This window comes from Bufo gargarizans, chromosome 5, assembly GCF_014858855.1.
Source record: "Bufo gargarizans isolate SCDJY-AF-19 chromosome 5, ASM1485885v1, whole genome shotgun sequence".
Classification (NCBI taxonomy): domain Eukaryota; kingdom Metazoa; phylum Chordata; class Amphibia; order Anura; family Bufonidae; genus Bufo; species Bufo gargarizans.
In genome coordinates, this window is record NC_058084.1 from 485,980,195 (window position 1) to 486,124,373 (window position 144,179).

The 144,179-nt window shown below is 45.4% G+C and overlaps 1 protein-coding gene across 2 annotated transcripts; it reads right to left on the reverse strand.

Moving 5' to 3' along the window:
- Positions 1–11,194: 11,194 nt before the first annotated feature.
- Positions 11,195–99,442, reverse strand: LOC122938502 (cathelicidin-6-like). 2 transcript variants are annotated; one of them, XM_044294054.1, is made up of 4 exons: positions 99,239–99,442; positions 36,103–36,204; positions 27,700–27,771; positions 11,195–11,594 (listed from the first exon to the last, which is right to left on the reverse strand). In XM_044294054.1, exons 1-4 carry the CDS (start codon positions 99,425–99,427, stop codon positions 11,460–11,462), a joined length of 498 nt encoding a protein of 165 aa, XP_044149989.1. In that variant the 5' UTR covers positions 99,428–99,442; the 3' UTR covers positions 11,195–11,459. The 2 variants fall into 2 exon arrangements, with proteins under 2 accessions (XP_044149989.1, XP_044149988.1); XM_044294053.1 differs by lacking the exon at positions 99,239–99,442 and adding an exon at positions 36,631–36,854.
- Positions 99,443–144,179: the final 44,737 nt, after the last annotated feature.

The window sequence follows — 144,179 nt, forward strand, 5'->3', positions numbered from 1 at the left end:
TATTTAAAGCAAACTTAGCAAGGGACAAAAAAGAACACCAATCCTCCTGATTCTCCGCCACAAAACAGCGCAGATATGTCTCCAGATTCTGATTGACGCGCTCTGTCTGGCCATTCGACTGCGGGTGGAAAGCAGAAGAGAATGACAACCGAACCCCCAAGCGAGAACAGAAAGCCTTCCAGAATCTGGAAACAAACTGCGTGCCCCTATCAGAGACTATGTCTGAAGGAATATCATGCAATTTGACAATGTGATCAATAAATGCCTGCGCCAGCGTCTTAGCATTGGGCAAGCCAGAAAAAGGGATGAAATGCACCATTTTGCTAAAACGGTCCACCACCACCAGAATCACAGTCTTCCCCGAGGAACGAGGCAGGTCCGTTATGAAGTCCATGGACAGATGTGTCCAAGGACGGGAAGGAATGGGTAAGGGAAGGAGAGGACCTGATGGCCGTGAATGAGGGACTTTGGCACGAGCGCAGGTCTCGCAGGCTGCAACAAAACCCTCAACCGACTTACGAAGCGCAGGCCACCAGAATCTCCGAGCGATGAGATCCACTGTGGCTTTTGCCCCCGGGTGCCCAGCAAGGACCGTATCGTGGTGTTCCTTAAAAATCTTGTGTCTTAAAGCGAGAGGCACAAACAACCTCCCAGGAGGACAAAGATCAGGAGCCTCTGACTGGGCTACCTGCACCTCTGCCTCCAATTCAGGATAAAGAGCAGAGACCACCACACCTTCAGCCAAAATGGGACCCGGGTCTTCAAAATTCCCACCTCCCGGAAAACAACGTGACAGGGCATCTGCCTTCACACTCTTAATCCCAGGGCGGAACGTGACAACAAAATTAAACCTTGAAAAGAACAAAGACCATCTGGCCTGTCTCGGGTTCAGACGCTTGGCTGACTCCAAGTAGGCTAGATTTTTATGGTCAGTAGACACGGTAATAGGGTGTCTGGCTCCCTCTAGCCAATGGCGCCATTCCTCAAAAGCCAGCTTGATGGCCAACAACTCCCTATCTCCCACATCGTAATTTCTCTCTGCGGAGGAGAGTTTTCTTGAGAAAAAGGCACACGGTCGCCAATTGGCAGGAGAGGAACCCTGAGACAATACCGCACCCACACCCACCTCATAAGCATCAACCTCAACTATGAAGGGTAGAGAAATATCAGGTTGTACCAAGATGGGAGCGGAAGCAAAACTCTCCTTGATATTAGAAAAGGCCTTACGCGCCTCTACCGACCAGGAAGAAAAATCTACCCCCTTTCTGGTCATATCAGTGAGTGGTTTAACAGCAGAGGAATAATTCAAAATAAACATCCTGTAATAATTGGCAAAGCCCAAAAAACGCATCAGCGCCTTCTGATTCTCAGGAAGCTCCCACTCAAGCACAGCGCGGACCTTCTCGGGGTCCATGCGAAAACCAGAAGCGGAGAGAAGAAACCCCAGAAATTGAATTTCTGGAACCGCAAACACACATTTTTCCAGTTTCGCGTACAATTTATTCCCCCGCAGGATGAGCAAGACCTGACGAAAGTGTTCCTTATGAGTTTTGAAATCAGGTGAAAAAATCAAAATGTCATCCAAATACACTAATACAAATTTCCTTATTAAATGATAAAAAATGCTGTTCACAAAATGCTGAAAAACGGCTGGGGCATTCATCAAACCAAAAGGCATAACCAAATTCTCAAAATGGCCCTCAGGGGTATTGAAGGCCGTCTTCCATTCGTCTCCTTCTCTGACCCTGACCAGGTTGTATGCCCCTCTTAGATCTAATTTGGAAAAAACTTTAGCCCCAACAATCTGGTTAAACGGGTCCGGGATCAGAGGAAGTGGATAAGGGTCACGAATTGTGATACTGTTCAGCTCCCTGAAATCCAGACAAGGTCTTAAAGAACCATCCTTTTTCTGAACAAAGAAAAAACCAGCAGCAACAGGTGACTTCGAGGGTCGTATGTGTCCTTTTCTCAGACTCTCAGAGATATAAGCACGCATAGCGACCCTTTCAGGTTGGGAGAGATTGTATAAATGAGATTTAGGCAGCTTGGCGCCTGGGAATGGATTAATAGGGCAATCGTACTCCCTGTGCGGGGGCAAATCCTGAACTCCACTCTCAGAGAAGACATCTGAAAATTCAGAGAGAAAAGATGGTACAGTCTTAGTAGAAACCTCAGAAACAGATGTCGTGAGGCAATTCTCTCTGCAAAATTCACTCCAACCATTTATTTGCCTCGCTTGCCAATCAATGGTGGGGTTATGTTTAGTGAGCCAGGGTAGCCTCAACACTAGAGGAGTAGGCAATCCGCTAAGGACGAAACATGACACATCCTCAACATGAGCATCACTCACAATTAAACAGATATTGTGAACTATGCCCTTTAATCATTTCTGAGAAAGTGGAGCGGAATCAATAGCAAAAACAGGAATATCCTTTCCCAAAGTGCATACCTGAAAACCATGAGTTATCGCAAATTGATTATCAATGAGATTGACAGCTGCTCCACTATCTACAAAAATTACACAAAAAATGTTCTTGCTCTCTAGCGCCACCCTGGCAGGCAGGACAAAACGGGAACTACAAGCAAACGGAAAACCTTCAATCTCCGCCTCAACCCTGCCAATAGTAACAGACGGAACATTTTTAAAGGATTTTTTCTTTTTTGTTTCTTTATTACTCCCAAAAAACTGCCTAAATCTCCTAGAGGGACAAACATTTGCCAAATGATTTATACCTCCACAACAAAAACAAACCTTCCCATGCAGGCTGAATCTTCTATTGTCAGAGGCAATCAACCCCAGCTGCATGGGCTCCTGCTCAGAAGGAGTTGACAGCGACTGAGTCTCCTGTGCACAGAAAGAGACCGCTGCACTGTCCTGGGACTGAGTATGACAGGAAGGAGTGATCTCTCCTCTCTCTCTAAGACGCCTGTCAATACGAACGGCCCGAGACATAGCAGAGTCCAAGGAGGTAGGTCTCTCATGAAAGTCAAATGCATCTTTCAATCCCTCTGAAAGACCATGGCAAAATTGACTTCGGAGTGCAGCATCATTCCAACCAGTATCAACTGCCCATCTCCGAAATTCTGAGCAGTATATCTCTGCAGATTGTTTACCCTGGCATAACAGACGTAGTCTAGACTCAGCCAAAGCAATACGATCCGGATCATCATATATCTGACCCAGGGCTAAAAAGAATTCATCCACTGAACGGAGGGGCCGTGCCCCCACCGGCAGCGAAAAGGCCCACGACTGAGCGTTACCCCTGAGCAGCGATATAATGATCCCCACCCTCCATTCCTCATCACCAGGGGAATGGGGAAGAAGGCGAAAATGGAGTTTGCAAGCCTCTCTAAAACGCACAAAATTCTCACTACCCCCGGAGAACGTATCCGGGAGCGAGATCTTAGGCTCAGAACAAACTCCATTCACTGCGGGGGGTCCACGAGTCGGGAATACGAGCCTCAACTGCATCGCAACTGCTGCTACACAAGTCTCCTGAGCGGCGGCCGCTTCACCACTCCCACTCCTCGCATGGGCGGCAGGGGAGCGGCTGCTCTCCAACAATGTTAGAATGTCCACCAGGGGGCAGCCGAACTAGATCGTCGCTCCCCGCCCTGCTGCTGCTGTGCTGCTGGTGTGTGGCATGCAGACTCGCCGCTGCTGCTGCTCCAGCAGCTTGAGCTTAACATCTCTCCCTGAGCTCCCTCTGTCATGCTCCTCCTGCCCCGCCTGCCTGCTTCATTCATAAAGTGGAAGGAGCAGGCAGACGGGGCAGGAGGCTCATGACGGAGATGTTTTTGACACTCACTGCACTGACTGCTGGGTGCTGGCATTTTGCCAGCAGCTTGAGCGGTGCGATATGGCTGAGCGGCCGCCCACCCACGCAGCTTAGTTAGAGGGAACACTGACTGCAGGGGCCAGGGGAGTCCACAGGTCGGGCCCACTGGAGTGCCAGGCCCAGTCGCAACTGTGACCCCTGCGACCCCTGTATGTACGCCAAGGTTCACACGTCAGTGGTTTGGTCAGTGATTTCCATCAGTGATTATGAGCCAAAACCAGGACTGAAGCCTCCACAGACATAAGGTATAAGAAAAAGATCTGCACTTGTTCACTGATGAAACCCACACCAGGTTTTGGCTCACGAAAGTACCATCAATAATCACCCCATCCTTATCATCAATCATCATCATCATCAACAGTAACTACCATCATCCTTTTCATTATCATCACCATCAATCATCACCACCATCCTTATCATTATTATCACCATAAATAATCAGTATCATCCCTATCATCATCACCATCAATAATCACCCCATCCTTATCATCAATTATCATCATCACCAGTAACCACCATCATCCTTATCATTATCATCACCATCAATAATCACCGCCATCCTTATCATCATCATAACCATTAACAAAAATAATTACTTTTCCTTATAATCATTATCATCATCAACATCATTAACACAAATACTCACCATCATCATCCTCATCAACACCATCAATGTTTAATGCCCATCATCTATCTACATGATCGACATCGACAACCATCATCATCCATCATCTTTATAACTGTCACGCCTTGTTGGATTTATTATTAATTATCCAACTTTATCATAATTCTCTGAGATTAATTACCCCACATCCTCATCATCACCATCATCATCCAGATCGATCTTCACCCTTCTTCACACATTACCCCATCATATGTTAACGCTCTCACATTTACCTTTATCCTTTTTCTCCTTCTCCTCATAAAGGTTATTCTTAGTGTTGAGCGAATCAAAGTTGACGAAGTGGAATTCGATCCGAATTTCAGGAAAAATTTGATTTGTCAGGAAATCGAATTTCCTCACTCTTTGTGATAACGAATCAGATTTTTTTCTAAAATGGCTGCTGCACATGTTACAAAGAGGAAGTAAGAAGCCCGGGAATGAGGGGTCGCTATTCTATTACACCTTGCTGCACTAATTGGGGTTAAAAGTGATCTAATACTACAGATTTTAAGTTCTTCACATTCTTTTATACATAACTAATTCCATTTATCCTTGATTCTGTTATTGGGGTGAAATTTCTGCCTTATAGCACAGAGTTTGGGGGGTTCACGTTCTATTATACATTAGTAAATCTAAGAAACCTTGATTTCAGGGTGAAATTGCGGCCTGATACTATGGATTTTGGGGGGTTCACATTGTTATTTTACATAAATAGTTATCATCATTGATTGCATAATTGGGGTGAAATTGCAACCTGATACAACAGTTTTTGGGGTGTTCACATAATACATAATATATATAATTTATACATAAGTACATCCATTCTTCCTTGATTCTGGGGTAAAATTGTGGCCTGACATTACTGCTCTTTTATCCTCACAGTTACTGTTACAGTACAGTATTCCCGACAGACAGGTGACAGGACCTTCTAAGGAAACGGGCAGTGGACAAAATGTTTTTGGAGCTGGTGAAAGTAGCAGCAGTTGCAGAAACAGGCCAGCGGTCGTGTTTTGGCCAGCCACCCAGCTCAGCTGTCCTTGAATGGTTGACTCTGTCTTCAACATCATCTCAAGTGACATCAGACACCACCCTTAGTTGGCATGGCCAGGGAACAAGCTCTGTGCCCTCGCATGTCCTGAACATCTTTCATTTTCAGTTTCTTCTGCTTGGAAGTATTGTATGCTATCGGCACGGCTCTGCTTTTTAGTGAGTGTAAAGGGGGAATATTAATCATCAATATTATGCGAGTATCGATAATTAATATTCCTAAATAGGAGGAGCCGTCTATTGATGGCTCCACCTATTTATACCTTTATATAACAATATCACAATACTTTTGCTATGCCTTACACTGATCGCTACACTAGCTGCATGCGCCTTACTCACTACCGCTAACAAGTACACACTACACAAAGGGTACAAATATAACGGTATTTATTACTTACAATACACTACGCACGCAATACACTAACAATACAGCACTAAATATACAATACTAAACTACACTACACGTTCCCAAATTCCACCCATAAACTAACTAGACAATTCACACATACAAGTAATATAACAACCCACCCGACCTGTCTAATTCTATCCCTAAGGTACGACGGGGTTAACGGTGGCACTGCAGGGGGGTATGCAGGCCACCGACACACATACAGTATTGCAGGGCTACACAGTATACCCTGCAAATGTAGTTACCAGGGGATCAGGGGTTAACCAGGGGATGCAGGGGAATGCAGGGGTTAACCAGGGGAATGCAGGGGTGGGTCAGGATAGTGGTATGGGGTTATAGGGTTACATTCAATGGGGAGGAGTGGGGCAGAGATCAGGGGTGGTAAATCAGGGGTTACAAGGGGATAATAGGGGATTGAGACCAGTGGAGGAACAGGGTATACGGGGGGGGGGGATACTAAAGGTTTATGCTCGTTCTTCTAGGGTGATCCTTGCCAGCCAGGGGGCCGCTCCGTACAGAGCGCCGATCGCTCTCTTCTTCAGAGGGGCCGGGCCGGTCCGGGTCCTTCAGGAGGGGGGGGGTCCGGTCACGGCTCAGTCTGTTCTCAGGAAGCGCTCTCTTTCAGGAGGGGGTCCGGTCGGGGCTTCTATTCCTGAGCGCAGGATGCGCTCTCCTGGGGAGGGGTGTCCCGATACTTCTCTCCTAGTGCAGGGCCTGCCGGACTTATAAGTCCAGCCACCCGCACTCCAGTCCCGCCCACACCACTGTGAAGGACGCGTGGGCCGGCGCGGTGAGATGACGTCACCGCGTCTGCCCGCGCGTCCCTGCACGCGCGCCGCAGGGCCGCGTGCGCTTGCTGGCAGGCGTGAGATCCTTTGATCTGCCGCCTGTAGCTCTCGGCATTCCGGACATCGCAATGGTAATTGCGATGCCGGAATGCACATAATAGAGGGAGCGGATGTGTCTCCTCTCTCTCTATTATGCTTAATTATCTCCAGCCGGGCTGCAGATAATTAGAACAAAAGGATTCAAATTCATTAGAATTTGAATCCTTTGAGGTCACCAGAATGACCGAACCTTGTCCGGTCATCCTGGCGCCTTCACTCAGATTACATCAATGTGAATGCTTGGGGCACATTCACATTGATGCATCTGGGTCCATGTAGGGGGGGATTTATATGATATGGGGCTATATATAAGGGGGCACATCATATTAGGGGGGGATTATAGATAGATATAGATAATCTATCTATATATAGCACGGTCCCTATATTATAAGGCTCACAGGCACGGCCCCTACATTATAAGGGGCACATGTATCCCACAGGGCCTCCGTGAGCCCCTGTGGGCCACTAAGGGCAGATGTGCGCAGATTCTGGGAGCATCTGCGCACATCCTCCTATAATGTGATTAATGCATGCATATATATCATACATGCATGCACGTGTTTGCATGCATATATGTATATATATGCATGCGTCTCAACCCTTCCTCAACAGTGAGGATGAGATTCTAGAGGATAGTCATCAGCTACTGCTCAGCCAAGATGGGGAGGAGAGATCCGCTGGTTCTTCCCGTAGGCGGGCAAGTAGTAATGATCAGAGTTGCGTGGGAGCAGGTGTTGCGAGCGGTCAGGGACGCAGCCATGGACAGGTAAGGGTGACATGAGTGACGTGTAGACAGTAGTGGATGATAATGTAGCTGCGTTGGAGCCAGGTGAAGAGAATGCTTCATAATCATCACCAGCAGGGTAGTAGCGTGGCTGTGAGTCAGGAAGATAGCAGCAGTGTGAGGTCTGGAGCCAAACATGCCTGGGGTAGACCGTCTGCTACTCAGGATCCCGTCTTTCCAGAAACAACTAGTGGTGCAGTGGTTCATGGAGACAGCGGTAGCAGGCAGTCAGCACGCAGTGGTGGGGGAAAATGCCATACTTGGCGGTGTGGGAATTTTTCATCAAGTTGCTGGAGGACATCAGCATGGCCATGTAGAAAATCTGTGGGAAGAAGGTGAAGCATGGCCAGGGGGCCATGTCTTCATAAAGTGGCCTGGGAAAACTGTGGCGCTAATGTAGTGGTACGGACTGATGCAGTGTCCCGCATCCCTTCTCCAGTAGTCAAGGCTCTACCACCTCAGCAGAAGGGAGCTGTGTTTCCTTCCCATCATCTACTGGTCCTGCTCCTCCTCCTCCTACTCCCCGTCAGTCATTTTGTCAGCAATCGATCTAAGAGGGGATTGCAAATAGACAATAGTATGCGTGCACTCATCCAATGGCGCAGAAGCTGAACGTGCTCCTGGCCAAGTTGCTGTTACTACAGTTCCTCTCTTTTCATGTGGTTGACTCTGCACATTTCAGAGAACTGATGGCTTGTGCTGAGCCAAGGAGGAGAGTTCCAAGCCATCATTGTTTCTCTGAAAAGGCAATACCAACCCTGTACACGTATGTTGACCAGAAGGTGGGCCAGTCCTTGAGGCTGTCGGTGCCCTCTAAAGTGCAAAGCAGCACCGACGTGTGGAGCTGTAACTATAGTCAAGGACGATATATGCCCTTTACGGCCCACTGGGTAAATGTGGTTCCTGCCCAGCCAAACCAGCAACTTGGCCAGGTGATGGCACTGTCACCTCTGCGTTCTCAATCTGTGAGTCCTGCGCCAATTTTCTCCTCTGTCTTCTCATCCTCCACATTGTCCTCATGCTCCACTGCAGGCACAATTCGGAGTGCTCCTCCAGCATACCACTTGTGCAGGGCACGGAGGTGTCACACTGTTGTGCACCTGGTTTGCCTGGGCGAGCGGAGTCACACCAGGAAGGAACTGCTCTGCGTCTTCAAGAAGAAATCAAATCCTGTCTCTCTCCTCCCCAATGGAAACCATGGTTACCGACAACAGGAAGAACATTGTGTCAGCTCTGCGTCAAGAAGGGCTGACCCATGCACCCTGCATGGTGCAAGTCTTTAATCTGGTTGTAAAGTGCATGCACTTCAGCCACTTTTACCATCTAAAACACACCATCCTTTAGCTTCAAAGGCAGAATAGCATTACCCATAAAAATTTCACCCTCCACATATTGGACCAACTATATGAGCAGAGCAAGGCGTCCATAAACGATTTCTTGATGATGCAGGTGGACAGGAGCACTCCCCTGTGTAACTTCAACATTAGCTAGTGGCAGCTCATGCGTCACACCTGCCATTTGCTCACCCTTTGAGAAGGACACTTTATTTGTCAGTCATCAGGACTACGGGATGAACAACTTCATTCCACTCCTTCACGTCCTGAAGCAGATGCTGATAAATCCGGCTGTCCAGGAGACAGGAGATATGGCGCCTACATCTTACAGCCACCTGAGCCCTGTAGGGGGGTCCTGAGCCCTGTGGGGGATGAACTGGTGGAGAAAGACATTCACACACAAGCAGTGTACACAGAAATGGGTGGTTTATCTGCACACGTGACAGGAGAGGGGTAGTAGAAGCTGGAGGGTGATGAGGAGGACCAGGCTGATGACCCCGACACACTGTCGCAGTATGCAGTGGAGATGGAGGCAGGGATTTCCTCCGAGTCCCTTGCCCAAACGGCAGGATGCATGCTGAGTTGCTTGCGTAGTGACTGCCGAATTGGTATAACTACTGGCCATGTTAGACCCTCACTACTAGTCTGTTGGCCGCTACCTATGTGCACTATCGCCCATTCTCATAAATGTCTGACTGGTAGGGAGGAGGTCCCTCTGCGCTCACGATCCACTGCCATAAATGTTGTGGGGGGGAGGGGGACAGGAGCAGCACCAGCTCCATCCAAGCAGAAACTTAAGTCTGGTGTCTCTAATGAGCACTTTTCTTCACCCGCCTACTGAAGATACCACCCAGAAGCAGCTGCAAGACATAGATCAGAACCTGAACCAGCAGGTGGTGGCATACTTGGACTGCACCCTGCCACCCACATCCATGATCTACTGGGCAGCCAAACTTGATTTGTGTTTGCAACTGGCCAAGTTTGCCCTGGACAAGCTTTCCTGCCCGGCCAGTAGTGTAGCATCAGAGTGGGTGTTTAGCTGGAAGCATAATTACCCCAAAGAGAACTCGCCTTTCAACCCAATATGTTGAGAGACTGATCTTTGTGAAGATGAATTAGACGTAGATCAGCCGGGATTTCCACACACCAGTGCCTGATGCATCGGCCTAGATCATTCTGGGTGCCACACCAAAACATTGTGAAAATGCACCCATTTCTTCTGGCCACCTGCTTCAGCCACTATTCTGATGATGCCACCCGCCTGATGCCACATACCTGCTGCCTCTGCTGCCATCATCTACTGCCACTGTCTTGTGCTGTTACTGCCACAGTTTTTTTTCCCCCACCTCCCCACTTTGTGACTGGGCCACTATGTTTTTTTGGCCTTAGCAATACTGATGGATTACTGACCACATGCTGTGCAGGTAGATGCTCAAAAGACAGGATTTGTTTTTGTTTTGTTTTTTCCCTGACGGATGAGGAGAAGGGCAAAATAAACAGTGACGTCAACACAAACTTACTGCTGACACCTTCTCCACTCTGTCGGGGGGTCACTACTTGTCTCACCGTGTAACAGAACAGGTTCTGTAGAAATCTGTGTGGAATCAGCTGACGACGGTGTAAAAGGAGTGCGCTCTTTCACTCTATAGCAGGATCTTGGGCCTCTGTACGGTTCTTTATACTTGACGCTTACATTGACCTGTAAGGCTGAGTTCACACTTGAGTTATTTGGTGAGTTTTTGTCCCATAACTGACCAAATAAGTGAAGTGTGAAGTGATTCTAAGAGCGACGCCTGTCATCTGCCTGTCATACTGACGCACAGTAACAGTTTGACTACCAGAAAGGACTCGCTATACATGTTTCTGCAAGGCACAGTGTTCTACACCGCTATACAGGCTCTCTGCAGCCAGGAGATAGCGCTTCATCACAATTAATTTGGATCAAATTTGGTGAAGAATCTAAATCAAATGTTTTTAAAACTTTGCTCATCTGTAGTTATCATCATCAGCATTATTCCCTCTCCTAATCATCCTGATTACTATCATCATCCTCACTCTCCTCTAACACACTTAACATCATCTTTTCTTCCATTAATCTCATTCCTCCTCCTCAGCATCATCCACCATATCATCATCATCCTTATCATCACACCTTATATTTACCATCGTAATTATTCCCCTCTTCATTCATCATCCTCACCATGACTTCCCAGGAAGTAACCACACAGTATTATTTGTTGCTACGTTTATTTGTAACATTGTATCCATTCAGAACGTTCCACAGACAGAACATGGCGGATCTCATAGCAAGCTGAAACTCCTGAAATCTCTCCTCCGGGGACTAGAGTGAAGATGGGAGAGGTCAGAAGAAGTAAGGAGGGATTCGCAATGTGCCACCTTCGCACCTCATAATAATAACTAGTAAAGCTTATAACGGTAATGTGCTTGTCATAAGCCACAATCTCAGATCTCGTTCCACCGTTGACTGCAGATCTTTACACCCATAGTAAGGTAGGTCTGTTTTGGTCTTTAGCGGGTCTGCCGATAAGAGTAAAACCTCCTGTTAGCCGCGGCCCGCAGAGCCTCCCCTTGCATGGTCTCCTTCTGTTGGACCGCTTCACACGGACCTCCTGGAAGAGAACAGAACAAGCATAAGACACATCGTACATAACGTAAACAGATTAATTAATCTTAAAGGAATATTCCAGAAAGCAGTGTCCACCAAATCTTCCTCACCTCTCACCTCTCTGCTCCATTTTATACCTGTATTCCCTGGGTCCTGTCTCCCCACAGCTCTTCTCCTGCATGCTAGTCATGTTTCCCCCCCCCCCGACATAGGACATGTTATCCCCCTATGTGCACAGACTGCTCACTACTCTTGTATTATCGTGCAGCAGGAGTGAAGCGTACGTCACCGATCCTGGATCCTGAACAACAGAGGAAGAGGAGGAGCAGATAGAGACCATCTCATTGGAGTGTCTTCTGCTGGGTCCTCCGATTCCTCCACAGCAAAGGTTTGTGAATGTTATTGTTAAAGGGACATGTGTAACACCCCGGAGTGGTGTTAACATTCCTACACCCTGCTACTGTCTCTAATGGGCTAACATAAATGCCATTCTGTATACTTCTTTCCAGGGCCTTTACATTGTGCATTTATATTATTGTTACACAACTGTTATTACATGTAATGTGCCTGGTTCACCAGCAGGTGGCAGCGTATATGGCAGAGAGAGAGAGAGAAAGATACTTAGATAGAATGGAACTCAAAATTACAATGCTTCCCCTTTGGGCAGAAGTGGGCCAGTCCTGCTTCCTACCAGAAGGGAGGGGCAGCAGTTCCAGTTTATTCCGGTTCTAGTCTACACAGGGAAGTGTAAGCCTGGGCACAGTGACAGCCAGACGTGACTATAACAGCCAGTGCAGGTTAGGCTATGCTTGCCATGAAATCTGAATGGAAGATATAGCAACCAGATGAAAGTGTTCTTTGGTTGCCAGAAAATATAGCAGACAAAGGAAACTGTTCTTCGGTTGGAGCAGGAGCCACCAAAGGGAAGTAGCTTGTAGAGCACCCGGACTCCATGCTAATTTATTTTACTGTGTGTCAGGAGTAGAATAACAGCCAAAGGCACCCCAATCCAAGGATACCAGAAGCGACCAAAAGTCCAGTAACCAGACCTAAGCAGAGTTTAACAAAGCAGAGAGAAAGAAAGGAGAGTTATTATGCAAGCCTATCAGCCCTGCAGAGAAAGAGAGAGTGCAGAGTTATCAAGTTTGCCTGCCAATTTATGCCAAAACCTGCTGGAACCAGGGCCGTCTTTAATATTGATTGGACCCTGGGCAAAAATTTACTTGGGCCCCCTGGATCCCGCCTTCCCACACCTTAGCAGGCAATCACGCCCTCCACCACAACAAACACACAAAAAATCCACACATCTGGTAGAGTCCAGTGAATGACTGTAAATACTTCCAGTTCTGAAGACTCCAGCGGCTCAGGATCAGTGCTATGGGCAGCTGGGCTCAGGCTGGAAGTGGGCACCGCTCTGCAGGAAGGAGACCAGGGCTCGGCTCACCCTAGTGTTATAATGCTCCCCAGCACCCCACAGTATGCAGTATAGCACCCTGGTACAGCAACCCACAGTATGCAGTATAGCACCCTATAGTATACAGCACCACACAGTATGCAGTATAGCACCCCACAGTATACAGAACCCCCACAGTATACAACACCTCACAGTATACAGTAGAGCAGTATAGCACCTCATCGTATACAGCACCCCAAACTATACACTATACAGCCCCCCACACTATACAGTACAGCAGTATAGCACTCCACACTATACAGCACCCACAGGATACAGTATACAGTCCCCCACACTATACAGGCTCCCACACTATACAGACCCCCACACTATACAGGCCCCCCACAGTATACAGGACCCCCACAGTATACAGCCCTCCAAAGTATACAGGCCCCCCACAGTATACAGCCCCACACAGTATACATCCCCCCACAGTATACAGGCCCCCACAGTATACAGCCCCCCACAATATACAGTCCCACACAGTATACAGGCCCCCCACAGTATACAGCCCCCCACAGTATACAGGCCCACACAGTATACAGGCCCCCCACAGTATACAGGCTCCCACACTATACAGACCCCCACACTATACAGGCCCCCAACAGTATACAGGACCCCCACAGTATACAGCCCTCCAAAGTATACAGGCCCCCCACAGTATACAGCCCCACACAGTATACAGCCCCCCACAGTATACAGGCCCCCACAGTATACAGCCCTCCACAATATACAGACCCCCACAATATACAGTCCCACACAGTATACAGGCCCCCCACAGTATACAGCCCCCCACAGTATACAGGCCCACACAGTATACAGGCCTCCCACAGTATACAGCCCCACACAGTATACAGGCCCCCACACAGTATACAGCACCCCACTATACAGTAGTTTACAGTATATTAGCATAACAGCCCCTGTCACCTTTTTCTGATGTAATCTTCACAAAAAAAGCTCCACAGTAAAGGCAAACTTCTCCTGCAACACTCCTGGTAGGACCTGTGATGACCTCATAGCCATGTGACCAGTAATATTGCTAGGTTACTGGTCACATGGTGATGATGTCATCTAAGGTCCTAGATCACAGCTCTAGTCTCACAGTGCGCTGCTTGGACTCATTGCCGGCAGGCATGGCATGGCAGCATCCCCTGCGTAGCTGAAAGCCTGACACCCGGGGCAGTGGCTAGCAGGGTTCAAGAGGCAGCTGCCTTGGGCCCCCCAGGAGAAACTGGGCCTGGGGCAGCTGCCCCTTTTGCCCCTTGGTAAAGACGGCCCTGGCTGGAACCATGAGAAAGTCTGAATGTTAAAAAAGCCTGAATAGTGTCTGGAATAAAATGTATCCAAGTAAAGCTGTTGTTAAAGTTTACCATGGTATAGAGTTAAGTTATTCTTCATCCCCTAACTCAACTATTCCCCTTTGATTGCTTCGAAGCCTAAGCCTGGGGTCCTGCTGTATCCAGGTAGGAGCACCGTGACACATATAAGCCGCACCATACCACTCGGCATTTCCTACTAAACCTGGGACAAGATAAGGCCCTGGGGAGCGGCACGTTGCACATGTCCATAAAAAGTCACATATTAACAGCCTAAATGTGAATATTCTATGTAATTGTTTTACAAAAATCGTTTGGTTTTCTTGATATAATGTTTTGAATTTCTTCCTAGTATTCTATTTCCTGTCCAAGCTCCTTAACAACTTCTTTATTTGGACTTTTAGCACGGTAGACGGTTTAACATAACTCTGTCAGTGAGGCCATCACTGTGACCAGAGAGGGAAGGGGATAAGTGACTCTATTACAGCATCATACATTATATTGCTCCATACAATGCCCTTCTGTGGACATCTTCATCTAGGCCTATCAAGAGAAAAATACAGCTGTCATACTGTCACCCCAATTCCAACTATTTTCATGAGGATTACTCTTCAGATAACAGGTTCTCCTCACTGCAGTAGCAAATTGCTAATAATTACTACACAGAGAGGTCTTATCCCATGATTTCATTGCTTTAGAAATAAATTATTTTGTGTTTGATTGTCAAAGGTATAGTACTGCCAAAATGTAAAGAAATACAGCCAAAAATTCTCCAAAAAATAAAAAGTATTTTATGAGTGATACTTGAAAACATACCCCATTCTGATAAAAGTGTCTCTTTAAAGGGGTTGTCTCAGTTCAAACATTGGTGACATATTGATTGCATATGCCATCAATGTAAGATAGGTGCGGGTCCCACCTTTGAGACCCAAACCCAGGGGTGCACCTAGCCTTTGTGCTGCCTGAGGCGAAGAATGAAATCGCGCCCAACCCTTCCAGCCGTACTATTAAAGACATACTGTGATACAGTTCAATATAGAGAGATATTCCTACAGCCCCCACTATTCTCTAGGTCTTGCCGCCTGAGGCAATCGCCTCACCTGGCCTCTTTGGTGGTGCACCCCTGCCCTAACCTGTGGCATCTCTAGAACAGAGTGCCCGAAGTGAAGGAGAGTGCCATAGCTCTACTATTTTCAGCACTCCCTTGAGTGAACAGAAGGCAGGTGTGTACGCGCAGTGCGCTCTTGCCCATTATAAAAGCTCCGTTCTAGAGATAGGTGCGGGACCCAGAGGTGGATATACATCTATCTGACATTGGTGGACGAACTTAGTAATAGTGTTAATCACAAATATTCGAATTGCTAATTTTTATCGGGAATATCGGCTTTTCGAGAATTTGTGAATATTTTGAATATAGTGATATATATTCGTAATTTTGAATATGCAAGATTTTTTTTAAATCAGTACACATGATCCCTTCCTGCTTCCAGCTTGTGGGCCAATGAGAAGGCTGCAATATCTTTGACTTTAGGAGTAGGGTTGATTGCGTAATTTCAATATGCAAATTTTCGTAATGCGAATTTTTATTGCAAATTTTTCAATTGCCAATTTCCGCACTCAAGAGAATAACGACAGGATATAACATATTCTTGAATTAACAAATATATGGCGAATATTTGCCCAAATATTCATGAAATATCACAAATTCGAATACTGCCCCTGCCGCTCATCCCTACTTAGTAGAGTTGAGCGAACACCTGGATGTTCGGGTTCGAGAAGTTCGGCCGAACATCCCGGAAATGTTCGGGTTCGGGATCCGAACCCGATCCGAACTTCGTCCCGAACCCGAACCCCATTGAAGTCAATGGGGACCCGAACTTTTCGGCACTAAAAAGGCTGTAAAACAGCCCAGGAAAGAGCTAGAGGGCTGCAAAAGGCAGCAACATGTAGGTAAATCCCCTGCAAACAAATGTGGATAGGGAAATGAATTAAAATAAAAATTAAATAAATAAAAATTAACCAAAATCAATTGGAGAGAGGTTCCATAGCAGAGAATCTGGCTTCCCGTCACCCACCACTGGAACAGTCCATTCTCAGATATTTAGGCCCCGGCACCCAGGCAGAGGAGAGAGGTCCCGTAACAGACAATCTGTCTTCATGTCAGCAGAGAATTAGTCTGCATGTCATAGCAGAGAATGAGGCTTCACGTCAGCCACCACTGCAACAGTCCATTGGCATATATTTAGGCCCAGCACCCAGGCAGAGGAGGGAGGTCCCGTAACAGAGAATCTGTCTTCATGTCAGCAGAGAATTAGTCTGCATGTCATAGCAGAGAATGAGGCTTCACGTCAGCCACCACTGCAACAGTCCATTGGCATATATTTAGGCCCAGCACACACACAGGCAGAGGAGAGAGGTCCCGTAACAGAGAATCTGGCTTCATGTCAGCAGAGAATCAGTCTGCATGTCATAGCAGAGAATGAGGCTTCACGTCAGCCACCACTGCAACAGTCCATTGGCATATATTTAGGCCCAGCACACACACAGGCAGAGGAGAGAGGTCCCGTAACAGAGAATCTGTCTTCATGTCAGCAGAGAATTAGTCTGCATGTCATAGCAGAGAATGAGGCTTCACGTCAGCCACCACTGCAACAGTCCATTGGCATATATTTAGGCCCAGCACCCAGGCAGAGGAGGGAGGTCCCGTAACAGAGAATCTGTCTTCATGTCAGCAGAGAATTAGTCTGCATGTCATAGCAGAGAATGAGGCTTCACGTCAGCCACCACTGCAACAGTCCATTGGCATATATTTAGGCCCAGCACCCAGGCAGAGGAGGGAGGTCCCGTAACAGAGAATCTGGCTTCATGTCAGCAGAGAATCAGTCTTCATATCATAGCAGAGAATCAGGCTTCACGTCACCCACCACTGTAAGAGTCAATTTTCATAAATTTAGGCCCAGAACCCAGGCAGAGGAGAAAGGTCCCGTAACAGACAATCTGGCTTCATGTCAGCAGAGAATCAGTCTTCATATCATAGCAGAGAATCAGGCTTCACGTCACCCACCACTGCAACAGTCCATTGGCATATATTTAGGCCTAGCACACAGGCAGAGCAGAGAGGTCCCGTAACAGACAATCTGGCTTCATGACAGCAGAGAATCAGTCTGCATGTCATAGCAGAGAATGAGGCTTCACGTCAGCCACCACTGCAACAGTCCATTGGCATATATTTAGGCCCAGCACCCAGGCAGAGGAGGGAGGTCCCGTAACAGAGAATCTGTCTTCATGTCAGCAGAGAATTAGTCTGCATGTCATAGCAGAGAATGAGGCTTCACGTCAGCCACCACTGCAACAGTCCATTGGCATATATTTAGGCCCAGCACCCAGGCAGAGGAGGGAGGTCCCGTAACAGAGAATCTGTCTTCATGTCAGCAGAGAATTAGTCTGCATGTCATAGCAGAGAATGAGGCTTCACGTCAGCCACCACTGCAACAGTCCATTGGCATATATTTAGGCCCAGCACCCAGGCAGAGGAGGGAGGTCCCGTAACAGAGAATCTGGCTTCATGTCAGCAGAGAATCAGTCTTCATATCATAGCAGAGAATCAGGCTTCACGTCACCCACCACTGTAAGAGTCAATTTTCATAAATTTAGGCCCAGAACCCAGGCAGAGGAGAAAGGTCCCGTAACAGACAATCTGGCTTCATGTCAGCAGAGAATCAGTCTTCATATCATAGCAGAGAATCAGGCTTCACGTCACCCACCACTGCAACAGTCCATTGGCATATATTTAGGCCTAGCACACAGGCAGAGCAGAGAGGTCCCGTAACAGACAATCTGGCTTCATGACAGCAGAGAATCAGTCTGCATGTCATAGCAGAGAATGAGGCTTCACGTCAGCCACCACTGCAACAGTCCATTGGCATATATTTAGGCCCAGCACCCAGGCAGAGGAGGGAGGTCCCGTAACAGAGAATCTGTCTTCATGTCAGCAGAGAATTAGTCTGCATGTCATAGCAGAGAATGAGGCTTCACGTCAGCCACCACTGCAACAGTCCATTGGCATATATTTAGGCCCAGCACCCAGGCAGAGGAGGGAGGTCCCGTAACAGAGAATCTGTCTTCATGTCAGCAGAGAATCAGTCTGCATGTCATAGCAGAGAATGAGGCTTCACGTCAGCCACCACTGCAACAGTCCATTGGCATATATTTAGGCCCAGCACCCAGGCAGAGGAGGGAGGTCCCGTAACAGAGAATCTGGCTTCATGTCAGCAGAGAATCAGTCTTCATATCATAGCAGAGAATCAGGCTTCACGTCACCCACCACTGTAAGAGTCAATTTTCAAAAATTTAGGCCCAGAACCCAGGCAGAGGAGAAAGGTCCCGTAACAGACAATCTGGCTTCATGTCAGCAGAGAATCAGTCTTCATATCATAGCAGAGAATCAGGCTTCACGTCACCCACCACTGTAAGAGTCAATTTTCATAAATTTAGGCCCAGAACCCAGGCAGAGGAGAAAGGTCCCGTAACAGACAATCTGGCTTCATGTCAGCAGAGAATCAGTCTTCATATCATAGCAGAGAATGAGGCTTCACGTCAGCCACCACTGCAACAGTCCATTGGCATATATTTAGGCCCAGCACCCAGGCAGAGGAGGGAGGTCCCGTAACAGAGAATCTGTCTTCATGTCAGCAGAGAATTAGTCTGCATGTCATAGCAGAGAATGAGGCTTCACGTCAGCCACCACTGCAACAGTCCATTGGCATATATTTAGGCCCAGCACCCAGGCAGAGGAGGGAGGTCCCGTAACAGACAATCTGGCTTCATGTCAGCAGAGAATCAGTCTTCATATCATAGCAGAGAATCAGGCTTCACGTCACCCACCACTGCAACAGTCCATTGGCATATATTTAGGCCTAGCACACAGGCAGAGCAGAGAGGTCCCGTAACAGACAATCTGGCTTCATGACAGCAGAGAATCAGTCTTCATATCATAGCAGAGAATCAGGCTTCACGTCACCCACCACTGTAAGAGTCAATTTTCATAAATTTAGGCCCAGAACCCAGGCAGAGGAGAAAGGTCCCGTAACAGACAATCTGGCTTCATGTCAGCAGAGAATTAGTCTGCATGTCATAGCAGAGAATCAGGCTTCATGTCAGCCACCACTGCAACAGTCCATTGGCATATATTTAGGCCTAGCACACAGGCAGAGGAGAGGTTCATTCAACTTTGGGTAGCATCGCAATATAATGGTAAAATGAAAATAAAAATAGGATTGAATGAGGAAGTGCCCTGGAGTCCAATAATATATGGTTATGGGGAGGTAGTTAATGTCTAATCTGGACAAGGGACGGACAGGTCCTGTGGGATCCATGCCTGGTTCATTTTTATGAACGTCAGCTTGTCCACATTGGCTGTAGACAGGCGGCTGCGTTTGTCTGTAATGACGCCCCCTGCCGTGCTGAATACACGTTCAGACAAAACGCTGGCTGCCGGGCAGGCCAGCACCTCCAAGGCATAAAAGGCTAGCTCTGGCCACGTGGACAATTTAGAGACCCAGAAGTTGAATGGGGCCGAACCATCAGTCAGTACGTGGAGGGGTGTGCACACGTACTGTTCCACCATGTTAGTGAAATGTTGCCTCCTGCTAACACGTTGCGTATCAGGTGGTGGTGCAGTTAGCTGTGGCGTGTTGACAAAAGTTTTCCACATCTCTGCCATGCTAACCCTGCCCTCAGAGGAGCTGGCCGTGACACAGCTGCCTTGGCGACCTCTTGCTCCTCCTCTGCCTTGGCCTTGGGCTTCCACTTGTTCCCCTGTGACATTTGGGAATGCTCTCAGTAGCGCGTCTACCAACGTGCGCTTGTACTCGCGCATCTTCCTATCACGCTCCAGTGCAGGAAGTAAGGTGGGCACATTGTCTTTGTAGCGTGGATCCAGCAGGGTGGCAACCCAGTAGTCCGCACAGGTTAAAATGTGGGCAACTCTGCTGTCGTTGCGCAGGCACTGCAGCATGTAGTCGCTCATGTGTGCCAGGCTGCCCAGGGATAAGGACAAGCTGTCCTCTGTGGGAGGCGTATCGTCATCGTCCTGCCTTTCCCCCCAGCCACGCACCAGTGATGGACCCGAGCTGCGTTGGGTGCCACCCCGCTGTGACCATGCTTCATCCTCATCCTCCTCCACCTCCTCCTCATCCTCGTCCTCCTCGTCCTCCAGTAGTGGGCCCTGGCTGGCCACATTTGTACCTGGCCTCTGCTGTTGCAAAAAACCTCCCTCTGAGTCACTTCGAAGAGACTGGCCTGAAAGTGCTAAAAATGACCCCTCTTCCTCATCCTCCTCCTCCTCCTCCTGGGCCACCTCCTGTTCCATCATCGCCCTAAGTGTTTTCTCAAGGAGACATAGAAGTGGTATTGTAACGCTGATAACGGTGTCATCGCCACTGGCCATGTTGGTGGAGTACTCGAAACAGCGCAACAGGGCACACAGGTCTCGCATGGAGGCCCAGTCATTGGTGGTGAAGTGGTGCTGTTCTGTAGTGCGACTGACCCGTGCGTGCTGCAGCTGAAACTCCACTATGGCCTGCTGCTGCTCGCACAGTCTGTCCAGCATGTGCAAGGTGGAGTTCCACCTGGTGGGCACGTCGCATATGAGGCGGTGAGCGGGAAGGCCGAAGTTACGCTGTAGCGCAGACAGGCGAGCAGCGGCAGGATGTGAACGCCGGAAGCGCGAACAGACGGCCCGCACTTTATGCAGCAGCTCTGACATGTCGGGGTAGTTGTGAATGAACTTCTGCACCACCAAATTCAGCACATGCGCCAAGCAAGGGATGTGCGTCAAACCGGCTAGTCCCAGAGCTGCAACGAGATTTCGCCCATTATCACACACCACCAGGCCGGGCTTGAGGCTCACCGGCAGCAACCACTCGTCGGTCTGTTGTTCAATACCCCGCCACAACTCCTGTGCGGTGTGGGGCCTGTCCCCCAAACATATGAGTTTCAGAATGGCCTGCTGACGTTTACCCCGGGCTGTGCTGAAGTTGGTGGTGAAGGTGTGTGGCTGACTGGATGAGCAGGTGGAAGAAGAGGAGGAGGAAGCCGAGAAGGAGGAGGTGGCAACAGGAGGCAAAGAATGTTGCCCTGCGATCCTTGGCGGCGGCAGCACGTGCGCCAAACAGCTCTCCGCCTGGGGCCCAGCTGCCACTACATTTACCCAGTGTGCAGTTAGGGAGATATAGCGTCCCTGGCCGTGCTTACTGGTCCACGTATCTGTGGTTAGGTGGACCTTGCTACAGATGGCGTTGCGCAGTGCACACTTGATTTTATGGGATACTTGGTTGTGCAGGGAAGGCACGGCTCTCTTGGAGAAGTAGTGGCGGCTGGGAACAACATACTGTGGGACAGCAAGCGACATGAGCTGTTTGAAGCTGTCTGTGTCCACCAGCCTAAATGACAGCATTTCATAGGCCAGTAGTTTAGAAATGCTGGCATTCAGGGCCAGGGATCGAGGGTGGCTAGGTGGGAATTTACGCTTTCTATCAAATGTTTGTGAGATGGAGAGCTGAACGCTGGCGTGTGACATGGTTGAGACGCTTGGTGACGGAGGTGGTGGTGGTGGTGTTGGTGGTACATCCCCTGTTTGCTGGGCGGCAGGTGCCAACGTTCCTCCGGAGGCGGAGGAAGAGGCCGAGGCGGCAGCAGCAGAATAGGCCGAGGCGGCAGCAGCAGAAGAGGTAGCAGGGGGAGCCTGAGTGACTTCCTTGGTTTTAAGGTGTTTCCTCCACTGCAGTTCATGCTTTGCATGCAGGTGCCTGGTCATGCAGGTTGTGCTCAGGTTCAGAACGTTAATGCCTCGCTTCAGGCTCTGATGGCACAGCGTGCAAACCACTCGGGTCTTGTCGTCAGCACATTGTTTGAAGAAGTGCCATGCCAGGGAACTCCTTGAAGCTGCCTTTGGGGTGCTCGGTCCCAGATGGCGGCGGTCAGTAGCAGGCGGAGTCTCTTGGCGGCGGGTGTTCTGCTTTTGCCCACTGCTCCCTCTTTTGCTACGCTGTTGGCTCGGTCTCACCACTGCCTCTTCCTCCGAACTGTGAAAGTCAGTGGCACGACCTTCATTCCATGTGGGGTCTAGGACCTCATCGTCCCCTGCATCGTCTTCCACCCAGTCTTGATCCCTGACCTCCTGTTCAGTCTGCACACTGCAGAAAGACGCAGCAGTTGGCACCTGTGTTTCGTCATCATCAGAGACATGCTGAGGTGGTATTCCCATGTCCTCATCATCAGGAAACATAAGTGGTTGTGCGTCAGTGCATTCTATGTCTTTCACCGCTGGGGAAGGGCTGGGTGGATGCCCTTGGGAAACCCTGCCAGCGGAGTCTTCAAACAGCATAAGAGACTGCTGCATAACTTGAGGCTGAGACAGTTTCCCTGGTATGCATGGGGGTGATGTGACAGACTGATGGGGTTGGTTTTCAGGCGCCATCTGTGCGCTTTCTGCAGAAGACTGGGTGGGAGATAATGTGAACGTGCTGGATCCACTGTCGGCCACCCAATTGACTAATGCCTGTACCTGCTCAGGCCTTACCATCCTTAGAACGGCATTGGGCCCCACCATATATCGCTGTAAATTCTGGCGGCTACTGGGACCTGAGGTAGTTGGTACACTAGGACGTGTGGATGTGGCAGAACGGCCACGTCCTCTCCCAGCACCAGAGGGTCCACTAACACCACCACGACCATGTCCACGTCCGCGTCCCTTACTAGATGTTTTTCTCATTGTTATGGTTCACCACAACAACAAATATATTATTTGGCCCAATGTATTGTATTCAAATTCAGCGGGATATAAATTTGAGGCCTAGTATTTAGGCGCTGGGTGACCGGTATGGATTTAGTGACAGAATTAGACTTGGAAATTCACAGAAGCGTGTGTGTGAAGTTATTCTGAATGACCCAATGTGCACCTTGAATATTATATACCCTTTTAGGGATAGATTTCAAATAGCTCTGATATAGCAGAAACCACTAAATTATGAAATTGCTAAATTGGGAATTGTATTTCAACCCAGAACAAGAAATGTGCTTGAACGGACACTAAATAACTCGCCCAGCTACAGCACTAGGACAGATTTAGCGGGATATAAATTTGAGGCCTAGTATTTAGGCGCTGGGTGACAGGTATGGGTTTAGTGACAGAATTAGACTTGGAAATACACAGTAGCGGGTGTGTGTGAAGTTATTCTGAATGACCCAATGTGCACCTTGAATATTATATACCCTTTTAGGGATAGATTTCAAATAGCTCTGATATAGCAGAAACCACTAAATTATGAAATTGCTAAATTGGGAATTGTACTTCAACCCAGAACAAAAAATGTGCTTTGACGGGCACTAAATAACTTTCCCAGCTACAACAGGACAACGGTAACGAGAGATTTAGAGGGATTTAAATTTGAGGCCTAGTATTTAGGCGCTGGGTGACAGGTATGGGTTTAGTGACAGAATTAGACTTGGAAATACACAGTAGCGGGTGTGTGTGAAGTTATTCTGAATGACCCTATGTGCACCTTGAATATTATATACCCTTTTAGGGATAGATTTCAAATAGCTCTGATATAGCAGAAACCACTAAATTATGAAATTGCTAAATTGGGAATTGTACTTCAACCCAGAACAAAAAATGTGCTTTGACGGGCACTAAATAACTTTCCCAGCTACAACAGGACAACGGTAACGAGAGATTTAGAGGGATTTAAATTTGAGGCCTAGTATTTAGGCGCTGGGTGACAGGTATGGGTTTAGTGACAGAATTAGACTTGGAAATACACAGTAGCGGGTGTGTGTGAAGTTATTCTGAATGACCCTATGTGCACCTTCAATATTATATACCCTTTTAGGGATAGATTTCAAATAGCTCTGATATAGCAGGAACCACTAAATTATGAAATTGCTAAATTGGGAATTGTACTTCAACCCAGAACAAAAAATGTGCTTTGACGGGCACTAAATAACTTTCCCAGCTACAACAGGACAACGGTAACGAGAGATTTAGAGGGATTTAAATTTGAGGCCTAGTATTTAGGCGCTGGGTGACAGGTATGGGTTTAGTGACAGAATTAGACTTGGAAATACACAGTAGCGGGTGTGTGTGAAGTTATTCTGAATGACCCTATGTGCACCTTCAATATTATATACCCTTTTTGGGATAGATTTCAAATAGCTCTGATATAGCAGGAACCACTAAATTATGAAATTGCTAAATTGGGAATTGTACTTCAACCCAGAACAAAAAATGTGCTTTGACGGGCACTAAATAACTTTCCCAGCTACAACAGGACAACGGTAACGAGAGATTTAGAGGGATTTAAATTTGAGGCCTAGTATTTAGGCGCTGGGTGACAGGTATGGGTTTAGTGACAGAATTAGACTTGGAAATACACAGTAGCGGGTGTGTGTGAAGTTATTCTGAATGACCCTATGTGCACCTTCAATATTATATACCCTTTTAGGGATAGATTTCAAATAGCTCTGATATAGCAGGAACCACTAAATTATGAAATTGCTAAATTGGGAATTGTACTTCAACCCAGAACAAAAAATGTGCTTTGACGGGCACTAAATAACTTTCCCAGCTACAACAGGACAACGGTAACGAGAGATTTAGAGGGATTTAAATTTGAGGCCTAGTATTTAGGCGCTGGGTGACAGGTATGGGTTTAGTGACAGAATTAGACTTGGAAATACACAGTAGCGGGTGTGTGTGAAGTTATTCTGAATGACCCTATGTGCACCTTCAATATTATATACCCTTTTAGGGATAGATTTCAAATAGCTCTGATATAGCAGGAACCACTAAATTATGAAATTGCTAAATTGGGAATTGTATTTCAACCCAGAACAAGAAATGTGCTTGAACGGACACTAAATAACTCGCCCAGCTACAGCACTAGGACAGATTTAGCGGGATATAAATTTGAGGCCTAGTATTTAGGCGCTGGGTGACAGGTATGGGTTTAGTGACAGAATTAGACTTGGAAATACACAGTAGCGGGTGTGTGTGAAGTTATTCTGAATGACCCTATGTGCACCTTCAATATTATATACCCTTTTAGGGATAGATTTCAAATAGCTCTGATATAGCAGGAACCACTAAATTATGAAATTGCTAAATTGGGAATTGTACTTCAACCCAGAACAAAAAATGTGCTTTGACGGGCACTAAATAACTTTCCCAGCTACAACAGGACAACGGTAACGAGAGATTTAGAGGGATTTAAATTTGAGGCCTAGTATTTAGGCGCTGGGTGACAGGTATGGGTTTAGTGACAGAATTAGACTTGGAAATACACAGTAGCGGGTGTGTGTGAAGTTATTCTGAATGACCCTATGTGCACCTTCAATATTATATACCCTTTTTGGGATAGATTTCAAATAGCTCTGATATAGCAGGAACCACTAAATTATGAAATTGCTAAATTGGGAATTGTACTTCAACCCAGAACAAAAATGTGCTTTGACGGGCACTAAATAACTTTCCCAGCTACAACAGGACAACGGTAACGAGAGATTTAGAGGGATTTAAATTTGAGGCCTAGTATTTAGGCGCTGGGTGACAGGTATGGGTTTAGTGACAGAATTAGACTTGGAAATACACAGTAGCGGGTGTGTGTGAAGTTATTCTGAATGACCCTATGTGCACCTTCAATATTATATACCCTTTTAGGGATAGATTTCAAATAGCTCTGATATAGCAGGAACCACTAAATTATGAAATTGCTAAATTGGGAATTGTACTTCAACCCAGAACAAAAAATGTGCTTTGACGGGCACTAAATAACTTTCCCAGCTACAACAGGACAACGGTAACGAGAGATTTAGAGGGATTTAAATTTGAGGCCTAGTATTTAGGCGCTGGGTGACAGGTATGGGTTTAGTGACAGAATTAGACTTGGAAATACACAGTAGCGGGTGTGTGTGAAGTTATTCTGAATGACCCTATGTGCACCTTCAATATTATATACCCTTTTTGGGATAGATTTCAAATAGCTCTGATATAGCAGGAACCACTAAATTATGAAATTGCTAAATTGGGAATTGTATTTCAACCCAGAACAAGAAATGTGCTTGAACGGACACTAAATAACTCGCCCAGCTACAGCACTAGGGACAGATTTAGCTGGATATAAATTTGAGGCCTAGTATTTAGGCGCTGGGTGACCGGTATGGATTTAGTGACAGAATTAGACTGGGATATGGCCAAAAAATGAACAGACTATTGCTGGTTAAATGCACTTGGTGTGACAGCTTCACCCTGATGTAGGCTTTAGCCAAAAAACAACCACACCATTGAGGGTTAAATGCACTTGGTGACAGGCGCAGCTTGCCCCTGATTTTGTATATGGCCAAAAAATGAACAGACTATTGCTGGTTAAATGCACTTGGTGTGACAGCTTCACCCTGATGTAGGCTTTAGCCAAAAAACAACCACACCATTGAGGGTTAAATGCACTTGGTGACAGGCGCAGCTTGCCCCTGATTTTGTATATGGCCAAAAAATGAACAGACTATTGCTGGTTAAATGCACTTGGTGTGACAGCTTCACCCTGATGTAGGCTTTAGCCAAAAAACAACCACACCATTGAGGGTTAAATGCACTTGGTCGCAGCTTGTGCTGGCGCACCACAAGACACAAAATGGCCGCCGATCACCCCAGAAAAATGAGACTGACAAACGGTCTGTGCAGCCTAAAAACAGTGAGCAATTGAGTATCAGCAGCTCAATGGTCCACAGCTGCAGATCGATCAGTTAATCAAGTCCTTTGGAGGAGTTAATCTGCCTAATCTCGCCCTACTGTCGCAGCCGCAACCTCTCCCTACGCTAATCAGAGCAGAGTGACGGGCGGCGCTATGTGACTCCAGCTTAAATAGAGGCTGGGTCACATGGTGCTCTGGCCAATCACAGCCATGCCAATAGTAGGCATGGCTGTGATGGCCTCTTGGGGCAAGTAGTATGACGCTTGTTGATTGGCTGCTTTGCAGCCTTTCAAAAAGCGCCAAGAAAGCGTCACAAAAGCGCGAAGAAAGCGACGAACACCGAACCCGAACCCGGACTTTTACGAAAATGTCCGGGTTCGGGTCCGTGTCACGGACACCCCAAAATTCGGTACGAACCCGAACTATACAGTTCGAGTTCGCTCATCCCTACTACTTAGTAATATGCCACCAATGTTTGCGCTGAGACAACCACGTTTATGGGGATCTGAATCCACAAGAAAAGATGCGGGGACTTCTCAGTGGCCAGGATAATATTACAGGACGGGAGGTGCTATCCGTACAGTGTCCTACCTTGTTCAGACTGGTGCACATTATATCCTCAGGATCCTCATCACCCAAATCCAGAGAACAGATCTTTACATCCTGCAGGACACAAACATAAGGGTCATCATCTACAGGGAAGAATCACTAATCATCACAACTATATACCACATGTGAGATAAACAGAAAAGCATGAAATACAGTAAGTGTATACCGCAGATTATATACATGTACAGTCACTAATATATGGACCGATCCCTGCCCCAGTATTCATTACTGATTCTGATATCTTTATAGTAGTTATATTCTTGTTCGTAGGAGGCAGTATTATAGTAGTTATATTCTTGTACATAGGAGCAGTATTATAGTAGTTATATTCTTGTACATAGGAGCAGTATTATAGTAGTTATATTCTTGTTCATAGGAGGCAGTATCATAGTAGTTATATTCTTGTACATAGGAGCAGTATTATAGTAGTTATATTATTGTACAAAGGAGCAGTATTATAGTAGTTATATTCTTGTACATAGGGGCAGTATTATAGTAGTTATATTCTTGTACATAGGAGCAGTATTATAGTAGTTATATTCTTGTACAAAGGAGCAGTATTATAGCAGTTATATGATTGTACATAGGAGCAGTATTATAGTAGTTATATGCTTGTCCATAGGAGAAGTATTATAGCAGTTATATTCTTGTCCATAGGAGAAGTATTATATATGCTTGTATAAATAGGAGCAGTATTATATAGTTATATCTTGTACATAGGAGGCAGTATTATAGTAGTTATATGTCTTTGTATATAGGAGCAGTATTATATTAGTTTATATTCTTGTACATAGGATGGCAGTATTATAGTAGTTATAGTCTAGTATATAGGAGCAGTATTATAGTAGTTATTATTCTTGTACATAGGAGCAGTATTATAGTAGTTATATTCTTGTACATAGGAGCATGTATTATAGTAGTTATATTCTTGTACATAGGAGCAGTATTATAGTAGTTATATTGCTGTACATAGGAGGCAGTATTTATGTAGGTTATATTCTTGCTACATAGGAGCAGTATTATAGTAGGTATATTCTTGTACATAGGAGGCAGTATATAGTAGTTATATTCTTTGTACATAGGAACAGTATTTAGTAGGGTTATATGCTTGTCACTAGGAGCAGTATTATAGTAGTTATATTTCTGTACATAGGAAGCAGTATTATAGGAGTTATATTCTATGTCCATAGGAAGCAGTATTATAGTAGGTGATATTATGGGTACATAGGAGGCAGTATTTTAGTAGTTATATTCTTGCTACATATGAGGCAGTATTATAGTAGTTATATTCTTGTACATACGAGCAGTATTATAGTAGTTATATTCTTGTACATAGAGCAGTATTATAGTAGTTATATTCTGTAAATAGGAGGCAGTATATAGTAGTTATATTCTTGTACATAGGCAGTATTATAGTAGTTATATTCTGTACATAGGAGCAGTATTATAGTAGTTATATTCTTGTACATAGGAGGCAGTATTATAGTAGTTATATTCTTGTACATAGGAGCAGTATTATAGTAGTTATATTCTTGTACATAGGAGCATATTATAGTAGTTATATTCTTATACATAGGAGCAGTATTATAGTAGTTATATTCTTGTACATAGGAGGCAGTATTATAGTAGTTATATTCTTGTACATAGGAGGCAGTATTATAGTAGTTATATTCTTGTAGTACATAGGAGGCAGTATTATAGTAGTTATATTCTTGTACATAGGAGGCAGTATTATAGTAGTTATATGCTTGTACATAGGAGCAGTATTATAGTAGTTATATTCTTGTACATAGGAGGCAGTATTATAGTAGTTATTTCTGTACATAGGAGGCAGTATTATAGTAGTTATATTCTTGTACATAGGAAGTATTATAGTAGTTATATTCTGTACATAGGAGCAGTATTATAGTAGTTATATTCTTGTACATAGGAGCAGTATTATAGTAGTTATTCTTGTACATAGGAGCAGTATTATAGTAGTTATATTCTTGTACATAGGAGCAGTATTATAGTAGTTATATTCTTGTACATAGGAGCAGTATTATAGTAGTTATATTCTTGTACATAGGAGGCAGTATTAGTAGTTATATTTTGTACATAGGAGCAGTATATATAGTTATATTCTTGACATAGGAGCAGTATTATAGTAGTTATATTCTTGTACATAGGAGCAGTATATAGTGTTATATTTGTACATAGGAGCAGTATTATAGTAGTTATATTCTTGTACATAGGAGCAGTATTATAGTAGTTATATTCTTGTACATAGGAGCAGTATTAACTTACGAGCAGTATATAGTAGTGATATTCCTGTACATAGGAGGCAGTATTATAGTAGTTATATTCTGTACATAGGAGAATTATTATAGTAGTTATATTCTTGTACTAGGAGCAGTATTATAGGTAGTTATATACTTATACATAGGAGCAGTATTATAGTAGTTATATTCTTGTACATAGGAGCATTATTATAGTAGTTATATTCTTGTACATAGGAGCAGTATTATAGTAGTTATATTCTTATACATAGGAGCAGTATTATAGTAGTTATATTCTTGTACATAGGAGCAGTATTATAGTAGATATATTCTTGTACATAGGAGGCTAGTATTATAGTAGTTATATTTTTATACATAGGTGCTGTATTATAGTAGTTATATTCTTGTACATAATAGGCCAAGTATTATAGTAGGTATATTCTTATAATAGGAGCAGTATTATAGTAGTTTATATTCCTGTACATAGGAGGCAGTATTATAGTAGTATAGTCTTGTATATAGGAGCAGTATTATAGTAGTTATATTCTTGTACATAGGAGGCAGTATTATAGTAGTTATAGTCTTGTATATAGGAGCAGTATTATAGTAGTTATATTCTTGTACATAGGAGCAGTATTATAGTAGTTATATTCTAGTACATAGGAGCAGTATTATAGTAGTTATATTCTTGTACAAAGGAGCAGTATTATAGTAGTTATATTCTTGTCCATAGGAACAGTATTATAGTGGTTATATTATTGTACATAGGAGCAGTATTATAGTAGTTATATTCTTGCACATAGAAGCAGTATTATAGTAGTTATATTCTTGTACATAGGAGCAGTATTATAGTAGTTATATTCTTGCACATAGGAGGCAGTATTTTAGTAGTTATATTTTTGCACATAGGAGCAGTATTATATTAGTTATATTCTTGAACAAAGGAGCAGTATTATAGTAGTTATATTCTTGTCCGTAGGAACAGTATTATAGTGGTTATATTATTGTACATAGGAGCAGTATTTTAGTAGTTATATTCTTGCACATAGGAGCAGTATTATAGTAGTTATATTCTTGTACATAGGAGCAGTATTATAGTAGTTATATTCTTGTACATAATAGGCAGTATTATAGTAGTTATATTCTTATAAATAGGAGCAGTATTATAGTAGTTATATTCTTGCACATAGGAGGCAGTATTTTAGTAGTTATATTTTTGTACATAGGAGCAGTATTATATTAGTTATATTCTTGAACAAAGGAGCAGCATTATAGTAGTTATAAGTAGAGGGTAATATAGAATGGAAAGAAGTAGCGGCACTCACCAGTGTGGTCAAAGTTTGCAGCTTTATTGTGATCCACAAAAACATCAGGCAGTGGGGGAGAGGCAGTTCACAGCACGCATAGGTCAGCGGCGGCCGTTTCGCGCTAAATGCGCTTCATCAGGCTGAACGTCGATGCGTGCTGGTGCACGGCTCCTTTTTAAGTGCCGGCGTGAGCTGCTGCCATGGAAACTGACAACTCAGGTCACGTCCGCACTGGGGAGATAATTAAAACAGCTTATATATTAAAACAGTGTACAAATAATGCGTATGCAATAGCCAAAGGATGCGCACGTATAGAACAGAAAAAAGGAGGAGAGACCCTGCATATTTGGGATGTTACAAAAACGGACTTAAGTCATTTCTATCATTGAGTCCTAATTCCCCCAGGGCTCCCGTACGCAATACCCATTTTGCTTCTCTCTGTAGCAAGAGGCGGTGTCTATCTCCCCCTTGAGGGGGCGTAGATACGACTTCCAACCCGGAAAAAGAGATACACTTCGTATCACCATTGTGCACACTTCTGATATGTTCTATCAGTCTCGGGCAACCTTTGCCAGTTTTGATAGAATTAAAGTGTTCTCTTATCCGTTCGAAGAGGCATCTAATGGTTTTACCGATGTAAAACCGTCCACACGTGCACAACAATAAGTAAACTACATGAGTACTCCGGCAATTAATAAAAGTATTGACTATATGCCGAATGCCGGCAAATTCAATGATCTTTTTCTGCGGATTATTGGTGCAAAGTGAACAGTTTCCACATCTGTAATTACCATTAGGTCGATTACTTGTGAGCCAATTTTTACTGCTTTCTTTTTGGAGCCTACTTCTGACAATTTTGTCCTTGACCGTGTGACTCCTTCTAAAGGAGATAAGGGGTCTCTATCCTGTCAGTTCATTTAGAGTTGCGTCCCTCCTTAAAACATCCCAGTTTTTAAATATGACTGATCGAATGCGGTCAGCCATAGGGCTGTATTTAAAGGAGAACGCAAATCTGCTACTTCTTACTACATCTGCACCTTTTTCCCTTCTCCGATTCTCACCCCTCAAGAGATAAACACGCATAAACCCCTCAAGAGATAAAGACGCATAAACAGCAGAGATAGTGGTTACCGTAGACAGGCGAATGATCTCAAACAACGTCTATTGAAGAGAGGCTACCCTGAAAATACACTCAACAAAGATATGGAAAAAGTAGAGGAAAATTTCTCACAAGATTATCTCTTGAGGGGTGAGAATCGGAGAAGGGAAAAAGGTGCAGATGTAGTAAGAAGTAGCAGATTTGCGTTCTCCTTTAAATACAGCCCTATGGCTGACCGCATTCGATCAGTCATATTTAAAAACTGGGATGTTTTAAGGAGGGACGCAACTCTAAATGAACTGACAGGATAGAGACCCCTTATCTCCTTTAGAAGGAGTCACACGGTCAAGGACAAAATTGTCAGAAGTAGGCTCCAAAAAGAAAGCAGTAAAAATTGGCTCACAAGTAATCGACCTAATGGTAATTACAGATGTGGAAACTGTTCACTTTGCACCAATAATCCGCAGAAAAAGATCATTGAATTTGCCGGCATTCGGCATATAGTCAATACTTTTATTAATTGCCGGAGTACTCATGTAGTTTACTTATTGTTGTGCACGTGTGGACGGTTTTACATCGGTAAAACCATTAGATGCCTCTTCGAACGGATAAGAGAACACTTTAATTCTATCAAAACCGGCAAAGGTTGCCCGAGACTGATAGAACATATCAGAAGTGTGCACAATGGTGATACGAAGTGTATCTCTTTTTCCGGGTTGGAAGTCGTATCTACGCCCCCTCAAGGGGGAGATAGACACCGCCTCTTGCTACAGAGAGAAGCAAAATGGGTATTGCGTACGGGAGCCCTGGGGGAATTAGGACTCAATGATAGAAATGACTTAAGTCCGTTTTTGTAACATCCCAAATATGCAGGGTCTCTCCTCCTTTTTCTGTTCTATACGTGCGCATCCTTTGGCTATTGCATACGCATTATTTGTACACTGTTTTAATATATACGCTGTTTTAATTATCTCCCCAGTGCGGACGTGACCTGAGTTGTCAGTTTCCATGGCAGCAGCTCACGCCGGCACTTAAAAAGGAGCCGTGCACCAGCACGCATCGACGTTCAGCCTGATGAAGCGCATTTAGCGCGAAACGGCCGCCGCTGACCTATGCGTGCTGTGAACTGCCTCTCCCCCACTGCCTGATGTTTTTGTGGATCACAATAAAGCTGCAAACTTTGACCACACTGGTGAGTGCCGCTACTTCTTTCCATTCTATATTACCCTCTACTTGAATCTCGCTCTTACAGCTGAGCACCGCCGCCTGTGTGTCCTCCTCAGCCATATACTGCATTGGATCCTGGTACGCTTACACGCTGAGCCGCCGTGAGTGGTGCCGCCCCCTATCTCGTTTTTGCTACAATTATAGTAGTTATATTCTTGTCCGTAGGAACAGTATTATAGTGGTTATATTATTGTACATAGGAGCAGTATTATAGTAGTTATATTCTTGTACATAGGAGCAGTATTATAGTAGTTATATTCTTGTACATAATAGGCAGTATTATAGTAGTTATATTCCTTTAAATAGGAGCAGTATTATAGTAGTTATATTCCTGTACATAGGAGGCAGTATTATAGTAGTTATAGTCTTGTATATAGGAGCAGTATTATAGTAGTTATATTCTTGTACATAGGAGGCAGTATTATAGTAGTTATAGTCTTGTATATAGGAGCAGTATTATAGTAGTTATATTCTTGTACATAGGAGCAGTATTATAGTAGTTATATTCTAGTACATAGGAGCAGTATTATAGTAGTTATATTCTTGTACAAAGGAGCAGTATTATAGTAGTTATATTCTTGTCCATAGGAACAGTATTATAGTGGTTATATTATTGTACATAGGAGCAGTATTATAGTAGTTATATTCTTGCACATAGAAGCAGTATTATAGTAGTTATATTCTTGTACATAGGAGCAGTATTATAGTAGTTATATTCTTGCACATAGGAGGCAGTATTTTAGTAGTTATATTTTTGTACATAGGAGCAGTATTATATTAGTTATATTCTTGAACAAAGGAGCAGTATTATAGTAGTTATATTCCTGTACATAGGAGCAGTATTATAGTAGTTATATTCTTGTCCGTAGGAACAGTATTATAGTGGTTATATTATTGTACATAGGAGCAGTATTTTAGTAGTTATATTCTTGCACATAGGAGGCAGTATTATAGTAGTTATATTCTTGTACATAATAGGCAGTATTATAGTAGTTATATTCTTATAAATAGGAGCAGTATTATAGTAGTTATATTCTTGCACATAGGAGGCAGTATTTTAGTAGTTATATTTTTGTACATAGGAGCAGTATTATAATAGTTATAGTCTTGAACAAAGGAGCAGCATTATAGTAGTTATATTCTTGTCCGTAGGAACAGTATTATAGTGGTTATATTATTGTACATAGGAGCAGTATTTTAGTAGTTATATTCTTGTACATAGGAGCAGTATTATAGTAGTTATATTCTTGTACATAGGAGCAGTATTATAGTAGTTATATTCTTGTACATAGGAGGCAGTATTATAGTGGTTATATTCTTGTACATAGGAGGCAGTATTATAGTAGTTATATTCCTGTACATAGGAGGCAGTATTATAGTAGTTATATTCTTGTACATAGGAGAAGTATTATAGTAGTTATATTCTTGTACATAGGAGCAGTATTATAGTAGTTATATTCTTATACATAGGAGCAGTATTATAGTAGATATATTCTTGTACATAGGAGGCAGTATTATAGTAGTTATATTCTTGTACATAGGAGCAGTATTATAGTATTTATATTCTTGTACATAGGAGCAGTATTATAGTAGTTATATTCTTGTACATAGGTGCTGTATTATAGTAGTTATATTCTTGTACATAATAGGCAGTATTATAGTAGTTATATTCTTATAAATAGGAGCAGTATTATAGTAGTTATATTCCTGTACATAGGAGGCAGTATTATAGTAGTTAAATTCTTGTACATAGGAGAAGTATTATAGTAGTTATATTCTTGTACATAGGAGCAGTATTATAGTAGTTATATTCTTGTACATAGGAGCAGTATTATAGTAGATATATTCTTGTAAATAGGAGCAGTATTATAGTAGTTATATTCTTGTACATAGGAGGCAGTATTATAGTAGTTATATTCTTGTACATAGGAGGCAGTATTATAGCAGTTATTTTCTTGTACATAGGAGGCAGTATTATAGTAGTTATATTCTTATACATAGGAGGCAGTATTATAGCAGTTATATTCTTGTACATAGGAGGCAGTATTATAGCAGTTATTTTCTTGTACATAGGAGGCAGTATTATAGTAGTTATATTCGTGTACATAGGAGGCAGTATTATAGTTGTTATATTCTTGTACATAGGAGGCAGTATTATAGTAGTTATATTCTTGTACATAGGAGCAGTATTATAGTAGTTATATTATTGTACATAGGAGGCAGTATTATAGTAGTTATATTCTTGTACATAGGAGGCAGTATTATAGTAGTTATATTCTTGTACATAGGAGCAGTATTATAGTAGTTATTTTCTTGTACATAGGAGGCAGTATTATAGTAGTTATATTCTTGTACATAGGAGGCAGTATTATGTTTTTGACAGCTCAGTATCACCACCTCTTGTTGAGATTTTCTTTTGCATGAAGTAGTTTTAAAATAACAGATTTAGGACTTAGTTCAGATATTTTTTGCAATGTCTATGTAAATTACTTACTCCGTCGGGCTTGAAATCGCACTGCGATAAATCAGGATTCTCGGATTTGAGGCACACCGTCTCTTTAATGATAAAGCCTCTTCTGTTCGGATTTTCATCTTCCTGTGATAAATAGATGGATGAAAACATAAATTTTCTGCCTCTTTTGTGATATATTTTGTTTGGTGAATTCGACAGAGAAGCCTCAAGAGTTTACAATTTCACTGTTTTCCAGGAGGGAATGTGACTTCTCAGTATTTGTCTGCAAAAAAAGCAGAACCAATTTCACCTGCCAATCTTTAGCTCTACTGATCCTGATGTATTCTCCAATCACATCCAAAGCTGCATCCACAGTTTCTGTTATCATACAGCAGTGCACTGTGAGAGCTCGGAGGATAGTTCCACATCCAGAAACGGTCTTGCCAGTAGCAACCAGAAGACGTGTTGCTGTGAATGGAGCTTATGGGACCTTTATATGTAATTATCTGAATTAAATTGTCTCCTTTACATGAAATGAATTTTGGAGCACCCCCTTGCCATATGCCTTACCTCCCTTGGAACAGGGGGCAGCTGGTCCAGGGATTTATATAAGTATGTGACCCCCTCCCTCTGGTTGTAGAGGTTGATGATATCTCCTACAGATCTTCCATCTTGGACCTCAGGCTCTGCTGTGTCAGAGAGACAGCCGTGTAATGTGACAGCAGAGACGAGCAGCAGAGACAGCCACCAGCTCCTCATCTTGGCCTGTCTTAGAGGAAATGTCCTCTCCTTACCCCCCTCCTTTCTTTATATTCCAGGATGATGGTGCAATCCTGGGTGTTTTACTTTTGTCATCAGCTGCCTGTCACCTTTTATGTGACTTCATTGACGATTTTTCTTAATTTCACTATCGAGCTTCCTGTCCAGAACACACAGCATAAGGCAAGTGCATAAATAACAATTCCTCTAACATTATTTCACAATATATGCACGTCCTTCATTTGTTCTTAAGCAGAGCTGGTCTGTTTACACAACCCTGGTCCTAGCCTAGGGAGTGAGATCTTCTGGTTGGTCATTCTGTGCACCCCACTGCTTTCCTGGTCTGTGACTTCGCTGTATCCTCGGGAGGCCACCCCGGTACACGGCTTACACCACTATTATGGAAGTTGAGGAGATGACACTAATTGTCCTCCCCTCCCCCTATTCTATCCTTAGTGTAGAGCCAGTCCAGTTCTTGCTGTCACTTTGCTTTACTTGTAATGAGTCCTGTCCATAGAAGTAGAAGGCCGGGATGTTCTGAGGTGTTTCCCCTTCTCTTGAACGCCATAGAAGCTGCTTGAGCTTCCTTTTTGTAGAAGGCCAGACTTTAGAATATCCAGGCCCAACCATCTCTCCTTCCAGCTGTGATGGTGCTCCACTATAATACCCCTCCTTACAGTCTTTTCTTGCCTGTTGTTGCTTGGTTCTCCAGTCTTTGGTGGTCCACTCAGTGTTTGTCTGGACTCTGGCGCCTTCCCAAACCATAGTAGATCTGCATGCGAAAAAGTGGAATACAGACCTCCAGCTTCTATTCAGTGACAGCCTTTATTAATGGTGTTGCAGTAAAAACAACGATGTGTTCCCACCTACGCGTTTTGGATCAATAGATCCTTCCTCATGTGAGACAGATTGGATAACTCATTGAAATAAAAAGATACCTTGTTGTGTGGGTCCATGCGTAATTCTTGAGGGACCCTAATTGTCTCTTCCGAATTCTGAGAGTTAGCAAATTGTCTCTTTAAGGTTAGATTTCGAGACAGTTTATTTACATCAAGGATGGTTCTATATATATCAAAATGACACATAGGAGCAAAAGACAACCCCTTGGACAGGACATTAAGGTGATCTTGAGAGAGTATAGTTGAGGAGATATTTATAACTTGAAAATTACTCACTACTTTTTTCTGCGTGAGGGATAGCGAGCGTTGCTTGGCGTGTTTCCGCCCTGCTCATTGCTTTTTGAAGATCTTCTTGGAGCTCTCGCGTAACCATCTGACATATCGCTGTGTGCACCTGACATGTCAATCTCCGGACACGTTCGCAGAGTCTCGGCCGCCGAATCGGATGAATCGGGCTCTGTCGAGCTGAACACCACTCTTGGGTACGTGTCTTTTTTCCACGAGACATCCTTTTCATAATAGATCGTGGTGTGTGTGCTCTAGTATGAGACCATGTGTAGACGGCATTTAGAGATGGCCTTGCAGTTCGCGGCGAACTTTGCGTGTTCGCGATTTGCCGAACATGCGAACATATGGAGATATTCGCGCCCGCCATATTCTTTTACATTGTAAAGAACTTTGACCCATGACACATCCATCAGGTGGGACAGGACAGCCAATTGAGACGTTTCAGCACATGGACTCACCCCCTACCTTATAAATAAACCTGATCTGGCCGCCATTTTACATTCCGTGTTTTGCCAGTGTAGGGAGAGGTTGCTGTGTGGCGCAGGGACAGGCTGTTAGGGGCACCAAACGCTAGCTAATAGGGCCACACAAGTCCTTACAAGCACTGGTATAGGTGTGCTATCGATATGTGTGATACACAGAGGGGTGCGATATACTTATAATATACTTTTATAATGAGTCAAAAACACATAGATCTATATAGTGATCACCTGGAGGTCAGGGGCCTAGGGGCTTACTAGGGCCATTTATATAGGGTAAGGTTCCGGACGGGGTCGCTCTTATCAAGGCGGGTGGTCTGTGGTTAGGCTATCAGGGCCAGAATAGCACCCCCTTGTAGGGCAATATCAGGGACAGTTCTTGGCCCACCCTGTCCTTCAATACCACATCATCATCATCTAGCCCAGGGATGGATGGTTTTCGCTTTCCCTCCGGGATTCATGGATGTGCACTGGAACCCCCCGGATTGTGGTAGGACATATGGTTTCTGATTTAGTGCCGCCGAGCACCTGATTTAGTGCCACTGAGCACTTGTTATTGCCGACCACATCTATGCTTTTTGCTTAACTTTAATAATTTAATTAATTTTTATATTGAGGGATATCTTTTCCATTCACACGTCCGCAAAATGGGTCCGCATCCGTTCCGCAATTTTGCGGAATGGGTGCAGACCCATTCATTTTCAATGGGGCCGGAATGTGCTGTCGGCAATCGCATTTGCGGATCCGCACTTCTGCATCCGTGCTTCCATTTCCGCAAAAAAATAGAACATGTCCTCTTCTTGTCCGCAATTGCAGACAAGATTAGGCATTTTCTATTATATTGCCAGTGATGTGCGTTCCACAAATTGTGGAATGCACATTGCCGGTGTCCGTGTTTTGCGGATCCGGAAAACACTCACGGACGTGTGAATGGACCCTCATAGTAACATTATTAAAGGTTACGTTTTATCTTTATGTATATTCTAATGGATTGCCTTCCGTGTACAATGTTATAATATACTTTCTATGTTAGACGGTATATTATAGTGCATTTGTATTGTGCGGCAGTCGTTTGCGGTTCTGCTGCGATACTGCAGGTATATAGAGGGACGAGCGTTACTGGGACAAATAATCTCTACTGGTGTCATATACCAGTCCCCCCCCCAAAAAACTGATTGAGGCAGGGTGTTATATACCAATATACATTCTTTATAGTGCATTTGGGTACTGTATAGTGCATTTGCACATGTGCGTACGCGAAAATTATATTGCTGATATTTCGCATTGAAAAAAATTATGAATGGAGATCGCAAATTCGAATAATACATCTGGTGTCACTGTCCATGTTGTGGGACTATTTACGTACTTCTAGTAATTATTTCATGGCTGCAAATATGAGCTGAAGGTTTTTCAGGTTCGCCTGCCATGAATGGGACCCACCGCGAACTTGCGGTTCGCGAACATTTGATCGCGTTCGCGAACCGTCCCGGCAGATGTTCGTTCATCACTACACGGCATTGCTCTAATAATCTTGTTGATCACGACTGAATTTATCCTGCTTGATTTCAACAAGGGTGTCTTCCATTTTATTTACATTTTCTTGGAGCTTAATGTCCATATCTTTGAACACATCCAGGTTGATGTATGGAGCAATGGATTCTTGTGTCACTTTATTCTCTTCTCTCAGACTAGTTAGAGTTTCCTCTTCATGTGAGACAATGAGTTCCATCAGCTTGAGAGAACAAACGATTGGATGAAAAAGCTTTCCATTGCATAACAAAAGTGTCCGATTATATGGTTGTGGGTTGTTTGCGGAGTCTTAGACCTTGCGGAATCATGTTTTTCTCAACATATCTTTATGTAGATTCCAGAGTAATACTCCAGTAATGGGGTAATAGAGAAGTAAAAAAAGGAAGCAGATGACATGGCTGCTAGGGCATCCATGGACTAGGGGCCCTGTGCAGAGAAGCTGTCCTGCCCATGGTGTCCTCAGCACATGAAGCACAATGCCAGGAGGGAGAAGGTTAATAAAAACCACACGACTGATGGCACAAGAACCACGGGGAGCAGATGACCGACAGATGGTCATAAACATTTCAAATCAAATTATTGCGTTTTCTACAGAGATACAATAAATTGGACATTTCCCCTTTAAATGGCAACTGTTTATTTTATTATTACACGTCTGGTGTAATATACGGGAAAAAACAGTTTTGTTACACCATAGCCCGGAGCGGAAGAATTTCACATGACTTTCTCATCACTTCCACAACACAAATAAAGTTCTGGGAAACTAAGACTAATAGAAAATAAAAATCCCCCAAAATCCCCAGTATTTCTACACTGAGATAAATATCAAAGGTAATAAGTACTGGAAGTGTTAGTAGTAATAACTGAGTAGTAAAAGTATAAAGGAGAAAGGGTGTAGTAATAGAGGAGCCATTACAGTAGTAGTAGTGGAGTAACATGAAGCTCCTGTACCTCAATGCAAACCTATAACATGCCCCAACCTACCATGTCCCACCGGTACCTACCACAGATCCTATAGCAACATGCCTGGGGTAGTAGTACTGATGGTAGTTGTAGTCAAAGAAGTGTTGGTTATAGTCATAGCATAGGAGGATGAGTAGTACTAGTAGTTGAGGAGCACTATTAACCCCTTCCTGCTCTTCACCATAAGAAGATACGGTGGCATTGGGCAGTGATGGCACTGATTCAGGACTGTTAATAATTAATGAAAGATTATCTCTTGTTTAAGATTACGGAGCGGAAGCGGTCTCCTCTTTATAAAAAAATAAATACTTTTGCCACCGGACAATAGCTTTTTGATGTTTAATTCAAGGAATTTTATTTTTTACAGCGACTGAAATAATGTAAAAAGAATGAAGGCTAATGAGTAGAGTTGAGCGAACACCTGGATGTTCGGGTTCGAGAAGTTCGGCCGAACTTCCCGGAAATGTTCGGGTTCGGGATCCGAACCCGATCCGAACTTCGTCCCGAACCCGAACCCCATTGAAGTCAATCGGGACCCGAACTTTTCGGGACTAAAACGGCTGTAAAACAGCCCAGGAAAGGGCTAGAGGGCTGCAAAAGGCAGCAACATGTAGGTAAATCCCCTGCAAACAAATGTGGATAGGGAAATGAATTAAAATAAAAATTAAATAAATAAAAATTAACCAAAATCAATTGGAGAGAGGTCCCATAGCAGAGAATCTGGCTTCACGTCAGCAGAGAATTAGTCTGCATGTCATAGCAGAGAATGAGGCTTCACGTCACCCACCACTGCAACAGTCCATTGGCATATATTTAGGCCCAGCACCCAGGCAGAGGAGGGAGGTCCCGTAACAGACAATCTGGCTTCATGTCAGCAGAGAATCAGTCTGCATGTCATAGCAGAGAGTCAGGCTTCACGTCAGCCACCACTGCAACAGTCCATTGGCATATATTTAGGCCCAGCACCCAGGCAGAGGAGAGAGGTCCCGTAACAGACAATCTGGCTTCATGTCAGCAGAGAATTAGTCTGCATGTCATAGCAGAGAATGAGGCTTCACGTCACCCACCACTGCAACAGTCCATTGTCAGATATTTAGGCCCAGCACCCAGGCAGAGGAGAGAGGTCCCGTAACAGACAATCTGGCTTCATGTCAGCAGAGAATTAGTCTGCATGTCATAGCAGAGAATGAGGCTTCACGTCACCCACCACTGCAACAGTCCATTGTCAGATATTTAGGCCCAGCACCCAGGCAGAGGAGAGAGGTCCCGTAACAGACAATCTGTCTTCATGTCAGCAGAGAATTAGTCTGCATGTCATAGCAGAGAATGAGGCTTCACGTCAGCCACCACTGCAACAGTCCATTGGCATATATTTAGGCCCAGCACCCAGGCAGAGGAGAGACGTCCCGTAACAGAGGATCTGTCTTCATGTCAGCAGAGAATCAGTCTGCATGTCATAGCAGAGAATCAGGCTTCACGTCAGCCACCACTGCAACAGTCCATTGGCATATATTTAGGCCCAGCACCCAGGCAGAGGAGAGAGGTCCCGTAACAGAGAATCTGGCTTCATGTCAGCAGAGAATTAGTCTGCATGTCATAGCAGAGAATCAGGCTTCACGTCACCCAACATTGGAACAGTCCATTGGCATATATTTAGGCCCCGGCACCCAGACAGAGGAGAGGTTCATTCAACTTTGGGTAGCCTCGCAATATAATGGTAAAATGAAAATAAAAATAGGATTGAATGAGGAAGTGCCCTGGAGTCCAATAATATATGGTTAAGGGGAGGTAGTTAATGTCTAATCTGGACAAGGGACGGACAGATCCTGTGGGATCCATGCCTGGTTCATTTTTATGAACGTCAGCTTGTCCACATTGGCTGTAGACAGGCGGCTGCGTTTGTCTGTAATGACGCCCCCTGCCGTGCTGAATACACGTTCAGACAAAACGCTGGCCGCCGGGCAGGCCAGCACCTCCAAGGCATAAAAGGCTAGCTCTGGCCACGTGGACAATTTAGAGACCCAGAAGTTGAATGGGGCCGAACCATCAGTCAGTACGTGGAGGGGTGTGCACACGTACTGTTCCACCATGTTAGTGAAATGTTGCCTCCTGCTAACACGTTGCGTATCAGGTGGTGGTGCAGTTAGCTGTGGCGTGTTGACAAAAGTTTTCCACATCTCTGCCATGCTAACCCTGCCCTCAGAGGAGCTGGCCGTGACACAGCTGCCTTGGCGACCTCTTGCTCCTCCTCTGCCTTGGCCTTGGGCTTCCACTTGTTCCCCTGTGACATTTGGGAATGCTCTCAGTAGCGCGTCTACCAACGTGCGCTTGTACTCGCGCATCTTCCTATCACGCTCCAGTGCAGGAAGTAAGGTGGGCACATTGTCTTTGTAGCGTGGATCCAGCAGGGTGGCAACCCAGTAGTCCGCACAGGTTAAAATGTGGGCAACTCTGCTGTCGTTGCGCAGGCACTGCAGCATGTAGTCGCTCATGTGTGCCAGGCTGCCCAGGGGTAAGGACAAGCTGTCCTCTGTGGGAGGCGTATCGTCATCGTCCTGCCTTTCCCCCCAGCCACGCACCAGTGATGGACCCGAGCTGCGTTGGGTGCCACCCCGCTGTGACCATGCTTCATCCTCATCCTCCTCCACCTCCTCCTCATCCTCCTCGTCCTCCAGTAGTGGGCCCTGTCTGGCCACATTTGTACCTGGCCTCTGCTGTTGCCAAAAACCTCCCTCTGAGTCACTTCGAAGAGACTGGCCTGAAAGTGCTAAAAATGACCCCTCTTCCTCCTCCTCCTCCTCCTCCTCCTGGGCCACCTCCTCTTGCATCATCGCCCTAAGTGTTTTCTCAAGGAGACATAGAAGTGGTATTGTAACGCTGATAACGGCGTCATCGCCACTGGCCATGTTGGTGGAGTACTCGAAACAGCGCAACAGGGCACACAGGTCTCGCATGGAGGCCCAGTCATTGGTGGTGAAGTGGTGCTGTTCTGTAGTGCGACTGACCCGTGCGTGCTGCAGCTGAAACTCCACTATGGCCTGCTGCTGCTCGCACAGTCTGTCCAGCATGTGCAAGGTGGAGTTCCACCTGGTGGGCACGTCGCATATGAGGCGGTGAGCGGGAAGGCCGAAGTTACGCTGTAGCGCAGACAGGCGAGCAGCAGCAGGATGTGAACGCCGGAAGCGCGAACAGACGGCCCGCACTTTATGCAGCAGCTCTGACATGTCGGGGTAGTTGTGAATGAACTTCTGCACCACCAAATTCAGCACATGCGCCAAGCAAGGGATGTGCGTCAAATTGGCTAGTCCCAGAGCTGCAACGAGATTTCGCCCATTATCGCACACCACCAGGCCGGGCTTGAGGCTCACCGGCAGCAACCACTCGTCGGTCTGTTGTTCTATACCCCGCCACAACTCCTGTGCGGTGTGGGGCCTGTCCCCCAAACATATGAGTTTCAGAATGGCCTGCTGACGTTTACCCCGGGCTGTGCTGAAGTTGGTGGTGAAGGTGTGTGGCTGACTGGATGAGCAGGTGGAAGAAGAGGAGGAGGAAGCCGAGAAGGAGGAGGTGGCAACAGGAGGCAAAGAATGTTGCCCTGCGATCCTTGGCGGCGGAAGGACGTGCGCTAAACAGCTCTCCGCCTGGGGCCCAGCTGCCACTACATTTACCCAGTGTGCAGTTAGGGAGATATAGCGTCCCTGGCCGTGCTTACTGGTCCACGTATCTGTGGTTAGGTGGACCTTGCTACAGATGGCGTTGCGCAGTGCACACTTGATTTTATCGGATACTTGGTTGTGCAGGGAAGGCACGGCTCTCTTGGAGAAGTAGTGGCGGCTGGGAACAACATACTGTGGGACAGCAAGCGACATGAGCTGTTTGAAGCTGTCTGTGTCCACCAGCCTAAATGACAGCATTTCATAGGCCAGTAGTTTAGAAATGCTGGCATTCAGGGCCAGGGATCGAGGGTGGCTAGGTGGGAATTTACACTTTCTCTCAAATGTTTGTGAGATGGAGAGCTGAACGCTGGCGTGTGACATGGTTGAGACGCTTGGTGACGGAGGTGGTGGTGGTGGTGTTGGTGGTACATCCCCTGTTTGCTGGGCGGCAGGTGCCAACGTTCCTCCAGAGGCGGAGGAAGAGGCCGAGGCGGCAGCAGCAGAAGAGGCCGAGGCGGCAGCAGCAGAAGAGGTAGCAGGGGGAGCCTGAGCGACTTCCTTGGTTTTAAGGTGTTTACTCCACTGCAGTTCATGCTTTGCATGCAGGTGCCTGGTCATGCAGGTTGTGCTCAGGTTCAGAACGTTAATGCCTCGCTTCAGGCTCTGATGGCACAGCGTGCAAACCACTCGGGTCTTGTCGTCAGCACATTGTTTGAAGAAGTGCCATGCCAGGGAACTCCTTGAAGCTGCCTTTGGGGTGCTCGGTCCCAGATGGCGGCGGGCAGTAGCAGGCGGAGTCTCTTGGCGGCGGGTGTTCTGCTTTTGCCCACTGCTCCCTCTTTTGCTACGCTGTTGGCTCTGTTTCACCACTGCCTCTTCCTCCGAACTGTGAAAGTCAGTGGCACGACCTTCATTCCATGTGGGGTCTAGGACCTCATCGTCCCCTGCATCGTCTTCCACCCAGTCTTGATCCCTGACCTCCTGTTCAGTCTGCACACTGCAGAAAGACGCAGCAGTTGGCACCTGTGTTTCGTCATCATCAGAGACGTGCTGAGGTGGTATTCCCATGTCCTCATCATCAGGAAACATAAGTGGTTGTGCGTCAGTGCATTCTATGTCTTTCACCGCTGGGGAAGGGCTAGGTGGATGCCCTTGGGAAACCCTGCCAGCGGAGTCTTCAAACAGCATAAGAGACTGCTGCATAACTTGAGGCTGAGACAGTTTCCCTGGTATGCATGGGGGTGATGTGACAGACTGATGGGGTTGGTTTTCAGGCGCCATCTGTGCGCTTTCTGCAGAAGACTGGGTGGGAGATAATGTGAACGTGCTGGATCCACTGTCGGCCACCCAATTGACTAATGCCTGTACCTGCTCAGGCCTTACCATCCTTAGAACGGCATTGGGCCCCACCATATATCGCTGTAAATTCTGGCGGCTACTGGGACCTGAGGTAGTTGGTACACTAGGACGTGTGGATGTGGCAGAACGGCCACGTCCTCTCCCAGCACCAGAGGGTCCACTAACACCACCACGACCATGTCCACGTCCGCGTCCCTTACTAGATGTTTTCCTCATTGTTATCGTTCACCACAACAACAAAAATATTATTTGGCCCAATGTATTGAATTCAAATTCAGCGGGATATAAATTTGAGGCCTAGTATTTAGGCGCTGGGTGACAGGTATGGGTTTAGTGACAGAATTAGACTTGGAAATACACAGTAGCGGGTGTGTGTGAAGTTATTCTGAATGACCCTATGTGCACCTTGAATATTATATACCCTTTTAGGGATAGATTTCAAATAGCTCTGATATAGCAGAAACCACTAAATTATGAAATTGCTAAATTGGGAATTGTATTTCAACCCAGAACAAAAAATGTGCTTTGACGGACACTAAATACCTTGCCCAGCCACAACAGGACAGCGGTAACGACAGATTTAGCGGGATATAAATTTGAGGCCTAGTATTTAGGCGCTGGGTGACCGGTATGGATTTAGTGACAGAATTAGACTGGGATATGGCCAAAAAATAACCACACTATTGCTGGTTAAATGCACTTTGTGACGGGCGCAGCTTGCCCCTGATGTAGTATATGGCCAACAAATGAACAGACTATTGCTGGTTAAATGCACTTGGTGTCACAGCTTGACCAACCACACTACTGAGGGTTAAATGCACTTGGTGACGGGCGCAGCTTGCCCCTGATGTAGTATATGGACAAAAAATGAACAGACTATTGCTGGTTAAATGCACTTGGTGTGACAGCTTCACCCTGATGTAGGCTTTAGCCAAAAAACAACCACACCATTGAGGGTTAAATGCTTTTGGTCGCAGCTTGGATGCACTTGGTCGCAGCACCGCACAAGACACAAAATGGCCGCCGATCACCCCAGAAAAAAGTGACTGACAAACGGTCTGGGCAGCCTAAAAACAGTGAGTGAGCATTTGAATTTCAGCAGCTCAATGATGCACAGCTGCAGATCGATCGATTAATGAAGTGAAGTCCTTTGGAGGAGTTAATCTGCCTAATCTCGCCCTACTGTCGCATCCGCAACCTCTCCCTACGCTAATCAGAGCAGAGTGACGGGCGGCGCTATGTGACTCCAGCTTAAATAGAGGCTGGGTCACATGGTGCTCTGGCCAATCACAGCCATGCCAATAGTAGGCATGGCTGTGATGGCCTCTTGGGGCAAGTAGTATGACGCTTGTTGATTGGCTGCTTTGCAGCCTTTCAAAAAGCGCCAAGAAAGCGTCACAAAAGCGCCAAGAAAGCGACGAACACCGAACCCGAACCCGGACTTTTACGAAAATGTCCGTGTTCGGGTCCATGTCACGGACACCCCAAAATTCGGTACGAACCCGAACTATACAGTTCGAGTTCGCTCATCCCTACTAATGAGCAATAGATAAAAGTGTTAGAAAAATTATTAAAATTTTATTTTTTAGAATCATTGGTTTAGAGATTTTCAGTAATGGAACTTTCTGCTTAAAATGTACATAGACCGAGATTGAGCAGGCGTGTGTCTTGGAGAGAGGGGAGAAAGCTGCTGCTAGATGCCTCTGTCCTATCCTACAGATAGTGATGTCCTGCCCGTGTGTGAGAGTCCTGCCCGCAGTTGCCTGCCCGTGTGTGAGAGGCTGCAGGCCCACAGACTGTACTGTGTGCACACCACTTATATAGGGTATCACAGTATCTTGCAGATAAAAAAAATGGCAATTTATTTTAATTTTTTTAATATAATCGCAGTTGCCAGACAGTGAGAGGCTGCAGGCTCACAGACTGTACTGTGTGCACACCATTCATACAGGGTGTCACAATACCTTTCAGATAAAACTAAAGTCAATTTATTTTTTCTCCGTAATAAATATATAATCGCATTTGCAAGCCAGTGAGTGTCTGGCCCACAGAGTGTACTGTGACCGCTGGCCAGGCCACCACTCATACCATTACAGGGTGTCACAATATCTTGCAGATAAAAAAAGTAATTTTTTTTTTTCTCTGTAATAAATATAATCGCAGTTGCAAGCCAGTGAGTGTCTCTCCCACAGACTGTACTGTAACCACTAGCCAGGCCATCACTCATACCGTTACAGGGTGTCACAATACCTTGCAGATTAAAAAAAGTCAATTTATTTTTTCTCTGTGATATAATCGCAGTTGCAAGCCAGTGAGTGTTTGGTCCATAGACTGTACTGTGGCCACTGGCCAGGCCACCACTCATACCGTTAAACGGTGTCACAATACCTTGCAGATAAAAACAAGTCAATTTATTTTTTTCCTGTAATTTATATAATCGCAGTTGCAAGCCAGTGAGTGTCTGTCCCACAGACTGTACTGTGGCCACTGGCCAGGCCATCAATCATACCGTTACAGGGTGTCACAATATCTTGCAGATAAAAAAAGGAAATTTATTTTTTCTCTGTAATAAATATAATCGCAGTTGCAAGCCAGTGAGTGTCTGGCCCACAGACTGTACTGTGGCCACTGGCCAGGCCACCACTCATACCGTTACAGGGTGTCACAATACATTGCAGATAAAAAAAAGTCAATTTATTTTTTCTCTGTCATATAATCGCAGTCGCAAGCCATTGAGTGTCTGGCACACAGACTGTACTGTGAACACTGGCCAGGCCACCACTCATACCATTACAGGGTTTCACAATACCTTGCAGATAAAAAAAAGTCAATTTATTTTTTCTCTGTGATATAATCGCAGTTGCAAGCCAGTGAGTGTCTGGCCCACAGACTGTACTGTGGCCACTGGCCAGGCCACCACTCATACCGTTACAGGGTGTCACAATACCTTGCAGATAAAAAAAAAAGTCAATTTATTTTTTCTCTGTAATTTATATAATCGCAGTTGCAAGCCAGTAAGTGTCTGGCCCACAGACTGTACTGTGGCAACTAACCAGGCCATCAATCATACCGTTACAGGGTGTCACAATACCTTGCAGAGAAAAAAAGTCAATTTATTTTTTCTCTGTGATATAATCGCAGTTGCAAGCCAGTAAATGTTTGGCCCACAGACTGTACTGTGGCCACTAGCCAGGCCACCTCTCATACCGTTACAGGGTGTCACAATACCTTGCAGATAAAAAAGAAGTCAATTTATTTTTTCTCTGTGATATAATCGCAGTCGCAAGCCAGTGAGTGTCTGGCCCACAGACTGTACTGTGACCACTGGCCAGGCCACCACTCATACCATTACAGGGTGTCACAATACCTTGCAGATAAAAAACAGTCAATTTATTTTTTCTCCGTAATAAATATAATCGCAGTTGCAAGCCAGTGAGTGTCTGGCCCACAGACTGTACTGTGGCCACTGGCCAGACCACCACTCATACGTTACAGGGTGTCACAATACCTTGCAGATAAAAAAAAAAGTCAATTTATTTTTTCTCTGTGATATAATCGCAGTTGCAAGCCAGTAAATGTTTGGCACACAGACTGTACTGTGGCCACTGGCCAGGCCACCACTCATACGTTACAGGGTGTCACAATACCTTGCAGATAAAAAAAGTCAATTTATTTTTTCTCTGTGATATAATCGAAGTTGCAAGCCAGTAAATGTTTGGCCCACAGACTGTACTGTGGCCACTGGCCAGGCCACCACTCATACCGTTACATGGTGTCACAATACTTTGCAGATAAAAAAAAGTCAATTTATTTTTTCTCTGTGATATAATCGCAGTTGCCAGACAGTAAGAGGCTGCAGACTCACAGACTGTACTGTGTGCACACCATTCATACATGGTGTCACAATACCTTTCAGATAAAACTAAAGTCAATTTATTTTTTCTCCGTAATAAATATAATCGCATTTGCAAGCCAGTGAATGTCTGGCCCACAGAGTGTACTGTGGCCACTGGCCAGGCTACCACTTATACCATTACAGGGTGTCACAATATCTTGCAGATAAAAAAAGTAAATTTATTTTTTCTCTGTAATAAATATAATCGCAGTTGCAAGCCAGTGAGTGTCTGGCCCACAGACTGTACTGTGGCCACTGGCCAGGCCACCACTCATACCGTTACAGGGTGTCACAATACCTTGCAGATAAAAAAAAGTCAATTTATTTTTTCTCTGTGATATAATCGCAGTCGCAAGCCATTGAGTGTCTGGCACACAGACTGTACTGTGAACACTGGCCAGGCCACCACTCATACCATTACAGGGTTTCACAATACCTTGCAGATAAAAAAAAGTCAATTTATTTTTTCTCTGTGATATAATCGCAGTTGCAAGCCAGTGAGTGTCTGGCCCACAGACTGTATTGTGGCCACTGGCCAGGCCACCACTCATACCATTACAGGGTGTCACAATACCTTGCAGATAAAAAAAAAGTCAATTTATTTTTTCTCTGTAATTTATATAATCGCAGTTGCAAGCCAGTAAGTGTCTGGCCCACAGACTGTACTGTGGCAACTAACCAGGCCATCACTCATACCGTTACAGGGTGTCACAATACCTTGCAGAGAAAAAAAGTCAATTTATTTTTTCTCTGTGATATAATCGCAGTTGCAAGCCAGTAAATGTTTGGCCCACAGACTGTACTGTGGCCACTGGCCAGGCCACCACTCATATCGTTACAGGGTGTCACAATACCTTGCAGATAAAAAAAGGCAATTTATTTTTTCTCTGTAATTTATATAATCGCAGTTGCAAGCCAGTAAGTGTCTGGCCCACAGACTGTACTGTGGCCACTGGCCAGGCCACCACTCATACCATTACAGGGTGTCACAATACCTTGCAGATAAAAAAAGTCAATTTATTTTTTCTCTGTGATATAATCGCAGTTGCAAGCCAGTGAGTGTCTGGCCCACAGACTGTACTGTGGCCACTGGCCAGGCCACCACTCATACCGTTTAAAGGGTGTCACAATACCTTGCAGATAAAAAAAAGTCAATTTATTTTTTCTCTGTGATATAATCGCAGTCGCAAGCCAGTGAGTATCTGGCCCACAGACTGTACTGTGGCCACTGGCCAGGCCACCACTCATACCGTTACAGGGTGTCACAATACCTTGCAGATAAAAAAAGTCAATTTATTTTTTCTCTGTAATTTATATAATCGCAGTTGCAAGCCAGTAAGTGTCTGGCCCACAGACTGTACTGTGGCCACTGGCCAGGCCACCACTCATACCATTACAGGGTGTCACAATACCTTGCAGATAAAAAAAGTCAATTTATTTTTTCTCTGTGATATAATCGCAGTTGCAAGCCAGTGAGTGTCTGGCCCACAGACTGTACTGTGGCCACTGGCCAGGCCACCACTCATACCGTTACAGGGTGTCACAATACCTTGCAGATAAAAAAAAAAGTCAATTTATTTTTTCTTTGTAATTTATATCATCGCAGTTGCAAGCCAGTAAGTGTCTGGCCCACAGACTGTACTGTGGCAACTAACCAGGCCATCACTCATACCGTTACAGGGTGTCACAATACCTTGCAGATAAAAAAAGTAAATTTATTTTTTCTCTGTAATTTATATAATCGCAGTCGCAAGCCAGTGAGTGTCTGGCCCACAGACTGTACTTTGGCCACTGGCCAGGCCACCACTCATACCGTTACAGGGTGTCACAATACCTTGCAGATAAAAACAAGTCAATTTATTTTTTCTCTGTGATATAATCGCAGTCGCAAGCCAGTGAGTGTCTGGCCCACAGACTGTACTGTGGCCACTGGCCAGGCCACCACTAATACCGTTACAGGGTGTCACAATACCTTGCAGATAAAAAAAAAGTCAATTTATTTTTTCTCTGTGATATAATCGCAGTCGCAAGCCAGTGAGTATCTGGCCCACAGACTGTACTGTGGCCACTGGCCAGGCCACCACTCATACCGTTACAGGGTGTCACAATACCTTGCAGATAAAAAAAGGCAATTTATTTTTTCTCTGTGATATAATCGCAGTTGCAAGCCAGTGAGTGTCTGGTCCACAGACTGTACTGTGGCCACTGGCCAGGCCACCACTCAAACCGTTACAGGGTGTCACAATACCTTGCAGATAAAAAAAGGCAATTTATTTTTTCTCTGTGATATAATCGCAGTTGCAAGCCAGTGAGTGTCTGGTCCACAGACTGTACTGTGGCCACTGGCCAGGCCACCACTCAAACCGTTACAGGGTGTCACAATACCTTGCAGATAAAAAAAAAGTCCATTTATTTTTTCTCTGTGATATAATCGCAGTTGCAAGCCAGTAAGTGTCTGGCCCACAGACTGTACTGTGGCCACTGGCCAGGCCACCACTCATACCATTACAGGGAGTCACAATACCTTGCAGATAAAAAAAGTCAATTTATTTTTTCTCTGTGATATAATCGCAGTTGAAAGCCAGTGAGTGTTTGGTCCACAGACTGTACTGTGGCCACTGGCCAGGCCACCACTCATACCGTTACAGGGTGTCACAATACTTTGCAGATAAAAAAAAAAGTCAATTAATTTTTTCTCTGTAATTTATATAATTGCAGTTGCAAGCCAGTGAGTGTCTGTCCCACAGACTGTACTGTGGCCACTGGCCAGGCCACCACTCATACCGTTACAGGGTGTCAGAATACCTTGCAGATAAAAAAAGAAGTCAATTTATTTTTTCTCTGTAATATAATCGCAGTCGCAAGCCAGTGAGTGTCTGGTCCACAGACTGTACTGTGACCACTGGCCAGGCCACCACTCATACCATTACAGGGTGTCACAATACCTTGCAGATAAAAAAAGTCAATTTATTTTTTCTCTGTAATATAATCGAAATTGCAAGCCAGTGAGTGTCTGGCCCACAGACTGCACTGTGGCCACTGGCAAGGCCACCACTCAAACCGTTACAGGGTGGCACAATACCTTGCAGATAAAAAATAGTCAATTTATTTTTTCTCTGTGATATAATCGCAGTTGCAAGCCAGTGAGTATCTGGCCCACAGACTGTACTGTGGCCACTTGCCAGGCCACCACTCCTACCGTTACAGGGTGTCACAATACCTTGCAGATAAAAAAAGTCAATTTATTTTTTCTCTGTGATATAATCGCAGTTGCAATCCAGTGAGTGTCTGGCCCACAGACTGTACTGTGGCCACTGGCCAGGCCACCACTCATACCGTTACAGGGTGTCACAATACCTTGCAGATAAAAAAAAGTCAATTTATTTTTTCTCTGTAATTTATATAATTGCAGTTGCAAGCCAGTGAGTGTCTGTCCCACAGACTGTACTGTGGCCACTAACCAGGCCTTCACTCATACCATTACAGGGTGTCACAATACCTTGCAGATAAAATAAGTCAATTTATTTTTTCTCTGTGATATAATCGCAGTTGCAAGCCAGTAAATGTTTGACTCACAGACTGTACTGTGGCCACTGGCCAGGCCACCACTCATACCGTTGCAGGGTGTCACAATACCTTGCAGATAAATAAAAAGTCAATTTCTTTTTTCTCTGTAATTTATATAATCGCAGTTGCAAGCCAGTGAGTGTCTGGCCCACAGACTGTACTGTGGCCACTGGCCAGGCCACCACTCATACCGTTACAGGGTGTCACAATACCTTGCAGATAAAAAAAGTCAATTTATTTTTTCTCTGTGATATAATCGCAGTTGCAAGGCAGTGAGTGTCTTGCCCACAGACTGTACTGTGGCCACTGGCCAGGCCACCACTCATACCGTTACAGGGTGTCACAAAACCTTGCAGATAAAAAAAATGTCAATTTATTTTTTCCCTGTAATTTATATAATCGCAGTTGCAAGCCAGCAAGTGTCTGGCCCACAGACTGTACTGTGGCCACTGGCCAGGCCACCACTCATACCATTACAGGGTGTCACAATACATTGCAGATAAAAAAAGTCAATTTATTTTTTCTCTGTGATATAATCGCAGTTGCAAGCCAGTGAGTGTCTGGCCCACAGACTGTACTGTGGCCACTGGCCAGGCCACCACTCATACCGTTACAGGGTGTCACAATACCTTGCAGATAAAAAAAAGTCAATTTATTTTTTCTCTGTAATTTATATAATTGCAGTTGCAAGCCAGTGAGTGTCTGTCCCACAAACTGTACTGTAGCCACTAGCCAGGCCATCATTCATACTGTTACAGGGTGTCACAATACCTTGCAGATACAAAAAGTCAATTAATTTTTTCTCTGTAATAAATATAAATGCATTTTCAAGCCAGTGAATGTCTGGCCCACAGACTGTACTTTGGCCACTGGCCAGGCCACCACTCATTCGTTACAGGGTGTCAACATACCTTGCAGATAAAAAAAGTAAATTAATTTTTTCTCTGTGATATAATCGCAGTTGCAAGCCAGTGAGTGTCTGGCCCACAGACTGTACTGTGGCCACTGGCCAGGCCAACACTCATACCATTACAGGGTGTCAGAATACCTTGCAGATAAAAAAAAAGTCAATTTATTTTTTCTCTGTAATTTATATAATTGCAGTTGCAAGCCAGTGAGTGTCTGTCCCACAGACTGTACTGTGGCAACTAACCAGGCCTTCACTCATACCATTAAAGGGTGTCACAATACCTTGCAGATAAAATAAGTCAATTTATTTTTTCTCTGTGATATAATCGCAGTTGCAAGCCAGTAAATGTTTGACTCACAGACTGTACTGTGGCCACTGGCCAGGCCACCACTCATACCGTTGCAGGGTGTCACAATACGTTGCAGATAAATAAAAAGTCAATTTATTTTTTCTCTGTAATTTATATAATCGCAGTTGCAAGCCAGTGAGTGTCTGGCCCACAGACTGTACTTTGGCCACTGGCCAGGCCACCACTCATACGTTACAGGGTGTCACAATACCTTGCAGATAAAAAAAGTAAATTAATTTTTTCTCTGTGATATAATCGCAGTTGCAAGCCAGTGAGTGTCTTGCCCACAGACTGTACTGTGGCCACTGGCCAGGCCACCACTCATACCGTTACAGGGTGTCACAATACCTTGCAGATAAAAAAAGTCAATTTATTTTTTCTCTGTGATATAATCGCAGTTGCAAGGCAGTGAGTGTCTTGCCCACAGACTGTACTGTGGCCACTGGCCAGGCCACCACTCATACCGTTACAGGGTGTCACAAAACCTTGCAGATAAAAAAAATGTCAATTTATTTTTTCCCTGTAATTTATATAATCGCAGTTGCAAGCCAGCAAGTGTCTGGCCCACAGACTGTACTGTGGCCACTGGCCAGGCCACCACTCATACCATTACAGGGTGTCACAATACATTGCAGATAAAAAAAGTCAATTTATTTTTTCTCTGTGATATAATCGCAGTTGCAAGCCAGTGAGTGTCTGGCCCACAGACTGTACTGTGGCCACTGGCCAGGCCACCACTCATACCGTTACAGGGTGTCACAATACCTTGCAGATAAAAAAAAGTCAATTTATTTTTTCTCTGTAATTATATAATTGCAGTTGCAAGCCAGTGAGTGTCTGTCCCACAAACTGTACTGTAGCCACTAGCCAGGCCATCATTCATACTGTTACAGGGTGTCACAATACCTTGCAGATACAAAAAGTCAATTAATTTTTTCTCTGTAATAAATATAAATGCATTTTCAAGCCAGTGAATGTCTGGCCCACAGACTGTACTTTGGCCACTGGCCAGGCCACCACTCATTCGTTACAGGGTGTCACATACCTTGCAGATAAAAAAAGTAAATTTATTTTTTCTCTGTGATATAATCGCAGTTGCAAGCCAGTGAGTGTCTGGCCCACAGACTGTACTGTGGCCACTGGCCAGGCCACCACTCATACCGTTACAGGGTGTCACAATACCTTGCAGATAAAAAAAGTAATTTATTTTTTCTCTGTAATTTATATAATCGCAGTTGCAAGCCAGTGAGTGTCTGTCCCACAGACTGTACTGTGGCCACTAGCCAGGCCAACACTCATACCGTTACAGGGTGTCACAATACCTTGCAGATAAAAAAGTCAATTTATTTTTTCTCTGTGATATAATCGCAGTTGCAAGCCAGTAATGTTGTCCCACAGACTGTACTGTGGCCACTGGCCAGGCCACCACTCATACCGTTACAGGGTGTCACAATACCTTGCAGATAAAAAAAAGTCAATTTATTTTTTCTCTGTAATTATATAATCGCAGTTGCAAGCCAGTGAGTGTCTGGCCCACAGACTGTACTGTGGCCACTGGCCAGGCCACCACTCATACCGTTACAGGGTGTCACAATACCTTGCAGATAAAAAAAGTCAATTTATTTTTTCTCTGTGATATAATCGCAGTTGCAAGCCAGTGAGTGTCTTGCCCACAGACTGTACTGTGGCCACTGGCCAGGCCACCACTCATACCGTTACAGGGTGTCACAATACCTTGCAGATAAAAAAAGTCAATTTATTTTTTCTCTGTGATATAATCGCAGTTGCAAGCCAGTGAATGTTTGGCCCATAGACTGTATAGTGGCCACTGGTCAGGCCACCACTCATACCGTTACAGGGTGTCACAATACCTTGCAGATAAAAAAGAAGTTTATTTATTTTTTCTCTGTGATATAATCGCAGTCGCAAGCCAGTGAGTGTCTGGCCCACAGACTGTACTGTGGCCACTGGCCAGGCCACCACTCATACGTTACAGGGTGTCACAATACCTTGCAGATAAAAAAAGTAAACATTTTTTTTCTGTGATATAATCGAAGTTGCAAGTCAGTGAGTGTCTGGCCAACAGACTGTACTGTGGCCACTGGCAAGGCCACCACTCATACCGTTACAGGGTGTCACAATACCTTGCAGATTTAAAAAAGTCAATTTATTTTTTCTCTGTGATATAATCGCAGTTGCAAGCCAGTGAGTATCTGGCCCACAGACTGTACTGTGGCCACTGGCCAGGCCACCACTCATACCGTTACAGGGTGTCACAATACCTTGCAGATAAAAAAGAAGTCAATTTATTTTTCTCTGTAATTAATATAATTGCAGTTGCAAGCCAGTGAGTGTCTAGGCCCACAGACTGTACTGTGGCCACTAGGCCAGGCCCCACTCATACCGTTACAGGGTGTCACAATACCTTGCAGATAAAAAAAGTAAATTTATTTTTTCTCTGTGATATAATCGCAGTTGCAAGCCAGTGATGTTGAGGCTCACAGACTGTACTGTGGCCACTGGCCAGGCCACCACTCATACCATTACAGGGTGTCACAATACCTTGCAGATAAAAAAGTCAATTTATTTTTCTCTGTGAATATAATCGCAGTTGCAAGCCAGTGAGTGTCGGCCCACAGACTGTACTGTGGCCACTGGCCAGGCCACCACTCTTACTATTACAGGGTGTCACAATACCTTGCAGATAAAAAAAAGTCAATTTATTTTTTCTCTGTAATAAATATAATCGCAGTTGCAAGCCAGTGAGTGTCTGGCCCACAGACTGTACTGTGGCCACTGGCCTGGCCACCACTTATACCATTACAGGGTGTCACAATACCTTGCAGATAAAAAAAATGTCAATTTATTTTTTCTCTGTGATATAATCGCAGTTGCAATCCAGTGAGTGTCTGGCCCACAGACTGTACTGTGGCCACTGGCCAGGCCACCATTCATACCATTACAGGGTGTCACAATACTTTGCAGATAAAAAAAGTAAATTTATTTTTCTTTGTAATAAATATAATCGCAGTTGCAAGCCAGTGAGTGTCTGGCCCACAGACTGTACTGTGGCCACTGGCCAGGCCACCACTCATACCGTTACAGGGTGTCACAATACCTTGCAGATAAAAAAAGTCAATTTATTTTTTCTCTGTGATATAATCGCAGTTGCCAGACAGTAAGAGGCTGCAGACTTACAGACTGTACTGTGTGCACACCATTCATACATGGTGTCACAATACCTTTCAGATAAAACTAAAGTCAATTTATTTTTTCTCCGTAATAAATATAATCGCAGTTGCAAGCCAGTGAATGTCTGGCCCACAAAGTGTACTGTGGCCACTGGCCAGGCAACCACTCAAACCATTACAGGGTGTAACAATACTTTGCAGATAAAAAAAAGTCAATTTATTTTTTCTCTGTAATAAATACAATTGCTGTTGCAAGCCAGTGAGTGTCTGGCCCACAGACTGTACTGTGGCCACTGGCCATGCCACCACTTATACAATTACAGGGTGTCACAATACCTTGCAGATAAAAAAAGTCAGGTTATTTTTTTCTCTGTGATATAATCGCAGTTGCAAGCCAGTGAGTGTCTGGCCCACAGACTGTACTGTGGCCACTGGCCAGGCCACCACTCATACCATTACAGGGTGTCACAATACCTTGCAGATAAAAAAAGTCAATTTATTTTTTCTCTGTAATAAATATAATCGCATTTGCAAGCCAGTGAGTGTCTGGCCCACAGACTGTACTGTGGCCACTGGCCAGGCCACCACTCATACCGTTACAGGGTGTCACAATACCTTGCAGATAAAACTAAAGTAAATTTATTATTTCTCTGTAATAAATATAATCACAGTTGCATGCGAGTGTGTATCAGGCCCACACAGACTGTACTGTGCCCACTGCCCACCACTTAAATAGGGTGGCACAGTACCTTGCACGCATAGTACCACTTATCTAAAAAAAATGACAGGCAGAGGCAGGTCACCCCGCAGGGGCCTTCGTGGTCGTGGTGCTGTGATTTCCACTGGCCCTGGAATAATGCCCAGTGTTCAGAGTCTACGTACCCTGAACCCAAAAAATTCTGAGGACATAGTTGACTGGCTTACACAGGACACCTAATCTTCAACAGTTTCCACTAAGAACCTTGACGCACCATCCTTCTTTCAGCTCAGCTTTGGTCATCTGCTTTCAAGTTACCACTCTCCTGCCCGCCGCCACCACCACCACTACCACCATAGCCACTACAGCCGCTTCATTTGATTAGTCAGAGGAGTTATTTACACATCAGTTGGATGAAATTAGTGATGCACAACCATTATTGCCAGAGGATGTAGATAACAGGGATATGTCTCAGTCAGGCAGGATTACACACATGGACTAACAGTGTGATGATGATGATGATGATGATGATGATGTTGTACCCGCTGCTGCTTCCTTTGCTGAGGTGTCAGATACAAGTGAAGTGGTTGATGATGACAATGTGTCCGTGGATGCCACGTGGGTGCCTGCTGAAAGAGAAGAAGAAGAGGGGGAAAGTTCAGAAGGTGAGACAGAGAGAAGGAGGAGATGAGTTGGAAGCAGGGGGAGGTCATCGCAAGATGCTAGTGGCACAGTCAGACAGCATGTATCGGCACCTTGGGTCAGCCAGACAGCACGCCAATCAATGCATGCTGGTGCCACCACCAGAATGCCGTCATTGCAAAGCTCAGCAGTGTGGCATTTTTTTTGTGTGTCTGCCTCTGATAACAGCAATGCCATTTGCAACCTGTGCCAAAAGAAACTGAGTCGTGGGAAGTCCAACACCCACCTCGGTACAACTGCTTTGCGAAGGCACATGATCGCACATCACAAACGCCAATGGGATCAACACATGAGTATAAGAAGCACACAAACTCAAAGCCACCATCCTCCTCCTGGTCCAGCATCTTCAGCCACGTCAACCACTGCTGTCCTCCTTGCCCCCTCTCAACCACCCGCCACTCCGCCTCTCACCTTCAGCAGTTCCATCTCATCTGCCCAGTCAGGTGTCTGTCAAGGAAATGTTTGAGCGTAAGAAGCCAATGTCACAGAGTCACCCCCTTGCCCGGCGTCTGACAGCTGGCTTGATGGAACTCTTAGCCCGCCAGCTTTTACCATACCAGCTGGTGAAGTCTGAGGCCTTCAAAAAATTAGTCGTTATTGGGAAACCCAGAATTTTTTTTTTTTTAAAGTCAATCCCAAACCTCTACTCTGTTATTGAAAAGGAAGTCATTGCATCTATGGCATACAGTGTTGGGGCAAGGGTCCATCTGACCACTGATACCTGGTCTGCAAAGCACGGTCAGGGCAGGTATATCACCTACACTGCGCATTTGGTCAACCTGCTGACGCCTGACAAGCATGGAATGCATGGCTCTGCAGCGGAGTTGGTGACACAGTCACGACTTGCAGGCAGGCCTGCTGCCACCTCCTCTACTCCTCCTACTCCATCCTCTTCGATAACCTCCTCGGCTGAGTCCTCTTCTGCTGCGGTGTCTGGCTGCACATCAACTGAATCCCCCCAGCTCCCCAGGGGCTATTCCACATCCCAGATACGACAGTGTCACGCTGTCTTGGGGTTGACTTGCCTGAAAGCAGAGAGCCACACCGGACCAGCACTCCTGTCCGCCCTGAACGCACAGGAGGATCAGTGGCTGACCCCGCACCAACTGGAGATTGGCAAAGTGGTGTGTGACAATGGAAGCAATTTGTTGGCGGCATTGAATTTGGGCAAGTTGACACATGTGCCGTGCATGGCACATGATTTAAATCTCATCGTACAACGCTTTGTGTCTAAGTACCCAGGCTTACAGGATGTCCTCAAGCAGGCATGTGGCCATTTCAGGCGTTCCTACACGGCCATGGCGCACTTTTCCGATATTCAGCAGCGAAACAACATGCCAGTGAGGTGCTTGATTTGCGACAGCCCGACACATTGGAATTCCACACTGCTAATGTTCGACTGCCTGCTCCAACAAGAAAAAGCCGTCAACGAGTATTTGTATGACCGGGGTGCTAGGACAGCCTCTGCGGAGCTGGGATTTTTTTTGCCACGTTACTGGACGCTCATGCATCCTTTTGAGGAGGTGACAAACCTAGTCAGTCGCACCGAAGGCACCATCAGCGAGCTCATCCCATTTGTTTTCTTCCTGGAGCGTGCCCTGTGAAGAGTGCTGGATCAGGCTGTAGATGAGCGTGAAGAGGAAGAGTTGTGGTCACCATCACCACCATAAGGAATCAAACAGTAAAGTTTTTACCTTGTGTTGAGGACCTTCTAGGAGACGTCATGAGGAGTAACTAGTGATTGGGTAGTTGAATCATGTGATATGAAGTTTATGAATGGGAAGGGGTGGGGTGAGTTCATTTGGAGTAACGTGACCAATAGTGGGTGGAGAGGTAATTAGGTGAGTGCGTGATGAATGGTATAAGAGAAGTAAGAATGCTGTGAATTAAAAGGTTTTCAAAGAAATGCGGACAAAAACTGTGGAAAAAGAAAGTATTGTAATATATAAATGCGGTCTAGTAAGAAAGGGGACAATTAAAATGTGTTGATGAGGTTGTATATACTGTAAGGCTGCGGCACAGCTAAGCGAGATATATGAAAGTGAAAGATATACAGTATATTTGAGAAATCTCTTATCGATTTCTGATACAGTTTGGTGTACGGTTGATATTGTTTTATGGTGAGATGAATGTTCTTACTAAGGATATGTTATAAGTATTGTATTTTATCATGTATTTTAAGATATTTTGATTGGGTTATGATTCCCATGGTTGATAATGGGAGACTGGGCTTTTTAAAGGGCCCAGCTGTGGACATGCGCAGTTGTCGCCCCTGAGGAAGCCAGAGAGCGAAACCCGGGTCGTGCAAGAGTTCGAGTTGATTTCACTATTGTGATATGCCTATGATCTACCATTGTCTGTGAGTAGAATAAAACCTTTTTTATCAACAACTAAGAGGGTACTTCACTATATGCCGGTCATTTAATCCTACAGAGGAGGCGGTCTGAGGAGGATCGAACCCTTGAGAGAGGAGGACGAAGGCTAATACCCTGTTTCTTTCACTTGTGCAGCGTCTGACTGAATCATTAGCAGCGCGGTTTCAAACCTTTAACTACTTGACTTTTGAGTGTGAATACCCACCACACTACATCAGAACCAGCAGCGCAAATAATTGTCCGTGTTCTGGGACACAGGACTGACACTTTCATTTTGTTTTATTGTACCACCAGAAACAGCCTTGTCATCATCGTTTGCCGGACCTGCGTCAACGCTGGAAGAGGAGTATGAGGAAGAGGAGTCAGAGGAGGAATGTGGCTTTGAGGAGGAGGAAGACCAACCACAGCAGGCATCCCAGGGTGCTCGTTGTTGTCACCTATCTGGGACCCGTGGTCTTGTACGTGGCTGGGGGGAAGAACAGACCGTCAATGACATCAGTGAGGACGAGGAACGGGAAATGAGTAGCTCGGCATCCAACCTTGTGCAAATGGGGTCTTTCATGCTGTCATGTCTGTTGAGGGACCCTCGTATAAAAAGGATGAAGGAGAACGACCTGTACTGGGTGACCACGCTACTAGACCCCCGGTATAAGCAGAAAGTGGCGGAAATGTTACCAAATTACCGAAATTCGGAAAGGATGCAGCAGTTCAAAACCAAACTAAAAAATATGCTTTACACAGCTTATAAGGGGGATGTCACAGCACAACAGGAATCTAACAGGGGAAGAGGTGAAAGTAATCCTCCTCCTACCACGACCACAGTGGCAAGGACAGGACGCTTTACAGATGTGTTGTTGATGGAGGACATGCAGAGCTTTTTCAGTCCTACACATCGCCACAGCCCTTCGGGATCCAGCCTTAGAGAACGACTCGACCGACAGGTGGCAGACTACCTCGCCTTAACTGCAGATATCGACACTCTGAGGAGTGATGAACCCCTTGACTACTGGGTGTGCAGGCTTGACTTGTGGCCTGAGCTATCCCAGTTTGCGATAGAACTTCTGGCCTACCTCACTTCAAGTGTCCTGTCAGAAAGGACCTTCAGTGCAGCAGGAGGCATGTCACTGACAAGTAAAGTCGCCTTGGTCAAAAAAGTGTTGATTACCTCACCTTCATTAAGATGAATGAGGCATGGATCCCGAAGGGACTGACAGTGGGGGATACATTTGACTAACAAAAGGCCTTATGACATGCCTTGGCCTCAAAATGGTCCCCACGCTGCTGTATTTAATGTCTGCATACCGGGTGACTTTCGTGAATTCTCCGCCACCAACTAAGGTTCAAGCCGCAATGTTTTGGTCATCTTTCTGTCTGGAAAACATCAATTTTTCCGGCCGTTGCTACAACAGCGGCTGCAACAATACTATTGTGTACATGCCTAATTTTTCTGTCCTCTGGTGCTGCACGGTGGATGCAAAAACAAAGCAAAAAAAATAAAAGGCACATACATGTGTCAATTCCCCTTCGTGATTGTTACCTTGTTGTGGTGAAGGGGCTTGCGTATCACAATGAAGTGATCATCACCTCTATGAGTGTGTTGGCAATGTTGCCACACCCCAGATGATAAGGCCATTGCTTCATTATGATCAGACCAAAAGCGATCAGCTGGATAATTTTTCATAGAGAAAACTTTTTTATTTTTTTTTAAGTTGTATGGGTTTTTAATACATAAAATAAAAAAATCACAATAAAGTCTCTTAATAGTTTATTAGAAGTAATGCAGACAATTTAAAAAAATCCCCATCAATTCCAATACAAAGCAAGTACAAAGCTCAGTACTAAATTATTGCAGGATGTTGCAATGGTTCGTTAATTCGACAATGGTTAATCAATTAGACACACATCCCCGGATAGGGGACGTAACAGGGATTAAACTGATAGGAATAGTACTAGTTAAGAGTAAGACACCACTCATATACGGTCAGGGTGTCACAGCACATTGCTCCGTGCACGCGCAGTGCCCCAACTTGGGAGTATGAGGACCGACCAAGCTGCTTTTTCCATCTCCCGGTTCCTAAAATCAATTCAGTTTGGTGTATCAGAGTTTGGTCTGTCACTGTGAAGGCAGTCGAAGGTACCCGGCCCAAATTTTTTTTTCACAAAAGGCAATCCCTGATATGGGACGTAACAGGGATTAAACTGATGAGAAGAGAACTACAGAAAATAGCACTCATATCGGGTGTGACAGTAAATTGCACGGCGCAGACGCAGTGACCGTGGATTAAAACAAAGGGGAGGGAGCCAGCGTTTTTTTAATCATCTCCCCATTCGAAAAATCAATTCAATAAATGGACCCCAGATTGGGGACGTAACAGGGATTAAACTGATGAGAAGAGAACTACAAAAAATACCACTCATGGGGGGCGTGGTTGGCTGCAGACTTGGATGGCTGCATGAAGTAGGAGCTCCTCTGCACTCTAGCTCCATAAGCGACAGAAATCGATAAAAAACCTCAAAATGGATTATCATTTCGGGTCTAAGAGATCGAGACAATCGAGGACTAAGAGAGCAAAAAATTCAGAGCGTCACAATCAAAGGAATAGGTCTTTTTCCAGCCATGACCGTGAAGACCGGGAAGACGCTGGCACACTCTCGGACGCATCATTCGGCTCTAGCTACAAGCAAGCCAGCGCGTCTGAGAAAAGATCGATCTACAGTACGCCGATTAACCCGGGCAGGAGAATGCCGAATATACCTCCTACTACCCCACTTAAAAGGGGTAAATCGACTGAGTCTTTTCAGAAAAAATTGGATACTGATCCGGTCTTAAACAAAGATCGGAGCGCATCAGATGATGCAGGAATGGAGAAAGAAACAGCAGCGCCGGAGGTAGAATCGAATCCCCCTGCATCCGACTCACTGGATGAGGATTTACATGATCGATAGGGGAATGCTCATGATCCGAAAGAACGTGAGGACGATACACTGACAGCGAGTCCTCAACGGCATAAAATCGAGATTCAACGAAAATCTGCTCAAGACGCAGTGAGTATTCAACTGATGCATGAGACTGTGACCGATCATTTTGCCGAATTTCAGGCTGCAGACAAGGAACTGTCCGCCAATCTTTAAAAAGATATGCTCCTAGCCCTGCGATCTTCAATCAATACCGACTTTAAGCAGACTATAATGCCCTTTCAGCAAGCAGTAGAGGAGCTGGGAGACAGGGTCTCCCATATCGAAAATAAAATGGGCGATTTTGCTTCATCACAGAATGAGGTGATAGATAGACACAACAAATTAGAGGAGCGTGTCGATTTCATGCAAGCGAAAATAACTGATTTAGAAGACCGTAGCAGGAGGAACAATGTTAAGTTTAGAGGAGTTCCTGAAAGTGTTCCCAACAGTGATCTAGTTCCATATATACAAGATTTGATCAAAGAATTGATTCCACAGGCAAAGGACTTCGAATTATCTATTGATAGAGCGCATAGACTTCCTAAGCCATTATATCTGCACAAGGACGTACCCAGAGACGTCCTTGCTAGGTTCACGTTTTATCATATTAAAGAACAGCTGCTCAGAGAGATGAGAAAAGATCCTGTCCTACCAAAGCAATTCACTGGGCTTAAGCTTTTCACGGATCTTTCTGCGGCAACTATCAAGGCTAGAAAGGATTTTGCAGTGATCACTAAAACTTTAATGGCGAACAATATTAACTACAGATGGGGTTTTCCTGTGAAGATTTTGGTATTTAAAGATGGAGTCTTACATGTACTCAAAACCCCAGAATCTGCACTAGACACATTGAAAGAATGGAATTTACAAATAGAGCGACTCCCAAGCCATCAAAATAAGACTCCTGGAAGAATGCAAGAAAGCCGACACTCAGACAAACTTTATGACCACAGAAAGCAAACAAAGCAACCGAGACAAAGAAACAATCCTTGAGGAAACCACAGGGAGCATGATTCAGTGCGGAGGGGGGAGAACTTCGTGTTTGCCTAAAAACCCACCCTACAAATCCTGTTAATGAGTTTGGTTCATCAGTTTTTTTTTGCCCTGCTTGCTATAGGGCAGTATATTTTTTTTTCTTTGTTCTCATTTACTGTTGATGTTTTAAGTAATGATTGTTTGAATGTTACTTTTTATGCGGGAACCCTCCAATATTTCCAGACCACTAACCACTTCTCCCTTAATAGATCCGATTGCTTGATAGAAACAATTGATGCTATTTTTATTGTATGCGATTTATGCGGTGACCTGAAAGAGGTGAGGTACTTAGCTATGTCTAAATTTCAAGTATGGCTATTAATGTAACTTCAATTAATGTACAGGGTTTGAACTCCCCATTTAAGCGTAATCAGCTGTGGAAGGAGGCTTTGGGTAGGAGATGTGACATACTGTTTGCCCAGGAGACCCACTTTGCAATAAATAGTACTCCTCAGATAAGACATCAAAAATTTCCAAAAATAATATATTCCACATATAAAAAAAAGAAAAGGGGGGTCCTAATTGCATTTAAAGATTCAATTTCAGTAGATATTAAGGAGCAATATATTGATCCAGGAGGGAGGTTTATCATACTTATAGCTTTAATAGACAATATAACGCTAACTTTAGTGAATGTGTATACCCCCAACATAGGTCAGACAAAATTTTTAAGGAAGCTACTTAAGAAAATTCATAGCATGAAATCTGGCCATCTTTTAATAGGGGGAGATTTTAATGCGGTTCTCAGTTCTGTCTTGGATACCACGCATGGGGGAAGATATAGAGACTCAGCATTTCAGAAGCTAGTGGAACTAAATGATCTTTAGGACATTTGGAGAATCCAGCATGTAGCAGAAAGGGATTACACTCATTTTTCAAATAAGTGCAATTCCTACTCAAGAATTGACTACTTCTTAGTTGAGCGACCACTTATTGACCTGGTGTCTAAGACAGCAATTGGAAACATCATTTGGACGGATCATGCCCCTATTGATTTGACTATATCCACTAAGCTAAAACAGATTAACGACTATGTATGGAGGGTTAATCCATACATCTTAAATAATGATAAGCTGGCGGAATCAATTGAGAGGGATCTGAAAGAATATTTTAGCATAAATTACACTCCAGGCATGGACCCTTACACTATTTGGAATGCTCATAAGGCCAAGATCAGGGGCTCGTTCATGTCACTAGGCTCCTATCTTAAAAAACAAAGAGAGAGAGACATGGATGAATCCCTGAAATTGATAAAAAATTTAGAATCAAAAAATAAATCAAACCCGTCATATACAACCACCGAAGAACTCCAAAAGGCAAGATTTAAACTGTACAACCTTCTCCTGTTTAAATATGAGAAATCTCTACGACAAACGAAAATTAAATTTTATTCTCATGACAATAAGTCGGGAGCACTGCTTGCCAGACGGTTAAAAAGTAAAATTCTAAAATCCAAGATTAGACGCATAGTTCATCCCATTACGAAGCAGGTTAAAATTTCCCCTAGGGACATTGCAAATTCCTTTAAGGACTACTATGAGAAATTGTACAATATAGCTTCAGACGCCCCAACACCCGTTGAAGAATCAAAAATTACAGAATTTTTAGATAAACTTGATTTACCTAACATTAACCCGGAACAGCTTCATTATTTAAACCTACCAATTTCCCTATTGGAAATATCTAAAGCTATAAGGACATCCCCTAATCAGAAATCACCAGGCCCGGATGGTTTTAATGCTGAGTATTACAAAAAATTCAATAATATACTCCTCCCATATCTTCACAAAATATATAATGTTGCATTTCAATCGGGCAATTTCCCTGGAGATATGCTAAGGGCCACGATTGTGACTATTCCAAAACCAGGCAAAGATGACTCTGAGGTTAAAAACTACAGACCCATCTCATTATTGAATGTGGACATTAAAATCTATGCAAAAATTATAGCAGATAGGTTCCAAAATATCCTCCCGAAGTTAATCCACAAGCACCAGGTGGGCTTCCTGAAAGGACGGCAAGGCCCAGACAATACTAGACGCATTATCTCACTGCTCCAACACTGCGAGCGCCATACGATTCCAGCCATCTTCCTGACAATTGATGCCGAAAAGGCATTCGATCGTATCAATTGGGCGTATGCATTTAAGGTTTTGGAAAAATTCGGTATAGTTGGGGATATCCACTCTGGAATTAAGGCGCTACATAGCAACCCTTCAGCTAACATTTATGTTAATAGTTCCCTGTCAGCGCCATTTAAAATCACAAATGGCACTCGCCAAGGATGCCCTTTTTCCCCCCTACTTTTTGTTTTATCAATGGAACCCTTAGCGACAGCTATCAGATCAAACCCCGATATAAAAGGAATAGGATTAGGCCAGGATGAATACAAGTTGGCTCTATTTGCTGATGATATTATTCTGATACTCACTAACCCTCATTCATCATTGGAAGCTTTTTTTGAAACCACTAGATTCTTTGGTAACATCTCCTACTACAAAATAAACCAGGACAAATCCCAGGCACTACCACTCAACATTAATTCGACTTTACTAAATGATCTTAAAAAACGACACACCCTCGATTGGCAAAATTCAGAAATCACGTACTTGGGCGTACAGGTGTCACATCCCTCATCCAGACTTTTTGAAAACAACTTTCCCAAATTAGCCTCCGAAATTAATAGAGACATGGCTGAGTTTTCTAAGAATACTATCTCATGGCTTGGTAGAAAAGCGGCATACAAAATGCTGCTTCTGCCAAGACTCTTGTATCTTTTCAGGTCACTGCCGATTGCTATTCCTGACTCATACTTTGCATCATTAAATTCTAAACTTATATTGTTCATTTGGAACCACAAAAAACCCAGAGTTGCCTTTAAAACCATCATTGGTCACCACAAAAAAGGGGGACTGGGAGTGCCAAATCTGCAGTATTACTATTTATCAGCCGTTCTAGATCAATTATCCCATTGGTGGTCAGATAACCCCGAAAAGTTATGGGTTCAGATCGAAAGGAAAATATGTGGTCTATATACAATGAGGTCTAGACTCCTAGCACCTGTTTGGGGATTCTCTCCTCCTCCCCCACCCATTAACACGATTGCTATCTCGGATGAGATCTGGAAAAGGTTTCTCAAAATGAGAAAGGGGAAATATTATTCTCCTTTATCAGATGCCACTCTTGAATTTTTGTGTGATCAAGTACCTTTGGTCCCTATTAGTGTTGAGCGCGAATATTCGAATTGCGATTATTTTTTCTCGAATATCGCAATTTCGAGATTTCGCGAATATTTAGAATATCGTTCTATATATTCGCGAAATCGAATATTTTTTTTTTTTTTTTTATTATCATATTTTTTTCTTTCCCACTTCCCTAAAGTTGTTCTTACCTGTCCTTTGGATTCCTGGCTTCCTGGCTGCTCCAGTCAGTGGCGTTTTCAACTTACTGCTATATTCCATATTAGCAAAATTTCTAATCTAATCTATATCTAATCTAATCTATATGTGTATTTTACGAAATTTCGCAATAGTCGAAATTGCGATGCGAGTAATATAACACGAAATAATCGCATGAAGATTTCAATTTAGCACTGCTATATTCCATATTCTAGCCTAATATGGAATACAGCAGTGCTAACTTAGCACAGCTATATTCCATATTAGGCTAGAATATGGAATATAGCAGTGCCAAGTTGAAATCTTCATGCGATTATTTCGTATTATATTACTCGCATCGCAATTTCGGCTTTTGCAAATGTTCTTAATATTGCTCTAACTTCGTCTTTTAGAATATTACGAATATTCTAAAAGACGAAGTTAGAGCAATATTACGAAATTTCGTAAAATACACACATAGATTGTATTTAAGCTAATATACTGCTATAGTAATATTTTTAATAGTGTACATATTTGACAAAACTTAAGTTCAGAAGAGGCAAAAAAAAATTTGAGGGAAAAAAGGGATTATAGCACTATATTAGCTAAATTACAATCTATATGTGTATTTTACGAAATTTCGTAATATTGCTCTAACTTCGTCTTTTAGAATATTCGTAATATTCTAAGAGACGAAGTTAGAGCAATATCACGAAATTTCGTAAAATACACATATTAGCCTAGCCATAGTCAATTAGCATAGGGACGTTGCCTTATACTATCAAGATAAATAATCGCAATATGCGAAAAATAAATCGCATATTATTCGCGATAATTGGAATAATTACGAATATTCGATTTCGACGAATATAACACGAATATTTATTCGAATATTCGCGAAATATCGCGAAATCGAATATGGCACCTCCCGCTCATCACTAGTCCCTATTCCAGAGTGGAGAGCTAGTGGTATTGACTCCCTTCAAGACTTCTTTGGAGGAGGAGTCTTTACCTCCTTCTCGATTCTTAAGACCCGATTCAAACTGGAGAGAGACGATTTCTATAGGTTTTTAAACATTAGAAATTTTGGCAATACACGAAAAATAGTAGAAAGAACTCAACTACCCCACATGATGTTAATAAATGATCTATTCAATAAAAAAAAGGGAATCACTACATTCTATACCCATCTATCTGAATCATTTAATGTTGTAGCCAACAAACATATGGTAAAATGGGAAGATGATCTGCAGATGAAGATAGAACTGAGAGAATGGCACTCATCCTTTTCCAATATTCATAGATACTTCCACAGCACCAACCATCGGGAAGTTTTATTCAAAACATTCCTGAGATGGTACCACACCCCAAGCAAGCTACATTTGATTTTCCCGGATACATCGGATAGGTGCTGGAGACAGTGTGGGGGGAGGGGTACACTTATGCATACCCTTTGGGACTGTGATATCATAAAACCCCTGTGGAGAGCCACCGAAGTTGTTATTAAATCTGTTGTAAATTTTAATCTTGGTTTTATCCCCACAATTAGCACTATTACTAATAGGTTTGGATGATCTTCCAGATGAATCTAGGTCGATTGTGGCACATTTGGTTATGGGTACCAAGCTGGTCATAACAAGACATTGGAAGTCTACGGACACTCCACATATAAAGGAAGTTTGGCAAGCGGTAAATAATACTTGCTCATTTGAACAAACAATCGCACGGATCCAAAATAAATCCTCTACGTTTTACTACAGATGGGACAGATGGTTAGAAAGCAACTACTATCGGTCTCAAATGTGAGGGCTATTCCTGCAATACTGTGTTTAGGTATTGGTTATTGTAGTTTTTTTTTTTTGTTTCTTTATTATATTGATTCAAATGTGAACCGAGAGCAAGGCAGGTGGTTTGACTCCGCAACCAGAAAAGAGTGCGTACGCAGAAGTCAAGATTAATAAAATTGCATTTACTATAAATTAATAAAAGCAGGTTAACAGTACAGTTACAGAGATAAAGACAAGCAAAATATTCAGAACAGTATAAACAATACAAGTCAAATACTGCAACAATTTTCACCTTTGCTGTGTCCGTATTCGCAGTGCGGACACTAAGAAATAACAGTCCCAGGAACTATCCCTAACTGACCCTAACTTTCTAGCGGGTGCGCACCCCCCTTATCCCAGTGGTCCAAGTGGACCTCTTACAGTTTGTGGAAGTGCACGGTGGGGCCCGATGTCGTCCTTTTCCTTTAACCAGCGCAGGATCCGCAACAAAGAAGTCCTCCTCAGCAGGCCGGAAAACCAGATAAAGATAATCCTGAATTTTACAGTTACTCTCCGGTACCTCGACAGCACTGTGAGTCTCTTTACTGCTTGGGGCAATCCACTCAGCCCAATGTCTGCTCCACAGGTTAGTTGCTGCACAGTCCTTTTTAACTTGGCTTCACTAAATGCACGGTTCCTTTATACTCCATCTGTCTCTAGACTGAAGTTCACACAGCTTGGCTGCACAGGAAAGTCCTTTAGTATCTCCACACACGTCTTACACAGCACAGAACTTGTTTTCTATTTTGCCAACATGGCAGCCGTTATAGTTCCAGTCTTTCTTCCTCTCTCTTCCTGCTCACACTGAGGCAGGCTGACATCATAAGGGGCGTGTCACTTCAACACTTAACTGCTGCCTTAAAGAGCCAGTATCACATTAATACACTTTCTCTATGGTAAAATTCAATGCAAATTGGTCCTATGCTGCCATCTACTGACCAAACGAATACTGCAGGCATTTACATTTATCTGTATTACTGAAATAGCATTATACATAAAATTTTAACACAGTTCACCAGGATAATGAAACTTAGAGACATTACATGACTGTTTCTTACATATCCGCCCCCCCCCCCCCCACTTTAAGATTGGCAGTCTCTGCCAATGACTGAATATCCAGAGGGCTGTACTCTTATACGTAGAGTGGTAATGTACCGTTGTATGGCAGGCCAAATAAACTCGTCCTGCGCATACCGAACAGGGGGAATGCCAGCATTTGGTCTAGTGGTGCGTCTGAGAACCACTGGTATACTCTGGGGTACTGTAGCCATAGGCTGAGAAGGACCAGCAGACTCCGCACCGGAGGGAGCACAGGCTGGGGGCACAATAGTCACAGGTGAAACATCCTCAGGAGTGGGGATTGGCCAACAATCATCTTCATCATCGTAAGCCCATTCCACACCACCAGTCTCGGACTGTGGGAGCTCGTTGACATTATCAGTTCCATCACAATTTGCTTCTTCAGATTGACACAGGCGCAACATATTTCTGTGAAGTACTCGGACACAATCAGTTCCTTCCTTCTGGACTTCGTACACAGGCCCATTTGCATACTTGCGGGCAACTACACGATACGGCACAGCCTCCCACCTGCTTTCCAATTTTCCTTGAGGCTTCTTGACACGTACCAGCACCAGGTCACCTGGCTGCAATGGTGCCCTTTGCACCGGGGTCTTATCAGGATGAGAATTTTCTTGCAGACGCTGTCGCACCAATCGATGAACTGTCTCAAGTCTCTGCTGGTGGGCTCGCACCCAGGAGGCTGGATCTCTTGGAGGGAACCCATCCACATCATTTAACTGTAACCCTCCGACACTTCGCCCAGACCGTCCAAAGAGGAGAGTATAAGGAGAATACCCCGTTGTAGAATGGACCTGATTGTTATAGGCCCACACCATCTCAGACAAGAACTGAGGCCACTGTAACTTCTTGTCCTCCTCCAAAGTCCGCACCATCTGTAGCAGAGTTCTATTGAATCGTTCGCAGGCTCCGTTTCCTTGGGGATGGTATGGAGTCATGTGCGACTTCTTTATCCCGTAGATACGTTGAACTTCTTTCATTACATGTCCCTCAAAGCAAGCCCCTTGGTCAGAGTGGATGCGTTGTGGACACCCGTACACTCGGATGAAATCTTGGCATAGGGCTCGAGCTGCCGACTCAGCGGTCTGGTCCTTGGTGGCGGTCACCACCGCAAGTTTGGTGAAGTGGTCCACCATTACGAGGCAGTACTGGTGCCCACTGTTGGATGGGCCCACCATTAGGTAGTCTATCATGACTATCTCCAAAGGTTCCTGGGTCACTATGGTTTGCAGGGGAGCTCTTTGTTCTATTGCCTTATGGATCTCACAAGTTCGACATCTATGACATACTTCTTCGACCATTTGACGGAGAGCTGGACAGTAAATCAGTCGCTGTAGCCAACGAAAGGTCTTCTCATGACCAAAATGTCCATTCTTATTATGAGCCTCAAGAGCCAATGATTGAGCCAGTTCACTAGGCACTACGATTTGGTAACATATGTCGATTTCAGAGGGTAGATATACCTTTCGGCATAGCACTCCATTTTTCATCTCTAACTTTTCCCACTGACTCAGGACTGATAGCATTTCACGTGTCAGTCGTTCTCTTTCCTCTTTACATGGCTTCTTGCCTTTCTCAACACACTTGATCATTTTCGCCAGCCCCTCATGGGCCTGCTGTATTTGCACCCATTCCTGTAGTGAGGGGCCAAAGAAAGGAGCCGTTTCGGTCCCTTCCACTGCACACTGCATAGCAGTGACAAAGGCTTGTGAAAATCTGCTAAAGTCAGGCATCTCCACATGCTCTAACTCATGATCCACATCTCCGCTGGGGGCCTGGGTAGTTACCCTAGAAAGTCCATCGGCATTTTGGTTCTCTGTCTTGGACCGATACTTAATGCGGTAATTGAACTTAGACATTCGGGCTATCCACCTCTGCTCCAAAGCCCCGAGCTTGGCATTTTCCAGGTGAGCCAATGGGTTGTTGTCGGTCAGTACTAAGACTTCAGCTCCGATCAAATACTCAGAGAATTTCTCAGTCATGGCCCATACCAGTGCCAACAGTTCTAACTTAAATGAACTATAATTGTCAGGGTTTCTCTCAGAATCTCGCAAGGATCCGCTGGCATACGCTATGACATGCTCTTGGCCATCCTGGAACTGAGAGAGCACCGCTCCGAGACCATACAGGCTTGCATCGGTATATAGCTGGAAGGGCAAGTGGTAATCAGCATACGCCAAGATTGGGGCCGTTGTAAGAGCATCCTTCAATGCCTGGAAGGCGTGTTCCTGTTCAGGGCCCCATTTCACGGACCGGTTCTTCGGACCCCCAGCGGTGCCTCGTAGGAGAGCATTAAGTGGTGCTGCTACTCTAGCAAAGTCCTTAATAAACCGTCGATAGTAGCCGGCTACTCCCAGGAATGCCCTCACCTCTCGCAGGGTAGTCGGTGTCGGCCAGTCTTGAACAGCCGCTATCTTGTCCCTTGACGGCCTCACCCCTTCTCCTGATACACAATGACCCAAGTAATCAATTTCAGATTGGAACAACCGACATTTACTGGGTTTCAGTTTGAGCCCATGTTCCCGCAATCATTGAAATACTTGTCCCAACTGGTGGAGATGGTCCTCAAAGGTTGCAGAGTACACTATAATGTCATCCAAGTAGATGAGAGTGAACTCAAAGTTGAAGTCACCAAGACATTTCTCCATCAATCGTTGAAACGTTCCAGGTGCATTTGTCAACCCAAAGGGCATCCGGTTAAATTCGTATAGTCCCATGGGCAAGATAAAGGCTGTCTTTTCCTTATCTTTCTCGGCCATTGGCACCTGCCAATACCCACTAGCCAGGTCTAGCGAGGAGAAGTACCGGGCTCTTCCTAGTGCCGAAAGGGACTCCTCAATCCGAGGTAAGGGGTAGGAATCTCGTACGGTGCAGGTATTCAACTTTCGATAGTCTACGCAAAACCGAATGGACCCATCTTTCTTCCTTACTAGTACCACTGGAGCTGCCCAGGGACTTTGGCTTTCTTGAATGATCCCACTCTGCAGCATCTGGGTCAACAGTTCTTTCACCTCCTGATACATCTGTGGAGGAATTTGTCGGTAGCGCTCTCTGATTGGAGGGGTGTCTCCTGTGGGAATCTCATGGTAGATCCCTGTTGTACATCCAAAATCTTCAGCATGACGTGCAAAGGTTGTGCGGTTTTCCCATAACAGTTCATCTACCTTCCGGATCTGTTCCAGAGAACACAAAGAAGTCTCTATCTTCATCTGTTCTCGAATTGCACCGCCATTCCATTTAGGGGTGGGGTTCTCGCCTTCCCCCATAGACACGGTTACGGCCCATTCACCTCGTTCAGCCGGCCTCAACTGCATCGGGGTCGCTTTCCTCACTTCCTCCGGAGTCACATAGAGGTTAGCCAGCAGCCTTCCTGGGGCTAGGTCTACACTCTGATCCTGAGTGTTCACACATCGGAGGGGTACTCTCCCATTGCGGACTACTGCCAAGGAACGGGCTACTAGCGGATCAACACTTCTTCCGGCTGTCGGCAGTGGTTCTATCAACACAGCTATGCCCTCTAGTTTCCTACAGGTGCCTACAGGCATGGACACTATCATCTCCCGTCTGGGTGGCAACGTAACTTTTGTATGCAGAGGGACCGAAATTCGAGCAAGAGGACACTGTGCATCTGAACTTTTCTGTAAGCCACATGTTCGGACCAGCCGCTGGAAGGCCGTTTGAGTAGGCCGATGGCTAGTGGTTTCTCTCCAATAACCGTGACCTTTCTTTTCAAAGAGAATCTGATCCAATTCTTTTAACACATTCATCCCCAAGATGACAGGGACCTTTACTTCATGTGACTCCTGTACTACCACAATGCCTTTCTTGCCTAGATCTTGGCCACATAATCTGACATTCATCCAGGCCACTCCCACCACCGGTACTGGTAACTGATTAGCTGCGACCACTCGTATGAATGTATGGGGATCATATTTCACATGTCGCTGAAAATACCGTTCGTAACAGTCTCTAATCAGGGTCGTTACTTGGGAACCCGTGTCAATCATCCCGGTAACCGGAATACCTTCCAATTCCATCTGTATGATGGGACTTGCAGCGATCAGATCCTCTTCAGGGCATTCTCCTCTCATAGTCTCCTTATCAGTTTCCCCTACTGCCCGCCCTACTGCAGCAGGGGATTTCAGTTTAACGGCGGTCTCTCATAAGCTTGTCGCTGCCCTGGACATCTAGCAGCAATGTGGCCCATGCGTCCACAATCCCAGCAGCGTATTTCCCGTCGCTCTGGCCATCGGTTTGGGTCCCTTCGGTAAGCCCCATCGTTCTCTCCTGAGAGTTGTACTACATTATTGGGACCCCTTCGGTAGGTCCTATCCTCATCCCTCCAGTAGGGTTGTGGGTGATTCTGACCTTCTTGGTGTGAACGGCCCACCCCTTCGTCTCTAGTTTTCTGGAGGCCTGCAATTCTCATAGAATTCTCATTACAATTGGTTTGTAGGTGTTCCATTTGCTCTTGCAATTTCTGCATTACTGTAAGTATCTCTTTAACTGTCCCTTTTTCCACTGTTTCTGGGCCAGAGCTAGCCCCCTGCGACAATGTAACTCCAACTGCGGTCTGAGGCTTCTGAACCATACTATTGGCACGTGAGATGGCCTCCACCTGTACGTCATGAAATTTAGCATCAGTCTCCCGTCGTATAAAGTCCTGCATAGCAACAGTCAAGCTGCCATCACGGATCCCCAGAACAAACTGGTCACGGAGTGTCCGATCAGGGTTACAGAAGGCTGGTGAGCCCCCTCTTTCCTTCCCTTGAATATCTCGGAGCAGTTCTTGTAGGGCATTTGCATACTGAGGGAGACTTTCATTCTCCTTTTGTACCCTCTGGAAGAACCGTGCCTGCAGGGACCCCAGCAATGCGGTTTCTCCATAAATAGTTTCTAGAATCTGGACAACTTGCTCAAATGTCTGTCTTTGTTCAAATGGCCGCAATATCACTGTAGTCTTAGCATCTCCTTGTAACGTCAATATGGCTAGCTCTACTAGTACTTCTGGTGCGGTCTGGTACATGCGCTGTACCATTCGTATCTGCTCTGCCCACACACTCACAGACATATTATTGCCATCAAACTTTGCTAACTGACTCATTACAGCCCCTGCTGGCATTCTTCCTCCAGCACCATCCCTCCTAACGGGTGCGTCGCCGTCCATTCTGGTAGGCGGATCCTGCCGACTACGCCAATTTGTGAACCGAGAGCAAGGCAGGTGGTTTGACTCCGCAACCAGAAAAGAGTGCGTACGCAGAAGTCAAGATTAAGAAAATTGCATTTACTATAAATTAATAAAAGCAGGTTAACAGTGAAGTTACAGAGATAAAGACAAGCAAAATATTCAAACAGTATAAACAATACAAGTCAGATACTGCAACAATTTTCACCTTTGCTGTGTCCGTATTCGCAGTGCGGACACTAAGAAATAACAGTCCCAGGAACTATCCCTAACTGACCCTAACTTTCAAGCGGGTGCGCACCCCCCTTATCCCAGTGGTCCAAGTGGACCTCTTACAGTTTGTGGAAGTGCACGGTGGGGCCCGATGTCGTCCTTTTCCTTTAACCAGCGCAGGATCCGCAACAAAGAAGTCCTCCTCAGCAGGCCGGAAAACCAGATGAATATAATCCATGAATTTTACAGTTACTGTCCGGTACCTCGACAGCACTGTGAGTCTCTTTACTGCTTGGGGCAATCCACTCAGCCCAATGTCTGCTCCACAGGTTAGTTGCTGCACACAGTCCTTTTTAACTTGGCTTCACTAAATGCACGGTTCCTTTATACTCCATCCGTCTCTAGACTGAAGTTCACACAGCTTGGCTGCACAGGAACGTCCTTTAGTATCTCCACACACGTCTTACACAGCACAGAACTTGTTTTCTTTCTTGCCAAGATTGCAGCCGTTATAGTTCCAGTCTTTCTTCCTCTCTCTTCCTGCTCACACTGAGGCAGGCTGACATCATAAGGGGCGTGTCACTTCAACACTTAACTGCTGCCTTAAAGAGCCAGTATCACATTAATACACTTTCTCTATGGTAAACTTCAATGCAAATTGGTCCTATGCTGCCATCTACTGACCAAACGAATACTGCAGGCATTTACATTTATCTGTATTACTGAAATAGCATTATACATTAAATTTTAACACAGTTCACCAGGATAATGAAACTTAGAGACATTACATGACTGTTTCTTACACAAATATAACTTTTATGCTAATTTGTATTTCTTGAATAACTTACGAACAATCCGCTATTTTGTCCATCAATATTAGATGTAAAATGTTGTATTTTCATTTTTCTTGCGACATAATAACTATGTTTTGTTTTATTAAAAAAAAATTATAAAAATATTTTTACAAGAAAATAGCACTCATATCGAGTGTGACAGTAAATTGCACGACGCAGACGCAGTGACCGTGGATTAAAACAAAGGGGAGGGAGCCAGTGTTTTTTTAATCATCTCCCCGGTCGAAAAATAAATTCAATAAATGGACCCCAGATTGGGGACGTAACAGGGATTAAACTGATGAGAAGAGAACTACAGAAAATACCACTCATATTGGGTGTGACAGTAAATTGCACGGCGCAGACGCAGTGACCGTGGCGTGGATTTAAACAAAGGGGAGGGAGCCAGCATTTATTTTAACCATCTCCCCGTTCGAAAAATCTATTCAATTCACCTTTCCGGGACCCTTGGTGTATTACGTGGCTGGGTGGAGGAAGAAACCTTCAATGACATCAACGGGACATGGCTAGCTTGGTATCCAACCTTGTGCAAATGGGGAGTTTGCGGTTGGGCAAATAGACTGTTTGCGGTGGTTTGCGGTGCATTAAAAGGGGAGTTTTGTCTGTCAATGTCTGTGAAGCGGGCGTAACCCTTACACTACCTGATCGATACAACATCATACCTGATCGTATACACACACTGGATGTTTTAAACCACGTTGTTCAAAAAAATGTAGGATTGTTAGGTGATTTATGCCCTTTATGGATTAAAATCCAACTCTGCGTCAACTATGTAATTTTCCATGGGAGTTTTGCCATGGATCCCACTCCGGCATGCCACAGTCCAGATGTTAGTCCCCTTGAAACAACTTTTCCATCACTACTGTGGCTAGAAAGAGTCCCTGTGGGTTTTAAAATTCGCCTGCCTATTGATGTCTATGGCGGTTCGCCCGTTCGCGAACATTTGAGGAAATTCGCGTTCGCCGTTCGCGAACTGGAAATTTTATGTTTGCGACATCTCTACCTACAGAGACATTTCTTCCCCCAGGGACAGAAACAGACAGCAGAGGGCCCCTGTGCAAAGAATGTGCCTGGGTCTGCAGCGTCCCACTCAGGACACGTAGGAACTGCAAAATTACTGTGAAACGGCATTATCATCTTGCATGTCATTTTGTACTACAACACCTGTTGTATCCCTGTTCATAGGCTGGTCTGGTGCAATTTATACATCCCACCACTAGATGGGGATAGCACTTAGTTCATATAAATGCTTAGGTCAGGCCTAGTGGGACAGATAAGAAAAGGAGTAGTCAGTTGGTAGTAGAAGTAAAGGGAGAGAGTAGCACTGTCAATGGTTACTCTGAGGCTACACACCACATATTAGTGGGTGAAGTCAAACGCAGAAATGAGGTAGAGCTGAGGTATGAGGCGCAGGAGAGCGTTTTCCTCCTGTGACCTTCTTAGATCCTAGATCCTAAAACCAGAGGATAGCGTTTTCATCCCTGGAAGAAGATAACCAAGGTAAAGAGAGACATTGGTGATAACAGCCATGGTGGCAGACAATCTAGCTACAGGAAGCCTAACCATACTTTGAAGAATACAGATTAGCTACCTGTTTAAGGGCTTGGAAGATACAGAAACAGAAAGGACTAAGCATATCAAATAAGCATTACAAGCAACCTCACCAAATAACTCTGATTTACTAGGAACCTGAAGCAGAGTCACCTACCAGAACTACTGATACAGAACCTTCAAGCTAAGATAAACCCAGCCAAACCTATTAACAGTGGATCAACAGAATTCCTCTAAATTGCAAAAGACTGTTTTCTGTCTGGATGTACAGTACAGACCAAAAGTTTGGACACACCTTCTCATTCAAAGAGTTTTCTTTATTTTCATGACTATGAAAACTGTAGATTCACACTGAAGGCATCAAAACTATGAATTAACACATGTGGAATTATATACATAACAAAAAAGTGTGAAACAACTGAAAATATGTCATATTCTAGGTTCTTCAAAGTAGCCACCTTTTGCTTTGATTACTGCTTTGCACACTCTTGGCATTCTCTTGATGAGCTTCAAGAGGTAGTCACCTGAAATGGTCTTCACTTCACAGGTGTGCCTGTATTTCTTGCCTTATAAATGGGGTTGGGACCATCAGTTGTGCTGTGGAGAAGTCAGGTGGATACACAGCTGATAGTCCTACTGAATAGACTGTTAGCTGCTTTTTTCTTGCCATAATACAAATTCTAAGTAAAGAAAAACGAGTGACCATCATTACTTTAAGAAATGAAGGTCAGTCAGTCCGAAAAATTGGGAAAACTATGAAAGTGTCCCCAAGTGCAGTCACAAAAACCATCAAGCGCTACAAAGAAACTGGCTCACATGCGGACCGCCCCAGGAAAGGAATACAAAGAGTCACCTCTGCTGCGGAGGATAAGTTCATCCGAGTCACCAGCCTCAGAAATCGCAGGTTAACAGCAGCTCAGATTAGAGACTAGGTCAATGCCACCCAGAGTTCTAGCAGCAGACACATCTCTAGAACAACTGTTAAGAGGAGACTGTGTGAAACAGGCCTTCATGGTAGAATATCTGCTAGGAAACTACTGCTAAGGACAGGCAACAAGCAGAAGAGACTTGTTTGGGCTAAAGAACACAAGAAATGGACATTAGACCAGTGGAAATCTGTGCTTTGGTCCGATGAGTCCAAATTTGAGATCTTTGGTTCCAACCACCGTGTCTTTGTGCGACACAGAAAAGGTGAACGGATGGACTCTACATGCCTGGTTACCACCGTGAAGCATGGAGGAGGAGGTGTGATGGTGTGGGGGTGCTTTGCTGGTGACACTGTTGGGGATTTATTCAAAATTGAAGGCATACTGAACCAGCATGGCTACCACAACATCTTGCAGCGGCATGCTATTCCATCCGGTTTGCGTTTAGTTGGACCATCATTTATTTTTCAACAGGACAATGACCCCAAACACACCTCCAGGCTGTGTAAGGGCTATTTTACCATAAAGGAGAGTGATGGGGTGCTGCGCCAGATGACCTGGCCTCCACAGTCATCGGACCTGAACCCAATCGAGATGGTTTGGGGTGAGCTGGACCGCAGAGTGAAGGCAAAAGGGCCAACAAGTGCTAAGCATCTCTGGGAACTCCTTCAAGACTGTTGGAAGACCATTTCAGGTAACTACCTCTTGAAGTTCATCAAGAGAATGCCAAGAGTGTGCAAAGCAGTAATCAAAGCAAAAGGTGGCTACTTTGAAGAACCTAGAATATGACATATTTTCAGTTGTTTCACACTTTTTTGTTATGTATATAATTCCACATGTGTTAATTCATAGTTTTGATGCCTTCAGTGTGAATCTACAATTTTCATAGTCATGAAAATAAAGAAAACTCTTTGAATGAGAAGGTGTGTCCAAACTTTTGGTCTGTACTGTATATGGCGCAACTGGAACCAACATCAGTAAAAGTTGTGAGTTGTATCCTACCACTGTCTACTTCATTCTTACCATTGGTTGTACCACCATTAACGGTACTGGCGTCACGACAAATACCATCAAGAGACTCAGCCACAACAAGCACCCTAAGCACCCCTAACATCAAGGGCACCTCAACCTCCATCTTGGCTGGTGCTTTTCTACCACAGAGCGTGCCCTGGAGGATTTCGTGCTGTCTTCCTCAACACTGTGCTGCCAGCCCAGGGAGGCTTTCTGCTAACCGTGAGTAAACCAATGAACTGTGTTATTGTTTGTTCCCTCATCGGCCCACCGTGCACCTCACATGGTGCCCCTGCGGTTCTGGCTGGCTGAAGGTCCCCCCTGCCGAGCCAAATTTGCATCTTATTCCGTCCTAACATTACTTATAGCAATACAAAACATACAGGGTAAGGCTACTTTCACACCTGTGGCACTACGCTCCGGCCACCTGATCCGGCAGAAAATGCAAGGAATAGGCCAGCCGTGTCCCGCTGATTCTCTGCATTTTTTCCAGATTGTGGCCGGATCTCTGCCATACCCCATTATAGTCAAAGGGGCCGGCGTGCGTTCTGTCTGCATCGAGCAGTGCTGGATCCAGTGAATTCCAGCAGGCTGTTCTCTGCTGGAACAGCCTACCAGAATCACTAACTCAGATGTGAAGGCAGCCCAATACAGGTCCACATACCTCTTCCATCCAGTGACGTCTCCTGTGATGTAGATGTTCTCTATCCTCATTGTCACGTACACACACAAGTAGGGGGAAGGATAGTGACCACTGCGCTCCACATTCACCCCTGGCCCTTCCTACTTGCCTCGCAAGTCCTAATGACAGGGGACAACTGGACGGCAGTCCCTATCTTAAAATACGTGCTGGGAGGACAGACAAGACAAACAACGGATAGTGAACGGACCGAGTTAAAACCAAGAGTGCGACGAAGTACAAATGGAGGAAGCAAAGAATAGTCAGGAGATGCAGGGGGTCAAATACTAGGAGGGTAATACGGTGCCACAGGAATGAGAAAGAACAGGTCAGGTCACAAGCCGAAGGTCAAGCCAAGAGGTCACGTCAGGATCAAAGAGCAAGCAGGAACAGGTCAAAAACAGGCACGGGTCAAATCCAGATAGCGCAGGTAACTCTATAGTAGATAACCTTGGACAATTTATCAGAGGCAACCTGTGGCTAGCAGGTTGCCTGTTTATATACTGAAGAGGAGAGGTCATGTGACGTGGCCAGCTCCACGAGACCTCCCACCCTGTCTGACGCAGAGCGTTGAGTGCCCAGCTCGGCGCTCAGCCCCTTATGCGCTACTATGGGGACGGGGGCAGCCCGCCGCACAGAGAGGAAGCGTGCGGCCAGGCACGCGCCGCCCCCGTTACCCCAGCAACCGAGACGCCGAGCGGCTCTCCTCTCGGCACTCCAGCAGGACACGGCGTACGTGTCTGCCACCGTGTAACACCAGGGTGCCGGCGGCGCAGAAGAGGAGAGGCACGTCGCCGGCGCCCTGTGACAATTATCGTCTCCTTTCAGACCAGACTGGCATGATGATTTCTTTCAGCCATCCCTTCTCTCTGCAGAGTTTGAAAGACATCTTAGTTTTCCTACTTTCCCATCATCCTCCCAACTTCTGAACACCCCATCCTGCCACCCCCAATACTGTGCCCGCTGTGCTCCCTATACAAGTAACACACAGATAGTTCCACTTCAATAATTATTGGCACACAGTGTCCTAAAAAATAACTGTGCCCAGGAAACAGTGTCCCTGATGCTAATAGTGTAAACATAATGTTCCCCAAAAATAATTGTGCTAAGCTGATACCGTGCCAGGGTGCCCCCCACAGTAATACTGCTCCCCAAAGTCCCACCAATAGAAATAATTATCTACCAGACAACACGTAGTAGTAATAGTGCCCCTACAGTAATAATTTTCCACTGGGTCCCAGAAGTAATAATGCTCCCATAGTGCTCATACTAGTATTTATGTTCCTCATAGTCCTTCAACTGTAATAAAGCCCACCATAATGCCCCCAGTAGTAATATTTCTCTTTATAATGTGTTACAGTAAAAATAAAAATGCCCTGTTGTGTGGCAGTATAAAAAAATACTTCCTCTTAGTGCCCCCTGTAGAGCCAATGTCCCCATACTGACCTCATAATGTGTGCCAATGCTCCCTACTGTGGGCCCAAAAAACCTCTTAGTGCCCCCAGTTGAGACAAGGTCCCCATAGTGCCGCTGTGCAGCTGATCCGGCTACACAGACAATATGTCTACCCCTGTCTCCTCCAACACCTCTGTCCCTTCCAGTTAGGCTCACCAGGGCCTCAGAGACTCATTTTTAGAGAGGTTTTTATACACGTGTTATTTTAATGTGCAATGTATTCCACTTTTTAATGTGTATTGATTTTTATGATTTCATGCAACATGTTGTTAATATTTAAGTGTGATATATATATAAAATAATTTTCAGACACTATCCAACTTGTCTATATGATTGCCCGATAATCATTGACGCCCAACCCTATTCATCTAGTGCTGTTACTGCCACGGCTGTTGCCCCACAACTCAGCCCTCTGTGACTGGGCTACTATATTTACTCCTCACGCTGTTGCCACCCGTTTATTTTACCCATCTTCTGATCTGTCAGAAGAACCGAAAAGTCAAAAACAAATCACATCCCTTCTTTGGAGCATCCACCAGGTCAGTATTTTGCATAAGGATTGGCTCATGATTTGGTTGCCAAAAGCAGGAGTGGGTCCAAAACACAGATCATGTTCCAATCATGTGTCATCTCTGTTTTGGATCCACTCTTGTTTTTGTTTTTTGTTTTTTTACTGACCGAGTGAAGGCGGATGCTCAGAAGACAGGATCAGTTTTTTGGGGGTTGTTCTTCTGATGGATCTAAAGGGAAAAATAATCAGTGACGTCAGCACACCCTCTCCAATCTGTCAGGGGGACGCTACTTGTATCAGCGTGTAACAGAACAGGTTCTGTAGACATCTATATGGAATCAGCTGAAGACGATGTAAAAGGAGTGCGCTCTTTCACTCTATAGTAGAATCTTGGGCCACTGCACAGTACTTTATACCTGGTGTGAACATTGACCTGTAAGGCTGAGTTCACACTTGGAACTGAGTCTAAGAGTGATACCTGCCACTGCCTGTAACTATTTCACTACCACAGCGATATACAGCTCCCTGAAGCCAGGAAATAGATGAATTATAACACTCCTCGTGACAAATTAACTCAGATCGAATAAATTTTTGGGGAATATTCATCACCGTTATCATCATCATCATATTCCAGGAAGTAACCACACAATATCATTTGTTGCTACATTTATTTATAACATTGTATCCATTCAGAATGTTCCACTGACAGAACATGGCTGATCTCATAGACAAGCTGAAACTCCTGAAATCTTCCCCCCCCCCCCCCAGTGTCCGGAGTTAAGGTGGGAGAGGTCAGGAGAGGTGAGGAGGGATTCACAATGTGCCACCTCGCGCCTCATAATAATAACAAGCAAATCTTTTTTATTTATTTATTTATTTTATAATTAAAAAGGCTTTATTGGTAAATCTGTATTCAATACATAATTAAAAAATGAACACTGATATAGCAGTTAGCAGTGATCAGAAATCCAAGAGAGTATATGTAGGGGGGCGCCACCATATCAGGTCATAGTCAATCCACACTTATAAGTCAAAAGGACAACTAACCGGACAACATATAGAAAACAATTGTGACAATGCAGGCACTCCAAAGGAGTAACCACTGAAATAACATCACATAATGTGGAAAGCAATAGTATAATCGGAAAGATATATCTATGGATTACAGACCGATATGATGGCGCCCTCCTCCCAACGTCATTGCACCCTAAGGCTTCTTCCGGGGATAAATAAAGACAGTCACAACCTACTCCTATACAAAACATAATTGATCGATCAATAGCGAACTTCATTCTATCAACCTACTCTAGTAACAAGTGCAGCAATTTCATAGCAGCATCGGAAGGCCGGATGGAGGAGGAAACACAGTCCGGAAGTCATTGGGGCCTGCGTGCAACAAGCAAAGCTTTATTACAGTAATGTGTTTGCCATAAGCTGCAATCTCTTATCTTGCTCAACCATTCGCTGCAGATCTTCACACCTATATGATTTAAGGTCTTTTAGCTTCCTTGCCAATAACAGTAAAACCCCCACGCCGGCAGGACCTATTTGTGCATCTTCCATTAGATCTCTGCACATGGACTTTCTAGAAGGGAACACAACAAGCATGAGGCACATCACCCATCACTTGTATACAATAATAACTCTGAAAGGAATATTCCAGACAGACCAAAGTCAAAGGAAAGTCCAGACAAGAAACATCTGCAATGGGCGCCTCCCCCCCAGGGCCCTCTCTATCGCGCGTCCCAGGTGTAGGAATGCCGAGTGGTGTAGTGCAGCCTAAATGTCTCTTTATGTGTGTCACGGTGCTCCTACCTGGATACCGCCGGATCCCAGGCATTGGCTCCGAAGCAATAAATAGGGGGAATATTTGAGGGATTGGAAAGGAAAGTATAACTTGAGTTCAGACCTTGAGATGGCAGATTTACTTTAAATAAATGTTTCTTCAAACAGTTTCAGGCTTTGTCTTGGTTCCAGCAGGCTTTAGTTTTAAACTGGCAGGCAAACTCAACTCTGCTATATCTGTCTCTCACTCTGCTGTGCTGACAGGCTAACCTGGTGTCTTTGCTTCCTCTTTATGCTGCACTTCCCTCTTGTAGTTGGACTTATGTTCAGCCAAAAAGTAGGTTAGAATACTGGCAGCTCCAACATCGAGTCTCAACCAGAACAAACTAGAACTGCCCCACCTCCTTCTGGTAGCAAGCAAGACTGGCCCACTTCTGCCCAAAGGGGGGAGAATGGAATGGTAAGTTCCCTTCTCTCTAAGGCTAGCTCTGCTATTTACGCTACCACCTGCTGGCGAACCAGACACATTACATGTAATAAACAGTTACATGACAAGATTATTGTGGAGGACCATTGTGGAGGACCTGAAAAGACATACATAAGATGACATAATATTAGCCCATTAGATATAGTAGCAGGGTGCAGTAGTGGTAACACCACTTTGGGGTGTTACACATCCAAAGACCTTCCTCACATCCTCTAAGCTCAGTTTACAAATTTTAGCTTTTCATTGCTTGGCCATGATGTTGGCCAAGCCAAGCACTGTATCCTGTATCTCCACCGCTCTTCTCCTGTATATTATTAATGTTCCACCCCTTTTACTCCTATACAGGAAACGCATTACCCCCCACCATGCACAGACTGCTCCATGCTCTTGTATCATCCTGCCGCAGGAGGGAATCTCCCATCATTGGTCTAGCAGATCCTGGATCCTAAGAGCCATATGGAGACAATCTCATGGTAGGTTCTCCTGCTGGGCCATCAGATAACTCTATAGCAACGGGTACAGCAGTGGGGTGCCTAGGGTGCTTGGCACATGGGGCGGATTCTTTTCTCTGCCCCCCCCCCCAATACTTTAAGAAAATTGTACAGTAGTATTGCACTCATTGTACAACCTTCACAGTAGTTTTGTACAGATGTGTGACCCATCACAGTAGTTATGCCCACATTGTGCCCTCTCTGTGCCCCTTTCACAGTTGCAATGCCCTCTTTGTGACCCCTTCACAATAATAATTTCCATTGTGCCACCTTCATAGTAATATTCCCTATTGTGCCCCTTTATAGTAATAATCCCCATTGTGCCCCCTTTATAGTAATAATGCCCATTGTGCCCTCTTCATAGTAATAATGCCCAGTGTGCTCCCTTCACAGTAATAATGTCCATTGTGCCCCTTAATAGTAGTAATGCCCTCTGTGCCCCCTTTACAGTAATAATGCCCATTGTGCCCCCTTAATAGTAGTGATGCCCATTGTGCCCCTGTCACGGTGGGGAGTGGGGAAAACCCCCCACCGTACAATTTCATAGATATACAGTAGCAACTAAGCCTGGATGCTGGGATCAGGTCACCTCCTAAAGCATCCCTAAATCTGGCCCTAGTCTCCTATCTGTATGAGCCAACCCAGATGGTAGGAGAGCCTATACGCCGGAACCTCAGAATCCCGAAATACCTGAATTAGGCCTCATGCACACGACCATTGTGTGCATCCGTGTCCGTTGTTCCATTTTCCGTAATTTTCTGCGGACCCATTGACTTTCAATGGGTCCGTTGAAAACTCGGAAAATGCACCGTTTGTTATCCGTGCCCGTGATCCGTGTTTCCTGTCCGTCAAAAAAATATGACCTGTCGTATTTTTGGGACGGACAACGGTTTGCGGACCCATTAAAGTCAATGGGTTCGTGAAAAAACACGGAGGCACACAAGATTGTCATCCGCATCCGTGATCCATGTCCATTTTTTTTCCTATAATTTTCAAGGCAAACTTGACTTTTTTTTCACTTTTCTGGTCTGGTGATCCTCCAAAAATCAAGGAAGATACACAGAAGAAAAATCACGGAACAACGGAACCCCGTTTTGCGGACCATGAAAAAATACTGTTGTGTGCATGAGGCCTTTCCCTGAGGTAAGGAGAAAGGGACCAGAGAACAACTGGTTCATCCAAGACACGGATAAACCAGAGTCTCCCACAGGCCTAGCAACAAAGGACAACAACACCAAGGAAATGACAGGTAAGTAACCAGTGGACAGAGACAATGGAACCAACCACAACAGTAAATCTGGTCACTTACCTGCTGCTGGAAGACACCAAAGATGAACTCAGCTGAAGTTACCTGGAACCCAAACAGACATGTTGCCATCCCAACACCTTCCGGATACAGTCCGTACTGACACACAGGAACCAGGACTCCAGCAACTGCACATCCTAGGAAAATGGTTCACCCCTCCAGGAAACCAACCCCCTTTTGGAGGGACAACACACAGGGAAACTGTCATGGCCTTTGGTTTGCGCTGTGACACTGTTGCCACACTTGCGGTTGCCCGTGGCAACGTGTTGCTGTGAAATAATGCAGTGGCAGAGTCTCTGCCTTCTGGGTGATTGCCGTGACATGGTTGCCATGCATGCTGTTGCCGGTGGTAACGTGTGGTTTGGTATGCTTGTGTGTGCACTTCCCCTTTAAGTGGCTTCCTTCCTCTGTCTGATATTGGAAGGGTTAACTCCCTTCCTAGTGTTTTGTGAACACTGGGTCTATGTGTGTGTGGCTGCTTGGGCTATTTAGCCTCTGCTGGATGCCTAAAGCTCAAGGTTCCTCCAGCCTTGGTGTGCTGGTGGTTCACTGTTCCTGGCTTTTACCATCTGTCCAGTGAGGGCCACCCTTGAGGTCATTGTTGTTATTATGGTGTCTCTTTCCCTTCTTATCTGTTGGTTTGTGTGGGTTATGTTCAGGGTGTTGTATGTCTTATGTTGTGTTATATGGCTGGTGATGTTTGGTGTCCAGCATGTTTGCTAGACTTTCCCCTGTCTCACGTTTATTGCAGCTATGGAGTCCTGGGTTCCTGTGTGGTTGTGGTTTGTGCTGTGTCCTTAATGTTGGTGTGGACAGCAGCACTAGTGCACGGGTTCCAGTTAGTGTGACTGTGGCAGGAAGCCACTTAAAGGTGAAGTGCACACACAAGCATACCAAACCACACTTTACCACCGGCAAGAGCATGCGTGGCAACCATGCCACGGCAATCACCCAGAAGGCCGAGACACTGCCACCGCATGCTCTCACAGCAACACGTTGACAGAAACGTCTTGCACTCATGCAGGGACAAACACCAACAACATCCCAGACATAGAACCAAACAAGAAAGCCTCAATGTAAACCGTAAGTTAGGGCAGGGAATGAATAACCATATAAACCTATAGTGTTGTGTCACGGACGGTGTACAGGAAACAAGACAAAGCAACATGCATATATGACTGAGTGGATCCAAAGCTAAGGAACCAAAAGGGAGACCCCTGCACAAGACCTGAGACTATCCCTGGTTGCTCAGCCTATGCAAAGATCCGAAAGGTGGAAGGTTGCATATCCACGTACCTAGAATATATAACCCCTGAACACCCTACAATAGTGAGGGGACACGACCACCGGCTCCCTACACCAGACACGGAGGGAGTCAGGGTCACCTGGGATCCAGCAAACAGAAAATAACAGATAAATGTTAAGCACTTAACTTTGTAGCAGAAAGGAAAACAGGATCAGCATGCACACACACTCCAGGAAGAAGTATAAGCCGCCCAGTAATGCATTATGGGGCGGAATTTAAAGGGATGCAATCAGTCCAACTACATGACAGCTGAGAGAGGCTAACGAGATGAGGAACTGAACAGCACAACAAAGAGAACTCAAGGAGGAGCTTCTGAAAGGCATCTGTCAGAGCTTCTCAGCTGTCTGGTTGTGACATGTTGTTGAACAAACAACAAAAGAATGCCCCGTGTATTCAAAAAATATATACTTTTATTCAATTATAATAAACATATCATGATTATTAAAATATTAAAGATAGCAAGAAAAGGGTATAAAGAGTCAGCAGAAAAACCGGATGCCGCAATCCACTGGCCGGTGTCGCTGCTACCCGCCAGAAGATGGAACACATGTCAAGTATACCAGTAATATGCACCGGGGTGATTCACAACACAATAGCCCATAAAATATGACGAATCCAAAATTAGTTAATGTGATCGTCCCCCTGGTGCATAATCACCAGATGAGTCTCAGCTCAGCCCTGAAATGTAATAAAAGACAAATAATCAAACATCCGCTAGAATCTAGCATTAAAGGGGAAAGAATGTAAATATATGTAGAGCCCTCACATAAGTGAGACCACAGACACCAAGCCTTATTGTAAAGGATATGAGGAGCTCATCTGTGGGTAACAGATAGAGAGGTAAAGCATACCATGAGACATGATGGAGGGTAAAAGCAGCAGGCACGGGACAGGCTAGGAACCTCGACGCGCGTTTCGCCTCAGCTTCGTCAGGAATGACCCCGGTGCATACTACTGGTATACTTGACATGTGTTCCATCTTCTGGCGGGTAGCAGTGACACCGGCCAGTGGATTGCGGCATCCGGTTTTTCTGCTGACTCTTTATACCCTTTTCTTGCTATCTTTAATATTTTAATAATCATGATATGTTTATTATAATTAAATAAAAGTATATATTTTTTGAATACACTGTTGTTCAACAACACTATAGGTTTATGTAACATCCCAGACATGTAACAACAAACAAGACGTACAACAAACGCTGAACATAAACCCACACCAAACATACAACAAGTGAGGTTGGGTACATAGAGGATACAAGGGAGATAAAGGAATGACATTGCTAAGAGACCTCGATGGCCATCAAGGTGGCCCTCAATGACTGGGCAGATGGAATAGCCACAGAATGGAGCATAGCTTCCAGCCCACAGCAAGGCTAGAGCACAACTCACCTCCAAGCTACAAGCAAAGGCTAAATAGCTAGAAGAGACCACACCCTGATCTAACCAAGTCAGGATATTAACCCCACGCACACCACACAGCAGGAAGACACAACTTAAAGGGGAAGTGCACGTGCAAACCAAAAACGACACGTTGCCACAAGCAACGAGTCTGCACGGCAACCGCGTCATGGTCAAACACCAATATGACTGTGAAAGCCCCCTTCACAGAAATAATGTCCATTGTGCCCCCTTAATAGTAGTAATGCCCACTGTGCTAGTAATGCCCTCTGTGCCCCCTCCATAGTAAAAATCCCCATTGTGCCCCATTCACAGTAATAATGCCCTCTGTGCTCCCTTCATTGTAGTAATGCCCTCTGGCTCTGTGCCGCCTCCATAGTAGAAATGCCTACTGTGCCCCTTCACATTATTAATGCCCTCTTTTTCCCCTCCAGAGTAGTAATGCCCTCTGTTCCCACTCCATAGTAATAAAGTCCTCTGTGCCCCGTCTGTATATAAAAAACAATAACACAGTAACTACTCACCTTGTCCCGTTCCTGAAGCTCACAGTCCTCTCTCCCCTGCAGGCACGGATCACTCTGCAGCACGGTGTGGGCAGAGCTTATGCAGATTTTTGGGCTGCAGGCTCCACCCACACAGGCTGGCAGTGCGATTTGTGTCTGCAGGCTGAATGGTGGAGCGGGGGGGAAAACTTCCTGCTTCACCATTCTGTGCGCCGCTGGCCTGAAGGAGGGGAGGAGCGCAGGGAGCTGAGCGGTGAGTGACAGGACCCAGCTCCCTGCGCTCCAGCAATGAGCGCTTCTGTCTGTATTGATGGAAGTGCTCATTGCTTCTGGCACCCCCCTGAGAGCCGGCAACCGGGGTGTCGGGGTGGGCTGCACCCCGACCCCCTTCGCACGTCACTCGGGTACAGGAACATTGAGCTCTGGAGGCTTCAGAAGTCCCAAAAGAAGTCACGGTGCAAACTCCCTAGTTAGGACTTCTGAATATTTCAGGAGTGGAAGAAACTCTTCTCTTACCTTGTTCAGACTGGTGCACATTATATCCTCAGGATTCTCACCACCCAAAACCAGAGAACAGATCTGCACATCCTGCAGGACACAAACATAAGAGTCAAAATCTACAGGGAACAATCAATAATTATCACAATTACCAAATGTAATATATGACGTAGGAGAAGGAGGAAATCATGTAATAGGTCCATACAGCAGGTAATAATAGCAATAATATACCCTGTATACTCAGTGCCATGAAAAAATATTCATACCTCTTGAACTTTCCTCATTTTTTCACGTTACACCCACAAACTTAATAATCTATTTTATTAGGATTTTATGTGATAGACCAACACGCAGTAGCAAATATGTGTGAAGGGAAAAGAAAATGATACATGGTTTTCAAAATATTTAATAACTAAAAATCTGCAAAGTGTGCTGAGCATTTGTATTCAGCCCCCTGCACTCTGATCCCTGATGTAAAATCCAGTGTGACCAAAAACCTTCACAAGTCACCCCATTAGTAAATAGAGTCCATCTGTGTGTAATGTTCTCTCTGTATAACTCTAGCTGTTCTGTGAAGGCCTCAGAGGTTTGTTAGAGAACATTAGTGATCAGACAGTATCATGAAAACCAAGGAACACACCAGACAGGTCAGAGATAAAGTTGTGGAGAAGTGTTGAGCAGGGTTAGGTTATAAAAAAAATATCCCAACCTCTCAAAATCTCACGGATCATAGCAGCAGTATTATAGTAGTTATATTCTTGCACATGGAAACATAGAATGTGTCGGCAGATAAGAACCATTTGGCCCATCTAGTCTGCCCAATATACTGAATACTATGGATAGCCCCTGGCCCTATCTTATATGAAGGATGGCCTTATGCCTATCCCATGCATGCTTAAACTCCTTCACTGTATTTGCAGCTACCACTTCTGCAGGAAGGCTATTCCATGCATCCACTACTCTCTCAGTAAAGTAATACTTCCTGATATTACTGTTAAACCTTTGCCCCTCTAATTTAAAACGATGTCCTCTTGTAGCAGTTTATCTTCTTTTAAATCTTCTCTCCTCTTTTACCTTGTTGATTCCCTTTATGTATTTAGCAGTTTCTCTCATCTCCCCTCTGTCTCGTCTTTCTTCCAAGCTATACATGTTAAGGTCCTTTAATCTTTCCTGGTAAGTTTTATCCTGCGATCCATGTACCAGTTTAGTAGCTCTTCTCTGAACTCTCTCCAAAGTATCAGTATCCTTCTGGAGATATGGTCTCCAGTACTAAGCACAATACTCCAGATGAGGTCTCACTAGTGCTCTGTAGAGCGGCATGAGCGCCTCCCTCTGTCTACTGGTAATGCCTCTCCCTATACACCCCAGCATTCTGCTAGCATCTCCTGCTGCTCTATGACATGGTCTGCCTACCTTTAAGTCTTCTGAAAAAATGACCCCTAAATCCCTTTCCTCAGACACTGAGGTTAGGACTGTATCACTGATTGTATATTCTGCTCTTGGGTTTTTCCCCCCTAGGTGCATTATCTTGCACTGATTAACATTACATTTTAGTTGCCCGATTTTTAACCATTGCTCTAGTTTTCCTAAATCCTTTGTAATTTGGTGTATCCCTCCAGGAACATCAACCCTGTTACAAATCTTTGTGTCATCAGCCAAAAGACGCACCTTACCATCGAGGCCTTCTGCAATTTCGCTGATAAAGATATTAAACAATATGGGTCCCAGAACAGATCCCTGAGGTGCCCCACTGGTAACAAGACCTTGGTCTGAATATACTCCATTGACTACAACCCTCTGTTGTCTGTCCCTCAGCCACTGCCTAATCCATTCAACAATATGGGAGTCCATGCTCAATGACTGCAGTTTATTGATAAGCCTTCTATGTGGGACAGTATCAAAAGCCTTAGTAAAGTCCAGATAAGTGATGTCTACTGCACCTCCTCCATCTATTATTTTAGTCACCCAATCAAAAAAATCTATAAGATTAGTTTGACATGATCTCCCTGAAGTAAACCCATGCTGTTTTTCATCTTTCAATCCATGGGATTTTAGATTTTCCACAATCCTCTCCTTACGTATGGTTTCCATTAATTTCCCCACTACTGATGTCAGGCTTACTGGCCTATAGTTGCCCGATTCCTCCCTACTACCTTTCTTGTGAATGGGCACAACATTTGCTAATTTCCAATCTTCTAGGAAGACTCCTGTTGCCAGTGAATGGTTAAATAAATCTGTTGATGGTATTGCTAGTTCACCACTGAGCTATTTTAATAGCTTTGGGTGTATCCCATCAGGCCCCCTTGACTTATTTGTATTCATTTTAGACAGCTGACTTTGAACCTCTTACTCTGTAAAGACACATGCATCAAAAGATTGATTAGTCTTCTTTCCTAACTGAGGTCCTTCTCCTTCATTTTCCTTTGTAAAAACTGAACAGAAGTATTCATTGAGGCAGTCAGCTAGTTCTTTATTTTCTTCGATATACCTTCCTTTTTTGTTTTTAATTTGGTAATTCCTTGTTTTAGTTTCCTTTTTTCATTTATGTATCTGAAGATCTGTAGATCATCTAATTCTTTGACTTGGCTAGGTGGTCTATATATCACACCTACATGAGTTACCTTATGATTATCAAGCTGCAAGGTAACCCAAACTCAGTCTAAATTGTTCTTGCTAACTTGTATCAAATTAGATTTTATGCCATCTTTTACATACAGGGCCACCCTCTCCTTTCTTGCCTTCTCTGTCTTTCCTATATCGAGAGAACCCTGGTATTGTTATATCCCAGTCATTACTCCCATTGAACCACGTCTCAGTAACAGCCACTAAATCTATATTCCCAGATTCCATTATAGCCTCAAGTTCATTGATCTTATTCCCTAAACTGCGAGCATTTGTAGACAAGAATCTGCAAACCATCTTTCTTGTACAGTTTTTTTCCATTCCAACGAGAGCTAACATGAGACACAAAGCCAAACCCTTGGTTCAGACATTATAGTATTATAGTAGTTATATTCTTGTACATAGGAGGCAGTATTATAGTAGTTATATTCTTGTACATAGGAGCAGTATTATAGTAGTTATATTCTTGTACATAGGAGCAGTATTATAGTAGTTATATTCTTGTACATAGGAGCAGTATTACAGTAGTTATATTCTTGTACATAGGAGTAGTATTATAGTAGTTATATTCTTATACATAGGAGCAGTATTATAGTACCATATTTTCTGGTGTATAGGACGACCGGGCGTATAAGACGACCCCCAACTTTTTCATTTAAAATAAAGGTTTTGGGCTATACTCGTTGTATAAGACTACCCCTGAATGCTCAGCCCTCCCTATCTTCAAGACGATCTTCTCCAGTCCAGGGAACTGACTGGAATCTATGGATGGCACTGTTATGGGGAGTGGGATCCGTAGATGACACTGCTATGGGGGGGATCTATGGATGACACTATATAGCATCTTATGCTATATGTGTCATCCACAGATCCACCCCATGACAGTGTCATCCACAGATCCCCCCTAAACAGTGCCATCCACAGACCCACCTCCCCTAAACAGTGCCATCCACAGATCCCCCCCTAAACAGTGCCATCCACAGATCGCCTCCTAAACAGTGCCATCCACATATCCCCCCTAAACAGTGCCATCCACAGATCCCCCTCCCCTAAACAGTGCCATCCACAGATCCCCCTCCCCTAAACAGTGCCATCCACAGATCCCCCTCCCCTAAACAGTGGCATCCACAGATCCCCCTCCCAACGCTCACAGGAGTACATTTATAAACTGTAATTAGTAACTTTAACCTTAATCATCGCTCATCTCTTTACTTTGATGCCTTACTCTCAGCTCCGGTAACATCAGGCAGTGCGGGCGGCGCTCACTCACCAACGTCATGCGTCTGCGCCACCTAGTGGGAGGAGCATGTACGTGACGTCAGTGAGTGAGCGCCGCCGCCCGCACTGCCTGCTGTTACCGGAGCTGAGAGTAAGGTATCAAAATAAAGAGATGAGCGATAGTTAAAGTTGCTGATTACAGTTTATAAATGTACTCCTGTGAGTGGCGTGGCCCTGTATATTCTAACCCCCAGGCAAGCGTCCCCGTCACCATGGGAACGCCTGGGGGGTTAGAATATACCGTCGGATTTGAGTATACCCGGCATATAAGACAACCCCCGACTTTTGAAAGTAATTTCTAGTGTTAGAAAGTCGTCTTATACGGCGGACAATACGGTAGTTATATTCTTGTACATACTGTAGGAGCAGTATTATAGAATTATATCATATCTGCACTGCAGTGTAACTACGACTGCTCGCTGTATTTAACTGAACTGGTCGAGCAGGTTTAATTATTCTGTGCCGCTCTTATGGTCCAGATGACATTCTGATAAACAGTGACGACAATGCAGCCCTGGTATGAGGGCCGTGACCCCTTTAAACAACTGATCGTTGGGGATGCTGGGAGTCGGACTCCTGCCGTTCTGATATACAAGTTGTGCTCATAAGTTTACATACCCTTGCAGAAATTATGATTTCTTAGCCATTGTTCAGAGAATATGAATGATACCACAGACACTTTTCTCTCACTTATGGTTAGTGGTCGGCTGAAGCCATTTATTGTCAAACAACTCTGGTTATTTTTTTTAAATCCTGCTCACAACACAAACTACCAAAATTACCCTCATCAAAAGTTTACATACCCTGGTGATTTGGCCTGATACCATTCACACAACTTGACACAAAAAGGTTACAATGATTATTAAAGGTAACTATCTTCACCTGTGATCTGTTTGCTTGTAATTAGAGGGTGTGTATAAAAGGTCAATGACTTTCTTGACTCCTGACAGACCCTTGCATCTTTCATCCAGTGCTGCACTGATGATGTTTGGATTCTAAGTCATGGGGAAAACAAAAGAATTGTCAAAGCATCTGCGGGAAAAGGTAGTTGAACTCTATAAAACAGGAAAGTGATATAGGAAAATATCAAAGGACTTGTGAATGCCAATCAGCAGTGTTCAACTCTAATTAAGAAGTGGAAAAGAAGGAGTTCTGTCGAAACCAAACCACGGTCAGGTAGACCAACTAGACTTTCAGCCACAACTACCAGAAAAATAGTTCGGGATGCAAGGAAAAACCCACAAATAACTTCAGGTGAAATACAGGACTCTCTGAAAGAATGTGGTGCGGCTGTTTCAAGATTTACATTAAGGAGGCACTTGAAGAAAGATGGGCTGCATGGTCAAGTTGCCAGAAGAAAGCCATTACTACGCAAATGCCACAAAGTATCCCGCTTACAATATGCCAAACAGCACAGAGGCAAGCTTTAAACCTTCTGGCACAAAGTTATTAGGAGTGATGAGACTAAAATTGAACAGTTTGGACAAAACCATAAACACTACATTTGGAGAGGAGACAACAAGGCCTATGATGAAAGGTACACCATTCCTACTGTGAAACATGGTGGCGGATCGCTGATGGTTTGGGGATGTGTGAGTTACAAAGTCACGGGAAATTTGGTCAGAATTGATGGCAATATAAATGCAGTAACAAATACTGGCGGAAAATGTGCACTCATCATCCCGGAAGCTGCGCATGGGACTTACTTGGACATTCAAACATGACAATGATCCAAAACACAAGGCCAAGTTGACCTGTCATTGGCTACTGCAAAATAAAGTGAAGGTTCTGGAATGGCCATCTCAGCCTCCAGACCTCAATATCATTGAGCCACTTTGGGGGGAGACCTCAAATGTGCAGTTCATGGAAGACAGCCCAAGAATTTAGGGGAATAGGAGGCTTTTTGCCAGGAAGAATGGGCAGCTTTACCATCTGAGAAGACAAAGAGCCTCATCCACAACTACCACAAAATACTTCAAGCTGTCATTGATGTTAAAGGGGGCAATATTAAGAACTGGGGTATTAAGAACTGGGGTGTGTAAACTTTTGATCAGGGTCATTTGGGTAGTTCGTGTTCTGATTATTATGATTTGAAAAGTGTAAACAGAGTTGTTTGACAATAAATGGCTTCAGCCGACCACTAACCACGAGTGACAGAAAAGTGTCCGTGGTATCATTCATATTCTCTGAACAATGGTTAAGAAATCATAAATTCTGCAAGGGAATGTAAACTTCTGAGCACAACTGTAAATACCTCATCCTGCCAATAGGTCCTCAGTATTCTGACACTGCGCGGCCCCTTTATTTTCTCTTCCTCTTTTGGAGATTTTGATGTTCTTTATTACAGTAAATAATCATTACAGGAGAACAAAATTATTTATTTGGATTTCTTGTTTTGTGATTATTATGTAAATTTCCCTCAAGTATCGTTACTCACTCCGTCTGTCTTGAAATCACATTGAGATAAATCAGGATGCTCGGCTTTGAGGCACACCGTCTCTTTAATGATGAAGGCCCTTCTTTCTGGGTTCTCATCCTCCTGTCACAACCAGAGGGATAAGCAGCATTTATGACTTATTATCATATTCCTTCCCTAATACAGGAGCCTTTAGGACATGCACAATGTCGCTGTTATCTGCATTTTCTCAGTAGCTTTTATGGTATGTAATATAATGTCCTCGCTTTTATATTATTCTCTTTCTAGGCAGTTTTTAGCCACTTACTGTACAGGTTCCAACCACATCTGCTGTAAGGTTATTCCAAGCAACTACTACTCTTGCTGTAAAGTAATATTTTATGACTTTGCTTCTGATTTTGCTCCTCGTTCTCTCATTCGGTTTGTTTTCTCCTGAACCTAATTTAAGTCTCTAACATCTTTATAAGTTTGGATAACATTGTCTTCTTCATACTATTACAGATACAAGATAGAAGACATCTTGCTTTGTAAAGCCTCATCTCTCCTTAACCTGATTTAGATTGTGTCTTATTCTCCAATCACATCCAAAGCTGCATCCACCATTTCTTCTTGGTTACTCTTGTGCACTGTGAGAGCTCAGAGGATAGCTGCACATCCAGAGCTGATCTTTTATATAACTTCACTGCAGAAGATTTGTTTTGAATGTGAATGGAGTAGAAATGGAGATTCATATAAATGTGTACTCTATGCGTCACAAGCTTTACATGAAATGAATTTCGGAGCACCCCCTTGCCATATGCCTTACCTCCAGTGGGACAGGGGGCAGCTGGTCCAGGGATTTATATAAGTATGTGACCCCCTCCCTCTGGTTGTAGAGGTCGATGACGTCTCCTATAGATCTTCCATCTTGGACTTCCGGCTCTGCAGTGTCAGAGAGACAGCCATGTAATGTGACAGCAGAGACAGCCACCAGCTCCTCATCTTGGCCTGTCATAGAGGAAAAGAGGAAATGTCTTCTCTTTCTTGTGCATCTACTTCTTCATGTTCCTGGGTGATGGTGAATCTTCAAGGTCTTGTTGCCATCATGAGGTCCTTCTCTCTTTTGTGACATGGCTGGGAATTTGACTACATTTCACCATAGAGCTGCTTATGTAGAACACATTGCACAAGGTAATTGCCTAAATTACAATGTCCCAAACATTATTATATAAATTGTTCCCCCTCTATCTGCAGGGTTGTCACTTTAGACTTGGATCTGATTGACAAGACCTGAATGGATTAAGATCTCAGTGTTTACTACTCCCATACCTGTAACCGAGGAGCCAAATACAGTTCTGCTTAGGGGCCCTTTACTGTCTATGTTCGACTCTTCAGGGCAGAGGTTTGGTATTTAAATTGGGATTGCCACCATCTCCATAGGTGATTACTGTTATTGCAACTCTGCTTCATTTTCTCTGGGCATTCAACAGCAGGACACCGGGGATGTTTGGTGGAAATAATTGAACATTCAACCTTCAACTTTATATGAGAGAGTGACTAGTATGCTACTCTGGGTTTCTGGGCAATATATATGCTTTGTCTGGGGGTACTCCTCATTATGGAGAGCGGCTAGTATGCGTAGTACGTGTGCAGGTATTATGCGCCAGGCAATGCCCCCTGGTTTTCTGGGAAAGATATTCAAATTGGCTTTCCCAAGTCCATCTGATGCCAGCAGATGTAAGATGTGATAATTTTCGTATATTTTTCCCAGAAACCCAAAGGAGCATTGACTGGTTTACATTACTCAGTACCCCAACCAAGGCCTCTCAGGTAGCCAACCAAAGGTTCTTTGCTCAGCTCTGTTAAAGGGAAGTTACCCAGAAAGAGCTGGATTCCTGGTATGAGATATTTTCCTTTTAAAAAGGTAACTGAATTGCATGGTTTTGTTTCAGAAAAGCATTATGTGGAGATGCAAGGACAGGAACAGATAAATAATCTTATTAGGAAAAAGCACCAAAAAGTTGGCAAATAAAGAATAGGGGAAATGTATCTATGAAGTTCAAACAGATACAGTATGTATACATCTAGATACTAGAGAGGAGCAAATTAATTCTATGAAATATGGAATTAATCATAGATTTCCCCCCAAAAAAATTTGGATTCTTACAAACCCAAATATTTTGCAAAGATGTGGAGAGCATATCCAATTCAGTTTTCTTTCGATAAAGGAATAGCAAAAGCAGAGTGTTTCACATCTACAGCATAGCCTTCCAGTCATTAGACTTTTAAACAAAAAAAAATAGCTAAGCCAGCATCACATCTGCAAATAGCTCTTTCAAGACGAAACACCTTTCTCAGAACAGAACAGATATTTCTTGCTGAGAGGCCTTGGGAGACCTCTGGCTGTCTACTACTTCTATTATGGAGACCACTTAGCATATGTGGTGACTATTGTATGCTAGGCAATGTTCCTCCTGGTTTCTGTGAAACATATATGTAAATTAGTATGTCTAATAGCTGGCATCAGAAATAATTACTTTATCATTTTTGTCAGGAAAGCTTGTTTGCATAGCTTTAGGTTTTGAGAAAAATATTCAAATTAGCTTTTCTGACAAAAAGGATAAGAAAAGTAATTTTTTCTTCTGCCAACTGATTAGACATTCTAATTTGCATGTGTTCTCTCAGAAAGCAAGGGGAGTGTTACCTAGCCTATAATAGTCATCATATAAATTACAGAGCGTTGAAAAAGTATTCATACTCCCCTGTACTTTTCCACATTTTTACGCTCACAAACTTAAATGTATTTTACTGGATTTTATGTAATAGACCAACACAAAGTAGCATGATACATGGATACAAGACACATGGCGTCATTTATCAAACTGGTGTAAAGTAGAACTGGCTTAGTTTCTCCTAGCAACCAATTAGACCCCACCTTTCATTTTCCAAAGGAGTTGTCAAAAATGAAAGGTGGAATCTGATTGGTTGCTAGGGGCGACTAAGTCAGTTCTACTTTACAAGAGAAGAAAAAATAAAAACCAGGAGACAGCACGTCCGAAGTGGTGGAATTTAATCCGGATGCAACATTTCGGCTCAAAAACAGCCTTTGTCAAGCATGCTGTTTTTGAGCCGAAACGTTGCATCCGGATTAAATTCCACCACTTTGGACGTGCTGTCTCCTGTTTTTTTCTTTTTTCTTCTCTTGTTATATACGTTGGATTGGGGGTATTTTTACCAACCCCCTGGAGACGTGCACCCACCACACTGTACCCAAGGAGTGCTGTTCATCCCAGTTTTTTTTTTTGCTAAATTGGATAGTTCTACTTTACATCAGTTTGATAAATGACCCCCATGGCTTTTACATTTTTTACTAAATAGAAATCCGAAAAATGTGCTAAACATTAGTATTCCGCCTCCTGTATTCTGATGCCCCTAAATAAAATCCAGTGTGAACAATTTGAATAAAGAAGAGATCGGCACTCCTCTATTGGAATCACTCTGAGAAACTATGTATAGACTGAGTACATAATAAGGCCTCATGCACACGACCGTTGTTGTGTCCGTTGTTCCGTTTTCCGTGATTTTCTGCGGACCCATTGACTTTCAATGGGTCCGTGGAAAACTCAGCTAATGCACCGTTTGTCATCCGCGTCTGTGATCCGTGTTTCCAGTCCGTGAAAAAAATATGACCTGTCCTATTTTTTTCACGGACAACGTTTCGCTGACCCATTCAAGTCAATGGGTCCGTGAAAAAACCCGGAGGCACACAAGATTGTCATCCGCGTCCGCGCGTCCGCGTCCGTTTATTTCCTATCATTTGCATGGCAAACTTGACTTTTTTTTACTTTCCTTCATGTCTGGAGGACACACGGAAACAAAAACGGACACGGATCACGGAACAACGGAACCCCTTTTTGCGGACCGCAAAAAAATACTGTTGTGTGCATGAGGCCTAACACATAATTGTGCATAAAAATATATAAACTTAAAATGTATTTAAAAACTGAAAAACTAAAAGCTAAAAAATCCCCAGGAACCGTAATAATCAATAAATTAAGACAGATCCTGAGATATCCCTGTGCTTCCCTTAAACGCACAAGCTGCCCCTTTTTAACACGAGCAGAGTCTACCACATACGGGCTTACAGGTGGGGAGATTCGGAGGTGAGATCGCAGTGCCCAAGACCACGTGGGACGCCACGGTAGGCACTAGACCTCGATCCCTGAACAGAACCGTGAGTAAAGACATGAAGTTAACTCGTGTGCATGCTGTGGGGAAGCAGCCAATATAGCCATTTTAATCTTTGTACAAATTTTTGTACAGATTATTGAAGTGGGACAGCAGCCATTTAACCTTTGAATGGACACATATTCGAATCTTATATGTGAATAATTCTCAATATGGGATAAGGGATCCTTATACTCTCAGCGGACAGAACTTATGTATAACTAATCTCTATTCAATAGAAAGACGCATTATTGCCTACCCAGAAATAAAAACTGAAAGACAGTATTTGTGTGCACAAATACCTGTCAACATAAAGCTGTGGCAATACCTGGATGTGGAAGATACTGCTGATGACTAGATATATTGAGAGATACCCAAGATATGAACCACCATCATGCAAGATATATCTTGAATATTGAATGAATTGTAGGGATATCTCGGGATCTGTCTTAATTTGTTGATTAATAATTGTGTCCCTCTTATTACGGTTCCTGTGGATTTTTTAGCTTTTAGTTTTTTTTCAGTTTTTTAAATACATTTTAAGTTTAGATATTTGTATGCACCATTATGTGTTATTATGTAATCAGTTTATAAATAAATTGTTTCTCAGAGTGATTCCAATACACTACGTGCAGAATTATTAGGCAAATGAGTATTTTGACCACATCATCCTCTTTATGCATGTTGTCTTACTCCAAGCTGTATAGGCTCGAAAGCCTACTACCAATTAAGCATATTAGGTGATGTGCATCTCTGTAATGAGAAGGGGTGTGGTCTAATGACATCAACACCCTATATCAGGTGTGCATAATTATTAGGCAACTTCCTTTCCTTTGGCAAAATGGGTCAAAAGAAGGACTTGACAGGCTCAGAAAAGTCAAAAATAGTGAGATATCTTGCAGAGGGATGCAGCACTCTTAACATTGCAAAGCTTCTGAAGCGTGATCATCGAACAATCAAGCGTTTCATTCAAAATAGTCAACAGGGTCGCAAGAAGCGTGTGGAAAAACCAAGGCGCAAAATAACTGCCCATGAACTGAGAAAAGTCAAGCGTGCAGCTGCCAAGATGCCACTTGCCACCAGTTTGGCCATATTTCAGAGCTGCAACATCACTGGAGTGCCCAAAAGCACAAGGTGTGCAATACTCAGAGACATGGCCAAGGTAAGAAAGGCTGAAAGACGACCACCACTGAACAAGACACACAAGCTGAAACGTCAAGACTGGGCCAAGAAATATCTCAAGACTGATTTTTCTAAGGTTTTATGGACTGATGAAATGAGAGTGAGTCTTGATGGGCCAGATGGCTGGATTGGTAAAAGGGCAGAGAGCTCCAGTCCGACTCAGACGCCAGCAACATGGAGGTGGAGTACTGGTTTGGGCTGGTATCATCAAAGATGAGCTTGTGTGGCCTTTTTGGGTTGAGGATGGAGTCAAGCTCAACTCCCAGTCCTACTGCCAGTTTCTGGAAGACACCTTCTTCAAGCAGTGGTACAGGAAGAAGTCTGCAAGGTAAGAAAAACATGATTTTCATGCAGGACAATGCTCCATCACACGCGTCCAAGTACTCCACAGCGTGGCTGGCAAGAAAGGGTATAAAAGAAGAAAATCTAATGACATGGCCTCCTTGTTCACCTGATCTGAACCCCATTGAGAACCTGTGGTCCATCATCAAATGTGAGATTTACAAGGAGGGAAAACAGTACACCTCTCTGAACAGTGTCTGGGAGGCTGTGGTTGCTGCTGCACGCAATGTTGATGGTGAACAGATCAAAACACTGACAGAATTCATGGATGGCAGGCTTTTGAGTGTCCTTGCAAAGAAAGGTGGCTATATTGGTCATTGATTTGTTTTTGTTTTGTTTTTGAATGTCAGAAATGTCTATTTGTGAATGTTGAGATGTTATATTGGTTTCACTGGTAAAAATAAATAATTGAAATGGGTATATATTTGTTTTTTGTTAAGTTGCCTAATAATTATGCACAGTAATAGTCACCTGCACACACAGATATCCCCCTAAAATAGCTAAAACTAAAAACAAACTAAAAACTACTTCCAAAAATATTCAGCTTTGATATTAATGAGTTTTTTGGGTTCATTGAGAACATGGTTGTTGTTCAATAATAAAATTAATCCTCAAAAATACAACTTGCCTAATAATTCTGCACTCCCTGTAGAGGAGGGCCTATCTCTTTTTATTGAGTGATAGGGTGAGTCACAGAGATCAGCGCACCCATTCCATACAGTGTACAGGTGAGCCACCTTTTGTTGTACAGTGTGAACAATTGCCTTCAGAAGTCACCTCATTAGTAAATAGAGTCCACCTGTGTGTAATGTCAGTATAGCTCCAGCTGTTCTGTGAAGGCCTCTGAGGTTTGTTAGAGAACATTAGTGATCAAACAGCATCATGAAAACCAAGGAACACACCAGACAGGTCAGGGATAAAGTTTTGGAGAAGTGAAAGCAGGGTTAGGTTATAAAAAAAATAACCCAAGCTCTGAACATCTCATGGAACACTGAATTGAATTGAAGAAGTATGGCACAACTGCAAACCTACCAAGACATGGCCGTCCACCTAAACTGACAGCCCAGGCAAGGAGAGCACTAATTAGAGAAGCAGCCAAGAGCCCCATGGTCACTCTGGAGTTGCTGCAGAAATCCACAGCTCAGGTGGGAGAGTCTGTCCATAGGACAACTATTAGTCATGGACTCCACAAATCTGGCCTTTAGCGAAGGGTGGCAAGAAGAAATCAGTTTCTGAAAGAAGCCATAAGAAGTCCTGTTTATAGTTTACCACAAGCCATGTAGGGGACACAACAAATGTGTAAGGAGGTGCTCTGGTCAGATGAGACCTAAGTGGAACTTTTTGGCCTAACTGCAAAACACTATGTGTGGAGTAAAACTAACCCTGCACATCCCCCTGAACACACCATCCCCACCGTGAGGTATGGTGGTGGCAGCATCATGGTGGGGGAGGCTTTTCTTCAGACGGGACAGGTCAGAGGTGATGGGAAGATGGATAGAGATAAATACAGGGAAATCCTAGAGGAAAACCTGGTAGAGGCTGCAAAAGACTTGAGATTGGGGTGAAGGTTCACCTTCCAGTATGATAACAACCCTCAACATCCAGCCAGAGCTAAAATGGAAGGGTTTCGATCAAAGCATCTTTATGTGTTTGAATGGCCCAGTCACAGTCCGGACCTAAATCCCATTGAGAATCCGGGCCAATCCCTGTTCACAGACGCTCTCCATCCAATCTGACTGCGCACAAGCTCTTCTGCAAAGAAGAATGGACAAATATTTTGCCCTCTAGTTGTACAATGCTGGTAGAGACAAAGTATTGACTCCGGGGGGCTGAATATACATTGTCCAGATTCGAGACATTGTCCAGATTCTTATTTATGAAATTTTTTTAAAGCCACATATCATTTTCTTTTCGCTTCACACATAATTGCTCCTTTGTGTTGGTCAATCACATAAAATCCCAATAACATGCATTTAAGTTTGTGGCTGAATTGTAATGTGATATTTATTAATAGAAAAAGGGGAAAAAATCAATTTCACATCAAATCCTTATGTTTCTAAATCGGGCGTTTCTCCTTTAAATGTCAACTGTTTATTGTATTATTACATGTCTGGTGTAATATACAGGAAAAAACTGCTTTATTACATCACAACATCCAGAATCCAAGCCCCGGAGAATTTCATGCGATTTCCTCATCGCTTCAACCACATGCAGCAAATTATGAGAAACTGAGACTAATACGAAATAATTATGAAATTCCTTCTCCCCTATTTGTACATAAATACTAGAAGGGCTGGAGGTAGTAACTAGTGTTGAGCGGAAATTCCTTGAATTATCTTGTGCTTCGTGGTAGCGAATAGATTTTCCCTGAAATAGTGTTAAAAACAAAAAATAAATCATACTAACCTCATACATTGGTTCGTGATGGGCCGCCGCCATATTGATTGAAGATCTCGCAAGAAAAATCTTCAATCAAGATAGCGGCGGCCGACTTGTCACAAGCAAATAGATGAAGTAAGTATGATTTCATTTTTTAAATTTTTTTAATTTTATACTGTGTTATTACCGTCGGATACAGCGATCAGCGATCTGAGGGGTACAATGACGGTGTCACGGCCATGGCTATGACGTGACTCCTGAACCGCATGCGGTTGTCAGCGGTTTTGTTTGGTTGTCAATCACAGGTGAGGGCTTTGGTTTTTGCCTCACCTGTGGTTGCCGCTGGCAACAGTTTTTATGTGGCAGCATTGCAGCCTGAGTTGTGTCGTAGCTGCTTGCTGTGTTATGCGTGCGGTTCCACTTGGCAACTTGTGTGTTTGGTGTGCACTTCCATGTTTGGTGTGCACGGGATGGTTTGTCTGTTCACTTCCCCTTTAAGTTGCTGTTTTCCCTTCCCTGGTGGTGGAAGGGTTAACTCCCTTTCTGTGTGTGTGAGACACTGGGTGTGTCTGTGTGGGTGTGGCCACTTAGGCCTATAAAGCCTCTGTGTTTGGCATGGCTCAGTGGGTTGCTTCAGCCATGCTTAGCTGGAGCAGCCTCCTGTGAACTCCATCTGCCAGTGGGGGCCACCCTTGTGGTCATAAATGTAAAACTATCTGTGACTCTTAATTTTATGTTGATGTCCATTTGATGTTTTCCTTTGTTATGCAACACCTTCAGGGTTGACTCATATGGATAGGAGTCAGGGTCAGTTTAGGGACGCGATAGGAGGTGACCTGCTCCCTAATACTGTCGTCCTGGTCAAGCAGCGCGTAACATCTTCTGGCATCGCACGGCTGAGGGTTTTCCCCATCCTCAGCCGTGACAGACGGGGGGTGGCGCAATCACCGCTCCCTGTCATTGCACCCACTACTTACAAATAAATGCTAATCTGTTTTGTAAAATTTGGCCAAGCTGCCGGATGTAATATTTGAATACTTTGCTCATCTCTAGTAGTAACTGAGTAGTAGTACTAGTAGTAATAGTCATAGTATAAAGGCTGAGTGGAGTAGTACTAGAGGAGTCTTCGCAATAGTTGAGGAGTAGTCAGAGGAGTAACTTGAAGCTCCTGGGTCCCAATGCAAAACCTACAACAAAGTCCCACCTACCATGAGGTTCCTGTACCTACCATTCTATAGCTATGTGCCTGGGGGTAGTAGTACTAGTTATGGTAATTTTATAGAAGTCCAGAATCTCATAGAAGTATTAATTATAGTCATAGCACAGGAGTAGTAGTAGTACATACCTCCCAGCTGTCCCGCATCTGGCAGGACAGTCCCGGATTTCTGTGGCTGTCTCGCAGTCCCTGTACGGAGGAGGTATGTCCCGTTCTCTGGCAGCCGTCCCTGTGTCCATAGGAAGCAGAGATAGATGCCTGTAATGATGAAGCAGGGAACCATCTGCTCCCTGCTTCATCATTCCTCCCCCCTGCTGGCGCTCAATACTGTGTAGGTCTGTGCGGGGCGCGGCGCCAGCAGTCAGCCTTGGCTCCTCAACAGACCAGAGTAGCCGATGTATCTTGCTGCTGCTGCTAGGAACAAGGTGAGTTTGGTTATGTTTTGGGCGGAGTTAGAGGCGTGGCCTAGTGCAGAAAAAATTTGGTGCGCTGCGCATAGTGTCCCTCTTCCTTCCTGCACTAAGCACGCAGCCGTCACCTCATCCTCTGGTGTCTGACATGAAAATTCTTGATGGTGAAATGAATCGGTGATGAAGAAGACGTTTAATTCTAGAAAACCTAATAATAACAGATTCAAATTCTGCCGGAGAAGAGGACACTTCCTGTCGGCCATGTTCCTCACTTAGTCACATTCTGTCTGCTGTCCCCGGCAACCTGTCAGATGTCTCCTGAAATATGGACCAAACTGAGCCTGGCACCTCCCCCCATTACTGCCCACACCCAAAATACCCTTCTCAGAAAGTACACTTCCATCTGCGTGGACTCATGGTGGACTATGTTTTTGTGAAAGCTTTTTTGCAGCATATTTCCCACAGCTGCCTACAACTTTTGCAGATTACTATACATGGTTGGTGTATGGATGATGTGTATGTAAAGTATATGGATGATGTATATGTAATGTGTGTATGGATGATGTATATGTAATATACACTCACCTAAGGAATTATTAGGAACACCTGTTCTATTTCTCATTAATGTGATTATCTAGTCACCAATCACATGGCAGTTGCTTCGATGCATGTAGGGTTGTGGTCCTGGTCAAGACAATCTCCTGAACTCCAAACTGAATGTCAGAATGGGAAAGAAAGGTGGTTTGAGCAATTTTGAGCGTGGCATGGTTGTTGGTGCCAGACGGGCCGGTCTGAGTATTTCACAATCTGCTCAGTTACTGGGATTTTCACGCACAACCATTTCTAGGGTTTACAAAGAATGGTGTGAAAAGGGAAAAACCTCCAGTATGCGGCCGTCCTGTGGGCGAGAATGCCTTGTGGATGCCGGAGGTCAGAGGAGAATGGGCCGACTGATTCAAGCTGATAGAAGAGCAACGTTGACTGAAATAACCACTCGTTACAACCGAGGTCTGCAGCAAAGCATTTGTGAAGCCACAACACGCACAACCTTGAGGCGGATGGGCTACAACAGCAGAAGACCCCACCGGGTACCACTCATCTCCACTACAAATAGGAAAAAGAGGCTACAATTTGCACGAGCTCACCAAAATTGGACTGTTGAAGACTGGAAAAATGTTGCCTGGTCTGATGATTCTCGATTTCTGCTGAGACATTCAAATGGTAGAGTCCGAATTTGGCGTAAACAGAATGAGAACCTGTATCCATCATGCCTTGTTACCACTGTGCAGGCTGGTGGTGGTGGTGTGATGGTGTGGGGGATGTTTTCTGGGCACACTTTAGGCCCCTTAGTGCCAATTGGCCATCGTTTAAATGCCACGGGCTACCTAAGCATTGTTTCTGACCATGTCCATCCCTTCCATGACCACCATGTACCCATCTGATGGCTACTTCCAGCAGGATAATGCACCATATCGCAAAGCTCCAATCATTTCAAATTGGTTTCTTGAACATGACAATGAGGTCACTGTAGTAAAATGGCCCCCACAGTCACCAGATCTCAACCCAATAGAGCATCTTTGGGATGTGGTGGAACGGGAGCCTTAAAGGGACACTGACAGGCCCAATTAGCATATTTAGGTATATATATGTCAGTACAGGTCTTCTAAAGTCTATTAAAATCATCTAAGTATCCCCCCTGTCCACCTTATAAATACCGAAATATAAAGTTTTATAACTTGCCTGTCTCCTCACCAATCTGCCCAAGGGGCGGCGTTTCATGTCAAAATGCGCCCAGCCAGCCGCTCCCAACTGCCGTTCTGAAGCCCCGCCCAGCTCATCAATATTCACTTAGCTGGGCGGCGGCTACAACTCTCCCGACTCAAGTGCCCGGCACAAGCGCATAAAGCAGAGGCTGCAGCGCTCTGTACGCAGGCGCGATGTGACCCCGGCCGGGCGCATGCGCTGAAGATTGGACGGAGGACGTGCCCAGAGGATTGAATGGGCCATGCGCAGGATCGTGAGTCGGGAGAGTTGTAGCCGCCGCCCAGCGACGTGAATATTGATGAGCTGGGCGGGGCTTAAGAACGGCAGTTGGGAGCGGCTGGCTGGGCGCATTTTTACGCCGCCCCTTTGGCAGATTGGTGAGGAGACAGGCAAGTTATAAAACTTTATATTTCGGTATTTATAAGGTGGACAGGGGGGCTACTTAGATGATTTTAATAGACTTTAGAAGACCTGTACTGACATATATATACCTAAATATGCTAATTGGGCCTGTCAGTGTCCCTTTAAGGCAGTTCTGAAGGCAAAAGGGGGTCCAACACCGTATTAGTATGATGTTCCTAATAATTCTTTAGGTGAGTGTATATGGAGGATGTATGTGCAGGGCCGGTTTTAGACAACATAAGGCCCTGGGCAAAATCAAAAGTGGGGCCTTAAATCTTGTATAATAATCATAATGTGCTAAAAACACAGTCTGACGTGCAGCAGCCGACCAGCTGTTTGAGGATACGACGCGTGCTGTTCACTGCTGCTGTCCCATAGACATACAGTAGTGAGCAGGAAGAGAGAAAGGAGACGGCACGTGCGCACAGCGTCTCCTCAAACAGCCGATCGGCAGGGGTGCCGGGTGCCCTTACAGCACCCTAGTAGTAATAATGCTCCCAGTGGCTCTAATGTCCCCCTGTAGTGCCCCCCCAGTTCCAATATATAATGTTCCACCATAGTGCCGAGTATATAATGCTCCTCCATTCCTCCCAGTAGTGCCAGGTATATATATATAATGATCTCCCCCCCCCCCCCCTCCCTGGTGCCCCGAGCAGTGCGGACATTTAGTATTAAAAACCCTGCCTCCCTCCTGTAACCCCCGCCGCTGTGTTATGTGTACAGGAAGGGGGCCTTACACTGCATTGGAAAGTGCAGCCTGAACAGCAGCACTGAAGCAGGGGGGCCCTTAGACTGATGGGGGCCCTGGGCAATTGCCCAGTTTGCCGGCCCTGTGTATGTGTAATGTGTGTATGGATGATGTATGTGTAATGTGAGAAGATTAGAAGAAACTGCGTCACTCTAAGTCTTCAGGACGTTTCCGTGTTTATTTTCACTAAACAAGCGACGCTTTGACTTTATGAGTCTTTTTCAAGCTCAGTGTGATCTGCCATAGTGAGACATATATATGCACATAACATAACATTGATTGGATAAAGGGGTCACCCAACAGGTCAGCTCCTCCTCAATCTTAATCAGATATATCCCCCACAAAGTTCTAATGTGCATTGTATAAATCTACGTTCATCAAGTGGGACATAATTAGATTACAGGATGAGACATACCTAAACACCATGCTGAAGGAGATATCACGGAGGGTCCAAGCTGTAGGCAAAGTGCGCGGCGTCCCAATAGTCAGACTACGCATGCGCGCCTCCCATGTGTCTAAGGTACATTGAGCATGTCCTCAGGTACTTATATGCATTTTAGTGTTCCTTGTTGTTAGCGCAGCGTCTTCCGTTTATGTGATTCCTTAAGCGTCCGTAAATACTTCTCCTTCAGCATGTGCGTGATCCCCACTGTGAATAATGTGAAAAAGTAAGATTACCTACTATTTCAACTCTTAAAAAAGTCTCGACCCGTGTCGGGTAACAATTTCTTAAATTTCCATGGTAAACAGTATTATACACATATCCTAAATGGGGGTTAAAAGAGGGATCTCACTTTAAACTCCTGATTTAAACCCTTCGGTTCCATAGTGTCCAGTTCAAATATCCATCTAAGTTCCAGTCTTTTTTAAACTCGTTCCCGGTCACCCCCTCTTCTCAGTGGGGGGACACTATCAATAATCCTAAATCTCAGCTGTGCAACATTATGATGACATTTCCAAAAAATTTCTGGTACAGATAATTCCACCTCATTGTCATTTACCTCTGTCTGCTTTTTGGACAGTAATTTACGGATCGAGTATCTGTGTTGATTAATCCTATGTTTACAAGGTTGTGTGGTTTCTCTCACATAAAGTAGGCCACAAGAGCACTGTAATGTATAGATCACATAATCTGAGGAGCATGTGTAAAAGCCCTTGATTTTGTACTGTTTACCCGTTCTCCGGTGTGAGAAGGTGCTGCCCTTGATAAGGCCGATGCAATTGCAACAGTTTACACATGGGTAGCATCCATTTTTACTATGTACTGGTGTCACTGTATTAACTGTGTCCATATGTATCAGCCTGTCTCCTAGATTCTTAGATCTTTTGTAAAACATTAGTGGAGGGGACTGGAGTTCCTCTATGTCAGGGAAGGATTGAGACAGAATATGCCAATTATGTTTCAAGATCCCTGTTATCTGACTACTCATTTCTGTATATCTACACACAAATAGGATTCTTTTACCTCCCTTTACTGTACCTTAGTCAATTTAAGTTGTCTGTGGATCCCATTGAGTTAATTATGAAACTCATGCAATTCCACCTCCGTGCCTCTCCAAATCAGAAATACAAACCGGATTCCCAAAAAGTTGGGACACTAAATAATAAAAACTGAATGCAATGATGTGGAGATGGCAAATGTCAATATTTTATTTGTAATAGAACGTAGATGACGGATCAAACGTTTAATCCGAGTAAATGTATCATTTTAAAGAAAAAATACGTTGATTCAAATTTTCACTGTGTCAACAAATCCCCAAAAAGTTGGGACAAGTAGCAATAAGAGGCTGGAAAAAGTAAATTTGAGCATAACGAAGAGCTGGAAGACCAATTAACACTAATTAGGTCAATTGGCAACATGATTGGGTATAAAAAGAGCTTCTCAGAGTGGCAGTGTCTCTCAGAAGCCAAGATGGGTAGAGGATCACCAATTCCCACAATGTTGCGCAGAAAGATAGTGGAGCAATATCAGAAAGGTGTTACCCAGCGAAAAACTGCAAAGACTTTGCATCTATCATCATCAACTGTGCATAACATCATTCGAAGATTCAGAGAATCTGGAACAATCTCTGTGCGTAAGGGTCAAGGCCGTAAAACCATACTGGATGCCCGTGATCTCCGGGCCCTTAAACGACACTGCACCACTAACAGGAATGCTACTGTAAAGGAAATCACAGAATGGGCTCAGGAATACTTCCAGAAACCATTGTCAGTGAACACAATCCACCGTGCCATCCGCCGCTTGCCAGCTGAAACTCTACAGTGCAAAGAAGAAGCCATTTCTAAGCAAGATCCACAAGCTCAGGCGTTTTCACTGGGCCAGGGATCATTTACAATGGAGTGTGGCAAAATGGAAGACTGTTCTCTGGTCAGACGAGTCACGATTCGAAGTTCTTTTTGGAAATCTGGGACGCCATGTCATCCGGACCAAAGAGGACAAGGACAACCCAAGTTGTTATCAACGCTCAGTTCAGAAGCCTGCATCTCTGATGGTATGGGGTTGCATGAGTGCGTGTGGCATGGGCAGCTTGCATGTCTGGAAAGGCACCATCAATGCAGAAAAATATATTCAGCTTCTAGAACAACATCTGCTCCCATCCAGACGTCATCTCTTTCAGGGAAGACCCTGCATTTTTCAACAAGATAATGCCAGACCACATTCTGCATCAATCACAACATCATGGCTGCGTAGGAGAAGGATCCGGTTACTGAAATGGCCAGTCTGCGGTCCAGATCTTTCACCTATAGAGAACATTTGGCGCATCATAAAGAGGAAGGTGCAACAAAGAAGGCCCAAGACGATTAAACAGTTAGAGGCCTGTATTAGACAAGACTGGGAGAGCATTCCTATTTCTAAACTTGAGAAACTGGTCTCCTCGGTCCCCAGACGTCTGAGTGTTGTAAGAAGAAGGGGAGATGCCACACAGTGGTGAAAATGGCCTTGTCCCAACTTTTTGGGGATTTGTTGACACCATGAAATTCTGATTCAACATATTTTTCCCTTAAAATTGTAAATTTTCTCAGTTTAAACTTTTGTTCCGTGAATCCGTGATTTATGTTCTATTCTGAATAAAATACTAGAAGTTGGCACCTCCACATCATTGCATTCAGTTTTTATTCACGATTTGTATAGTGTCCCAACTTTTTTGGAATCCGGTTTGTATGTCATCTATATACTTCATCCACCCTCTCACATACATGTAGAGGGTGGATGGGTATATATTAAGTTCCTCAAAACATGCCATATATATATTTGCATAAGTCAGGGCCACTTTGGACCCCATCGCGGTACCCCGACGTTGTACATAAAACTTATCCTCAAAGAGGAAGTAGTTACAGGTCAACAATATTTCCTAGAGGGACAATATAAAGTAGTGTGATTCTTCTGGGTACTCTGATTGTTCCAATGCCCACTTAACTGCCTCAAGTCTCTGTTCATGATCGATGCTTGTATATAAACTGGTGACATCAAAGGATATTAAGATATTGTCCTCATCATAATTGATGGTATTCAATTTACACAGGAAGTCGGTTGTATCCCTGACATGTGAGGTAGCCCCTATCACATATGGTCTAAGTAATCTATCAAGATAAATGGCTGCATGTGCAAAGACAGAGTCAATCCCTGAGACTATAGGTCGTCCTGGGGGGTTGTGTAGGTCTTTATGTATCTTGGGAAGTATATAAAGCAGAGGAGTCACAGGATGTTGTTGAATGAGGTAGACATGTAGTTTTTCATCTATCATATCATTGGCGTATGCATTATCCACCAACAACTTGATTTTCCGCATGATCTGAAATTTGAGATCCCTATCAAGCGGTTTTGTATACCTCTCTGTCCTGTAATTGCTTATTTATCTCAGAAACATATTTATCCGTTTCCATCACCACCATAGTGCCCCCTTGTCTGCTGCCTTGAAAGTTAATTCCTTTCTGTGATTTAAGGGTCAGGGCTTCTCTTTCCTCCCTGTTCAGATTACGATTATGGCAATGTGCAGGGTTCTTCCTGATCTCCATAATTTCCGATCTGATCAGAGGAATGTAGGTATATACCGCTTTGTGACTGAGGGGTGGTTGGAAATCACTTTTAAGGCTCAGTCCTACCTTTTTTAAGGTTAACATGTTGTTTTTGTAATCTCTATCTGTACTTACTCTACATTGCATATCATCAAGTGGTTTCTGCTCATTAAAAAATACTTTCAATTTAATACGTCTGAAAAAACGGTATAAATCTATTTCATTTTGAAACCAGTCAATATCCACCTGTGGGCAGAATGATAACCCTTTACTGAGGAGCTGTATCTCCTCCCGAGTCAGCTCATGGAATTATATATTTCCCACTAGAGATGTTGTTTCCCTTGTATGCCTTGTGTCTCTAGCCACAGTGTAGGATTCCCGTTCCCCACTGGTGTTTTTTTTGAGCGGGTTATCCTTGTATTCCCGTTCTCCCTGTCTGTTATTCTGATGCTTGCGTCCACCCCTCCTTGTGCACCTCGTTCTCCTAAAAACCTTTTTCCTCACTTTGTTCTCCTGATCATTCTGTGTCTGTAAAATCCACCCGGCATCCTCTGGGTAGTGATGTTCCGAATTATTCGCCGGCGAACAGTTCACGGCAAACATAGCTTGTTCGCTGTTCGCCGCGGCGGGCGAACATATGCGATGTTCGGTCCTGCCCCCTATACATCATCATTGAGCAAACTTTGACCCTGCACCTCACAGTCAGCAGACACATTCCAGCCAATCAGCAGCAGCCCCTCCCTCCCAGACCCTCCCACCTCCTGGACAGCATCCATTTTAGATTCATTCGGAAGCTGCATTCACAGTGAGAGGACGGACAGTGCGGCTGCTGCTGCTGCTGATCTAATAGGGAAAGCGTTAGCTAGGGCAGTGTTCTGTGTCCACAGACTCATCTGCTGTAAGGACAGCGTCCAGACTGCACCCCAAAAAGCCATTTTTAGGGCTGGTACATCAGTCTGATTTTTTTATATATATATACACACATTGCAGTTGCCTGGCTGCCCATGTGTGAGAGGCTGCAGGCTCAGTCATAGACAGCACGTGCACACCACTCATACAGGGGGTGACAGAAAATACCTCGCAGATAAAAATTATTCTATTTATATTATTTATCTGTGATATAATTGCAGTTGCAAGCCAGTGTGTGTCAGGCCCACACAGACTGTACTGTGCCCACTGCCCACCACTTATATAGGGTGGCACAGTAGCTTGCATGCATAGTACCACTTATCAAAAAAAAAATGACAGGCATAGGCAGGCCAAATAATTCAGAGAAAATAGTTGACTGGCTTACACAGGACACCCAATCTTCAACAGCTTCCGCTAAGAACCTTGACGCATCATCCTCCTCCAGCTCAGCTTTGGTCACCTGCTCTCAAGTTACCACTCTCACGCCCGCCGCCACCACCACCACAGCCACCACAGCTACTACAGCCGCTTCACTTGATCCCTCAGAGGAGTTAGTACTAGTTAAGACACCACTAATATAGGGTCAGGGTGTCACAGCACATTGCTCCGTGCACGCGCAGTGCCCCAACTTGGGAGTAAGAGGACCAACCAAGCTGCTTTTTCCATCTCCCGGTTCCTAAAATCAATTCAGTTTGGTGTATCAGAGTTTGGTCTGTCACTGTGAAGGGAATCCCTGATATAGGACGTAACAGGGACTAAACTGATGAGAAGAGAACTATAGAAAATAGCACTCATATCGGGTGGGACAGTAAATTGCACGGCGCAGACGCAGTGACCGTGGATTCAAACAAAGGGGAGGGAGCCAGCGTTTTTTTAACCATCTCCCCGTTCGAAAAATCAATTTAATTCACCTTTCGGGGACCCTTGGTGTTGTACGTGGCTGGTGGAGGAAGAAACCTTCAATGACATCAACGGGACACGGCTAGCTTGGTATCCAACCTTGTGCAAATGGGGAGTTTGCGGTTGGGCAAATGGACTGTTTGCGGTGCATTAAAAGGGGAGTTTGGTCTGTCAATGTCTGTGAAGCGGGCGTAACCCTTACACTACCTGATCGATACAACATCATACCTGATCGTATACACACACTGGATGTTTTAAACCACGTTGTTCAAAAAAAATTTGGAATGTTAGGTGATTTATGCCCTTTATGGATTAAAACCCGACTCTGCGTAAACTATGTAATTTTCCATGGGAGTTTTGCCATGGATCCCCCTCCGGCATGCCACAGTCCAGGTGTTAGTCCCCTTGAAACAACTTTTCCATCACTACTGTGGCCAGAAAGAGTCCCTGTGGGTTTTAAAATTAGCCTGCCTATTGAAGTCAATGGCGGTTCGCCCGGTTCGCCGGTTCGCGAACATTTGCAAAAATTTGCGTTCGCCGTTCGCGAACGGAAAATTTTATGTTTGCAAGATCTCTACCTCTGGGTCTCTGTGTTCTGCGCCACCTTAATGGCCTGTTGCTCTTATTATTCACTGGTGCTTTCTTATAGATGTCCCCCTTGGTGTAATCATGCTGGTCTCTGAACCACTTCTGTCTCTTAGTCATCTCTATGTTCATACGATATTTATTAAGTTCCATTGTGGATTGTTCTACCATGGTTGAAAACTCCTGTCCATTCATTAGGGTCTTTAATTGAGTCTCATAATCCAATATTCTCTTGTTAATATCAAACAGCTCCTTTTGCAGGCACTCCATATTTAGCAGCATCATATCCATGGAAAAACGATTAGCTATAAATGTACCCTAAATTTAGCATAAAAGTCTGGGTTGTTGGGAAAGAGTATTGGTCTTAGATGTGTCCTTAAGTAGTTCTGTATTGATATATCCCTTTTTTTTTTTCATTTTCCCATTTCCATTTATATAGGTCCATCGTGGGTTTCCTCAAATAGGCTCCCTCTCCTTCATTCTCCAGTAGAATATGTGATATCTGTTCACTCGTATATACCAAACAGTTTGGTGAATCCATTTTATGGCTGCCATGTGGTCGCTGAATAGGTTGTGAATCCTATTCAGGATTTAGTGTGCACGTCTTCAGGTCCAAAAAGTATCAAAGAAAGCGAGGGTAAGGCAGCACTACTCACTGAGACATCTCAGAAGGACCATTTGGTGGCTGTGCCTGCAATGTTAAGTCCCGGCCTGCCGGACTCCCCAATATCAGAAGATTAGAAGAAACTGCGGCACTCTAAGTCTTCAGGAAGTTTCCGTGCTTATTTTCACCAAACAAGCGACGCTTCGACTGTATGAGTTGTTTTTCAAGTTCAGTGTAATATACCATAGTGAGACATATATAGACACATAACATAAAATTGATTGGATAATCCAACAGGTCAGCTCCGACCCAATCTTAATTTTATCACAAGACACGGAGGCTCCTATTGCATTAACTCTCTTTACTGTTACCATAGCAGCAAAGAATGAACATGTCAATCAAAAGAAAAAACCATAACAACTGACTCCTCCCCACTATCCCAGTATATATTGGCTCCACACTCTGGGATCACCCTCTTTCTTTGCTGCTGCCATGGCAGATAAGTATTCTTTGTTTCTGTGTTATAACTGTCGATTTTATTGGGTTTATTTTAGATGTTTTCCCATTTTTCTTGCTAGCCCAGGTTTCTCTCCTGGTCACTCTATTCACCAGTATCCCTGCTGGTCCTGCGGATATATATAATTTTCCTCTCTTTGTCCACCTTCTGGTGTGTGAGGCTCCAGGGACTCCTGCTGTCCCATACTTTCCCACCCGTTATTCTTGGGTTTTTCTTTCTCTTTATTTCCTACCTGCTCCGGTCTCCTGGCGCTTATTTTTAGCGCTCTCCGCTCCGGCCGAAGTCTCGCGATCTGCGAGATTTCGGTCGCCATCTTAGTTCTTACCTCATCTACTGTTTGGCCGAAGTCTCGCGATCCGCGAGAATTCGGCCGCCATCTTCGCCGGGGATATTCGCATCGCGGGATTTTTCTTGTCACTTCCCGCCCTGTGCTACGTCCGCCCGAGATCTCGCGGGATCTCGGCGTTTGTTCCGGATAGCCGTGCTTTCTCCACGCTCACTCCGGCTCCCCAGTGACTTTTACCTCAACTTGCCTGCTCCCCTTAGGTAAAGTTTTACTCCATTATCAACGCCTTTTCCCTTTTCCAAACACAGCCCCTCATTAGTGTTTTCTTCTTTCTTTATAGGTCTGTCCTTTTGGTGGTCTGGGGTGACTAACTCCTACCACTTTAGTGATGTCTCGCCGCAGTACCTCTTCCAGACAGGATGTCCCTAATACTCCTCCTGTCCCCTCCAGTGCCCCCATCCGCAATGCGGACCCGCAAGGGGTAGAAAATACTGCGCTACAGCAGTCTATTTCGGAGGCGATCATGGCTGCTATGGGCTCTATGTCCTCAGCACTTTCGCAATCAATTTCTCAGGCCTTATGTGCGCAGCCCACCGGGTCCATACAGGACCAGGCTCTAGATATCGCTAGGCCATCTGCCTCCAGAACTGTTAGAACCGATGGTAATCCATCACGTGACCACGCGGTTGTCCCGCGGAAAAGAGCCTGTGCACGACAGGCAGAACGCTCGCGTGCATGGAAAACGGCCAGGACTATGCCTGAGCCACTGTCTGATTCTGAGAAGGAATCGAACGAGGAGGCGCAGAACGAGTCCCTATATGACTCTTTAGATGAACTTGAGGATGTGGAGGTTGATCCTCTTGATTTATTCCCTGCTCCCGGTCCGTCTACATCAGCGGTTACCGCGCAGGAGAACCAGCCTCTCCCAGGCGACCTCATGCTTGACTCCCTGGGCGCCCCTCTTTTCAACCCTGACGAGCTTCATCATCCCCGCTCCGCGGAATGGCTCCCCGCCACTCAGGTGGCACAGTATTTAGAGGCAAAAATCCGCACTCCTCTGAGTAAGGAGTCCCGCAACAAGTTGCGTGCGGAATGCCCCCGGCCTTTAATTCCGAATAAGGTGTGTGAGACGCCTACGGTAGACCCGAAGATGGTCCAGTTCCTCACTAAAACTCGATTCAACCCAAAGAAGGGGCTGGATTCCGCTCTGCGGGCCGTTCAGGATAAGCTTCTGGACATCACGGGTCCCCTCGCCAGAATCTTCGACATGGCGGAGTCCGCCAAGGCGGAAGGCAGACCGGTCGATCCGGTAGAATTGGGAGGATGGGTCCAGAGGGCCATCTGCATCGCGGGCAATGTGAACACCTCCCTGGCCATAGAACGGCGGAAAGCCATCCTGATGAAGGTGGAACCAAAGCTCTCCAATCTGGCTTTGTCTGAGGCGGGCAAGAATGCCCAGGGTCTCTTATTTGGAGACTCATTTATTAAAGAACTGGGCAGATACGTCGGGGCCTTTACGGCTTTAGACAAGGCCCAGACGTCAATGAAACGCGTGTTTAATACCCGTTTTTCCAGTAGGGCCGGCAGCTCTAGGGGCCGTCTGTCCGGCCGGTCTGATTTCCACTCCCGCGGGACGGGACGAGGCTCCTTCAATTATCGATCCTCCCTCCAGGACCCAAGACATCAGCCGTCTTTCTTCCCGTCCAGGGGCGCTTCGGGACGGTCCAGAAATTACCGCGGAGCTCCCTCCTATCGCTGTCCAGTTGGTGAGTGCCCAACCCGTTCGTCCTTTGTTTTCTTCAACAGGTTGTGTCGGGGGCAGACTCCGTTTCTGTTTCAATGCCTGGTCCGAGATCACCTCAGACCAGTGGGTGCTCCAAACCATCAGGGGTTTCACTATAGACTTGGTGGCCTCACCGAGCCAACTACCCGCTCCTCGTCCCATTCACTTAACCGGGTCGCTTCTGCGACTCTTGCACAGAGAGCTGGCAGAGTTAGTCCGCAAGAGGGCAATAGAACACACCTCGCCTCACTCCGCCAGGGTGATCAGCGGCATGTTCCTTGTCCAGAAAAAGGGCGGCCAGATGCGCCCAGTTATCAACCTAAAAGCTCTCAACTCACTGGTTCAGTACCGTCATTTCAAGATGGAGGGCATCCATCTTTTGAGGGATATGCTGCTCCCGGGCGATTGGATGGTCAAGCTGGACCTCCAAGATGCATATCTCACGGTCCCGGTAGCTCCGGCTTCCAGAGACCTGCTTTGTTTTCTTTGGGGAGACCAGGTTTGGCGGTTCACTTGCCTGCCGTTCGGTCTCTCTTCCGCCCCTTGGTGCTTCACCAAGGTGATGAAGCCGGTGGTGGCTTGGCTCCGCAGCAGAGGGGTGCGCATGATAATTTATCTCAATGATATTCTTATCATGGCGCAGAGTCCATCCCTTCTCCGGTTTCATCTTTCCATGACCACCAGTCTCCTTTCCCGCTTGGGTTTTATCATAAACCACGAGAAGTCGTGCCTCACTCCGGCTACCTCCATGGAGTTCCTGGGGTTCAGGGTAGATTCTTCGTCCCTATCCCTTCACCTCCCTCTGTCCAAGGTCCGTTCCATTCGCAAAGAACTGCGCCACGCTCTTCTTCGGCCACAGTTGTCGTTACGACACTTGGCGCGTCTGATTGGCCTACTGGCATCCTCGATCCAGGCCATTTTTCCGGCACCCTTGCACTATCGAGCCCTCCAGAGGCTCAAGATTGCCCATCTTCAGGCGGGATCCACATACTCGGACTTGATCACGCTGGACGCGTGTCATAGGTCTTACCTTCTTACTGTTCTCCTTCGTTTGACATGTGCTGGCGGCCATCTTGGTTTCTGGGTTTCTTGTAGCCTCCCACCCTGCGGCTTCTCCTTCCCACTGGGAGGAGCTGGATGCCTAGCTCATATATATAGGAGGTCTGTGGCTTCAGTTCCTTGCTTGGTCCTCCTGTGTTCACATGCTTCTAAGACTGCTGCTGCTTCTGGTTCCTGATCCTGGCCTCGTCTGACTACCCCGTTGGTTCCTGATCCTGGCTTCGTCTGACTACCCTGCTGGTTCCTGATCCAGGCTTCGTCTGACTACCCTTCTGGTTCCTGACCTCTGTCTACGCAAGACCCTGCTTCGGTTTAGCCATCCGTTTGGACTTTTGCTACAGCTTGATTTTCAATAAAGCCTTCTTATTTCCACTTATCTCTTGTTGTACGTCTGGTTCATGGTTCCATGACATTAGGACCAAGCCATGAATTTTGACGGTACAGGGCCATCCTCGCTACCTACGCTGGTTGCCAGACTTGATCAGCAGGATCACCTGTTGGGTCGGTTCGCTGTGGCGTTGCAAACCCTGCTTGAACGCACGGCTCATTTCGCTTCCGTTGCCGATGGGTCGGTTGTCGCTCCTGGGCCCGCTCCTACTGCCGCTCCGGTTGTTGCGCCAGAGTCTACCCCGACACCTATTGCTGCGCCTGCGGTGTCTCGGGGTATGACCGGTTCTGCCCCCCTTCCACAGCGCTTTGGGGGAGAGCCAACTCAGTGCCGAGGTTTCCTTAACCAGGTGGGCATTTATTTCGAGTTGCTGCCACATGCCTTTCCTACTGAGAGATCAAAGGTGGGCTTCTTGATCTCGCTGCTCTCGGACAAGGCCTTGGCCTGGGCCAGCCCTTTATGGGAGAACAACAATCCGGTGGTTGCCGAGTTTTCCGGTTTTGTTGCTTCTCTTCGGAAGGTATTCGATGTGCCGGCTCGTGCTGCCTCTGCTGCGAAGCTCCTTATGTCCATCAGACAGGGTTCACGATCCGTAGCTGAATACGCCATTGAGTTTCGTACCCTGGCAGCAGAGGTGGGCTGGAATAATGAGGCTCTGGTCGCTGCTTTCTCTCATGGTCTCTCGGATGCCTTGAAGGATGAGGTTGCAGCTAAGGACCTACCAGTGGAGCTCGAGTCTCTTATTTCTTTCCTGATTTTGATTGACACCAGACTCAGGGAGAGACCTTCCTTTAAGGAGAGCCTGCGGAGGTCTTCTAACAGATTGGCGCCTACGTTTGCTGTCCCACCCGTGCCTCCCTCTCCTCCCACGCCTCCTGGGGATGACTTGTCTGGGGGTGAACCCATGCAGCTGGGGTTTGCTCGCCTGTCCGAGGGGGAGAGGGTACTCCGGAGACGCGAGGGCCGATGCATGTACTGTGGTCTCGGTGGGCATTTTCGGTTGGCATGTCCGAACCGTCCGGGAAACGCTCGCACCTGAGATCCTGTCGGGGGCAGATCTTGGGTGGAGTCTCCTCGTCCCCGGTTTCCCGTGTTGACAAACCACTGATCACTGTTGTCCTCTCCTGGGTCGGGGGCTCGGTGACGACCCAGGCGTTGGTGGACTCTGGTGCTGGTGGTTTGTTCATTGATAGTGTGTTCGCTGCCGCCAATTCCATTCCTCTGCAGCCTCGAGGTTCCCCACTGGCTCTTGAGGCGATAGACGGCAGACCCCTTCTGCCGCTACACGTGACTCATGAGACCCTTCCAGTGGGGATAGCCATTGGTGCCGTTCACAGAGAGTCGGTCTGTCTCCAGGTGATTTCGTCTCCACACTACTCGGTGGTCTTGGGGTACCCCTGGCTCCAGAAGCATAATCCGACTTTCGATTGGAGATCGGCCGAGATCCTCTCGTGGTCACCGCAGTGTGGGGCTAGTTGCATCCATGGGCCTGTCAAGTTGCTGTGTACTTCCTCGGACTCTCTGTTGCCTCCTGAATACGAAGAGTACCGGGATGTATTCGATAAGGTGCGCGCGGTTGCCCTACCTCCGCACCGCCCATACGATTGTGCCATAGAGTTACAATCTGGTGCCGTTCCTCCTCGTGGCAAAGTCTATCCACTGTCGGTAGCGGAGAATGAGGCCATGGAGGAGTACGTGAGGGAGGCGCTTTCACGCGGACACATTCGCAAATCCTCGTCCCCGGCAGGGGCTGGATTTTTCTTTGTGAAAAAGAAGGGCGGTGAGTTGAGGCCTTGCATCGATTACAGGGGTCTCAATCGCATCACGATCAAGAACGCTTACCCGATACCCTTGATTTCCGAGCTGTTCGATCGCCTCAAAGGGGCCACGGTCTTTACCAAACTCGACCTGAGGGCGGCATATAACCTGGTAAGGATCAAGGCGGGCGATGAGTGGAAGACCGCGTTTAACACCAGGACCGGTCATTATGAATCCTTGGTTATGCCCTTTGGGTTGTGCAATGCGCCCGCAGTCTTCCAGGAATTCATCAACGATGTTTTCAGTGACCTGTTGCAGCAGTGTGTGGTGGTCTATTTGGATGACATCTTGGTATATTCTGAATCCATGGAGGCCCACATTATGGATGTCAGACGAGTGTTGCAACGGTTACGAGAGAACAGGCTGTTCGATAAGCTTGAGAAATGCGAATTTCACCGATCCCAGGTAACCTTCTTAGGTTACATCATTTCCGCTGAGGGGTTCTCCATGGATCCTGAGAAGGTTTCGGCTGTCTTACAGTGGCCCCAGCCCAGTGGTCTCCGTGCCCTGCAGCGCTTTTTGGGCTTCGCCAATTATTATCGGAAGTTCATCAGGGACTTTTCCATGCTAGCCAAGCCTCTCACGGATCTGACCAGGAAGGGCAGTAATTTCCAGGTCTGGCCGCTCGAGGCCATCCGAGCTTTTGAGGCTCTAAAGTCCGCCTTTGTGTCGGCTCCGATTCTGTCGCATCCCAACCCTGGGTTGCCCTTTGTCCTCGAGGTGGACGCGTCTGAGACGGGAGTAGGCGCCCTTCTGTCTCAGCGTAGAACACCAGAGGGTCCTCTGCTTCCTTGTGGGTTTTACTCCCGGAAACTGTCTTCCGCGGAGTGCAACTATCAGATTGGTGACAGGGAGTTATTGGCCATCGTGCAGGCCCTTAAAGAATGGAGGCACTTGCTCGAGGGTTCGGTGGTTCCGGTTCTCATCCTGACGGACCACAAGAATCTGACCTACCTTTCTGAGGCCAAGAGATTGACACCACGTCAGGCCAGATGGGCTCTGTTCTTGTCACGTTTTAATTACGTGGTCTCCTACCTACCCGGTTCCAAGAACATCAGAGCGGATGCCTTATCACGGCAGTACTCCGAGCTGTCCGGGGAGGAGTCGATTCCGACTTCGGTCATACCTCCGAATCAGATCCTGGCCGCCATTCGCACCAGCCTGACCTCTCCCCTGGGTGAGCAGATTTTGGCGGCTCAATCTGGTGCTCCCTCTGGGAGACCCAACGGCAGGTGTTTTGTGCCTGAGGAGTTGCGCACTCGGTTGTTGCGAACCTACCATAACTCCAAGGCCGCGGGGCATCCTGGAAAGAATCAGCTGTCCTGGGCTGTTTCACGTCTGTTCTGGTGGCCTTCTCTACGTTCCGACATCGCCGCATATGTAGCGGCATGCTCCGTTTGTGCCCAGAGTAAGTCCCCTCGGCACCTTCCGTTGGGCCTTTTGCAACCCATAGCCACCGGGGAGCGCCCATGGTCACACCTGGGGATGGATTTCATTGTGGACCTCCCTGCATCCCGAGGCCATACGGTCATTCTCATGATTGTGGATCGGTTTTCCAAAATGTGCCACTGTGTTCCTCTCAAGAAGTTACCCTCTGCACAAGAGTTGGCCACGATTTTCGCCAGGGAGGTCTTCCGGTTGCACGGTTTGCCCAAGGAGATTGTGTCGGATCGGGGGAGTCAGTTTGTGTCCAGGTTCTGGCGCGCCTTTTGCTCCCAGTTGGGGATTCATCTCTCTTTCTCCTCGGCCTACCACCCTCAGTCCAATGGGGCCGCAGAACGATCCAATCAGGCCTTGGAGCAATTCCTTCGTTGCTATGTCTCCGATCACCAAGACAATTGGGTTGACCTCCTGCCTTGGGCTGAGTTTGCCAGGAACACGGCGGTGAACTCTTCCTCTGGGACGTCTCCCTTCATGGCCAATTATGGGTTCCAACCTGCCGTGTTACCGGAGGTATTCTCTCCCCAGGATATTCCGGCTGTAGAGGATCACCTTTCCGTCCTACGTGCTTCTTGGGTACAGATCCAGAGGTCCCTTGAGGTCTCTGCGCAGCGCCAGAGACTCCAGGCTGATCGCAGACGAGCGCCCGCTCCTTCCTACCAGGTCGGAGACCGTGTATGGTTGTCCACCCGCAACCTCAACCTTCGAGTGCCCACTCCCAAGCTGGCGCCTCGCTTTGTTGGTCCCTTCCGAGTGCTTCGCAGGGTAAACCCGGTAGCCTATGCCCTTGCGCTTCCTCCTGGCATGCGGATCTACAACGTGTTTCATGTCTCCCTGTTGAAGCCATTGGTGTGTAATCGTTTCACTTCCTCGGTTCCTCGGCCCCGTCCGGTCCAAGTGGGCAATCGTGAGGAATATGAGGTGAGCAATACCCTGGACTCACGCCTGGTCCGCGGTCGGTTGCAGTTTTTGGTCCATTGGCGTGGTTATGGTCCAGAGGAGCGTTCCTGGGTTCCCTCCGCAGATGTCCATGCTCCTGCTTTGCTCCGAGCCTTCCACGCACGCTTCCCTCAGAAACCGTTCCTTACTCCGCGGAGGAGGGGCCCTTGAGGGGGAGGTACTGTCATGGTCTTACCTTCTTACTGTTCTCCTTCGTTTGACATGTGCTGGCGGCCATCTTGGTTTCTGGGTTTCTTGTAGCCTCCCACCCTGCGGCTTCTCCTTCCCACTGGGAGGAGCTGGATGCCTAGCTCATATATATAGGAGGTCTGTGGCTTCAGTTCCTTGCTTGGTCCTCCTGTGTTCACATGCTTCTAAGACTGCTGCTGCTTCTGGTTCCTGATCCTGGCCTCGTCTGACTACCCCGTTGGTTCCTGATCCTGGCTTCGTCTGACTACCCTGCTGGTTCCTGATCCAGGCTTCGTCTGACTACCCTTCTGGTTCCTGACCTCTGTCTACGCAAGACCCTGCTTCGGTTTAGCCATCCGTTTGGACTTTTGCTACAGCTTGATTTTCAATAAAGCCTTCTTATTTCCACTTATCTCTTGTTGTACGTCTGGTTCATGGTTCCATGACAACGCGGAGACGAGGGACGAGCTGCAGTGGTGGATCCAGAATCTGTCGGTCTGGAATAGCAAAGCTTTACTGGGTCCTTTACCAGACCTGATTATCGAATCCGACGCCAGCTTACACGGCTGGGGCGCTCACTGCAACGGGATTTCCACCGGGGGCCCTTGGTCTCCGGAGGAGTCTCGACTCCATATCAATGGCCTGGAGTTGCTGGCGGGGTCTCTGGCGATTCGCAGTTTTGCGAATGGCACAGTCACGACCTGTATCAGACTGCGGATGGACAATGTGTCCGCGGTCTGATACGTCAACGGGATGGGCGGAACGCGCTCCTCGGTGCTGACGTACTTGGCACAAGACTTTTGGGAGTTCTGCCTCACCAGGGGTATCATGGTGATTGCGGAACACCTCCCCGGACTCCGCAATGTGGTGGCAGATTGGAATTCTCGTTACTTTTCAGATTCCAGCGACTGGAAGTTAGACGAGGAGGTATTCCTAGCTTTGTCATCCCGTTGGGGTCCTCCCTCAGTGGATCTATTCCCGAACCGCTTGAACGCCCAAACACCCAGGTTCTTCAGCTGGCGGCCGGACCCGTTGGCGGAGGCGGTAGACGCGTTCCTTCAACAGTGGGGAGATACGCTGATGTACGCGTTCCCTCCATTTGCATTGATTCCCCGGGTTCTCCTTCAGGTTCAACGCCAGCTGGCGGAGTTGATCTTGGTCTTACCTCTGTGGCGGTCTCAGCCCTGGTTCCCTGACGGTCCTGGACCTGTTGGTGGACTCTCCGCTTCTCCTTCCGGAGCTTCCGCATCTCTTGAGGGACCCCGTGGGGGAGTCCCACCCCCTCATTCAGTCACACGTACTTCGTCTGCTCGCTTGCAGGATCTCGGGTGTGCCGGCGCGCTGCCGGGAGTTTCGGACACGACTGTTTTCCTTTTGGAAAACGCATGGGCTCCAGGCACCAGACGTGCTTACCGAGCCGCCTGGGACTCTTGGATCTGGATCCCCTTCGAGCACCTGTAATGTCGGTTCTGTCGTTCTTGTCCTCCTTGTTTGATGCGGGCAAGGCTTACCGTACAATCAATCTGTACAGGTCGGCCATATTGTCGCGACACAAGGGTTTTGAGGGTTGTCCTGCGGGACAGTATCCTCTTGTGTGCCGCTTGTTGAAGGGCTCTCGTTTGTCTCGTCCCCCCAGACCTCGTTTTTTTTCTGCCACTTGGGATGTGGGGGTAGTTTTGACCTTTTTGCTTTCTTGGTCTTCTAATGACCAGCTGTCACTGCGGCATTTATCTGCTAAACTGGTTACACTTTTGTGCCTCATTTCTTGTAAGCGGGTGTCTGACGTCCGGGCTCTGGATTTCGACGCGCGATCCTTTACACCGGATGGGGTCTTATTTAACATTTCTAGACGCACAAAAACTAGCATTCGCTCGGTTTATTACCCTGCATTCCGGCAGTCTCCTCTATTATGTCCGGTGGCATGCCTTCAGGAGTATGAGTCTCGGACCGCGGCCTTACGTGTTCCTACCTTTCCTAATTTATTTATTTCCTTTAGGAGACCCTATGCTCCCGTTTCTAGTGTCACCCTGTCTCGCTGGGTCAAGGAGATACTAGGTCTGGCGGGTATTGACACCTCTATCTTCACAGCTCATTCTGTGCGCAGTGCTTCTGCTACATCCATGTCGGTCTCCAGGGGCCCGTCTGGAGGACGTTATGCGATTGGCGGATTGGTCCAGGGTGTCCACCTTTCGTGAATTTTACTTTCGTCCCGAGTCACATGCTTTTCATTCTATCATTTCTCAGCTTTAAACTTGCAATAGGAGCCTCCGTGTCTTGTGATAAAATTTCATGATTTTCCTATTCCATGACGTAAAGTCATGATTTTATTAAAGACACGGAGGCGAGTATTGCCCGCCCTCCCTCCCCGTTTGGTTGTTATCGTCAACTGTATGGTATATGTCTTGTTTAAGCATTGTTGTCTTTCTGGATATGATTATTTCCAGGATGCGCTTTTCTTTGGTTTTCGTGCCATGGTCATGTGATTTTACCTCGTGTTTGTTTTCTCCTACAGGTTGATTGGTCACCTTGTCGATGGTTCTGGTTCAGTTGGCGTGGTTGCCGTTTACATTTTCAGTGACGTTCGCGTTCCCGGTCGGTTCCCGAGTCGCTTTCGAGTCAAGAAGGCCGATTTCCGTATCAGAGGGTCCAATTTCCGTTGATGTTTGCAGTTGGAGTAGCTGCTTAAAGAAAGAGGATGATCCCAGAGTGTGGAGCCAATATATACTGGGATAGTGGGGAGGAGTCAGTTGTTATGTTTTTTTCTTTTCATTGACATGTTCATTCTTTGCTGCTATGGTAACAGTAAAGAGAGTTAATGCAATACTCGCCTCCGTGTCTTTAATAAAATCATGACTTTACGTCATGGAATAGGAAAATCATGAAATTACATTTAACCCCCACAAAGTTCTATTGTGTAGCATATAAATCTACGTTCATCAAGTGGGACATAATAAGATTACAATATTGGACATACCTAAACACCATGCTGAAGGAGATATTATGGAGGGTCCAAGCTGAGATGCCGCGCCCTTTGCCTACAGCTTGGACCCTCCGTAATATCTCCTTCAGCATGGTGTTTAGGTATGTCTAAAAAATTTGCATCAAATCCAATACAGCAATATAAAAAAGCATTGAATAAACTGGTACGGGAGGGGGAGAAGAAGGGTATTATAACCATAGAAGAGGCTAAATTTATTAATAATCATATTTTATTTTTTACCAAAAGTGCATAAGTCAGAAACCCTCCCACCAGGGAGACCCATAATATCGGGTATCGGTAGCCTAACTTCTAATTTGTCCCTATATGTGAATGTTGTTTTGCAAAATTATGTTCAAACACTTCCAGCTTACTTGAAGGTCACCAAACACATCCTACAAATTCTGGAGACTAAAGAGTGGAAACCTGACTACATTCTAGGCACTTTAGATGTCATATTTCTCTATACCATAATAAAAAATAATAATGTAGGTAGGCGGCAGAATATTTTTTAAATAAAGAAAAAAAATTACCACATGAACAAATCCAATTCATTAGGAAATGCATAATGTTCATTTTAAATAATAATTATTTAAAATATGAGGATAATTTTTATTTACAAACCTGGGGGACCGCGATGGGGACCAGATTCACGCCGAGTTTCACTAATCTCTATATGGGAAGTTTGGAGGAGCTTGCCATTTACCCCGATGGCGTCTTCAGCGCAAATCTGGCCCTCTGGAAGAGGTTAATTTATGATATTGTTTTTATATGGAGAGGGAGGGAAGATTCACTTCAGGAATTTTTTATGGATACAAATAAAAATGATTTTTATTTACAATTTACAGTAAGGAGGAGGTACATTTTTGGATTTAACTATATCAATTCAGAATAACCAAATACATACTCAAATGTATTATAAACCAACAGATAGTAAGAGTTTTATCTCATTGGATAGTTGCCATTTACCTATTTGGCTTATTAATATCCCCCGTAGCCAATATATCAGACTGAGGAGGAATTGTACGATGGTATAACAATTTGAAAAAGAGGCAAATTGTCTTCATAAGAAATTTGAAGAAAAAGGCTACAAAATGAAGGAATTAGAAAAAATAAAACAAGAAGTAAAACAGATTGATAGAAATACGCTGTTATATAAGTTGACTGTGGGTAATGAAAATGAAAGTAAGGAAAAGGATGAAATTAATTTTAAGGTTCCTATAATTATGCAATATAGTGAAAAGGTCTTTTAAAAAAAATTGTAAAACGTTACTGGGACATTTTGAAGCAAGATAAGGTGATAAGGGAAAAACTATCCCAATATCCTAGGTTTATTTTTTTTAAAGCAAACAATTTGGGGAATTTAATAGCTCTCTCTATTAAAACTAACATAAATATAAATCAAGATAATCAAAATAACCCCAAAAATCTAAATAAAAATAAGTTTTTTCCCTGTAATATGTAAAACGTGTAAATTTTTGAAATGCCCCCAAAAATTACAGAAATAAAAAAATAATAGAAAATTTATAAAATCATTCAAGTGGAGCTATTTATTATATCAGATGCCCCTGCGAGAAATAATACGTGGGAAGAACAGACACTAAAAATCAGAATAAGTGAGCATATAAGGAATATAAATAAAAAATCTGATGGTCACCCACTTTCACGACATTACAGAGAAAAACATGGAGGGAAGTTTTGAACAAATAAAATCAGATACAAGAGGGGGGGATTATATTAAACTCATGTCTAGAAAGAAGAGTACCGTATTTTTCGCCCTATAAGACGCACCGGCCCATAAGACGCACCGGCCCATAAGACGCACCTAGGTTTTTAAGGAGGAAAAAATAAAATAAAAAAATTTGAACCAAAAGGTGTGCCTAATGGTGTTATGTGGGATCTGGGGATGGCACTGTTATGGGGGGGTCGGTGGATGGCATTGTTATGGGGGTCTGTGGATGGCACGGTTATGGGGATCTGTGGATGGTACTGTTATAGGGGTCTGTGGATGGCACTGTTATGGGGGGTCCGTGGATGGCACTGTTATGGGGGGTCCGTGGATGGCACTGTTATGGGGGGTCCGTGGATGGCACTGTTATGGGGGTCCGTGGATGGCACGGTTATGGGGATCTGTGGATGGCACGGTTATGGGGATCTGTGGATGGCACGGTTATGGGGATCTGTGGATGGCACGGTTATGGGGATCTGTGGATGGCACGGTTATGGGGATCTGTGGATGGCACGGTTATGGGGATCTGTGGATGGCACGGTTATGGGGATCTGTGGATGGCACGGTTATGGGGATCTGTGGATGGCACGGTTATGGGGGGCACTGTGGATGGCACGGTTATGGGGGGCACTGTGGATGGCACTGTTATTGGGGACTGTGGATGGCACTGTTATTGGGGACTGTGGATGGCACTGTTATTGGGGACTGTGGATGGCACTGTTATTGCGGACTGTGGATGGCACTGTTATTGCGGACTGTGGATGGCACTGTTATTGGGGACTGTGGATGGCACTGTTATTGCGGACTGTGGATGGCACTGTTATTGCGGACTGTGGATGGCACTGTTATTGGGGACTGTGGATGGCACGGTTATGGGGATCTGTGGATGGCACGGTTATGGGGATCTGTGGATGGCACGGTTATGGGGATCTGTGGATGGCACGGTTATGGGGATCTGTGGATGGCACGGTTATTGGGGGCACTGTGGATGGCACGGTTATGGGGGGCACTGTGGATGGCACTGTTATTGGGGACTGTGGATGGCACTGTTATTGCGGACTGTGGATGGCACTGTTATTGCGGACTGTGGATAGCACTGTTATTGGGGACTGTGGATGGCACTGTTATTGCGGACTGTGGATGGCACTGTTATTGCGGACTGTGGATGGCACTGTTATTGCGGACTGTGGATGGCACTGTTATTGCGGACTGTGGATGGCACTGTTATTGCGGACTGTGGATGGCACTGTTATTGGGGACTGTGGATGGCACTGTTATGGGGGATCTGTTGATGACACATAAATAGCATTTTACGCTATGTGTCCACAGACCCCCATAACAGTGCCATCCATAGAATGACCCCCAATAGGGATGAGGGGCCGGCATCCAGCTCTGTAATTACAGCGGGCCCGGTGCAGTCACTGTATTCTGCTACACCGGGCCCGCTCACTGTAGGAATCCTAACTGCAGGCAATGCTAACAGTCTTTTATCCAGCCTGTACTTACGATACTAACTTTCCGGCAGGCAGCGGGCAGGAGGCTGAACTGGTGGGCGGGCGCTTACAACGTAACTCACTATGTCACGCGCCGGCTCTCCCTTCTTCATTCATAAAGTGGGCGGAGCCGGCGCGTGACATAGTGAGTTACGTTGTAAGCGCCCGCCCACCAGTTCAGCCTCCTGCCCGCTGCCTGCCGGAAAGTTAGTATCGTAAGTACAGGCTGGATAAAAGACTGTTAGCATTGCCTGCAGTTAGGATTCCTACAGTGAGCGGGCCCGGTGTAGCAGAATACAGTGACTGCACCGGGCCCGCTGTAGTTACAGACCTGGATGCCGGCCCCTCCTCCCTCATCCATGCCTACTAATACACCCGCCACCGCGCTGCGCAGCATGCGGTCGGCGGTATACAAACTCAAGTATTCGCCACATAAGACGCACTGCCTTTCCCCCCCCAATTTTGGGGGGGAAAAAGTGCGTCTTATAGGGCGAAAAATACGGTAAATGGATTTACAATTTGAATAGTCTTGCGCCAACGGGACTGAACCAGGAGATAGAACTGTTTACCTTTCAGTGAATGTATATTGGTATGGAAGTGGAAAAAATTATATATATATATATATATATATAATAAGGAAGAATATTGTGGAAAATACAAGATAGGAAGTGTGAGGTTTCGCTCTGGTAGACAGGGGAGCGGGCGCAGTACAGAGGCAAAATACAAGTTATTAACTCAAAATATCAGTGTTTATTCACACTTGAGGCAATTGCACAGAACAGCAGTAACTCTGCCGTCTTGGTGTAAATTCACACACAATGGAAAGTTCATATAACACAAGTCCCCTTGCTGGCAGTTCTGCCTCCTATAGTCCACAGCAGGCTTTAGGGGGCCTGCTTCCCCAGCGTGCGGCTCTCAGTCCTCCAGCACAGCACAAAGCCTCAGATCCCAAAAACAGAGACCTCTCTGCTGAGCCCAGCTGCCTATTTAAGGACAGCCAGGTCTGCCAATACCCGGAGCGGCACTTAAACTCCGGCCCGGTATTTGACCTCACCTAGCTGGAAACCAGCCCAGCCGCACATGCTGGGAGGAAAATACCTGCCTGGCGAGACACAACCCCTCACTGTGTCACAGAAGATATTGAATAAAAAGGTTAGTTCAACTATAAATTGATAATATTTTGCTTTATAATAAACATGTTACATAGTGTAGGACAGCATATGTTGATACATATAAGAGGAGAGATGGAAAGCGATTATGGGAGACTTGTGTCAGAATGATATTAGTTTCCTACTTCAAAGCCGCTGGTTACTATGGAGATGGACGCCCATAAAACCTCAAGCAGCAAGAATCACACTTATCCCTGATGAAGGAATCCGAGAATTCCGAAACGCGTTGGTAGTGTGGACTCAGGAGGCATCCATAGTTATGAGAGTGTGACGTCACACTGAAGGCCTGTTCTCCTGTGAACAACAGAATAGTTGATAGGGAGTGTGGTGATGTGCATAGTATAAGTGCTGGAAGGCATGTATATCCCACCCAGATACCTCAGCTGGGTGAGATAAATAAAGTCCAGAAAGCTGCAGTAGTTTTCTGAGGCAGTTTTGCTTACATTTTGTTCTGGGCTGGATTTTTATTTGGACTGGTGGATAGGTTTGCTAGTGGGATCTGCCTGTCCACACCCTTCCAGTACGGGTCTTTTACCTGAGGTCTGAGACCTGCTGCAATCAAGGAGGGATAAAACCAACCTTCTGTGTGTCAGTCTGGGGAGAGAAAACTTGGAAACAGAGGCCTACATTGGCTCTGGGTGGTCTCTGCCAGGAGGGCTGAGGGGCCACGAGGCTACGTGTAGCCGGATCTCTTCCCTACCTGGACTTGTGTTCAGTGAGCATACCTGCTAAGGCTTGGAGTCTGAAACCCTGTGTATAAGCTGTTCTCAGAGGTGGGTCAGGGAAATGTATTGTGTATTAGTTAGAGCCCAGATGGGCAGGAGTTTATTGGGATGCTTATGTTTGTGCGGGTGCTAAAGTGCCAAAATAAAGCACTAGTTGGGACATCAAACAATGTTGTCTGCGAAGAAGTCTGCGAAGAAGTCTGTGACTGCGACATCCTGAGAGAGAGCGATCCCTTACAGGAGGAACAGTATAAAAAGATTATAGGGATATATTAGGGATAGGGATGGACAGTATAAGAAGATTATAGGGAGAGAAAACGGTGATAGAGAGGGACAGTATATGAAGATTATAGGGACAAAATAGATGATAGGGAGGAACAGTATAAGGCGATTATAGGGATAGAATAGATGACAAGTCACCGAGATGAAGTCCAAAACAAGCTAAAAGCACAGTAATCACGATATACAATACGCTAGTGTGGTAAGATCAATCAGAGGTAACCTGTGGCCAGCAGGCTGCCTGTTAAATAGCCTCAACTGATGAGTCACGTGACGTGGCCAGCATCACGTGACTAGCATCACGCCCCTCACTGCAGCTTAACGCCGATTCATCACTATCGGCGCTCAGCTCCCCTGCTGCTCGTTGTCTAGGGGATGGAGGATGCTGGCCATGCTGAGGAGGCGTGCATGGCCGGGTCCTCCCCGCCATCACCATGGAGAAGAGGACGCCGGCTGCATCCTCGCTCCACACAAGCGGGATCCCGGCGGTACTGCAAGGAGAGTGCGTGTCGCCAGCTCCCCTTTACATCAGCTGAAAACAGACATTCTGACTACATTGCCCATGATCCTTTACTGCTCTGTCTGTGCGTTCATGAGACTTTCTGATCACTGATTGGATGAGAGCAGAGCCTCGTGACGCACAGCACGCCTGTATCGCCGGTTAAGAGGGAGTTCCGCATGCTTGTTCACCAATGACAGGCGGCCTCTCTCTGCCTTACGTGTACACAAGCGCTCCTCCATGTGAGCGCTCCTGCTGCTTGTGTAGGGGTAAGCTTGGCAGGGAGTAACTGAGCATGCTCGACCACTACAGGTCGTATCCATGGAAAACTTTGAAGAAACAAAACGCTGGCTGCACAAAAAAAAGTTACCTTTACTGCAGATAAACCCAGCAAAACTGATGATGACCTTAGCAGTTTGCATGATAAAACTGTATAACATACATACTACTACTGTATAACATACATACTACTACTGTATAACATACTCTGAGTGGTTACTGCCCCCCTGCCTCTGTGACGGGGTTTCCAGCTGTTTATGTCCATCTGAAATGCAAGAAATAGCAGCAGGAGAGTGGGAAGCACCGGAATATGGAGCAGCGGGGACTTATGTTATTATTTGACACCAGGCAGAAGCATTTTTTTTTATTAATGTATTTGGTCAGACAACGAATTGTTCAGTATCCCTTTAAATCCTGTTTGAAGTCTGTTCTTGTTTATCTCTGTTGGGTAAGAAAGGTCAATAAGAACCACATTAAAAACCTATTTATATGCTTCTCTGTATATTTAGCTGCACAGATCAATCCGTGAGTCACTTTATCCACTGCTCTGTTCTGGGGAGATTCATAGGCGCGACAAGTAACTCTTCAAGTTAATGGGCTGGCTGCAGTTCTGCTCATGGCCACAAGATGTCACTGCAGTGCAGATAATGAGAGAGGAGCCTGTACTGCATCCTCCTGTCTCCAGAGCAGCCATATGGGGAGGCTCATGAAGCCTATAAAACAGCACGGTGACAAATAAAAAAAGATCTGCGTTTGAGACCAATAAATATTGCAGCGAAAATGGAAAAATTTAATCTTTTCAAAAACAGAAACGTCTGGTAAGTCACCGCCATGTCGATAAGATGTAATGACTGTGTTCCCATAAAACCGGAGCTTCACAGAGAGGGAACAAAAGCGTAAAAGTCAGATATTAATCTTGGATCATCTCTGTATTTATGGGAAGGAAAATGCTGCTCTGGGACACGGTGGGCCCACCTTACAAGGCACGAAGACTGCGACGGCAGCTGCAAGCACCGGGCCATCCATAGAAACACTGAGCCACTTACACAGAATTACAGATGTGTGGAAGAAAACTCAGTTACTTAGTTACAAAATACGGTTGAAAAAAAGACGTTCAACTAAGGGATAAGTGGGGACGTGAATCCTAGAACGGAAGTGAGACTCAGATTTCTACACGTTTTCATAAGCATTAATGTCATTTACTTTTAAGAATTTAACTAAACCCTTTTTAAAGGGCTTCTGTCATCCCCCAAAACACAATATTTTTTTGTGGCTTGTTAAAAACCTTATTTAACGACTATTCCCTATATAGGGCTCTTACCTTTGTCTGTGGCTTCGTTTCCTTAAAAATCAATCTTTTAAAATATGCAAATCACTTCACTACCAGCAAGTAGGGCGTCTACTTGCTGGTAGCCGCCGCAAAAAAACGCCACCTCCTCCTGTTGATTGACAGGGCCAGCAAACACTCTTCTCCTCCAGCTGGCCCTGTCAGCATTTCAAATCCCGCGCCTGTCTTCATTCGGCGCAGGCGCTCTGAGAGAAGGAGGCTCGCTTCCTCAGCACTCCCTCAGTGCGCCTGCGCCGATGACGTCTTCTCTTTCGGTAATGTGTTTTGGGGGTGACAGAAGCCCTTTAAAACTGTCCACTGTTCCTGTCCAGGCTTCTACTGATCTTACTACATCCACAGCCGCCCCTCTGTCCAGGCTTCTACTTACCTCACTACATCCACAGCCGCCCCTCTGTCCAGGCTACTACTCACCTCACTACATCCACAGCCACCTCTCTGTCCAGGCTTCTACTGATCTTACTACATCCACAGCCGCCCCTCTGTCCAGGCTTCTACTGACCTCACTACATCCACAGCCGCCCCTCTGTCCGGGCTTCTACTGACCTCACTACATCCACAGCCGCCCCTCTGTCCAGGCTACTACTCACCTCACTACATCCACAGCCGCCCCTCTGTCCAGGCTTCTACTGATCTTACTACATCCACAGCCGCCCCTCTGTCCAGGCTTCTACTGATCTTAATACATCCATAGCCGCCCCTCTGTCCAGGCTTCTACTGATCTTACTACATCCACAGCCGCCCCTCTGTCCAGGCTTCTACTGATCTTACTACATCCACAGCCTCCCCTCTGTCCAGGCTACTACTCACCTCACTACATCCACAGCCGCCCCTCTGTCCAGACTTCTACTCACCTCACTACATCCACAGCCGCCCCTCTGTCCAGGCTACTACTGATCTTAATACATCCATAGCCGCCCCTCTGTCCAGGCTTCTACTCACCTCACTACATCCACAGCCGCCCCTCTGTCCAGGCTTCTACTGACCTCACTACATCCACAGCCGCCCCTCTGTCCAGGCTTCTACTCACCTCACTACATCCACAGCCGCCCCTCTGTCTAGGCTTCTACTCACCTCACTACATCCACAGCCGCCCCTCTGTCCAGGCTTCTACTCACCTCACTACATCCACAGCCGCCCCTCTCTCCAGGCTTCTTCTTACCTCACTACATACACAGCTGCCCCTCTGTCCAGTCTTCTAATTACCTCACTACATACACAGCCACCCCTTTGCCCAGTCTTCTACTTACCTCACTATATCTACAGCCGCCCCTCTGTCCAGGCTTCTACTGACCTCACTACAGACAGAGTCGCCCCTCTGTCCAGGCTTCTACTGACCTCACTACAGACAGATTCGTCCCTCTGTCCAGTCTTCTACTGACCTCACTACATAAAGTCGCCCCCCTGTCCAGGCTTCTACTGACCTCACTACATAAAGTCGCCCCCCTGTCCAGGCTTCTACTGACCTCACTACATAAAGTCGCCCCTCTGTCCAGGTTTCTACTGACCTCACTACAGACAGTCGCCTACCTGTCCAAGCTTCTACTGACTTCACTACATAAAGCTGCCCCTCTGTCCAGGCTTCTACTGATCTTACTACATCCACAGGCGCCCCTCTGTCCAGGCTTCTACTGACCTCACTACTTCCACAGCTGCCCCTCTGTCCAGGTTTCTACTCACCTCACTACATCCACAGCCGCCCCTCTGTCCAGGCTTCTACTCACCTCACTACATCCACAGCTGCCCCTCTGTCCATGCTTCTACTGACCTCACTACTTCCACAGCCGCCCCTCTGTCCAGGCTTCTACTCACATCACTACATACACAGCTGCCCCTCTATCCAGGCTTCTATTTACCTCACTATATCTACAGCTGCCCCTATGTCCAGGCTTCTACTGACCTGACTACATCCACAGCCGCCCCTCGTTCCAAGCTTCTACTGACCTCACTACATCCACAGCTGCCTCTCTGTCCAGGCTTCTACTGACCTCACTACATCCACAGCCACCCCTCTGTCCAGGCTTCTACTCACCTCGCTACATCCACAGCCGCCCCTCTGTCCAGGCTTCTACTCACATCACTACATCCCCAGCTGCCCCTCTGTCCAGGCTTCGTTGAGAAATATGGATTAATATTTACTGTCAGCCATGTCCTCACACCCCCATTTGCTGACAGATAGCGGAGGTAGTGAACCAGCCCTGATTGTCATTTGATGCACCTCTTGGCATGTTCAGTGTACATGCAAAATAAGTTTCCACCCCCCCAACCACCTGAGTGTCAGTTGGCAAGGAACAAAGCCCCAGGGGGTCTAGGCTTTAAGGAGAAGGTCACACCTCAGTCCACCAGTTTGGAGCCAAGCTAAATCCTGCAGGAAAACCCCCAGCATGGGGTATCCGCCCTTGCCCAGGATCAATGAGACCTCCCAGACATGTTGGCACCTACCTTTCATAAGGAATTATATATCGCCTGGCCATCGCAGGCGCAAACCGAAGACATATTTGTGTCCCGGTGGCCACGAGGTACGGTCCCATGGTCTTTGTTCAATGTGACGAGGTCAGGGGAGGGAGGTATCCATATCTCCCCATAGAAACCAGATAACTGTACCAGGTTTGGGCTCAACTTGTAGCCGAAACCCAAGCAGGTCCATTGGTCCCAGAACCATCTCCCTGTGACCCTCTGGTCTGGAGCTATGAACCCTAAAGTGTTTTGTGGGTCATTTGCTGCCAGCCCAGAGGAGGGGGAGTGGATCCCTCCCTGAGGCCGGGAGGGGATGGACCGGCTACAGGTTAAAAGGCTTGTGCCAGAAAGTGGCCGGGTCTTTCTCTGAAGAGGGGTCACATCCTACACATGTGTTTAGAGGGACCCAGGAAATAGCTGAGATCACGGCCCTTCACAGCAAAGAACATCTCCCAACCAAAAGAAACTTTCATCTTACTTGGTAACTGACTTTTACCCTGCTTAACCCTGTTGTACCCATATAACCTGTAATCTGTAACCTCAGACCACTGTATATATTGTCTGTGTATATTGTGTTAAATCTAGTGTGCTCTTACGGCGATCAAATCTATAATTGAATCTTGTGCTATCTTGTATCTCGATCACGAATCCCCACGTCCGTGTTTTGGCCTAGTTATAGGCTACGGCAGGTTGGTTTCTGACCCTATATAATCCCGTTAGCGGACCGGGCTTATATCAAACGAGAACTGGTGGCAGAATTCCCGGGCTGAGGAGGCGCTGTTTTCACTGCGGCAGTAAAAAGGCTCTCTCAGCTTGTTGCCTCTCTGTGCCCGCGTGGACAGGAGGTGTGTGTTTAAACTATACCAACCTGACCTTACGTGCTCCTCTGGAGGGCTTAACTTCACGTTTTTGGTGAACCCGTGACCATACCACATCTCGCGAGCTCGACGGAGTTGACGTCAAGCGGGAACGGGGTGTGATATTCATCACAGCTTCTATTTACCTCACTATATCTACAGCTGCCCCTCTGTCCAGTCTTCTACTCACCTCAATACATCCACAGCCGCCCCCCTGTCCAGGCTTCGAGTTACCTCACTACATAAAGTCACCCCCTGTCCAGGCTTCTACTGACCTCACTACATCCACAGCCGCCTCTGTCCAGGCTTTGAGTTACCTCACTACATCCACAGCCGGCCCCCTGTCCAGGCTTTGAGTTACCTCACTACATAAAGTCACCCTCCTGTCCAGGCTTCTACTAACCTCACTACTTCCACAGCCGCCTCTGTCCAAGCTACTACTCACCTCACTATATCCACAGCCGCCCTCCTGTCCAGGCTTTGAGTTACCTCACTACATAAAGTCACCCCCCCTGTCCAGGCTTCTACTCACCTCACTACTTCAACAGCCGCCCCCCTGTCCAGGCTTTGAGTTACCTCACTACATAAAGTCACCCCCCTGTCCAGGCTTCTACTCACCTCACTACATCCACAGCCGCCCCTCTGTCCAGGCTTCTACTCACCTCACTACTTCAACAGCCGCCCCTCTGTCCAAGCTACTACTCACCTCACTACATCCACAGCCACCCTTCTGTCCAGGCTTCTACTGAACTCACTATATCCACAGCCGCCCCTCTGTCCAGGCTTCTACTGACCACACTACATCCACAGCCGCCCCTCTGTCCAGGCTTCTACTGATCTTACTACATCCACATCCCCTTTGTAATTCCACCCATAAGGTTTCACACTTACCTCACACACAATTGCCTCTTTCACGTTCACCTTCAGATCGCTCCTCACATACAGGCACATCCTACCACCTTTTCTGATGGTCCTGTGTAAAACACTGAATATTAACAGCCCAGTCACGTGAAGAGTCCAACCAGCCCCACCAACTACATCTATGGGTTCCTGTAGTACCATAGACTTCATTTCCACTGTGTCCCAGTAATCCTGCCATGTGAGATAGGATTAGATACACGGCTCAGCAGACAGTATCACACAGGATAGGATTAGATACACAGCTCAGCAGACAGTATCACACAGGATAGGATTAGATACACAGCTCAGCAGACAGTATCAGACAGGACAGGATTAGATACACAGCTCAGCAGACAGTATCACACAGGATAGGATTAGATACACAGCTCAGCAGACAGTATCACACAGGATAGGATTAGATACACAGCTCAGCAGTCAGTATCGCACAGGATAGGATTAGATACACAGCTCAGCAGACAGTATCACACATGATAGGATTAGATACACAGCTCAGCAGGCAGTATCACACGGGATAGGATTAGATACACAGCTCAGCAGACAGTATCACACAGGATAGGATTAGATACACAGCTCAGCAGACAGTATCACACAGGATAGGATTAGATACACAGCTCAGCAGACAGTATCACACAGGATAGGATTAGATACACAGCTCAGCAGACAGTATCACACAGGAGAGGATTAGATACACAGCTCAACAGACAGTATCACACAGGATAGGATTAGATACACAGCTCAGCAGACAGTATCACACAGGATAGGATTAGATACACAGCTCAGCAGACTATCAGGTGTGATACTGCCTGCTGAGCTGTGTATCTAATCCTGTCCTGTGTGATACTGTCTGCTGAGCTGTGTATCTAATCCTCTCCTGTGTGATACTGTCTGCTGAGCTGTGTATCTAATCCTATCCTGTGTGATACTGTCTGCTGACCTGTGTATCTAATCCTATCCTGTGTGATACTGTCTGCTGAGCTGTGTATCTAATCCTATACTGTGTGATACTGTCTGCTGAGCTGTGTATCTAATCATCTCCTGTGTGATACTGTCCGCTGAGCTGTGTATCTAATCCTATCCTGTGCGATACAGTCTGCTGAGCTGTGTATCTAATCCTGTCCTGTGTGATACTGTCTGCTGAGCTGTGTATCTAATCCTATCCTGTGTGATACAGTCTGCTGAGCTGTGTATCTAATCCTCTCCTGTGTGATACTGTCTGCTGAGCTGTGTATCTAATCCTATCCTGTGTGATACTGTCTGCTGAGCTGTGTATCTAATCCTATCCTGTGTGATACTGTCTGCTGAGCTGTGTATCTAATCCTATCCTGTGTGATACTGTCTGCTGAGCTGTGTATCTAATCCTATCCTGTGTGATACTGTCGGCTGAGCTGTGTATCTAATCCTATCCTGTGTGATACTGTCTGCTGAGCTGTGTATCTAATCCTATCCTGTGTGATACTGTCTGCTGAGCGGTGTATCTAATCCTATCCTGTGTGATACTGTCTGCTGAGCTGTGTATCTAATCCTCTCCTGTGTGATACTGTCTGCTGAGCTGTGTATCTAATCCTCTCCTGTGTGATACTGCCTGCTGAGCTGTGTATCTAATCCTATCCTGTGTGATACTGTCTGCTGAGCTGTGTATCTAATCCTGTCCTGTGTGATACTGTCTGCTGAGCTGTGTATCTAATCCTATCCCGTGATACTGTCTGCTGAGCTGTGTATCTAATCCTATCCTGTGTGATACTGTCTGCTGAGCTGTGTTTTATAATCCTGTCCTGTGTGATACTGTCTGCTGAGCTGTGTATCTAATCCTATCCTGTGTGATACTGTCTGCTGAGCTGTGTATCTAATCCTGTCATATGTGATATTGTCTGCTGAGCTGTGTATCTAATCCTCTCCTGTGTGATACTGTCTGCTGAGCTGTGTATCTAATCCTGTCCTGTGTGATACTGTCTGCTCAGCTGTGTATCTAATCCTATCCTGTGTGATACTGTCTGCTGAGCTGTGTATCTAATCCTGTCCTGTGTGATACTGTCTGCTGAGCTGTGTATCTATTCCTATCCTGTGTGATACTGTCTGCTGAGCTGTGTATCTAATCCTCTCCTGTGTGATACTGTCTGCTGAGCTGTGTATCTAATCCTATCCAGTGTGATACTGTCTACTGAGCTGCTGTGTCTATTCCTACCATATATGATACTGTCTTAGGAGCTGTGTATCTAATCATATCATAAGGGATACTGTCTGCTGAGCTGTGTATCTAAGCCTACCATGTGATACTGTCTTCTGAGCTGTGTATCTAAGCCCATCCCATAGGATGCATTCTCCTGGAGCCTCCTAGCATTCTGCTTGCTATCATGGTGTAGCAATGCTGGGAGTGTTATGTGGGGGTTGGGTAAGGTAAGGCCTTGTGTTCTGTACATTAATGACTTTCTGCGGGTTGCGATTCTGTATAATGGCCGCCTTGTTCCGGTATAATCCGTGCAGCTCTTATCACAGCCGGAGCGGCCGCCTCTCCTCCGCCCAGATAAACATTTCAATTTTCGCTTGACGTTATTCTTTTCTGCAAAGGACAAGGCCATTAATAAAGCTCTGAAAGCTGCGCCATAGGCAGAGTTACAAATAGCAGGATAGGTAATTATAGACATATAATGTACAGCACCCCCGCTCCCTCACATGTACGCATCATGCATGAGCTGTAAATGAGCGCTTGAGCGTCGGCTTTTAGTAAATTATTGTCACAAATGGAACAGAAATTAGATTATCCGCGAGTCACTGCCCCAGTATGATTTCAGCTCTGGAGACTCCCTGATGTCCCTGTGGGAGCACAACCCCTGTCACCTCCACTTCATTAGGATTTTGCTGAAGGACCTTCTGTTGGGTGACCTTTAAAGACAAGATCACTGGAAATAACAACTGTCTACAGGGACAACAGAGAT

Excerpts from the sequence above, each read along its gene's own strand:
- LOC122938502 (XM_044294054.1), bottom strand. The coding sequence starts at position 99,427 with ATGACAGGCCAAGATGAGGAGCTGGTGGCTGTCTCTGCTGTCACATTA. Across the intron at positions 27,772-36,102 it reads GCGATTTCAAGCCCGACGGA|GATGTAAAGATCTGTTCTCT; the intron begins GTAAGTAATTTA and ends TGTGTCCTGCAG. Across the intron at positions 11,595-27,699 it reads TGTGCACCAGTCTGAACAAG|GAGGTCCGTGTGAAGCGGTC; the intron begins GTAGGACACTGT and ends GTTCTCTTCCAG.